The sequence below is a fragment of the Oryza brachyantha genome, chromosome 2 (genome assembly GCF_000231095.2).
Source record: "Oryza brachyantha chromosome 2, ObraRS2, whole genome shotgun sequence".
Lineage (NCBI taxonomy): Eukaryota > Viridiplantae > Streptophyta > Magnoliopsida > Poales > Poaceae > Oryza > Oryza brachyantha.
This window is the reverse complement of record NC_023164.2, coordinates 14,099,544-14,215,345: the sequence shown is the minus strand read 5'-3', so window position 1 is coordinate 14,215,345 and position 115,802 is coordinate 14,099,544. Positions and strand designations below refer to the sequence as shown.

The 115,802-nt window shown below is 39.9% G+C and overlaps 11 protein-coding genes, 2 long non-coding RNA genes and 1 pseudogene across 18 annotated transcripts; 8 read left to right on the top strand and 6 right to left on the bottom strand.

Moving 5' to 3' along the window:
• The first annotated feature begins 6,345 nt into the window (after positions 1–6,345).
• On the top strand, positions 6,346–7,077 carry LOC102701700 (ethylene-responsive transcription factor LEP-like). Its single transcript, XM_040520366.1, has one exon. It carries the CDS (start codon positions 6,346–6,348, stop codon positions 7,075–7,077), a length of 732 nt encoding a protein of 243 aa, XP_040376300.1.
• Positions 7,078–9,082: 2,005 nt separating this feature from the next.
• LOC102703552 (elongation factor 2-like) lies at positions 9,083–13,841 on the bottom strand. Its single transcript, XM_040520334.1, has 3 exons — positions 13,727–13,841; positions 12,393–12,522; positions 9,083–11,781 (listed from the first exon to the last, which is right to left on the bottom strand). Exons 2-3 carry the CDS (start codon positions 12,481–12,483, stop codon positions 9,341–9,343), a joined length of 2,532 nt encoding a protein of 843 aa, XP_040376268.1. The 5' UTR covers positions 12,484–12,522; positions 13,727–13,841; the 3' UTR covers positions 9,083–9,340.
• Positions 13,842–30,661: 16,820 nt separating this feature from the next.
• On the top strand, positions 30,662–38,166 carry LOC102704029 (annotated as a pseudogene).
• Positions 38,167–40,110: 1,944 nt separating this feature from the next.
• LOC102701146 lies at positions 40,111–40,883 on the bottom strand. Its single transcript, XR_005811209.1, has 3 exons — positions 40,672–40,883; positions 40,336–40,559; positions 40,111–40,199 (listed from the first exon to the last, which is right to left on the bottom strand). It is a non-coding gene; the product is annotated as an uncharacterized LOC102701146 (long non-coding RNA).
• Positions 40,884–51,659: 10,776 nt separating this feature from the next.
• On the top strand, positions 51,660–58,536 carry LOC102704486 (potassium transporter 19). Its single transcript, XM_006647190.3, has 9 exons — positions 51,660–51,750; positions 54,462–54,631; positions 54,760–54,982; positions 55,482–55,730; positions 55,830–55,880; positions 55,973–56,233; positions 56,359–56,411; positions 56,507–56,621; positions 57,120–58,536. Exons 2-9 carry the CDS (start codon positions 54,521–54,523, stop codon positions 58,247–58,249), a joined length of 2,193 nt encoding a protein of 730 aa, XP_006647253.1. The 5' UTR covers positions 51,660–51,750; positions 54,462–54,520; the 3' UTR covers positions 58,250–58,536.
• A 2,217-nt stretch (positions 58,537–60,753) lies between these two features.
• LOC102704772 (zinc finger protein GAI-ASSOCIATED FACTOR 1-like) lies at positions 60,754–64,659 on the top strand. The gene is made up of 3 exons (XM_006647191.3): positions 60,754–61,271; positions 62,045–62,441; positions 63,636–64,659. The coding sequence occupies exons 1-3, from the start codon at positions 61,133–61,135 to the stop codon at positions 64,570–64,572; spliced, it is 1,473 nt and encodes a 490-aa protein (XP_006647254.1). The 5' UTR covers positions 60,754–61,132; the 3' UTR covers positions 64,573–64,659.
• Positions 64,660–72,089: 7,430 nt separating this feature from the next.
• Positions 72,090–77,322, top strand: LOC102705043 (probable magnesium transporter NIPA8). 2 transcript variants are annotated; one of them, XM_015834142.2, is made up of 14 exons: positions 72,090–72,250; positions 73,046–73,325; positions 74,001–74,088; positions 74,178–74,239; positions 74,863–74,948; positions 75,042–75,115; positions 75,530–75,632; positions 75,713–75,841; positions 75,953–76,052; positions 76,165–76,284; positions 76,381–76,471; positions 76,541–76,595; positions 76,705–76,804; positions 76,885–77,322. In XM_015834142.2, exons 2-14 carry the CDS (start codon positions 73,233–73,235, stop codon positions 77,044–77,046), a joined length of 1,263 nt encoding a protein of 420 aa, XP_015689628.1. In that variant the 5' UTR covers positions 72,090–72,250; positions 73,046–73,232; the 3' UTR covers positions 77,047–77,322. The 2 variants fall into 2 exon arrangements, with proteins under 2 accessions (XP_015689628.1, XP_015689629.1); XM_015834143.2 differs by lacking the exon at positions 72,090–72,250 and adding an exon at positions 72,856–72,943.
• Positions 77,323–79,638: 2,316 nt separating this feature from the next.
• Positions 79,639–81,052, top strand: LOC102700869 (actin cytoskeleton-regulatory complex protein pan1-like). Its single transcript, XM_006648609.3, has one exon. The coding sequence runs from the start codon at positions 79,741–79,743 to the stop codon at positions 80,764–80,766; it is 1,026 nt and encodes a 341-aa protein (XP_006648672.2). The 5' UTR covers positions 79,639–79,740; the 3' UTR covers positions 80,767–81,052.
• Positions 81,053–82,448: 1,396 nt separating this feature from the next.
• On the bottom strand, positions 82,449–83,169 carry LOC107303623. The gene is made up of 3 exons (XR_001549581.2): positions 82,979–83,169; positions 82,862–82,897; positions 82,449–82,738 (listed from the first exon to the last, which is right to left on the bottom strand). It is a non-coding gene; the product is annotated as an uncharacterized LOC107303623 (long non-coding RNA).
• Positions 83,170–83,185: 16 nt separating this feature from the next.
• Positions 83,186–84,329, bottom strand: LOC102700595. The gene is made up of 2 exons (XM_040520611.1): positions 83,310–84,329; positions 83,186–83,227 (listed from the first exon to the last, which is right to left on the bottom strand). Exons 1-2 carry the CDS (start codon positions 84,327–84,329, stop codon positions 83,186–83,188), a joined length of 1,062 nt encoding a protein of 353 aa, XP_040376545.1.
• Positions 84,330–84,668: 339 nt separating this feature from the next.
• On the bottom strand, positions 84,669–86,444 carry LOC107304552 (glutathione S-transferase T3-like). The gene is made up of 3 exons (XM_040520610.1): positions 86,282–86,444; positions 85,519–85,535; positions 84,669–85,421 (listed from the first exon to the last, which is right to left on the bottom strand). Exons 1-3 carry the CDS (start codon positions 86,442–86,444, stop codon positions 84,669–84,671), a joined length of 933 nt encoding a protein of 310 aa, XP_040376544.1.
• Positions 86,445–93,009: 6,565 nt separating this feature from the next.
• LOC102700309 lies at positions 93,010–93,603 on the top strand. The gene has a single exon (XM_040520609.1). The coding sequence runs from the start codon at positions 93,010–93,012 to the stop codon at positions 93,601–93,603; it is 594 nt and encodes a 197-aa protein (XP_040376543.1).
• A 3,273-nt stretch (positions 93,604–96,876) lies between these two features.
• LOC107303486 (OVARIAN TUMOR DOMAIN-containing deubiquitinating enzyme 1-like) lies at positions 96,877–102,673 on the top strand. Of its 5 annotated transcripts, none has more exons than XM_015832901.2 (9): positions 96,877–97,238; positions 97,335–97,418; positions 99,646–99,735; positions 100,197–100,367; positions 100,453–100,572; positions 101,364–101,434; positions 101,517–101,575; positions 101,653–101,750; positions 101,861–102,673. In XM_015832901.2, the coding sequence occupies exons 1-9, from the start codon at positions 96,951–96,953 to the stop codon at positions 102,236–102,238; spliced, it is 1,359 nt and encodes a 452-aa protein (XP_015688387.2). In that variant the 5' UTR covers positions 96,877–96,950; the 3' UTR covers positions 102,239–102,673. The 5 variants fall into 5 exon arrangements, 2 of the variants coding, with proteins under 2 accessions (XP_015688387.2, XP_040377284.1); XM_040521350.1 differs by having other exon boundaries at positions 96,890–97,238; positions 100,235–100,367; XR_005811177.1 differs by lacking the exons at positions 101,653–101,750; positions 101,861–102,673 and adding an exon at positions 100,720–100,748 and having other exon boundaries at positions 101,517–101,529.
• Positions 102,674–104,956: 2,283 nt separating this feature from the next.
• On the bottom strand, positions 104,957–113,456 carry LOC102705596 (protein MEI2-like 4). Its single transcript, XM_006647193.3, has 15 exons — positions 112,904–113,456; positions 112,200–112,302; positions 111,944–111,989; positions 111,118–111,420; positions 110,238–110,644; positions 109,990–110,148; positions 109,741–109,857; positions 109,527–109,675; positions 108,688–108,785; positions 108,157–108,609; positions 106,962–107,616; positions 106,780–106,864; positions 106,611–106,679; positions 106,266–106,445; positions 104,957–105,753 (listed from the first exon to the last, which is right to left on the bottom strand). The coding sequence occupies exons 2-15, from the start codon at positions 112,299–112,301 to the stop codon at positions 105,595–105,597; spliced, it is 2,982 nt and encodes a 993-aa protein (XP_006647256.1). The 5' UTR covers position 112,302; positions 112,904–113,456; the 3' UTR covers positions 104,957–105,594.
• Between the last annotated feature and the right edge of the window lie 2,346 nt (positions 113,457–115,802).

The window sequence follows — 115,802 nt, the reverse complement described above, 5'->3', positions numbered from 1 at the left end:
GAGCTAGCATCTTGTATATGACAGTTGAAAATAATCAGCTTATTAGAGTATGTTTCCATGTGAGTTCTCTGGTATTTACAGTGATGAGAGGGGAGAGCATACTTCTGACTTGTATTATTTTAAAAAAATGAATGTTAAAAAAAAGTAACCTTTTGGGAACTTGTTACCCCATGTTTTAGAGATTTATTTCTCACAGAGAACGACATGCCTCCGGGCGCATACTAGTTAACAATGAAAAATAATTAACTTTTTACCACTCTTACGTTGGTGATAATGAAACATACTAGTTAATAATGAGGCATATTTTTATTTGAGAGCTAGTCATATCAACCCAGTTTTGCCGTGAGGGGCAGCATTCTAGGTTTCTTTATAAGAAGATTAAAGTCCGAGTAAGTTTTTCACATATGATTTGGCGCCAAATAATAATAATAATCGGTAACAACAATAATAACCATTAAGCCAGAGAAGTTCTTAGATTCAAATTATGCTTGGAGTTTGGGAGATAAATTCAAGCCAAACGATAACGAAAGCTACTGTTGTCTGACATTTGGTTTTGCATTTTGAATAAAATCACAAAACATATGGTTTTCAGTTATTTATGTCGAATATCTTATGTTTTTCTAAATTCAGTTTAAAGTAATTAACTAAGATTCATAGGATGATTCTTTTTTAAGAGAAGAGAGGATGAGAAAGCATTAACTTTTGCTCATTGCCATATCAATAAGATCATATATAAGTAGCCCAGATCTCCATTAGAAAGACTAACTACTTCTCAAAAATCTGGACCATGCCTCCATCCAAGTTTTGTGACGGTTTTTTGGGTCCTATTCCAAAGGAATCCATATTGTTTTATCCATTCTGTTGGTACTTCTATGATTCTTCTCCAGCTGAGAGACAGAGTTGTAAGCCTGTAAAACAGATTAACACAATCTCTCAGAATAAAAAAGGAACTAAAACAATTTATTCGCCACAACAAGTGCGATGAAAATAGTATCCCTTTCTCAAAAAAAAGAAGACAATATCTTCTAAGGTACTACTGAATAGCTTTTCCAGTAAGATCCTACATTTATGCATAGATCTTAGTTACTTTTTTTTCAGATAGAGTGGGTATCATATGGTACTTAGCAAAAAAAGATATAATGCTCTCAAAATATCCTAATGTGTACAATGAACCAAAATGATTAGCTTGCTTTGTGATGAAAAGCTTGAGCTTTCACTTGATCCATGCATATAAAACCTGGATCCAACAAGACTACAAAGAGGAAGGGGCATCTAAAAGCAAAGGAAGGCACATGCCAATCATTTTCCTGAGCCCAACTAATCATGTGAAGGTACATGTGCCTTTGGGCTCATATAGTAGCAAGTTAAGAACGGGTACAATAGCAAGCTATAAGCCAGCTACAAACATATTTAAAAGAGATAGGAGATGAGAGAGAAGGGCAGTAAGCTACTAATTTGTAGCCAACTGCAGCACGGGCTCCAAGACGCAGTGTGTGTATATTATGTGGGTCCACGTATTAATGTTTTGTAGCCAGCTGTAGTACGGGCTATTAGATTGACTATAGATGAATTGAAGCTAGTAGTTGGCTATACTATTGAACTTGCTCTAAATCCTATCATGTATGCATCTTATATTCTTATTATGATCAGTTCCCCATTAATCTATCATAAAGTACACCTCCTCTTCTCATCATTAGAAGGTTCGTTTGCATCAGGGGGCAATCATAAGAACTCTTTAAAAGTGATTGGGAGATGGCGATGTCGATCACTCTTAATGACCTTTCAACGAACACGCGCACTTTCAATCGATTTGATGCGCACAAACTTAGATTTTGTTTCAATTCAATACTTTGAGGCAGAGCTTAGGGATGCTCCTCCATCACCCATCATGTGTGTGTGACGTGTTAGATGTCAGTTAGATTATTGTCAAGACTTTCTTATGTATATTTTTAGGCTAAGATGGATCATGTATACATTCTTAGTTTTGGATCATGGTGACCTAAGCTTCTTTTTTTTTTCTTTGTTTTTTTACATGAATGAGAGCTATAGAATTTTTCACCCTTATTTTTTCTCTTCTGCTTATGCTTATAAGCCAAAATTCAAAATTTTAGCCTTAAATTTAGAGTTGATTTGGGGGTCATCATGGTTTACTTTTCAGCCATGGTCATTAAGAACACGTATATAAAATTTCTATTCACAAATTATTTTTTATTTGCAAATATATTGTTTCCCTTTTTCTTAAAAAAACAAACAATCACCCTTGTGAAGAAGGAGATAGGTGGTAGAATAACGTTGTTTAAGTGAGCCATCTTTCACATTTATATAACAAAAATATAGGCTTGGTTAAACTTTTTTATTGTAGACTACAAATTTCATAATCAGTAAGGATTCAATAGTTTGAACTCTACCAAACATGGCCAATCTAGTGTTGTAATTTAAGCAATTAAAAAAGTTGAGATTTTTTAGGTACAGGAGTAGGTGCCATATTTTTTTATGTAAATTTTTGTTATCACTATGCATACTCCTTTATAGGTGTGAGCTATAAGAGATATAACAAATTATCATTAGAAAAATAATATGGTACGTTCTCATGGATTGTTAAAAAATTCTAAAAATTATATTCATATCATGGCTTTGATAGGTGAACAACGGCTGATGAACTATAGAAAAATAAATGAAGCAACCAAAGATATTTTATTTGTATTGCTGGCAGTTTAAAGCCAAGGCTAAAAATAGATTACTACAAATGAACACACAAATATATCGGTAGCACCTAACAAGACAACGAGGAGACGATGGCTGCCATTTTGGCTTTTGGTGGGAAAGTTAAATGCCATATTTTAAAAAAATAATTTATAAATAAAAAAATTATATGTGTGTTCTTAGTGATTTAAAAGACAATGCTAAAAATAAGGTATTGTGAAAAACTTTAAAATCAACTTTAAATATAAGATCAAAAATTTAAATTTTAGCTTATAAGCATTAAATAAAGATGTGAGAGATATCCTTCCTCATGCAAAGTCTCCTGCAACCACAGTTATCTCGCTTCCATGTATTTGTGTGTGTGTGTGTGGAGGGGGGGGGCTAAAATTTTGTCAAATGAGTATTGATTCAATAGTTCTTGACCCTATATATTTATGAGATGGATAGTGTTGCGTAAACAAGGTCTTTCCTTGTTATATGTTGGGATTAGAGATGCATTAGGACTCAAGAAACCCTAGGCTGTAAACAATGAAACATAAGAAGAGCCAAATTGGATTTGGACAAGGAGCCTGCTGATCAAAATCGGTCGATGACCTACAATCAGTCCACCGTGGGATCCCTGGCTGCAGAGTGGATTTACCATCACCCGATCTATGCTATTGAAACCCCCTTAGTCTTCCCAACAAAATTTCTAGTATTACTGAAGAGAGAAAATGGCTGGAAACAATTCTTTTTCGTCTAGCTCTTCCTAATATTTTTCTGGATTCATCACTGTCTGGCTAGACTGTGGTTTGAACTCTGGTCTATGACTTTAATCGTTTTCCAAATATATTTCCAGTACTAAATTTGTAGCAGCAAAGTCAGTTGTTAAGTGGTGTGTCCGAACAAATTGCAATTTGGGACTGAAATACTACAAATCTAAGAGTTAGTTTGTGCGTTACAGGAACAGTACAGTCCAAAATGACCTTTATTAAAAAAAAACAGAGAGAATCCAATGGCCTGTTAAGGAGACATGTTAGCCTTCCATACATCCACCCAAGATTTGAAGTTGAAGAGAGAAGGCCCAGTTCATTTACTGACCATCCAGATAGCTAGCTTTAGTTAGTGCTAGGCATCATTATTGTATTATCTAATATCTACTGATCACTTCACTTGATCTCCTAAGCATGATCTAAATCATGTACCATATAAATGAATAGAAAAAAATGTGTAGCTAGACCACACTACACACTGTGATCTTCTCTAGCTAATCTGGTCAATCAAAGGCAGGAAAACAATAATCACGTCAGGTATTTAAGGAGGCATGTGAAGTAGTAAGATTTTTGCATTAGGACCAGACCAGTATATATATTTTCATGCCGTTGTTGCCCCCTACAAACTTTGACCATGACTTGGGGTCTTGGACAGTGAAATCAAGGCATCAGCAAGAGAGAACACATGACAGGGATGCTATACTCTTTGCAACTTGTCATTAGAATAAACAGAAACCACAGTTTGGTCGGTTTGGATCTTGCTGTGCCACATTTTGCAACCAACATATGTGAAAATTAATATGTCCCAGAAGTTGCATATTATAAGCCAGAATCTTGTAGTTTATTGTTCATCATTTATACTTCTGCTGTGTACATGATTCCTATTTTGACCAGCTGATATATGCTCCCCTTGTCTTCTTCATTTTGAATTATTTATAGATCCTAATAGCTAGGTATAACATGAATGTAATAGAAATTTATGGGGGAAGATGGCAGTATTTTTTTTTGTCGAATAATAAGCTTAATATTCTGTAGCTTGGACCAGAAAACCCTGAACCTTAGTGGATTCTCTGTGTTGATTTTATAGGCCGACCAGACTTGAAGACTCACCCTTTGTAAGTTTTGTTTTACTAATAATTAGTCCAAAAGTGATTGTATTTTGAAACTTTTTTAGAAAAAAAAAAGTGCACTAGTGGACTCATATTTAAAAACATTTCCTCTACTGTCATCACTCTGTTATTGCCAGCAATAACCTAGAAGGAACTGATCCAAGTTCGATTTTGAGGATCTCTCGTCAAGCCAGATCATGACAAATAAGGGAAATTTGTAACCGTGTCATTATAATTTTGGGCAGCATATATGTTTTATCTTCGTTTTGCAGGATTTGAATTTGGAGTGTTAGAAATAGATCAGCACATGGCCTTCCCATCAAAATTATTCATTCTCTGCAGTGTTTATTGTATAGATTGCAAGACTAGAAAGATTATTCCAAACTCATTAATTAATTACATAATGGTTGTAGGATTCTAACCTATCTTTGCTATACATAACACATCATTGTTTTAGAAGTTGTACTTCTGCGTGTGTGGACGGTGCAAACCTAACAAAACTCCAGGCTCCACTTGAACTGCTTTGATCGATCAGCAGTCTGCAACACTCCAAGAAAATGTAATCTAGCATGAGAGATATGCAGGTCAGACATACGAGGAGAGGAAGTTTTATTAGTTAATACTCCTTCCATCTCAAAATAAGCGTTATTTCTACGACTCAGACCATTGTCTTAAAGCAAAGTTATTTCTGCTTCTACCTTCTCACTTTAATCCATCACAATCATTATCAAGTTACTTTCTTCGACGAACTTCTTGATTTTCTCCGTCTATTATATTTTCTCAATATACATATTTTTTAATACTCATACAAACATCTTTAGAAATAGTTATGTTTTAGGACGGAGAGAGTACTTAACCGACTTATAACTCCATGGAAATCTGGTTTAAGAATAATAAGGTTAGTATGATTGGTTAATTAGATTCATGCCATTATAAATTTGCAAGTTTTGAAATATACCATTACAATTCGATTAATTGTAAGGATGCCATTATAATTTCAGAACTATTAGAAATATGCCACTCCATACCCTTTCGGTGTATTTTTTGGACCATATTGTCCATCTATTGTTTACTGTGACTTTGGCATGTGCAAAGGGTAATTTGGTCCAAAAATAACATATCTAAAATAGTTCTAAAATTATAATGACATATTCACAATTAGTCGAATTGTAATGATATATTTTAAAACTGGCAAAATTATAATGGCATGTATCTAATTAAGCCTAGTATGATGGATCCAGAGCTAACTAGCTAAGTCGGCCATGCATGTTAATCATCCCATCATGCATCATGCAGTCTCACACCACTAGAGCAAATGATTGGTTGACCACTTTTGCCGCCCCCACAAACGAATCAAATATTTAAAATTAACCCTCCATTACTCTTGCTGCTAATCATGATTAAGATCGCCCATTAGTACCACACCGCTTGTTTAATCCCATTTTCTCCCTCCCTTCGTAGGACACGTTTGGAGGGGCTTCTTTTAGCTACAGATAAAAAACTATTTTTACCGATCTAAACGGTTATATGAGAATCTATAATTATAAATTCTGGAAAATAAACTAAGAAGCTAGAAGCTAAAGAAGAGAGATTTTCTGGATTCTCATAAATTGGCTACCAAACAGCTGCTTCTTTTTAAAGCTTCCTAAACATGTGCTTATTAGCTTTTCCCGCCCTTATATATACTGCTCCATGCAACCGCCCCATGCAGCAGCTTCAGGTCTCATCGCCAACGACCACAACTACTGACCATAGCCACCTCTCTCTCTCGAGAAGCTAGCATGGAGTTCTACTTCTTCTCGTCGGCGTCGGCGCCGGAGAAGAAGACGAAGCGGCGGCAGCAGCAGCAGGAGAGTGGTGGTGGCGGGAACGAGACGAGGTACCTTGGAGTGCGGCGGCGGCCGTGGGGGAGGTACGCGGCGGAGATCAGGGACCCGGCGACGAAGGAGCGGCACTGGCTCGGCACGTTCGACACGGCGGAGGAGGCCGCCATCGCCTACGACCGTGCCGCCCGCGCCATCCGCGGCGCCAGCGCGCGCACCAACTTCGCCTACCCGGACCTGCCCCCCGGCTCCTCCGTCACGCCGTACCTCTCCCCGGACCTCTCCGCCGACGACCTCCAGCTCCAGCTCCAGCAGCAGCACTGCTGCTACGGCGGCGGCGAGAACAACGCCGCGCCGCTGCCGACGCCTCCGCCGGCGGCACAGGCGGCTGCCACTGCCGACGAGGCGTACTGCCACGACGTCGTGACGACGTCCATGCCATACGGCCACAACACCGCCCATGAAATAATGGGCTACGGCGGCGGCGGCAACGCCAGCGGCGGCGCGGCGTGGTGCGACGCGTCGGAGCTGGACTTTGGCGGGTACAGCGACGCGGGCGCGTCGGCGGCCCACGGGGTGTACTTCGAGGAGGGGTACGTGCACAGCCCGATGTTCTCGCCGATGCCCGCGGCCGACGAGGTCGTCGACGGGTTCCAGCTCGGCGGGTCGTCGTCCTCGTATTACTACTGACTACTGAAGACACCCTCCATGCCGCCGCCGCCGTCGATGGACGTCGCCGTCGCCGGCCGGCGGATCGGCTCGCGCCCGCCGGAGGATGACGTACGCTCCGGCGAGGCGTGTGACGTGTGACGTGTGTGTGTCTCCGCGCGCGCGTCGTAATAATCGTTGGTGTTTGCGTGTATTGTTTTTGATTCGTGGTTGAGTCCATGGGCCCAATGTTTTGTAAATGGGCCTGGTTGTGCGTCGCTCTGTGTTAAGTGTGCGTAAAAACTGAAACGTCCATCGGTCGGCATGTGTTGCTGCTGGCGCTTCAATGCAATCTTCATGTTTTTTTTTCTGTTTCTGTCTCTGTTTTAGTAGTGCACAATCCAGATTTTTCTCTCTTCTGCCTTTCCTTATTTTTGCTCTCCAAGGGCTCCTTGGGAACATATGAAAAAAATTCACCAACAGTTCAATTTCTCTAGAATTTTGTTAAATTCCTTCAGTATCATACAAATAGACCTTCAGTATCATATAAATTATTTTTTATAAATATATCATTTTGAAAAACCAACTATCAGTCTATCACCACTTACATACGGAATTGCTCAGGACAACCAGTTCAAAACCAGACAGTAGGCATTAAATACCTTTGTCATAGTTCCTCCCTCCAAATTGAGACTATTTCCGCCGTCAGTCCGTTATCCTATTTGTTTTATATATATCGTATCATTTTAATCAATCACAACTATTCTCCAATTAATCTTCTCCTAAACATTTTCTTAGACCGTGTTCAGCCATCCTATAAGTTCAAGTAAGCCTCGCTCGTTTTCCATGCATATGCTTTCTAAAATGCTAAATGTATATCTTTTACAAAAAATTTCTATAAAAAAGTTGTTTTAAAAAACCATATTAATTTATTTTATATTTTTAATAATTAATAATTAATTAATCATGTATTAATCTATTATTACGTTTTCTATCCCAGGTCATAAGTTAACTTATCCACCCCTCCCAAACAGGCCTTAGTCTTCATAGTTAGCTCTACAAATTGTTACATTTTAAGATGATAGAGTAACTAGTGTTTTCTTAATCTTCGTTGCTCAGTTCTAGAAATGGTTTTACATTTTAACACAATAGAGTGGCTCTTAAAAGACCACTCCGAGAATAGGAAGCAACAAATACTCCCGTCATATAGCTAGTAACCATAGAACTACGTTGTTTGTGCTAATCTTTGTACTAATCATAAAAATATGTTGTTTGTACTAATCATAAAACCACGTTGTTTGTACTGTATTTCTGACGCTTATCGGCCCCATCATTTCTGACTCAGCTTATGAAGCAAAATTTTATTTTTAAATCTTAAATTTAATATATATTTTAAGGATTTTTTCATCTTAATTTATTTTATAATCTTAACTTCTAGATCGCAAATAAAACTTATATAAAAGTTCTATTTTTCAATTGCATACATCCGTCCATTCCGTCACTGCTTGGTTGGTGCACCATAGAAGGTAACGAAACAAGCAGAAAAAGTAACGAAACAAGTCATCATCAGGAGATAACTGAAGAAATACACGAGCGATTGTAGTGTGAACATTGAATCGAAAGCAGTAGCAAATAAAGTTTCAAGTCACAGTAAAAGGTAAAGAACAAGAAGAAAACAATTGCAAATTTACTGGTTATACCTAGCAGCAAGTACTCCTACAAACTACGGAAAAACAGATACGCTAAATGCAGAAGAACAACGGCACATTAAAAGTTTGGTTGGTGCACCATACAAACAGTAACGAAACAAGAAAAAAAAGGTAACCAAACAAGGTACCAGGAGATAACCGAAGAAATACAGGAACGATTAAGTATAAATAAAGTTTCAATTCAGTGCAAACGGTAAAGAACAATGAGAAAACAATGCAAATTTACTGGTTATACCTAGCAGGAAGTACTCATACAAACTACAGAAAAAACAGAACAAAGATACGCCAAATGCAGTAGAACGGCACGCTAAACAAATACTACTCACAGAAACGCAACAAGAATGTGAACACTATAACTTTGACAGCAGAAACACCCATCCAGGTAAGGTTCCACATCCGTTACATCACGATAAAGAGTAAAAATAGTTTCTCAGTAGCAGCAGCTAACATAGGATTGTCGATGTTAAACACATGCATGCATACGACCAAAGGGAAATGAAACACGAAACGAAAGCAGTCCTCTTAGCAGCAGACCAAACTACTAGAACATGTAAAGAGGGTAATAAACGGGCACAACAGCGCATGCGGCCAAAAATTTAGAGCTTGTCCTCGAACTCGGAGAGAGGGGTCATCTGCTCCTTGAGCCCCTTCCTCTTGCGGATATCCAGCACCAGGGTTGCAGCCTGCGACGTGGGGTCCAAAGGATCTGAGGTCATCATGTCCCAATGGTCAAACACACACTGGGGGAAGGCCTGGCCAGATGTCGCCGCCCTGAGCTGGCTGGAGAAACCGAAGGACTCGATGACAGGGAGGTAAGCCTTGATGTTGTACAGAGGGGTACCAGGCCTCTGCATCTCCTCGAACACATGTCCTCTCTTCTGGTTCAGAACACCGTAGATGCCACCAAGGGCGTTCTCAGGGGCCTGGATCTCCACCAGGTACACGGGCTCCAGCAACCTAGGCTTGGCTGTTAGCTGAGAAGCATAGATGACCCTCCTGGCTGTGGGAATGACCTGGCCACCACCTCTGTGGATTGCATCAGCATGGAGAACAACATCGCACACCTCAAAGCAGATTCCACGCATGTTCTCCTCAGCCAGAGCACCTTCCTTTGATGCCCACTGGAAACCAGCCACAACAGAGTCCTTGATTTCATTCAGATACTGAACTCCCTTACACATATCAACCACCATGTTGGGGCCAGTGGTCTCAGGTCCAAAACACCAGATCTTCTTTGCAAGATCCTTGTCCCAGCCAAACTCCTCAGAGAGGATCTTGGAGCGCACCTTGGGATCATCACGTGGGCCAATACGACCGTCGTCAATGGCCTCAGCCAATCCCTCCTCCAAGGGGCGGGCTTCCATGTAGAGACGGTTGTGCTTGTTGGGGGACTTGCTCATGACAGTACGGCAGGACTTCTCAAGGACAGTCTCACGGAAAGAAACAACAGGAGGGGAAACAATGATTTCAGCACCTCCCATGAAATCTTCCTGCAGATCCTTTAAGCAAATCTCAAGGTGAAGCTCTCCAGCACCAGCAATGATATGCTCACCAGATTCCTCAATAGTACAGAGAACCATAGGGTCTGACTTAGCCAGACGCTTCAAACCCTCAACAAGCTTGGGAAGATCAGAGGCAACCTTGCACTGAACAGCAACTCGCACAACAGGGGACACTGAGAACTTCATTGCTCTGATTGGGCAGGCATCAGATTCCTTTTCGTTTGTCAGGGTGGCATTCTTAGTGATGAATTGATCCAAACCAACCATAGCAACAGTGTTACCACAGGGAACATCCTCAACAGACTCTTGTTTCTTTCCCATCCAGATGACAGTACGCTGGACACTCTTCACATACAGATCCTTCTTCTGGCCAGGGACATAGTTGGGACCCATGATACGCACCTTCATGCCAGTTGCGACCCTCCCAGAGAAGACACGACCAAAGGCAAAGAATCTACCTTTGTCTGATGCGGGAATCATCTTGGAAACATACAGCATAAGAGGACCTTCTGGATCACAGTTTCTGATAGCAGTTGCATAGACATCATCAAGAGGCCCCTCATACAAATTCTCCACACGGTACCTCTGGGCCTTCGACGGAGAAGGAAGGTGGTATATCATCATCTCAAGAAGAGCATTACTGGCTGGCAGCCAAGTTTGCATAACACGCTTCATGAGAGCCTTGCCCATAAGCTCCTTCTCATCAGCCTTCATGACCACACCAAGCTTCTGCAACATAGGCCACAACTTGTCCTTTTGATCATTCATACAAGTGTTGATGATTTGCTTGATTGGCTCATAACAGAACTGAACAAAACCTCTCTTGCAGGTAGCTGATCCGGTGTTCTTGTTGGTCCATTTCTTTGTGGCTGGGTCAAAGAAGTTCTCACCCCAAAGCCTCTCCATCATCTTAAATTCATCAACTCCAAACTTGGAGGCATACATCTTAGCAAAGCTTGAGAGTGTAAAAGCCCAACCATGCAGACCCGCAGAGAAAGCAACAGTTCCCTTTTCAGGGTAGACTTGGACATCACCAAGGAGTGTGTCTTCATAAGTTGCCATAATGACATTGGCATTCTCAATGACACGGGAGAAGGTCTGATAGGCCTCCTCACCTTCCACTTGAAGCTCAAGGAAGCACCTGTCCATCTTGTTCACAGTAAGGACAGGCCTAATCCTCTCACCAAGAGCTTGGCGAAGCACAGTTTCAGTTTGCACACAGACACCCTCAATACAATCAACCACCACCAAAGCACCATCAGTAATCCGAAGAGCAGCAGTGACCTCCGAAGAAAAATCAACGTGCCCAGGTGAATCAATAAGGTTGATCAGGTACTCATTTCCGTCTCTCTCACCCTTGTACAACTTGAGTGACTCATCACTCATCTCATAGAAAAGAGAGATACCAGTGGATTTGATCGTAATACCACGCTCAGCTTCATCTGCACGAGTATCAGTCATGCGAACATCACCAGCAACTTCCTGGGCAATAATCCCAGCAGCTGCCACGAGGGAATCCGTAAGTGTAGACTTCCCTGGAAAGAGGGCATAACATGTAAGGAAAGTGCACCTAGATTTGCACAAAACTGAGATACAGAGAACTGAATATAGCCATATAATATAGATAGAGCATAGCAAGTGTCCTTGAATGGATCTCAACAGAATAAATCATTGCAGCATGCAACTAACAATATAACTAACAGACAGGGAAAATATAGTAAAATATCTGAAAAAAACTAGATAATTAATAAGAGCATAATACAGAAATATATCATCCTGGACCAAAATAGCGGATACGACCTCCGTCCTATATTATAGGTTATAGCTATAACATGAGACAGAGGTTGTACAAGTCATAGACATCTATTTTTGGTGGCCAGAACATGGAGTAAACAGTAAAGGTTACAGTATCAACCCCAAGACAACAGAGTAAATTAAAATGGGGGAACTTACACTATAATTCAAACATGCATTAACCATGCAAAAATCAACTGCAGTGAACTCATATAGTCATATTACAGAATAACATGGATTTATTATGCAAATTTGAAGTACAAACAGATAAATGGAAAATAACAAACTAAAACACTACCAGTGAACAAGCGTCATGATAAAAGTAATGAAACATCACGCTTCTAGCACATACCATGGTCCACATGAGCAATGACGGACATATTACGGATGTTATTCTTCTTGTCCATGATCCGGCGGAGCTCTTCTACTGTGAACTTCACCATCTTGACTAGTTTTGCAAATCACACTACAAATACAAATTCCTGTATCAAAAGAAGCAACCCAGTTAGAACCCAGCAGAAAACAAAACCAAATACCTCACATGGCTCAGGTAAAAATATCGCCAACAATTGCCAAATGCAAATATAATTGAATTTGTCAAACGTGGTATAATAAACTATTAAATGTTACATTTATAGCATGTCTGATTGTACTAACACTAATATAATCATCCGAGCAAGACAAAATTACAAAGAACAATTATACACAGAAAAGCATGCATGGTTTACTGGCAGGAGCAATAAATGTAATCATTACATTGTTACGTGTATCAGATACAACAATGATACAGTTCTAATTCATTTAGAGATGCTTAAAAGAAAACAAGCAGCACAGCTTCGCATGTGACACATACATAACTTGAAAACACACAATAGTGCAATAAAATCAGCAAACTGATACATTAAAAATTCATTCCCATCAATAAAAGAGTGATGAAAAGAGCTTTGCATTACAAATCCACCAGGGCAACACTTATATTAGTAGGAAAAAAGACCATTTTGATGAAAACAAAAACCCAGTAGGAAAAAACATCATTTTTATAGTAACAAACGATAGACCTGAACTGAACTCATCCATCGGCATTATTATTACGTTACCAAACACACAGACATAACTATTTTTTCACATATTTCACATGAGGTCAACAAAGAGCAATTACTGGCCCGCGGCCACAAGTTGAGCAATCTAGTGAACAAGATGAACAAAACTTGTAGCGCTGACGCAAATCAACAAACACACGCAACAGATCTCCATAGTAAAAAAATGGTAGCGACCCTACTCATGGCTAAATGGCCCAAGCCGGCAGCACGAAAGGAATCGACAACAGATCTACCTAAACACGAACAAACCGAACCCCTACCAAAACGGATCAAACCAAGCCCAACCATGCACTGTACCTAACGACCAAATCACGTTAATCGGAACCGGCTTGACATCCAAAACTCACCCCTACTGCATCTACCACTAAAAACGATAACCCCAGCCAGCTACGAACAAAAGCAAAACGAAGCCCCGCGCACCGCGAGAACCCCCGGAGCACCTCGTGCCTTTGACCAGAAGAACCCCACGCAAAAACACTACCGAAGGCAAGCGACGGAGCTGCAGAGCAGCACAGACGAACAGATCCACGCGACCACAAGGAGGAGGAGGAAGGGAGAGGCAGAGTTTAGTCAGAAGAGTCGTCACCTTGGGGGATTGCTCGCTCCGCCTCCCGATCCGAGGAGGAGGAGGAGATGGGGAGCGTGTGGTGGTGGCGGCGGCGGCGGCGCTGCGGGAAGGGGGGAAAGGAGAGTAAAACCCTACCCGCTGCCTCCCGCTGGCTATATAGTGGTGGCGGCGTGAGACCGTGGGCGGCTCGGCCCACCCGCAACCCGGGTGGCGCGACGCAAATATCTCGCGAATATTCCAAAACCCACGTACGCGGTGATGCCCTTGTGGACTCGCGCATGGGCTTTCACGGGCTTGTGGGGGGAGAGAGGGTAGGGTGTGAGTGGACCTTGTTGGGCTGGGGGCCTGTGAGCATGGAGGCCCAGGAGTGTGCACCAACTAGTACTGTAGTAGTACCAGTGATTCTTTGTTGTCCAACCATTTTTATTTGGGAAATCTGCAACTGTGTTATTATGATTTTATAAAGCTGGAGATATGTATTTGGTATCTTACTAATATGTGGGGCACCCGTGAGTTAGTGACACATGGTTTATAGGATGGCATATCTCTAATTTAACAAAATTATAATGAGAACTTTGCAATTTTCTTTTTTTATTACTATATATTCAGAAAGTGAACCGAGTACCAGAGCATGTAAAGCTTGGTTCCATGTAAAGCGTGAAGGGCATGTAAAGTGTGGACCGTGTGGTACGTGTAAGCTGTATGTAATCATGTGGCATCTGCTACTAGTTAGATTAAATAGGTTTATTAGATAAAGGATCTCTGCATCTTAGGCTCCCAGCCCAAAGATTTCGACCAATTTCCTGGTCCTAAATTTTGGTCTCATATCACCGCATGCTATGGTAACCATATACTTGTGTTTACAACTACTAGCATAGCATATTATCCGTATGTTACAATATGATTTTAAAAATATTCATTAACACATTCTTACCATTTTTTATATATTATCTATTAATTAATATTATATATATATGGGCAATGTATGGTACTTCACACTATTAGTGGTAGTAGTGACTAAATTTAAATCTAACTATCTATTTTTAATAAGTATATTAAAAAAATTATTTGAAATTTTTTAATATATATTTACCAATTTATCTATTTTAACATGATATATGACACACAAATTTATTGTAATTTTATATATTTTAGTTTCAATTTTACCCCTATAAAATTTCTTCTACACCTGCTCTCGGTATAGGATAATACAATCAGAGTACTTGGGTCTAAATAAACGAATCGTTCATAATTATTTAAGGGTATGTTAAAAAAATCCATATATATATAGTTTCCAAAGTATTTTTTTCTTTGTTTATAAACTAGAGTTTGTAGAGGATGGCTGATATGTGGACTATCCGCCATAATTTTTATTAAAGAAAAAAGATGAGAGTTGATGGTGGGGTGTGATAGATTTATCGTCATAATTGTTTCTTTTTTTTATAGAGTATTGATAGCAACAAAGTGAACCAGAAATTCTGCCTCAAAAAAATGAACCAGGAATTTGAGTTTCAACCTATGAAATGATAGCTCCATTTCCACGTAAAATGAACATGGAATATGAGCAACGATATAAATGAGAAATTGCCATCAAATGATACAAATGCACCCTCCATGAGCTAAGTAGAGCGGACAGGTATTTCAGCGAGGCCTTCAGCTTTTAGCACACTAACAATGGAGGGCCATGGCGCACGTTTGGTTCACAATTAAACTAAAGTTATAAAAATATACATGTCTTTCTTTCTAGCTAGATTCCTGCAAGTAGTTAATCAGATTTTGTGTCATCCTAGCTTTTGGCTATGCAGAAAGGAAGAAGAATCACCAACTTTATTCACTCATCAACCGTCGTGTGGGACCTTAAATGACCAAGAAATCACTATCCTATGTGTTAGTCATAACCAAATGGGCATGAGGCTACATAAACAAGTGTCACTTCCAGCACAAGTACTCCATAAAGTTTCAATTGTATCATATACATTTTGAGTTGGGAATGTGAGCATCGCATGCATGATATGGAATCTTGACCTCGATCATATTCCAGGGGCCTGTTCCGCCTTTCCCTTCACATGTGTGTTGCTAGAACTTAACTCGAAGATGAATTATAAACCCTCGATAGGAATGTCCTCTTACAAGTTACAACTACATGAGTTATTATATATTTCTTGTTGGTGGGAATTGGGGTGAGTTCGTTCGGGCAAATCGCGGGTAAGCAAACTTTCCAGATTAATTTGCTAAACAATGTATTTTTTCAACAGTTTCCTATGTAAAAGTTGCTTTTAAAATAAAATAAATCTATTTTTTTCATGTTTAAAATTATCAATATTTAATTGATTATGTGCTAATAGCTTATCGTGTTTTGCATTTAGCGAAATTGCCACACATTTTTGCCCAAACGAACTCACCCTAAGGGTCTGAGAGGAACTAAGGGAAAGGAAAACAGGATACGCAAAATGAGATGAGTGATTAGACTTGAATTTGCGTGGAGCAGTAATGGTTGCAAATCATAATCTAAGTTGATTTTTTTTACGACGACTTATATTGTATGTGAGAGAAAAAACATCTCTTGAGGGATTAGAATCCATCTAACTACACCAATGCTAATGCAGGGTAGAAGGCCCCCAAATACGAGGACAAGAATTCTATCATGGGATGCTAACTGCTCACATTAAGGGTGAATTCGTTCAGGCAAAAAAATGTGGCAATTTCACAACACTTTAAACGAGGTAAGCCATTAGCACATGATTAATTAAGTATTAGTTATTGTAAACTTTAAAACATAGATTTATTTGATTTTAAAACAATTTTCATATATAAAATATTTTCAAAGAATACACCGTTTTGTAATTTAGAAAGCGTGCTAACGAAAAATTAGTAAATTGCTTAGCCGATTTGCCCTAATGAACTCACCCTTAGAGAATCCATGCTTTGTGTTTGAATCTCTGACAATGACACATGCACAATGCTTCTAAAAATGTGAACGCAGTAAAGTTCATTGTTTTATCTTAGTAAGGTCCTATTTGGAGGAACTTATGATTTTAAGAACCACCGGTGAGAAGTCAACTTCTTAGAATATGAAAAGGCTAGATTTTCTAGCTTCTAGCTCATTTTCTGAATTTTACAACTCAAGATATACAAAAGTCAAGTGTTGTTTAGGAGAACTTCTGACTTATGGAGATTCCGTTAAAAGCTGCAACTGGTAGAAACTCCTCCAAACAAGGCCTATGTCCGCATTATATATTTACCCCTTCTTCCTAACCTTATTCTCTCATTTTCTGCATGCACACTCCCGAATTGCAAAACAATGATGTTTTTGCAAAAAAAAACTACAAAAAAGTTGCTTTAAAAATCATATCAAATAATTTCAGTTTTTTATAGCTAATAATTAGCTTATGGTAACTCACTGCTATGTTTTCTGCATTGGTCCTAACCCAACTAAAGAAGACCGCTATCGTAGATCTTGCTCCTCTAGCAGGTGACCAAATGCCCTCTTTATGAGTTCAGCTAGGGGACTATAAAAGAAATATGTGGATCTACATAAGCAGGTAAGAGTGACACGAGTGTTTATACAGGTTCGGGATGCTATAAGCCTAACACTCATATCATATGTTTTGTATGACTTAATCTCCTGTGACCTCCTCCTCCTTTGGGGCTTCGCATGTCGTGCACATCATCCATGCTTGCTAGCACTCTACGACTGAAGTGGTGTCGTGAACCCTACATGTCGAGCTTATCGGTAGACAGGATAGAGCTTTCACTTGGCAGGGAGCCATTAGAACTCCTTACTCCCTCATCAATGAAGTCAAGGACTCGTCTTACGCACCTATATGTTGCACGACTCCGCCCATTCCGTTGAGAGGGGATCGGGACAGATCGACCTCCCCTAACGAGGGCGAGCCGCATCCTACAGAAGGAGGCGCATGCACATGCACTAGATAAATATGATGATTGAACACTTTTTCGTTATCAAATTATTTATATCGACGCTCATGAGTATGACATGTGGGACCATTTGAGTCAATAATAATGGACCATAATAATCAAACCTCAATTTATGGAGTGTCAAAAGTCAAATTTCTTTCTGCGATGAGTGACCCCCTCCTATTGGGGGCACACCACTTTATGGAGAAGGGCGTGATATACTTGTGATAAGGGGCTGGGGCAGCCCGACCCCTCCTATTGGTGGCGTGCCTCTTCCTCGGACCACTTAGTCGGCCTATTTCTCCCGTTGGTTAATACGTCGAGATGAGCGACCTGAGCTGAGAGATTGAAGGGTCATTACCAAAGCTAATGGGTGGTAAGAGATGGCCGATGACCAACCCTAGCTAAGTGCCACAACACCGACAATAGCCTAAATATGTTCATAGTAAACTTTCTCTCTTTCTTAATGCAAGGAGGCTTAAATATTTTGTACAATCCCATAAAATTAAATGTGTTTATCTATTTTTTCTTTTAAACAACTGAACTTATCTATAATAATATCATCCAAGAACTAGGTAACATTGCACCGAGATATAACTTATCAGATACTCCAGTAGCAGTAGCACAGTGCCTCATATCTGTACCATTTATCAGAGAACAAGAGCACATACACAGCTAGCACTAACGCAGTAAACATCATCTGCTCTGGATAATTTTATTTCACATTTTTAGACTCATTCACTCTCACACCACAACACAATCTTCTAGCTGAACCCAAACTAACACAGCCAGCACACATGCCCAACAGACACAAATCAAACTGCAACACCCTCACTCTCACTCGATCACTCACACTGACACACGTACATGCATGAAGCTGGACATCATCGATCTAATTAAGCTGAACCCATGACCAACACACTGTCAGGCACGACGCATACATCAGCAGACGATCGACCATGCACGCAGCACGCAGGTTGCCAAGAACGAACGAACGAACGAGGAAGAACACACCATGGAGGAAAAGAAAAAATTTAGCTAACACGATAGCCCCCTCCTCCTCCTCCTCCAAACACAGATTTAGATGGAGAGAGGGAGACCTGGAAGAAAGGCTTAGCCTTCCCTTGCCGATAAGACTTGCCTTCTTTCTTCTTCTTCTTCTGCCGCCGCCGCTGCACCGCCGGACCAGCACCCCGGCCACCGGAGCTACTACCGCTCCCGGCGGAAGCCATGGCAAGCATGCTAGCTAGCTTCACCCCGGCCTGCTGCGTGCAGCTGCAGCTTAGCTAGCTAGCTAGCTAGCTTCCTGGCACACTCAAACACACACACACTCGCACACAGCCGATCAAGCTGCTGTTCTTGGCACCTCTTCTTCTTCCTCCTCCTCCTCTTCCTCCTCATCGACATCGTGAGAGAGGTGTTAGAACATTTGATTCTGGCGGCCATGGCTGTGCATCTGGGGCTCTTTATATAGGGGCATCTCGACCGATCGACCGGCAGGCAAGCAACTGAATCACTCTGAGAGGCTGCGAGAGAGCCCCTGTGGGCGATTGGCCGCGGGGGGCAGCAAATTCTATATTAATTGGCAATGGGGTGCACAGCTAGTGCAGTGGATTCTTTGGCCGCGAGATGTGGATTCTCGCATATCTGCACCCACTTATCTTTAAGCCACTGGGATTCTCGTGCTTTGGCTGCTTTTTATGGGTGGCCATTAAGGTCTTAAACACTTTGTTAAGCCCTAATCGAGATAGGCTAGCTCCAACTAGGCACACAGCGAATGGTGGCACGTCATGGATCCTCTCTGAGGTTGTAATAATCAATGGACACTTGTCGATAAGCAGCACTGGTTTCAGATAATTCTCGTCAGAGATGTGCCAAAGATTCTTCTTTTTCATTGTATATAAGCTGCAGATGGGTTTTAGTTTCCAGTTTGCATTTAGCTGCGGTACGTCTCCAAGCTTTAGCTTAGTTGGGAATGTCAGTAGTACACATCGACGGTTGGAGTTGCATCTGAATTATTCAGGGTGCAATGATCTTAGTGGGACTTGAATATATGGCACTTACTGACCAAATAGTCTCGACCATTTTCTAGTGATCACATACCAGCATGGCAATAAAACTACACCACCCAGAAAGTTTCAGAACAGTTTACTCCACAGAATGCCCATCATTACCTGAAGAAAAATTTGCTTGGCCATGAAGACAACATTAATCACATGAACACGCCGATGGAAAATCCGACTGCGAACCCGAAGGAAGGCAATCGATCGAATTTCGTGCTGTCCGAATGGGAGAATGGGCCTCATGTTGAGTTACATCCAAAATTGTTTGTGTTCATATAAAGATCACTTAGACGGAACGAAACGAAGACCCGTCGCCACGAGGCTTAGGCCGGAGCGAAACAGCTTACATGAAGTATATATAAGGCAAAACCTTCAATATAGTTAGTAAAGATATTTGCTGGCTGTTACCCGTGGTTTTTCTCTCCTATTTTAAAAGGGTTTTCCACGTTAAACCTCATGTTTTTATAATTGATTTACTATATTCGTCGTTTATTGACCGATCGTTTCGTAACACCTCAGCCTTCCGTTGTTCTGCATGATTCATTTCATCGAAGCTAGCTAGGGCGCCAAGTGCAGGACAGCGAAGCAAAAGCAGAGAATAAAAAGTGTGGCGCGCTTTTTGGAAAGCGCGGCAGCCAGCCACGCGTGAGCACGTCGCCGGCCAGGGGAGAAGCCCCAGGCTCCAAAGGGAAAGAAGAAACCGGTCGCAGCCGGAATTCCTCCATTGTTTATGCGAAGCTCTCGAAACTGAAAGTCTGAAATGAATAATCGTTGCTGAGCTGAACATCATATATCCAATTGCTGAGCTGAACATGGTGGCGTGCTGAAATACCGGAGCTAGCTGGTCTTTTTCTTCAGACACCTGCATTCAGAGATCGATCGAGATGCATCATTCATCAGCAGGGCTAGCTGGTTTTGTCGTTCCGAACTTGCAGTTGCAGTTGCACCGAACTCTCTATCTGACTAGAAAGCGAGGCTTCTTACTGGGCGCAGCTGATTGGTGCGTCTCTCTTTCATCTGAAGGTTTTAATGATCCTTATCGCCTTGTAATTGCACTCAACTTGCACGGAAATGGAGACCATTATTACCACTTTTCCTCTTGAATGCTTCTGCCTGTACAGCCTCCTTTTGATCTCCTGGAGCAGGATATGTTAGTTTATGCCGCTAAAGAACAGAGATCATGGTCAGCACGCAGCAGCCGGGAGAGATTAAGAGTTGATTGGTGGCTTGTAAGTGGTTTTTGTTGGTTATCGTCTCTCTTTGCTTCCATTTCGTGGAAGATGGTACTAATAGACAGCTACTTCTTCCTCATTGGATTAAGTGCATGCTGTCACATTGGATTATTCATTCATAATCTTAACATGCCCATCGTCAAAAGCGATTCTTTTTTTTTTCTGATTCAAGAATCAAAAGAAGAGAAATACCATGCTCTGGTCCATCATCTGGTTTTAGGCCGTTGTGCCACATGACCACTTGAATTATAAGAAGATGTGGCCCCAGGATTCTTTGGCTCCTCTTCAGTTTCCAAGCTTTGCAGTTTGTAGTTGCATTTTTTTATTAAAAAATTCAAACATAGCAAATCACCCCCTAACATCTAGCTAGTGGGTGTGAAATATAAAACACCCACTAGTTGGGCGTGGTATCCTAAGTGACAAACGGTGAGAGGAGTGAGAGGGACAGTTGTTGGATGAATATAGTGAATTTTGCAGGCGGCTCCCTTTTGTCACCTATCTACTGGGTGTTTTATCCCTGGCAGGGGATGCCTGAAAATTGCTAAGATGGCTAGGTGGAGGGGGCCTAGCCATTTTGCAATGGCTTCCTTATCGCCCTATAGCTAGGTGTTTTAAGGCCAACCAAGGAACTGCCTGCAAAACAAATACGGAGTATTAGAGGCCTATCTCTGTAGTGGAGAGCAGAGAAAAAACACTTAATTATTTTATTGATATTTTCTGTTCACCTAGGAGTATATAAGAACCAACTACAGATAATCTGAACTCAAACGGACTAATCATGTGACCCGTATAATTCTTCAAAGTTGTATCCAAAGGGTTTTTGAAGCTTCTCGTCTGAAAACATAATTTTGTAAGTGGAATTTTGCCATTCTAACTGCACTGAACACAGCAAACTAGGGGAGAAACAAGTATAACTTTTTTAATGTTTGTGGACATAATTTTTGCCTGATTCCGAGACCGTATAAAAAAGTTATCACCATTTTAGTGAAGAGCATACAAATCATGATTTTTTTTTATTTTTTTGGGTGATTTTGCAGGCGACCCTCTGCTCAGGATCAAAACACCCTCCTACTGGGTGGTAAGGGGTCGCCTACACCATAATCAGCTTCCCAACCCCCGTTCACTTAGCTTGGTATATTTGCATGCGACCCCCTTCCAAGAAATAAAATGACCAGCTATAGGGCCCCAACGGGGCCCATGTGAATATGCCACCCTCATTCAACGATCGTCACCCTTACTTAGTAGACATTTGTCATGTCAAATTTCACACCCAGCTAGTGGGCGTTTATATTTTGTGCCCACTGGTTAGCCATTGGGGTTAGATTTGCTATTTTGAAAACAAAAATCTATTTAAAAAAATTTAATAAAAAAATAAAAAAAATCGGGTTCTAAAGTAGTCATTGCTCTCTGAGCTGTTTCTTGAGACAAGAACAGTGCCAAATCTACCGTATATTGTTAAGGAATATAAAGGCCCGGGTCATTAAGGCTTTGATGTGCAATTGGAGTATATGACAATTTTTATTGAGCATGGTTTCCAACTCCAAACTTCGACACGTTGACCATAATCAATGGATGGGGAAGTAACAAGTTGAATAATAAAGGTAACTACTAGGGCTCATTATTTTGTGGTTGAAAGATGAAACTATATAAATGGTTCAATGAAAAGTTAAAAATAACACTTTTATATATAATCTTTTTTGACAAAAATACATCGTTAGCAGTTTGAGAAGATTGTGTGTAAAAATCGAGGAAAAATCTAAGAAAATCTAGTAAAAGAATGCAGCCTAGCTATAATGCTTCTTTACGTTATTGATCTAGAGATAACATTAGAGCAAGTTCAATAGTATAGGCAACTACTAGCTCCAATTCATCTATAACCAATCTAATAGCCAATTCATACAATAGCTACCTACAAAACATATACTACCATGTCCCACATGTTATACACAAATTGTGTATTGGAGTACGTGTTGTAGCTGGCTATTTGTAGCTCACTCATCTTCTCTTTCCTCTCTTATCTCATTAAATATGTTTATACTCCATCCGTTTTATAACGTAAGATGTTTGACTTTTTTGCTTGCAATATTTTACCATTTGTGAAATTCAAAAAAATTGAAAGTATCATTTATTTTGCTTGTGAATTACTTTATTATCAAAAGAACTTTAAGCATGACTTGTCATTTTTTTATATTTGTACTAAATTTTTGAATAAGATGAATAGTCAAACGTTGCAACCAAAAAAGTCAAACATCTTACATTATGTAACGGAGGTAGTAGCTGGTTTATAGTCTGCTATTGTACCTGCTCTTAGAGCTAACTGTTACCGTAGTTTAGTTATAATGTTATCTCTATTTTTTGTCATCATGGAAATTTCTCTAACTTCTCTACCCATCTATCATTGAGCCCTTGCAAAGCTAGTTCTCGCTTCTTTTTTCTTTTGTTTCACTTTCCTCAACATGTACAAAAGTATATTATATGCACTGCCCCATTCTAAAATATAAACATTTCTAGCTAGATATGAATATCTAGCTACTAATATTTACATTTGAAACCAAGGTGAAAGGCAGTAAGCACTAAGTATCACACATGTTTCACATTACAAGATTTTTTTGGTCTCCTTCAGGGGCATTCCTACATTGTGCTACCGCGTACCCAGGGTCACAGGGCCCAGGGTGGAATTATAATATTTAGTTATTTATATTAATCATATTATTAGTTGAAATAAAAATATTATATATGTTATGATATGTATAGGACCCCACTAATTTTTATTCTGGGTTCGTCAATGCTCTCCTTAGTCCTTACATTCAAGCTAGTGATACTACACACTATATATATATATATATATATATGAAGCCTCTATCCTACTACTAGGTGAAGCTACTCCCTTCATGTCTAAGGTGCAGAAACACATTCATACATATTTATACTTTTTTCCAACAGAAAATACAAACTCTATACGTATAGTTGTATCATTCATATGTGATTTAACATTGTCTATACTTTCTGTTGGTGGGAGCAGAAACAGTTATAGAAGTATATTTCATCATGAACGTGAAGGTAGTAGGTACACCTGGTAGTAGGATCTAATTTTCATATATGTATATATATATATATGACAAGACTAATATGTGCACCCCCTTAGTATAAGTTATTCTACACTCCCTCTCTTTCAAAGCCTCCCAAGACCCATCTCACCTCCCACCCTACTCCCAAGGCCCAAAAACCATCCCCACCTTATTTAAAGGCGGGTCAAAGGGTTAATCGCGTGGGTCAACCCTTTCATGGGCTTTCCCTTATGTCTATCAAAGCTCACCTCTCGTCTTACAGGAATTGTGCAGTAACACGACGACAAAAATATAGTAACGTGACGACTAATTTGCAGCAACAACGTCGAAACATAACCATGAGGGATCTACTTTTTTAGAACATTTCTTTTCAAACAATATGGTACAAAAGTTCTTAAAAAATAATATATTAGGTGAGAGATAAAGTTGTTTAAAGTTTAAAATCTTAAGAAATATCTATATGTACAGTAATGATGCGTCTCCTATACAGTAATAGAGTTATATTGCTATAAAATATATGTATTGTTACTGCACAATTGCAGTAACGTCATGATAGATGTGCGGTAACATCGCGATATACGTGCAGTAACACGTGTGTTGCACAGTTACAGTAACGTCAGTCGTGATAGAAATACAGTAACATCACGATAGAAGTACAACAACATCATGACTTTATATTGTTGTTACGGTACAACTAATACATGTGAGGGAGCTAAAAATATTGTATTCCCAATCTTTAGAGAGCAATATCTCATGTGTTTTATATTATTTTTCAAAACCGTTTTCACCACATTGGTTAAAAAAATGTGATTTAAAAAACTAGATCTGTCATGACTATAGTTTGACGGTGTTACTGTATTTTATAGGGCATGTTAGTGTATTTTTGGCTTCATGTTACTGTACTTTTCAGATAGACGGGAGTTGACAAATGTGGGGTATGGAGGAAGGTCAAATGACGGGTTTGACCGGTGGGAGAGTGCTTTGACCAGGCTAAAAGAGGGCTTTTGGAAGGGGTGGGAGAGGGTTTGGGCCTTATGAGGGAGTGGGGCATTAGTTTGAGATATATATATATATATATATATATATATATATATATATATATATATATATATATATATAAAATAGAAAACGAAGGGCTGGACTATAAGCAGCAATTATGTACCTGCTATGTTGTTAGGCTAATTGTTATTCAAAAGTTTAATTTTTGAATTATTTTTCAAGCGTGCCTTATATATTAATCAAAGAGAAAATCTACTCCATACCATTGAGTTTGCATCGATTCAACTATCTGCCATTGACTTTGTCCGGTTCTAAGATATACCCTCGGTTAGCAGTTTTCTCTACAATATACTTTTAGATCCTATGCATTTGTAATGAATGTCCAAAATGCCCTTTAGACATACAAGATTGACTATTAATTTATCATGTTAGAAGATCAAGAAAATTATGAAAATTTTTGTCTAGCATCCTAACAAATCATTATAGTTTGTGGGTATCTTTTAAGATCGAGAATTTTTTTCCAAAAAATAAAATACAAAAAATAATCTTAAAAGATATTCACAAACTATAATGATTTGCTAGGATCCTAGGCAAAAATTTTCATAATTTTCTCGATCTTCTAACATGATAAGTCCATAGTCAATCTTGGATGTCTAAAGGGTATTTTGGACATTTATTACAAATGCATAGGATCCAAGGATATATGGTAGAGAAAACTGTTAACCAAGGATATATCTTAGAACTCGATAAAGTCAATGGCAAATCGTTGTATCGATGCAAACTCAATGGTATGGAGTAGATTTTCTCTTAATCAAAAAGAGAGAGGACATTGAATTAGTGAAAATACCGTATCTCGTCACATATACTGTAGTAAAAATCATTAGTTACTTTTCAAACAAAAGCCCAACAATTTATAAATGGCCATTAAAATAATAAACACAAACACCTTAAGAAAATGTAGAATTTGCACCTTATGTTATTTCTCATTTTACAATATATGAAGTTGCAACATTTTAAACCATACTTACTTTACTAATCATCTTTAGTCATCGGTTGACTATCCAAAAAATATCACAAGAGAAATAACTGAAATTGACAAAATCATAATGCCAAATAGATATGATAACATTCTATATGTTGGTATAAGATATACCCCCTCGGTTTTTTTGACGCAATTGAATTTGGGTCTACGCTTCACCATTCGTCTTTTTCAAAAAATATATAACTATTAATTATTTTGTTACGATTTCATTTCTCACTAAAGTAACTTTAAGAATGACTTATAATTTTCCATATTTGCATAATTTTTTTTAATAAGACGAATAATGAAATGTATATTCAAAAAGTCAACGACGTCGAATAAAAGAATCGGAGGGAGTAACTCTTTATTTGTCCCTAAAAGTTGACCATGTTGCTTAGTTGCACTAGTGAAATTACCTCTTAGTTTGTTGCCCATTATTCTGAACTTTTCTTCCTTATTTGACCTTTTCATTGTTTTTTCACTTGAATTTTTAACAAATGACCTCCCCCCTACATAATCCATTGGAAGTGGTCAACTGCAAATCCTAGCGGTGGTCATAGGCATATGCATCGATAACATGTCCATGTAGGTGCCCTTGTTTTGCTTGTTGTCTTCTTCCCCTTTTCCCATGGTAGGCAAGCAATTGAACTGGGAGAGAGAGAGAGAGTAGCAACACTACATGGGAGAGGGAAGAGTAATGTAAATTTTTAATTCTTGGTGGGTGGTTGTCGGTGTTGTGGAAACTAGGGTATGCATATCAATAACTCGTGTTTCCTCCAAGTCTAAGTAGCACTTGCTTAAGGCTGATCATCGACCATCTCTCACTAGCCATCGGCTTTGGGAATGGCCCTCCAGTCACCCAACCACGGTTGCCATCAGTCCATTAGTCGATGAGAGAAATGCGCCAACTGGAAGGTTTGAGGATGTGACACGCCCTCAATAAGGGGTTGGGCTGCCCCAACCCCTCTATGACAAGAGCAAGCACACCCTCCTCCAGTATGCGGCTCACCCACATTAGGGTAGGGTGGGCCCCTGACCCCTCTCAATGGAGTAGGCTAAGCCGTGTCACATGAAGGTGCATAAAATAAGTACCTAACCTCATCAATATGGGAGCAGGGAGTCCCATCATATTGCTGCCAAGTGGAAGCTTCTTCCCACTTGTCACCGTTCTCGACGTGTAAGACCTATGAAGCCACTTCAGTTCCCGACAACGAGGATGAATGTGTGACATGCTCGGCTATATGCACATGCTAGCTACATGGGATAAAATTGTTATTCTATCTCTTCTCTTTAGTTTCTACTCATTGTTGCCTAAGTTGAGGTTATGGGGTTGCTAGGTTCTATGCCTCAAGTTGCCAAGCCAAACTTTAGGCATGCCAAACATTCTTAGCCTTGTTGTTTGGTTGATACCATTGTTATGGTTAGCCACAATTTCCAACATATGTGACCCCACATGTTAATGATACAATTTCTTGGCTAAGCTTGGCTAAGGTGCGATCATCATTTTGTTAGCCACACTTTGGCTAAGATGGGGTTTGGCAAAATTAGCCATCAACCAAACAAGCCATCAAATCTTTAGGGTATGTGTGGTTAGTAACTGGCTTTGCCACACCTAACCTTAGGCAAACCATAATTTTGATGGATAGTACTTGAAACCTACCACAACTCTAAGTTGTCAAATTTTTAGCCACCTGATCAACATGCCACTCGTTATATTTTCTTGTCGAACATTGCCTAAGCTTAGTTTGTCATTTTATATCATGGTTGGTTGATAGCTTATATTGACATACATTCTTGACTAAGGTAGTTAATTTTAGTCTTGCCATAGTTTTATGGTAAACGAAATAATAAACTAAGTTTAGACAAAGTTAGGCGAAAATATAGTAAATCACACGCGAGCCAAATGACTAAGAGTTAGCTAAGTTAGAGTTGTGGTAGAAACCAAACACTATCCACCAAGATTATGGTTTGCCTAATGTTAGGTACGGTAAAGTTAGTTGCCAGCCAAATAGATCCTTTACCACAAGTGTCATGAGACTACATTTTGTCAGCTTAGTAAAAAATGTATAGCTCCTAACCGAACATACCCTTAGCGACACCATGGCAAGCCTAAGCGTATACTCTCACACTTTTCCGAGTCATTGATACGTGTGACCTATTTTACTATAAATGAATCTTGTCGTAACTATGGCTAAAACCAAATAGTTAAAGTTAGTCAAAATTGCCTATAGTTAGGCGTGGCAAATTGTGGCTAACAACCAAACACCCTCTTAATGCCTTTCTTGATGGTTATATTTAGGGGGTGGGGTGTTTGGTTGCTAGTTACACATTGCCACAATTTACAACGTCTAACTTTAGTTGACTTTAAATAAATTGGTAAATGTTTGATTGTAATCACAATTGTGATAAATTTCCTTTTCAGCAAACTAGATCTCAAATATTAATGACTCACAAAAGTGTGGCAATATTCCCTTAGACTTGCTATTTTGTGGCTAAGGATTTAGGGTCTATTTGGTTTGTAACTAACTTTGTCACATCTAATCTTAGGTAAGACATAGTTTTGGTGAATAGTGTTTAGAATCTGCCACAACTCTAACTTACTTGGCCCACACGTCACCCGCTCTAGTTTTTCAGTCTAACTTTACCTAAGTTTAGTTTATCATTCTGTTACCACTAAAGTGTTACAAGACTAAAGTTAGCTATCTTAGTAAAAAAATAGGGACTGCTACAATACGGGATCCCGTTTTGAAACGGGATGATTACGACGAGGTATTAAACACGATACCTCATCGATATCAGATCTGGTACTAAAAACGAGATAATTCTGATGAGGTATCAAGCATGATACCTCTCGGTATCAAATATGATATTGTACCAATACCATGTGATTAGGAGCCTATTGCAATAGCCGCTGTCGAACCACGAGCTATGCTCAAAGTGGCTCAGTGTGTAGGTCTAGGCGAATGCAACGAGGCTGCGCTTGTAGTCACCGCACCGGGCGGTGGCCTCGAGCGCCGCACTGACGATGCGGCAGATAGCGAGCGCGACACCGACGTCGGTGAGGCTGGCGTCGTTGCAGCCGCTGCAGCCTACACGGCTAGGGATGGCAACGGGGCGGGTCGGGGTGGGTTGGACAAGAATGGACCCGAACCCGTCACCCATCTTCTATACTCGAACCCGGATCCGAATGGAGAAGCGGGTCGGAATCCATCCCCGTACCCGACCCGACTGGGAACCCGCAACCCGACTGGGTGACCCGCTCACCCGCATCGAGTAATGTCTCACTTCAATCAACACAAGAAATAAAAGACAATGATGAATTTAACAAGAACAAAAATTGAATTGGATGGATGCGCGGTACTGCAGTTGAGTGGATTACAATAACAATGATGTATTCAACAAATAAATGGTTTGCCATGATAGAAATGTGGGCTTAGGATTAGGCTTTTGCATCTTATATAGGCTGTAATTTAATAGGTCATAGTCTAATATACCCCTCTCGGGTCCTCGCGGGTAGAACTCCATCCCCGTCCCCTCACCCACCCAAATGCGAGACCCTGGACCCGATTACCCGTGGATCAAAATTGGGACCTGTTTCCGTACCCGTAGAGGCGGGTACCCGTCGGGGACCCAGCCCCACGGGTGAAATTGCCACCCCTATACACGGTGGTCGTCCTCGGAGTAGTAGTTGACGCGGAAGAACCAGTTGCCACCAGAGAAGACGACGTAGTCGAGCCCCCGCAGGCGGCCTAGACGGGTCGGGCTCGTCGAGGTGGACGTCGTACGAGGCCGTCGGCTTCCCGTCGGCGCCGAGCATCGCCTCGCCGCGCGCCAAGAACCTCGTCGTGATCGCCATGAGTGTGAAGCTGTGCGTGGGGAAGCGCCACTCCCGGACACCGTCGCCATCCGCGTCGCCGGCGAGCACCTTCATCGGTGTCTCCGCCTACATGCTTATCACCTCCACAAATAGCTCCAGTTTTGCTTCACATCAGGTGATCAATCAGTACATAGTTACGTACTGGGAGAGGAGAGAGAGCAGGGACTCCATTTGGTTGTGCGCCAGCGAGTCGCCGATGAAGACGAGCTGCCTGCCGCGGATGGCGGCGAGGATCGGACAAGATTAGCTAGCTAGCTTCAGCCACAGTGCTCAGCATGTCTGGCAACTATACCGTCGAAACAGTATACCGTAGGATAACATTTTCGTAAAAAAAATACATGAGAATGTTAGCTCCTAACTAAACATCCCTTAATAACTTTAACGTAAGCAAAATAACAAATTTTAATTATTTTATAATGATGAAGTATGACATCAAACATACCGAGGTCAAGTTCGTCCATGTGATAAGTTAATTTAACCCCTCGTTTTTCGCTCGTACATTTTCCAAATTGCTAAACCATATATTTTTTGTAAAATGTTTCTATAGAAAAAGTCATTTTTAAAAATCATACTAATATATTATATATATATTTAATAATTAATAATTAATTAATCATGTAGCGTATGTGTCACAGGTGAGCTTTTTTTTGCCACGGTCACACGTGGTGGTCGACCATCCTCCGCACGGTAGACCACGAATCTGACGTCTCAGAAGACATGCCCATTCGGATCGGACGGTTCTCGAAGCCCACGAACACACCCACGCCCACGCGTTTGCTCCCCTCCCCTCCCCTCCGAGCACCTCCCTAGCCCTCGCAATCGACGGCGATGCCGCGCTCCAGAGGCAGGAAGCGTGCGGTGGAGGACTCCAGCAAGCCGGAGGATGCGGCCAAGCGGGGGCTCGGGAAGCGCGTCAGGGCGTCGCGCAAGCCCAACCCGAAGCCCAAGCCGGAGGCGGAGTACTTCCACGAGAAGCGGAATCTGGTGAGGAGGTTTTCCGCGAGAATTACCCGGCGGCTCGGATGCGTGCTTCGCCTCCGTTGCGATTTTTATTGGTCCGGGTTCGTCCTTGGGTTCGTCCTTGTGTTGTGCGGGATCGCGTGGTCTCCGGTTTGCTGCTCCTGCGGGTGATGATTCGTAGTGGTCGGATTAGTCCGAATGATATGGCTGTTTCGACTCGCGCTGCGTGGGATGCTGAAATATGAAATTCCATGGTTAGTGCGTGACTTGATTTAGCTGCGCCGTGAAGGCTCCTAGTTTCATCAGGGATGGCTTTCGTGTTGAATGCTGCGCCGTAGAGTTAGAGCATTTATTGGCGATGAAGAAAGAAATATGTGAGATGACCGGACCGTACAATTCCTGTTGTTCTAGGTCAGTGCTAGGAATGGTTTTATTCTGAAGTGCATTGCTATATTCTCATTGTTTGAACAATATGTTACTGACTTACTGCAAAGTTTGAGATATTATTATAGTGATGAGCTGTCAAAATTTGTTGCCGGACACTCTAATTTGTTGACGTTTGCCATAGGACACCATAAAACGTGGCTTCCCCATATGATACTTTGGTTTTACGCTAATATGGTAAGACACACGCAGACAATTATTTTTAACATGTGTCGTTCAACTGGATTACTGGCGAGAGAATTTAGAAACGACGCTTTTTGCCCTTTTTCAATCACCTTAACAATTGAAATCAGATCACAAAAGTTTATACTGACATTAAATTCATCTGATCAAGCACATCAGGTTTTTCTCCATAATGCCTCTTGTTTATACATTAACAGTTTTGACTACTTGATCGCTTTTAGACGTCTGACAATGGTTGAAATGAGGGTGAAAGCGTCATTTATAAAATTTTATCTCTCGAGCCAAATATGTTAAAATAATGGCCATATTGTGTTTTGGTAAATTACCATAAAACTGGAGTGCCCTGTGATGAAGCAATGTTTTTGGCAATGTCCTACAAACAAATACCACAAAACTAGCATGTGTTGTAGCATTTTTTTGCCGTTTATGGTATCAGTGCTAGGGCACTTAATTGTTAAAAAGTTTGTGAGACTGGTATAAAAGGTGATTTTGGGATAATCAAATTGTCTTTGCAAACAGGGAAAACGATTAATTATAGTTTTATGCTTATAGGTTATATTAGATAGGATGCTACAAAAAGAAGGTGGCAGAAAATACACACAATTGTTGAGCCTGCCTGGTTAGATGAGAGCAACAGGAATAAAAAAGGCTGAGTACAAGTTAGAGATTTGCAGCCAGAAATACAACCATTTGAACTTTTCGGTGACAATAATTGTTCAATCGTTTTATGTGGTGATCATTTTTCAGTGCTTTATGATTTTAATTGTTTGACTTGATCCCTTTAGACACTTCAAATGAAAATACTTTTCATTAGTATGCCTTACATTCTTTATTTTGGTCCGGTATATTTATTTGATGTTCATGCCTAACGATATATTACTTTGGTCAGGAAGATCTTTGGTTGTCAGCCTTTCCTGTTGGGACTGAGGTTTGTCTACATTCTATTGGCCTACCTATTTTGTTAATTTACTGTCAAGTCAGTCAGTAGTGCATACTCTAACATGCAAAAAAAAAAAAATCTATTATGGGCATTTGGCCTTACTGGTAAAGGAGTTCAACTGGAACTTTGAAAATTTAGAGGTTTGATGGGCAGATAGTCTTCCAATACTATTCTTTTTTTTTTGAGACATTACACTTGCTTTCAGAATGACATATGGTTTAATGTTGCTGAGCAGAAAGCCCTAGAAGAAGGGGGAAAGCTTTATGGAAAAACAGTTTACTTGTTTGGAAGCACTGAACGTAAGTATCCTACCTACTCTTGCACAGTCACACTTGTTTTAAGATCAACACTCCAATTTGTGATACACATACTTTCTTATTAGCCTTCTAGCATTTAGTAACTGCAGGTCTGCAGCAAATGGTGTTATATTAGCTAGTTTTTTTATGTGTACTAGCTTGGATGCCTGTTTGGACGTTCCTGAGAGACCTAAATACCAAATCTATCAGTTTGTATTTTTTAAAGAAGTTCACTAATTATGTCTGCAGTAGCACCAGAAGAAAACTGTGTGCTTCCCCTGATGTTAGCTATACTTTTTTGTAGATATACCCTTGCATGCTGATCATTTCTGAAAGGGCATCTCCAAAATGAAACTGGCGTTTTTCTGGATCATACTTCTGTTCAGTTCTTGTGTTGTTGTTTTTCTTTATAAATGTTCAATGTGAGTTGCAAGTGTCTTTTTAAAGTTGACTAGTAGAAACACTCATTTGTTTCACCATGTGCACCCTAGCTAAATTGGTTGTGCCGTTGTGTAGGTATGTGTACCTTGTTTTATAATTTTTGAAAAACTTTATATGACTGACTCGTTTCTGTTGGCATGCAGCTCAACTATTGATTGTGAATGGTGAATCGAAGATAATACTTATTCCCATTGTAGTTGCTGTAAGTTATGTTCAGTTCTCCCGGCATGCATTAAGGGAAAATTGCATCTAAGAAAACAGTTCACATTGGCATATATTCTTATATCGAATGTTTATCTTATGCTTATGCCAGCTCAACATATCATTATCATCCCATTTGTACATGCTGGTTTGAATATTTCTTTCTCTTCTTGTTCTTGGTTAATGCTACTAAGGTAATCATGTTTGTACTCTCTTCCTTTGTTATTTTTGAATAATGCCAGTACCCAAAGCTTTTCTTTTTCTTGGTTTCTTGTATACTGCTCAAAATTATTTGGCGTGGCTTTGTTTCATAATGCCAAGGGGAGCAACTTCCATCTTCTTTCCACTGTTTTAACTCCAATATTGTTTTGTTTGCTCCCTTAACAGGTTACAATTGCATCGGCCGTTGACATGTTTAAAGTTTGAACCCTGATACTCCATCTGTTCCAAAATATAAGCTGTAATTACTTTTTTGTTTGTCCCATAATATAAGGCATGCGTGCAAGTATACCTTAACTAACACACCTCTCTCATCTAAATTTGATTTATTTTAAATTCTTCACCTTCAAAACACCAAACCACATTATATGCATCAAGGCAATCTAAAGGAGTTGGTTATAAATATTTCTTGGTCTTTGTATTAGTGGTAGTTGTGCCTTATATTTTGGAATGGAGGGAGTAATTTAACTGTTTACTTGCTGTATGCTGAATCTCATTTAGAACCTGTTACTTTTATTTGTATTGCAGATTGACTGCCCTTTTCCTCCTTCAGATAAAATTGGTATAAATTTTGTTCAAAGGGAAAATGAAGAAATAGTGTCAATGAAGGCAATGAAGATGGCCTGGGTGCCTTATGTTCCACTAGAGGACCGGTACTCCCACAGTATTTATTTTGAGCTATACTTCTTAACATTTCTTTTGGAAATCTAACATAGTTACCTTGTTCCCCTCGTTAGTGGTTTTTTTTTACCAATCACCATATGTAGTTTTCCATTTTGCTCATTCTTTTTCCCCCCTGGTTCTACTGGCTCAGTAGGATTGACCGTTTGAAAACAAAATATTTACTCTTGGCTGCACTCAACGGAGGTTAGTATTACTCATGCTGTTCTCCGTTCTCACTAGCAAATCATTCTTGGGGCCATATACATTCCTGTTGCTATCCTTTTTTTATTTGTTTGAGCTAGTGTTGTAAAAGTGGATACAGTGGTCAAACGGACATGGTACCATCAAAAGATTAAATAAGAGCTGGTGATTAATCCGAATTATATGGGTAATTTAGTTTTCACTCTAATATATGTGTATATATTTATTCATTAAGTATATGGAGATAATTGCACCTATTCTTTTTTTTTTGGATTGAAAACAAAGTTTGATGTTATATTTGCACCTATTCTGTTTTCACTGTTGTGAAACATCTTTATGATGCTTTCCCAATCATCCGAGGCAAATATACATGGGCATCGCTAGAAAAAATTCATACCTTAAAAACTGAAAAAAACAATGCAAACCAAGCTGCTGGTTTTAGCGTTTAATTGGCCTGCTAGGTGAGTAGCTAGTAGGCCAGCTAAATCAGCAAGTAACTGGGCTTAATCAAGGGTTAATATGATGATTAAGCGGAGATGGGCAATTCAGTCAGGCAAGCAAACTATTTTGCTGTTTGTGTAAGCTGGTCCCATTCCAATTCTCTTGTTTGTGTCACTCTTCTTGCTGCGTATATATGTCTGAATATATGGCCGTTTCAACCGATTTTTACTCAATGGTTGGGACTCTTGGGATGTAATCCTTAAGCATTCGATATAAATCCACTGTTAACATCTTCCCTAGATTTTTTTATGGTGACTAGCTCTAGTATCCTCATTTGTATATCTTGCAGGTCTGCACTGAGGCATCTCAAAACTGAGCGAGTCAAGCTGTTTGACTATTGCATGCCATGTAAGTTGACTTGGGATTATGATTTAGGCCTGTTTTGTGTATATTCAGAAATATCTGTTTTTATAGAATTCTTTGAATGCCTATCAATGAATGCAACCCCTTGGGTTAGTCCAGTTCAAGAACGTGAACTTCACCGAATTGAATTTGTGCATTATATCCTGCAAGACCACCGTGGTCATTCTCATGCTGTTTCAGTATGGAAGATTGTTAATTTCATTGCAATGGGTGAACGGCAGATAATTTACATTCAGCCAGGGAGGTAGTGGCCTTTTGACTTTGATGGGCTCTTAGCCTGCTAATTTGCATATTTTTAAACTCTAGTATTTTATTTGCAAAACTATAAATGACATGTGTATGTGTATGTCTAGTTAATATTTGTTTGTTAAAATCACATGTTTGACCACTGGCTAATACTTTGATACCATTTACACATCTGGTCTTGATTGATGGTTAAGTCTCAGAGGCACTTTTCCCAGCTATGGAACACATTGCGAATGATCTGATCTTCAGTGGTGTTTGTGCCTTTAAATATTAGTACTTGTGGTGCAAACATAGACATACTGCATAAATCTTGTTATAAAGTGTTGCAGAATGGCAAGGTCAACAATCATGCGAAACAACAAATAGGGTTACTCAAGTCCCTCCATATCATAGCCTGACGTCTTAAATTACCTAAAATTCCTCATGATAAACTGGTTGATTAGATTGTTACATACATATGATATGAAGTGTTTTAAGGAGTGATGTGAACCTTGTTTAACTATATTGCAGATTATATGCCACTAAATCCTCCTGAAGATGAAGATGATAAAGTTGTTGATATCTTATATCCTCTCGAACAACCGGTAAGCTTCTTTTATCTTTTTTCCCAGTTTTGCCTAAATAATTTGTTATTAACATAGGCTGTTTGTTATCTTATGAAGTCCTATTATCAACACAAGTGTAACAAAATGACCTTTTTTGTAATCTTTGGAGTCGGTGTAATCTGCAAAACCTATATAAAGTTCTTTGACTTTGATAGTAATTAAGCTATATTTGGGATATTTGTTCCCTAAATCAACTTGACATTTAAGGGAACCTCTGACCAAGATGCAGCTGTAGCTTCTCCACTGATATAGGTGATAGGTGGCAGTGCTAAACTGGCCTAAGTGAGAAGTTAAATTTTGTCATGTTTCCTGCCATTCTAATTGACTTTTTATGTCTTATTTCTATACAACTCTATGCTGATTCCAGTATAATTTCTTCAATTAGTGCTGCATACTGATTATTGCATGCAAAATTTAATTGCTGCTTTTTGCTGGCTTTATGGCGTTGCTTAGTTTGTCCGTGTTTTGCCTGTGGTGTTTTCATGCTGCAATGCTGCCTATAGATCAAAGTTGACCACTAGGCTGTTGCGCAATAAATCATGTTAGTCTTGATCTATCAGGCTGGTGAGCTGGTCGCTTATTGATCCATTGGTTGAAAAGTTAGTTGCTATGTTTTTTTTCCTGCTATTGATGCAAATTTTTCATTGCTTTGAAGTGATAACTTACCATCCCACTTTCCATGCTTAGATTAATGTAAACACTGAAATTATTCCAAAACAAAACTTAAATTCTTCTACGGATGATCTTTTTTTAAAAAAGATTTGCTTCCGTATGTGTCAATTAATATCCTTTTTATTTTGTACTGCTTGTTGCAGATAGTATGTGAGTTTAACTGGGAGGTGGATGATTATGAGGTCTGTGCTAATTTGGTAGTTTTGCTCTGATTCTACCTATGAAAGGCAGCTATATGGAGTCATTCTGTTGCAATGCAGGACTTTGCTGATGAGAAAGTTAAAGAGGAGGATCTACCAGAGAACGAGAAAGAAAAATTTATGGTGCCTGTTTTTATTAAGCTGCTGCTATCTCTATCCCACAAAGACTCCTAACTTTAGGACAAGGCTAACAATTTATTGGTATGGGTAAAAGACTAAAGTATCCCTCATTAATAAGAATGTAGTATTGTAAAGTACTATATTAGCATATATTAGGTAAGGGGTATCAAAGGTATACAACTTCTTGATTTGTGGACTGATTGTAGTTAAGAAAGGAAAAATGAAGTCTTTGTGGGACAAATGAGATGTGCTAACATGGAGTCTTTTTGGGACGGAGTGAATAGCAGAATAATCCCGTTTAGGCTATTGTAATTACCTCATTGAGTTGTCCTTTCTTACTATTGGCCCATTTCTTTCACAGGAATTCCTAAAGGAGAAAGTTAGAAAGAGGAAAAGAGAATTGAAACAGGTGATTCAACTGAATTGTTAATTACCTTTGCCATATGTTTTAATGCATTCAAGTATATACACTTATTGTTTCCAAATCTTTTGTAGGCTAAGGATGCTAGAAAGAAAGCTATTGATGATATGGATGCTAAGGCCAAAGAGGCATTTGAAAATATCCAATTTTACAAATTTTATCCTGCAAAAACTCAAGATACTCCTGATGTAAGCAATGTAAAGGTATGTGAAAACGATTCAGTTACTTCTTGGAACATACCATGTATATTTGTCTTCGGTTTAACCTTGTACCCATTGTATTGCAGGCAAAGTACATCCATAGATATTACAGGAATGCACATCATCTGATGCAATTTGCATCCAATGTTGCATTTTCAATTAGCATTGCCAAAGAATTGAGCTATGCATCTTGGAAGAGTTGGCATCGAAATTTTGAACAGCTATGGGAAGTTTTGCAAGGGGTTGGCGTTAGGCTCTTCGGTGAGGAGGGCTGTGGAGGGTGAAGGTAGCAGCGCTGTAATGCTCGTGAAAAAACAAATCAAATAAAATTTTGTTTGTGAAATTAGCTCTCTTGAAGTGCGTGCTAAAGTGCGGATCTCAAATGTCCTCCCAAAAGGTCCCAATTAATCCCTTGAATCTCAACTTTAGATCCCAATTCAATTTTAAATTAAAAAATTCCAATTTAAATCCTCCACATCAACTTCAAGAAAATTTTTATTCCTTGAACTTGGGCTGAAACCCCTCCTAGGCCCAACATAGCCCACCCTACCCCTCCCCTTTTCCGTTCCCTGGCCTCCTCGCTCTACCCTGCACGTCTAGCTCATTTTGGCCCAGCCTGCCATAAAATTTAGACAAAATATATATTCTTTACACATAAAAAGTTTTAGACATAAAATTTAGGTGTATAAACTTTAGGTTTGTACATACAAACTTATACACACACATAAGCTTATACTTCCTCCATTTACTTTTGTTTGACGCTCTAGTTCAAACCGGAATAGTTTTTGTTTGACGTTTGCAGGTAAGCCCACCTCCTCTCATACGCGAATTTCCATCCTTACCCTTGATGCCTCCTTCGTCCTTCTCCCTCTCCGATGCACCGGACCCCGACGACCGCAGCCTCCTTCCTCCTCCTCCCTCTCCAACGCACCGGACGCCGACGACCGCAGCAAAGATCCATGCTTCCAGCGGGCGCCGTGCACGCAGACGAGATCGAGCACTCAACCCCTGTCCATCTGCTGCCATACCTCTACATCTCCTTGCTCATCCTGCCAAACTCCAACTCTCCAATATCCAAGAACCTTCTTTTTGAAGCAGATCCAAGATCCTTTCGGATCAAGCACATGCCTTTCAACTTACGGAGTATGTGAGGAAGAAGAGGAAGGGCAAGATGGCAACGAGGGTGTTCACGAGACATGGTTAGCAGACTAGTGAGGTCAAGAATATCAACGCACAAAAAAGGAAGAACTGCAGCACAACCATGGCTTCTCCCTCCTCATCTACGGCTGGATGTGCTAGCAATTAGCAGCACCTAGCAAGCATTCTTTCTGCTTATTATTGGAGTAATCCAGTGAGATTTTTTCCTGTTCCACTAGAGTACTGATATGCTTAGGAGTAGTACCGATGAAATTAGATGTGAATTGTGTAAGTGTGCGATCTGAATTGGAGGACATCAAATGTGGTGTGACTTGAAGTACTGTCAGTATGACAAATGTGAATTGTGCTTGTAATGTCAATTGGAGTACTTTGAATATCGGATGGTTCAGTATCTTTGGGGAGTACATTTTCTGAATGTCAGTTAGTGTATTGGTTAGAACATCGTTGAATTGGAGTACATGTTCTGAAGATGGCAAAGTACCGCACAGGTCTGCAAGAAAACACCATATAAAGAGGACTTGTTTTCTTTTTTCTAATGCATTTTTAGCGTAATTTGAGTATCCATTTTGTTAGCCATCTGCTATTCTGGAACTACACATAAGAACAAGAGTGTGCCATTTAAGCATAATCTTAGTGTTTTAAACACTCTGTTATTTGTTTCGCTTTGAAACAATTACTCTTGTATGGCTTGAGATAAAAAAAAAATTGAGAAATGTTTCAATTCTTCTCCTTTACCAGGACCTTCTAGGTCTAATGCAATAGGGGATAAATTGTTGAGAGTTTTTATCTAAAGAACACATGGACTATCTTTTAGTGTAGACAATAAGTAAAATAAAACAAACCTTTGCTTTCACTCTAATAAATCTCAGAAAGAGTAAATTGATCCCTACAACATTCTTTAATCGCTTTCACCCTTCCAGATCAACATTAATAGAAACATGTGTAATGCTATCAGGTTTCATATTAAAACTGAAGCGGAATTCATAAAGAAACCAAACACCAACCATAGGTAAAATTACTCCTAGAGCACTTGAATACGGAGCACTGTATAATCCAAGATTAAATTACTCCTAGAGCACTTGTTCAAATACGGAGTACATTATGTTGATTAAAGAATAAATTGTTCCCAGAGTACTAATTTTATATACAGTAATTCTCTGTAAATATTCTCCTGTTAAAACCTAAAGCATCTCTTGCCCTGCAGCCTTGGCTCCCCCTACTTCTTGCATCAGCTAACTAGGAGTAACTATCATTGTCCTAAAATGGATGCACACATAACCTGCAGAAAAACACATTTGTTTCTTCTCAAAGTTAGAAATTTCAGAGAATATAGTTTGATGTGACAATTGATTAAACATGGACTATTTCTAGAGCATAGAAAAAAAAATGAAGTGATTGTAGGTAACTTGTAGTACCTCCCAAAGCTACATCATTCATTGATTTGTATCATTGCATCCTGTACCAACGAGGGATCACAGTTCAGTTGCAAAGGAAGATGACCCTGTCTTTCAAGCATCCCTTTTCTAATATGTGGAACATTATATGCATTGCCACTATGGATCCTGATGACTTCCTTCATGCAAGCATGGAGAGTCAAGAAAATTCTATTTGCCTTGCATACTGGATAATTTTGAAATGCCTGATCCATAATATCAAGATGTTAGCTCTTAATGCTCTAAGTATCCATAATACCAAGATTAGCACCCATAATATCAAGATTCTAATCGATGGGAAAAGAAATCACACATTACCTGGTCAACAGCAGCTACAAGTTCTTCTGTTTTTGTTGATGTTTTTTTGTATTGAATGGACTGAATGGAATTAAAGAAGCCTAGATCTAAGATATTAAAATCAGGTGAGTTTGCTGGTCGGCATTTAATCCTGATATCAAACCCATCTTCCTTAGCAGCATCACAAAATAACCTATCATCAGGTGAAATGTGAGGTCGTGCATTATCTTGCTGGATATATATTGGTTTCGTGGCATCTTTATGGGGCCATTTAGCACGAATAGCTGGTAAAACCTTTTCAATCAGGAAATTTCGAATAATGTCTTTTGTGATTGAATTAATTGGTTTCAACTCCATTGTCCCTGCAGGTCGATTTACACTAGATCTCTTTGCCGGTGTGTATGTTACAAAGGGGAAGCAACCAATTTTACCATCAAATATGCAATTTCCATCTGATTGAAATCTTGGTCGTGCAAGAGCAGTCAAAAACATGATTTTGGGGATATAGTTCTTATTCTTTGATGTTCTTGTAGGTTGTTGTTCATCGTTTGGATCTGTATAATATCTCAGTTTTTCTGGTGATGTCAAACCATTTCTCATCAATAAATACATAATCAAACAGTCCTTTGAAGACGGGATCATTGGGCATACTTCTTGGATCAATCATTGATAAGCACCACTTTAACCGATCCATCTTATTTTTCTCTGTCAAGTAAGGCTTTAGGGGGTTTGAGACACATTTTATGTCACCTTCCCGTTTCATTTTGTGCACCTTGCTTTTGCTGATACCAAAGTGGGAAGCCACATCCTCTATTGTTGTCCGGCTCGACAATGGAAGATCTCGAAGTGTGGACACATCAATCTCAATCTTCTTACGGCCACACCTAGACCTTTCACAACTAACATCAATTGGAAGTCCTTGTTGAAGACACATTTTTCCTTTTTTCCAAATTCGTTGAACTGTCCTAACAGGTATTGAGAATTTCATTGAAACTTCCTTTGTCTCATGGCCCTTCAGATTTCCACTTCTTGCCATTGCTAGCAATGCATCAAATATTGCTCTTCGTTTTTTGTCATCGGGCACGATATGCCTCTGTGCATTGTGTTGAACACTATTCTCTAGAGTATTATTCTCTTGAGCATTCTCTTCAACACTATTGTCTAGAGCTTGATCCATTTGTTGAGCATTCTCTTCAACCATATTTTCTTGAGCATTCTCTTGAACCATCTCTTGAGTGTTTTCTTCAACTGTATTGTCTTAAGCATTCTCTTGAACCATCTCTTGAATGTTCTCTTCAACCCTATTTTCTTGAGCATTCTCTTGAACCATCTCTTGAGTGTTTTCCTCAACTGTATTGTCTTGAGCATTCTCTTGAACCATCTCTTGAATGTTCTCTTCAACTCTATTTTCTTGATCATTCTCTTCAACCATGTCTTGAGCATTCTCTTGATCAAAACTATCCTCAAGAATTTCTTTTGGTTCCACATTTAAATCGATACCACACATTGATCTTTGACCTTGACTTGTTGAGGGAGTATATGGTGATGTCACATATCTTGCTGAAGGAGACCTTAGATGTTTTCTAGGTGGTTGCATCCTTGGCGACAACAACATTCTACTTAGGGGAGATTTAAAAAGTGACATGGCTATGCATGGAGACTTCCTCTTTTTGCCCCTTCTCCCTTCTCCTCCCCCTTGAACATTCAACCCACATTGTGTAGCCTTGTAGTATTAGTCAAACTGTCAAGCAAAGCTCTCCAAAGGATTTTAAACGAGTAAAAATAACACATCTAGTTGTCAAATTTTAAATAAGGAGTATTTAAGAGTAGGAGTAAATAATGCTAATCAGGAATCATACTTCATTTTGATGTTAGCATATACTGGTATACATTGACAGGAGTAGCACTCCAATTACATAACTCCATTGGTCTCTTTGTTAGTTAATTTCTGAAATTTGAGAACTGGTTAACATCTAAAGAATGTAATCCTATTACCTAAGCAATGATCAACCAAATTTTGAGTATCTGCAAAGAGTACCATGGTATTAGTAGGAGTATCATTTATTCATTTTGTGTTGTACTCATTACACATGTTGTTCCACTGACAATGGTATCTACTGTATGTTTTTGAATAAAAACCTTGGTGAGGGATAACCTACAAGCAACTCTCTAAATTACTCCATACTATTGTCATATTGCAGGAAATAAAATATTTTAGGGAGTATGAGCAGGTGAATAAAAACATGAAGCAGAGGTCATCTATACTGTTGTCATATTGCAGGAAATAAAATAATCCCTTGCCAAATTGTTGAGAGATGATATGTGTAATCATCCACATGGTAATAGAGTGCTGAATTTGATCTAAATTTCTCTGTAAATTTAGTCCGAACTTTTCTCTAAATTTAGCCTGAACTTCTCTTGAATTTGGTCTGAACTTGACCAATTTTCTCTTTAATTATAGTTCTAGCTCGATCACATCAAGATTCACAAGCCATGTTCAAACCAAGACTGTGCTCTAATTTTCTAGTGGAAACTGCAATTTCTAACAAGGCTTACGCATGATAAAGAAGACAAACCTTGGTGATAGAGAAGATGAAGATGCACAAACCCTTGTGGCTGGGCATCCAAGGTGGTCCTCTGGGCAGCTACGACTGCCGTCACTGGTTTGATTCATGGCCATCGAGGATGTCGACAAACTTACTTGAATCAGCAAGGAGGATGGTGTTGTAGTCTCCGATGGCCGTCCGTATACGTCAGCACCTTGCTCCATTCCCGTCTGACCACTTCCTCTCTAGGGCCACCTTGCTACCATTGTTGGCCCACTGTGTAGCTGCTGGGGAGCATGGATCTCGTCACCGGACTCATTTGAGATAGCCGCACGAAGGGTTGATTCTGCCGCCGTTGGCCGCCGCCGTCGCCGAACGACAGAACAAACAAAACAATACGCAAGGGATAGGAAGAAAGGGCAAAAGCGTCAATTCACAACTTCCTTAATTTTGTAGATCTGGTCGGAAACGTCAAACAAACATAAATGGAGGGAGTATATATAAACACTCCATATAAAAAAAATACATAAATATAAATATTATATATACAAAAATATTATAGATATAAGCTTAATATAGAAAAATCTTTATACATATATGATATGCACGGGGTGGCCCGCTCTTTCGGTGAGTTGTGATAACTACGATTTGAGAGAAATGTTGACGATCCGATTACAACCGTACAAGACGTTGTGTTGCACCTTAGCGATCGATACACCTCTCCTTGGGTTGCTGATCTTGCCAGTGCAAGTCAACCTTATTCCTACAAGCAAATCAAAAAAACAAGCAAGAACAAGATAAAAGCAATCTGATATTGCAAATAGTAATTGAACACAAATGATAAGTTGGGGTTCCGAAGAACCATATCCGAGTGGTTGCGCCAAGACACACGTGTACAAGCAAGTAGCAATGGCTAAACTTTAATCTAACAAAACTCGAATAACCATGAAGGGGTAACTAAATAGAGGTGGGAGGATGACCAAGGGTGTCGTAGGGTCGTGCTCCACCATATTAGAGCGCACCCCACTTGGGCCCCTCTTGGGCAGGGGTCCCAAACGATGTTACAAGCCCAAAGACCCATGACAGGTGACGCAGTACCTTGTTTCTTTATCTGCGGATGACTGGGATAGAATTTGATGATAAGGCTGGATCTGTTGGAAAGATGACTTCAAGATCTTTCCATCAAGTAATCATGGAGCTGAAACGGAGCTCGTATGCAAATTTGGCGGTCGTTTGAAGTCAGCAATGTAGCGTGTGGCCGAATTGGATTCCAGCACTTGATCATCTTGATCTTGATGTAAGCAATGGTTGTATCGGTAATAGGCTTGATCACATCAATATAACTTTATACATGCAAACTTTATATCCCTAAAGTAAAAAAAAATTATCATATATTAGAAATAGGTTGCTTGTCTGCCTCCACTAAAGCGGCCCATGAAGTGTATATACAAGATATGGGCCATCTCCACTACGCCATCTCCACTATGGGCCAAAGTGTTCACACGCGGCGCTGGCCCGCGAGCGCTCGCCAATTAGACTTTTCGGTCATAGCTGCCAACACTAGGGGCCAATGTGCTAGGGTAGCCGCACATCATCGATGTCGTAGGCCTGCTTGGGTTCGGCCTCCGTTGCTAGCCCTCTCTGACTCCTCCCAGCCTCATCCAAGCCGGTCACCACACTCCCCGAGTCCCCATGATCCCCTTCACCTCATGCAACCCTTCTCTCTCCTGCTAACCGTCGCTCATCGGTGCACCGACTGCCGTTGATTCGGCTGGGGGTCAACCTTCCCCCGCTCAAAGTTGATGTGGTAGCTAGCCATGTGGCTGCCACACTAGCCCGACCGGGCCTACGCCACTCCGGGCTAGGCTATCGTCCCCCACTAGTGTCCAAAATACCTTCTTAGCCCAAATATCTCAAACCCAAAACATCAACCCAACAGTCCTAAAACCCCGGAAAATGAGGTCTATGTGATATTCCTTTGGTCCTCACATGCCAATTGCCATTCCCTGTTTAAATTATTTTCTTGTCTAGAAAATATTTAATCCCTTTTCTATATTCTAGAAAATGGTTTAAACTTTGAAATTTCATATCTTTTAAAATTGTAACTCCAATTTAGCTCATTGAACTTTTTTTTGTAAAAATGATATCTACATAGTGACACTATTAATATATATGCGTAGGCTAATTTTAGTGCCCTTTGCTTGTTTTTTGTTTTGTGTCGCAAGATGGTAGAACCAAGAAACCGCAGATTGAGGTTTTCACTGAAGAAGAACCAGAGCAGGACAAAGGCAACTCACCCTTAATCATGTTGACCCCATTTTTAATTTAAAATTATGAATCATGCATGATTTAGGAGCACAATGATTGACTTGACTGACCAAACCTATTTGTTATACACTACCGCTACTGATTGTTGAAGGACCCTTATACCCTTGTTACTCCACTGTTCTCTTGATACACGTGCTCTTATCATATCAATATCGCGATGAGATAAATTAGGGATTTGTAAAAATATTTCAAAATGAAGACTTGCGTGGTCGGTAGCTTGGAAAGAAACCTATATTATAACCCCTGGTTACTAGAAGACACGACCTACGTGGTATGACCATTGCATGACATGTAAGGGCCGATTACTTGGAGAATTTCATTGGGCATTTATAGTACGTCCATACGGGTGAAATGGGACGACCTTGGTCTAGTAAATCGTGGACACATGCGTAGAACCCCTTGAACGTGGGTTGCCGATGTGTGAGATGCATGTGCGAGGCTCCGAGCATTGGTAGTTTGGGACTGACCCGATACTTGGTCTGAGACACATTCAGGGGATATTTTGCTGTCTTGGAGAAGCTTTGGAAAGGCTTTGTCGCAAACCTCCATGCATCAGACGCAATTGATCAGTACGCACTAAGCTTGCGTCTTGTGGAAAGGTTAAGAACCGTTCGAACAATCGCGTGTAGGATCACGAGGTCGACTGCCAGCGCTGACGCATGGAGTGATGGAGCCGTCACCGGCGAGCTCATGGTCATGGATAGTCATGGACTCATGGATGGTGTGGCTGGTTCCTAGTGGCCACCACCGGCTAGCTCAGTTACAGACTCCGGCCGCCGGTTGGATTAAGGCCTGGTTAGTTCTAAAATGTTTTTCCGAAAACATCTCATCTAATCTTTAAACACCTAAATAAAACAAAAAACTAATTGCACTGTTACGAAAGAAATCTTTTGAGCCTAATTAGTCCAGTCCTGGATTAGCCATAAGTGCTACAGTAATTACCATGTGCTAATGATAGATTAATTAGGCTCAAAAGATTCGTCTTGCGGTTTCTAGGCTAGCCATAAAATTCATTTTTTCATTCGTGTCCGAAAACCCCTTCTAACATCCGATCAAACATCCGACGTAACACTTCTTTCAAAAATTTTTGTCAATCTGAGGGTCTGATTGGGTGCGTAAGTAGTGGGAAAGAGGGGAGGTAGGCAACGCCATCCAGCAGCAGTCCAGTCCGCGGGATCTCGTGTCGCGGATTCACGAGCATCACGGTCAAAAGGTAAGGGAGAAGCAGGATGCGTGCAAGGATGCTGAAGCTTCACAGGTTCAGACTAATTGGTTAACTGAAGATTATTTCTTTTTCAGCCGCTTTTCGTCGGTAACCGGGGTGATCGTTTGTTTTTTTTTTAAAAAAGACAGATGATATATTTATACAGAAAATAATTTATAAATAAAATTTTTACACGCTTCTTCCGTTTTAAAATAAATCAACTCGTAGAGTTTCAATCTTGCCCCAAAATTGATCAACTTCTCCACTCTTACGAACCGTTCTTACCTACCATTGGTTTGCAAATTGAGAAATTGGTCTATCCACCCATTAACATTATTTTGCTATTAATGATGGGTATTTTAATCATTTGGCTAACTCCTTAATACTTGCTTGGGAAGTTAGGGGTTGAATTTTTTATGGGATAAAGAGAGTACATATTATTAGCGGGGCAAAAAAATAAACTACGATAAAAAATTTTAAAATTAACTTTAAATTCAAAATTCAAAAGTTGACTTCATAAACATAAACGAAAATCGGAGACACTCGATTATCTCACGTTTGGGTCACGTATCTTGCCGTCGGCATTGCGTTCCAATCGACAAGACAGAAGTGATATGGGTCAATACTCCGTAGGTCAGGTCAGCCATGGCGTGCAGTTTGGTTGCCGTTAAAAGGAGCTAGATTTCTGTCGATCTAGCTGATCCCTCAGTGGAAAACATACTAATCATTAGAGTTTTTTTTAACTATGCTTGAAAAAATCTTAATATATCGTCTCTTTTATTATAAAAAATGTGTTACTTTGAGATACATTGTATCTTGAGATTATAAATTTTCTTAGTACCTTGGGATACTTTTTAAGAATGATAAAAAAACCCTAACCATTAACTTCTAACCACTAAATACATTCTCAAAATATAATTATTTCTAAGTTTTAGAGTTTAATTTAATGTATAAATATTTTTTCGTGAAACTGATCTATTTCAAAACGAAATTAATCCAAGAAGGTACTATTACAAAACGGAGGGAGCGTATTTCACTTAAGTTTTTATTACGCGAGTCTGCGAGGGTCTCCGGGAGACGACCTATCCATATTTTCTCAGTTGCTACCTATAGCACATTTCGTCGCGAGACTAATCTATACCCTGTTTTATAATATAAGATTTTCTAGTCTTGTATAAATTTTATATAGATGTTGACATCTATAAAAAATATATATATATATTAATTAATTAATTTAGATAAAACTAGAAAGTCTTAAATATAAAAATATAAAAAGGAGGTAGGCCATGCATGGCTGAACTAAACAAACAAACAAATAAATAAATAGGGCACACTGCTGTAGCTGCAGACGGATATGCCGCGTGACGACAAGATCGAAGCTACACAAGCTCCAGCACATCCATGGCTGAAATTCGCAGCAATTTAAGCTGCATGCCCTAGCTCTTTCTCTTAGACACGTACGTTGCATAATTCGTGATTACTACATGGAACGCACCACTTGACAGTTGACATGACGATTAATTAATTGTGCTAGCCCAACTCTCACTACTCCAGCTAGTTAGTGACAGCCATCGATCACTCGTAGCTGCTATACTTTCCCGTTTCGGCCGTCACATCCTCTTCCTCAATAGTATTCACGTGACCACTACCGCTCTTTCCCGTACGTTAAGGTCCTCGGACGTAGGCCGGGATCTTTAAGATAAAGCGATTCTAATACAGGACACTACGAATAATTTTTATATTCCTTATATCCCAACATCACTCTTATAATATAAACACTGCTAATTTATATTTAATTTTAATGTTACTCGTATCTTATTATGTATTGGTTATTGTGCAAAAATTTTCTTTTTCTTTCTTCATTACCGTATCATCTTTTATCGTACGTGATAACTCATCTAATTCTATAGATATTATTTTAGTCATTACATTGTGAATGCCCTAACTAATCCAGATTTTTTCATTTTTCGCACGCATGTTTCCCAAACTGCTAAACGATGTGTTTTTTTAAAAAAAATTATATAGGGAAGTTGATTTAAAAAACATAACAATCCATTTTTAAAATTATTATAACTAATAATTAATTAGTCATATATTAATCTGCTACTACGTTTTACACGCCGGTTACCTAACCCACTAAGGAACGTAGTCATACTTGTCACCATAACTTGATCAGTCATATACCACTGTTACCTAAACCTAATGAATGCCGGTTGGAAATCCCACGTAGATACTTGATATCCAGTTGATACCCAATATCAACACTGATGAGGATATCGACCCCTAGGTTAGATTAAGAACAGAGGCCATACTATTTCACAAGCAGAAAAAATGTCAGCTCAGGGTCACTGCTGCCGGAGCTTTTGAGGCCTCCGCTGCTATCGGGTTAGGTTACAGGTTAGCCACCATCGTAAGGGCATGCACACGGCAAATTGCCTCACCGAGGAGTTTCAACTTCCAGCTAGGACAAAGCAAGTTTAAAACCACTGATTCCACAATGCATGCATCCCTGTGCGGGCCCTTGCAACAGCCTTTTCTCTTCCTCTCTTCACAGCCTTTTCTCTCCATGTGTCATGCCGCATGTCTCCTCTCTCCTTCTCACTCCTCATCCTGACTTGCATGCGTGATGCTTTTCCTTCCTTTCCTGATGTTTTAGCAGTGGCTCTAGCAAATTTTTGACGAGGCTTCGCGCGGCTTGCAGAGGAGACGCTCAGCTTGCTTGAGCCACTGGGCCCCACGCCCTCTCTCCTCCAGCTAGATAGTTCGCCTACGTGGCGAACTAGAGCTACTCGCCACGTAGGTGCATTGTGCATGGCCTAAAGTCGAGTGACAGGGAGGGAGCTGCCACTGCATGGCCACGTCGCTTTGGCAACTTGTGCTGCGCATCTGCATCGGGGAGAGGAAAGCAGAAAAACCTTGATCTTGATCTCGCCAGGAAAGAGGGTGTTCGCTAAAATTATAAAAATGTTACAGCAGATTAGGCCAGTTTCAATGGAGGTTTTATGTAGGTGTCATGCATAGGGGTGGGAATGGGGCAAGGTCCGTGGGTTCTTTCACAACCCTGTTTAATTCTTAAAAAACATTTAGCTCGAAATTATATACAATTTTATTTTTAACCCGTTTTGAACATAACCCTTAAATTTTATAGGCAAAATGGTTATGTCCATTACCACCCCTAGTCATATACATTATTTAGGTGACATATCAGCACAAAATTTAATATTTGTATAAAACTACGAAGAGAGAGAGAAAATTAGTTTCATGGCCATGAAACCTTTAGGCACCGTTACCAAGTCCTCGGTAATACAGTAAAATTCACATTGAGGGGCTTGAGACGTTTCATGCACTCAAACACTCTCTATATGCAATCAAACTTTCAGCAGTAATTAAATACTTTATTTAACTTTGGAAATGGTACGATGGAATGTTGCACCGTGAGTAGCTGTTTCATACATCATTTCATCGAGTTAATTGTTTTGGAAACTGTGTAGTGAAACCGAGCATTATGATCGACCTTAATGCTTATCAAATAATTTGGAATCAAGTCAGATAGTCTAACTATAGCTAGCGTCAGACATTTGGACAATCTGACTAAGGGCGAACAGTCTGATCCTATACAAAAACGAGTAAACTCTATGGAGACAAGCACACGACACGAGTAAACCCTAAGGAGACAAGCACTTAGCTCAATCTTAAAACACACAAGCTGTGGTAATCAAGAGAGATAAACTAGAGAGAAAGATCACCAAATAGTTCAAGGGATAAAACAACAAATGCAAGGTAAACAGTGAAGTGGGACACCGATTTGTTTTACCTAAGTTCAAACTCAACTGTTCCTAGTCTCCGTTGAGAAAGATCCTTTCAAAGTCAGGTCTCTTTCGATCATTTTTCTCTCCAAGCCACCACCAAGGCCAATACTGTCCTCTAAATGACCCTCTCAACCTTAAGCTCGGATGCCACGCACGTCTTCTTGATTGGTCTCGCTTGCTCTACCAACCTTTTACCAAAGTGAAGTTCGGATTTCACTCTTTCACCTTTTTTCCTTTTGGAGGTGAGGTAGGACCTTGACATTCTTCTCCTAGACATATCACACACACCTAGTTTTTTGTGGGCTTCTTCTTCTCCAATTACAACTGCTCAAGTTCACAAACTTAAAACAAACACACTCCACACCACTCCCTCTAGCAGCGCACACTCTAGCACTCTTGAGATGATGCGAGGTCATCTAGCCTTCTAATATTTGCATTAGAGCATTTTTACCATCCTGATTTAGTTCTACTGTCCGGTTGAAGGTGATCGCACTAATCATTGTTTGAAATCACCCAGACAAAGACTTAGTCGGACTATCTGTGTTAGGCTTGAATTTTCCGTCTCAGAACATTTCAGTAGTACATCTATCTCATCCTTCATCTTGAAAATAGATGATGAAGGGCAAAAATTATGTTCTAGCAGAACATACATCTCATCCTTTATTTTTGGATGTATCCATATTAGCAGAGAAACTCCATATTTGTATGTTCTCTCCATTCTCTAAAAAGAAATAGAGGATATCATATATGGATGATCTAATGGAGTATACATAGATATGGAGTATGAAACTCTTTTAGATGATAATCCAGATGAAGATATGGATGACCAATTTAAATGAGTGGCTAGCCTGCATCCATTTAGTTTTGATTGTCGTATTCCCTCAAAAATATTGCCAAGTAATTTGATTCTGCTGTTAAGTTTTTTTTAAAAAAAACGTCTATTTACCTTTCTATAGACGACTCACGGTCTTTTCGACTTAAAGCGAGAGAATTCTGATCCTCGTAAACCTCCCTTACGTACTTAAAAGGCTATCTCCCCCCTCATTTCCAGAGGAGCACAAACACTAGAAGCTCGCTCTCTCTCTCTCTCTCTCTCTCTACACGTTTGGCCGGCGGCGAAGGGAGGCAGCCGGCCGGCCGGCCGGACGCATCGACGACGCTGGCGTGAGGACCTCTCTGACGTCGTCGCCTTCGCTTCCGTTTGATCGAACAGGTGCAGTCTCTGCCTATCTTTCCCTGTTACGTCACAGTCCCTCTTAGCTGCACAAGACCGTTTGTGCAACATATACTGGTTTGCTGCCATAAACACGTCTACTTATATAGCATCATATATATATTCGACTAGATTAACGCTTTAATCAATTGGTGATTTGGTTTGCAGCAAAGAACTGCAGACGTTGGTGTTCTGGGTTTGCTACATATCAGCCCCTCTCAATTCATTTTTACTTGCTGCAGTATTTGACAAATAAATATATTTTTTTATGTATATGTTATTTTGATAGCTGGAATTCATGTTGCCAGATTAATTTCCTGTCACACTTTTATAATAGTAGCGTAGAGTTTCAAGTATTTATGAATTATGTTTATGGTTGAAAATACTTTAGTAAAAGGTCATAATAGTAATATTATCATAAAAGGTTGGTGAATATATATATATATATATATATATTAATATAGTAATCTTTTAGTTAAGTTTTGTTCCTAACAAAATAAAATAAACAAAATACGTCAAAAGAGAGAAAACAGAGGGAGCACACCGTAGAGGTCCTGCCTACGGCAGCTGGATATGGACGCCTTTGTCTCCACTCACTCTCGATTGATACGGCCGAGGATTAGACTGCAGTCAGTCGGTCACCAGCTAGCTATAGTCGCCAGTAGTAGCTGACCAGGCTAGGGCTGGTAGTTCTTCGCCGTGTGATGATAAGGCTAGTCTCAAAATGCTAAGCTTCACTGCATACTTAACACAGCTAACTCGATAAAATGATGTACAAATAGCTACTCATAAACCTAAATTAATGCACATGTTTGGTTTTTATTTAGGGAAGGAGGAAACTAATAGCCTGGCACAGCATAACCGGATCCAACCATAAAAGCCTAGGCTTTTCGGACCGTTGGAGCCAAAGACCATATCTGAGCAAGTTGCTAACACATGATAGCTGCTAATCTTAAAATCTCATGTTTCTTAAATACCCCTTGAAACACAGGATCATGGAACCGTGTGAAAAGAGAAAACTTATAAAATAGAATGTCATGCCCACTAGATTTCTATAGGAACCAAAATCATAGGAAACTTCAAAACATCTTTTGATTCGTATACAGGAAAAACACATGAATTTAGAGTCATGTGAAAAAAAATATGAGGCATTTCAAAGGAAAGGCTAGGATCCAATCTTTTGTTTCAAAGCCTCTCATAGATATTTACGGATAGGATTGAAATCCTCCAAAATCCCTATGTTTTTCATGCAAATCAAAGGGAGCCTTAGATTCTTATCTAGGATTAAGATTCTAAAGCTAAATGATACGATTGGTTAAGCCATAACTTAAAATTAACTCTAAAGTTAAGTTTTCAAATTTTGTTTACAACTCATAGAGCAAGAAATTTATGGTTAAACCATGGTGAAAATCAACTCCAAAATCAAGATTTTATATTCTTATCAGATATTTATTTGAATCTTTAGCTCCCAAACAAGGCTAAGACAAACTGCGGTTAAGCAGGGTTGGTCTAGCACGAAATAAACCAGGATCAGATTACAAATGTCTTTTAAAACTATTTCATGGTTGCTCGGAATGAAATGCACTAGGCCTAATAATAATTCGTGCCGGGCCAACTCTAGGCAGTAATTTCCTCCCCGGAAGGAACAAATCTTTTACATTAGGACATCAACAATGTAAGAAAAAGTAGATAGTAAGGAGCCTTATTACCCACTTTAACATTGTGAAGGAAGAGAGTAGAGGAGGTAGTAGTATGATTCGGTAATAGCACTATTACCCGGTAACAAACATTAAAGAAATATTAAAATTCCCTCCTCTCAGCCTCTCTCTCTCTCTTCTTTATTAGTCATTACTTTATATGTGGGGTCCATCTAATACCTACACATTGTGAGAAATAAAATAACTACTATCTACCGTAGGCTTCACTCTTACTACCCACTCAGATAATATACATCGAGGATACCCTTAGCCAAGCCTGACAAACGGTCAGGTCTCGTACCTTCAACTATCCTGAGGATATCAGCCATTACTGCTTCTCAGCATTCAGTCATCCCTGGTGGCTCAACACACGGCATTCAGTTTTCCCTCATCCAAAACAGCACACACACATAAAAAGAGAGAAACAAACCAACGAAAATGGAAGCTGAAGAATGGCTGGTGCAGGAAGAATTCTCTGGCTAAACTGTTCCATGTGAAAACCATGTAAAATTAACTACAACAAAAAAAATTACCTGCGTGTTTACAAGGTGGAAAAGATGGTTTGCTATTCTGGAAGATAGGTGAATTTTTAGCGTTGTCTTTGTAGCCTCTCCTTGCGGATCGCGGCACCATCTCCTTGCTCTCTTTTAATCATCCTCTTGTCTATTTTTCACCATTTCTGTTTCTCCATCATCATCATCTTCTTCTTCTTGTTCTTCTCAAACATTTATATATTTATATATTTTCTATTTTAATTCTTTCTTTGAGACATAATTCCCCCACGTAGTTTCTTAGTCGGGGAAGATTTTACTTGCTGTTGGTTAGTTTACTCCGAGATATATTCAGTCAGGTCAGCTGCATTTGTTGCCATCCAAGTGCACATTCCTGTGACACTTTCGGCGTGCCAAATCCCCTAGCTAGATCCATGAATTACAGGTTTCTGCTCAAAGATATCGAGAAGGAAGATCCAGTTTGTACAAACCATTGATCTTGTTTTCCCATTGCTTACTGAAGAAGAACAGTCACACGAGTTGTTGGGTCCAAAATTCTTGGACGTGCTGAGGTAGAGGAGGATGTCTATCCACCAGGTGGAGAGCCCGGCCGGGCCGGACAGGCTGCAGCGCCATGACTCGCTCTACGGCGAAGCCGAGAAGGTGTCCCACGACAAGCACCATGGCACCGGGGTAAGCAGGCCGGGCGCCTCAGCTCAGCTTCTCGCCATGGCCATCGTTTTTTCCTCGTAGCTGCAGGTGAGACTGACGCCGGAGAGTTCATGATCATGGATGATCGTCCATGGTGTGTGTGTGTGCAGGGAAGCTGGGCGAGGACGCTGCAGCTGGCGTTCCAGAGCATCGGCGTGGTGTACGGCGACGTCGGGACGTCGCCGCTGTACGTGTACTCGAGCACGTTCCCGGACGGCATCAAGCACCAGGACGACCTCGTCGGCGTCCTCTCGCTCATCCTCTACACCCTCATCCTCATCCCCATGATCAAGTACGTCTTCATCGTCCTCTACGCCGACGACAACGGTGACGGTGAGCTCCCCCAGACCAGACCCAACGACCTGTCAAGATTCAGAGAAGCAGTGACCGTTCTGAATTTCTTGCGTTCTTTGTACATTAATTATGGAGAAACACTATAATGCTCTATACTGATAGTATTATACTATTATAATTGATTTGGACTGTCAGTTTATAAGCACATATTGGTACTTTACTGATTCAATGATAAGGGGTAATGTTGGTATTTGGTATTCTATCAATTCTTCGTAAGAGGTTTTTATCCATACATTAGATAGTATCGCTGTTAAGTGCCATACTCAATGGCATATCCTTTCCACATGACAAAACGATTTTACCTCTTTGTGCCCATATGTTTTGGATAATTATATCCCTTCGTATTTTTACCATCCTTAAGCGAGTGATTGTAGAAATAGCTCTGAGCTTTTCGACAAAATTAGATCAACATTTCAGATTCAATTTTACTACTAGGAGAGAACACCATAGCATGGCTATTAATCATATTGCGTTACAGGAGGAACATTTGCGCTGTACTCGCTGATATCGCGATACGCCAAGATCAGAATGATCCCCGACGAGCAGACGGAGGACGCGGACGTGTCGAATTACAGCATCGAGGCGCCCAACTCGCAGCTGAGGAGGGCTCAGTGGTTGAAGCAGAAGCTGGAGTCCAGCAAGGCGGCCAAGGTTGCCCTCTTCACCATCACAATCTTTGGCACCTCCATGGTCATGGGCGATGGAACCCTGACACCAGCAATTTCAGGCAATGATCATTTCTTTAATGTGTGTATTTGTGTATAATTTGGAGATTAATTAGTATTCCCTATATGATCTGTTGCCAATGGATGGTGTCTCTTTGCAGTGCTGTCTGCGGTGAGTGGCATCAGGGAGAAAGCCCCAGACCTGACACAATGTGAGCAGACGAAAACTGCTGATCAGTTTCAGACGAAAACTACTGATCAGTTCTGTCTGAAATGTGTTTTGCCTTTGTCGTTTTTGCTACAGTGCAGGTGGTGTGGATCTCGGTGGCCATCCTGATCCTGCTGTTCTCGGTGCAGCAGTTCGGGACCGACAAGGTGGGCTACTCCTTCGCTCCGGTGATCTCGGTGTGGTTCATCCTCATCGCCGGCATCGGGATGTACAACCTCGCCGTGCACGAGCTCACCATCCTCAGGGCCTTCAACCCCATGTACATCGTCGACTACTTCAGGAGGAACGGCAAGGACGCTTGGGTCTCCCTTGGGGGTGTTGTCCTCTGCATCACAGGTTTGAGCCGAGCCGGAGCCGACGCCTCTTTGTTGCGCAAAATTGCGAGAGGCGAAAAGAACTGAATAAGAAGGGATTATTTCTCGTGTTTTTTTGTGTGACTATTGTGTTTGCGATGTTCGCAGGCACGGAGGCCATGTTTGCTGACCTTGGCCATTTCAACATCAGGGCAATCCAGGTAGCGCTCAAAACTCCCGTTTCTGCACATTGGCATCATCTTGTCACAGCTGAAAAACACCTGGCAATGGTGTCATGGTTCGTTCTGCGTTGCAGCTCAGCTTCAACTGCGTCCTCTTCCCCTCGGTGGCTCTGTGCTACATGGGTCAGGCAGCCTACCTGCGCAGGTTCCCCAAGGATGTCGGCGACACCTTCTTCAAATCCATCCCAGGTAAGGTTAAGTTGATGAATCGTTAGAAAGAGAACTTTTTATGAAAAAAATAACTTAAGGTACCATATTTTTATTGTACAAATTTAGGGTTATTTTATTATCATTAAAAAGTATATTAAGGTATAAAAAATTTTAACGTAAGATTCTGGTTTAAGGTATATTGTAACTTAAGTTACTAGATTTTTACAAAAAAATATGGTATCTCGAGATATTTTTTTTCAAAGATGTTAATAAACTCATAAATTTATAGTGTCTTGTTAGACAAAAAAAAACTAGAAAGAAAGATGTGAGATGACGTCATGGCGATGGTAGTAAAATTTTGATACTTTAAAATATATTGTAACTCAAAGTAATAAATTTTTACACTGAAAAATATGGTATCTCGAGATATTTGTTTAAGGGTATAAAAAAGCTCAAAAATTTAGTATCCTGATATACATTAAAAAAAACTAGAAAAAAAGATGTGAGATGACGATGGTGTGATATGATCTGGTGCAGCGGCGCTGTTCTGGCCGGTGTTCGTGGTGGCGATCATGGCGGCGATCATCGCGAGCCAGGCGATGCTGTCGGGGGCGTTCGCCATCCTGTCGAAGGCGCTGTCGCTGGGGTGCTTCCCGCGGGTGCAGGTGGTGCACACGTCCAACAAGTACGAGGGCCAGGTGTACATCCCGGAGGTCAACTTCCTCATCGGCGCCGCCAGCGTCGCCGTCACGCTCGGCTTCCAGACCACCACCAACATCGGCAACGCCTACGGCATCTGCGTCGTCACCGTCTTCGCCATCACCACGCACCTCATGACCGTGGTCATGCTGCTCATCTGGAAGGTCAGGCTGCCGTTCATCGCCGCCTTCTACGCCGTCTTCAGCTTCGCCGAGCTGCTCTACCTCTCGTCGATCCTCTCCAAGTTCGCCGACGGCGGCTACCTGCCCTTCTGCTTCTCCATGGTGCTCATGGCGCTCATGGCCACGTGGCACTACGTCCACGTGATGCGATACTGGTACGAGCTGGACCGCGTCGTGCCGGCGGCCGAGACGACGGCGCTGCTGGCGCGCCGCGACGTGCGGCGCGTCCCGGGCGTCGGGCTGCTCTACTCGGAGCTCGTGCAGGGGATCCCGCCGGTGTTCCTGCGCCTCGTCGACAAGATCCCCTCCGTCCACGCCGTCTTCCTCTTCATGTCCATCAAGCACCTCCCCATCCCGCGGGTGGCGCCGCCGGAGCGCTTCGTCTTCCGCCGGGTCGGCCCCGCCGGCGACCGCCTCTTCCGCTGCGTCGCGCGCTACGGCTACACCGACCCGCTCGAGGGCCCCAAGGACTTCGCCGCCTTCCTCGTCGACCGCCTCAAGGCGTTCATCCACGAGGAGGCCGTCTTCGCCTGCCAGTCCGCCGCCGGCGAGGCGATGGAGATGGCGGAGGAGGAGAAGCGGTTCGTGCAGGCGGAGGCGGAGCGCGGGCTGGTGTACCTGATGGGCGAGGAGAGCGTGACGGCGGCGGCGGGGTCGTCGGTGATGAAGCGCGTCGTGGTGGACTACGTGTACACCTGCCTGAGGAAGAACCTGTGGGAAGGCCACAAGGCGCTGTGCGTCCCGGAGGACCAGCTGCTCAAGGTTGGGATCACCTACCAAATTTAGTCTTACCTCTTTCTCTTTTTTTTTTCCTTTCTGTTTTTTTAGAAAAAAAAAGAGAAAACTTTCCCATTGTTTCTTAGGGCTTGCAAGGTTTCTTGTATATTTGTTTTTGTTGCTGTAATGATGTATAATCTACTTACTACTTTAGCTTGTAATGATGTATAATCTACTTGACACTTTAGCTTGTAATGGTGTATAATCTACTTGACTACTTTAGCTTGTAAAGTTGTAATGATGTATAATCTTTGTATAGTAAAGATTAAGATGAAACTCGAAAGGAGCTCGGATCTGTCGCAAATTGCAAGAACGAAAACACCAGCTGGTTAACTCAAAGCATGAAGGGCTTGTTTGAGGAATGCATGCAGGGGAGTCCCCACAAGGTCTTTTGCTAACTGGGACTGCAACCGTGCATCAATATTCTACTATGCAACATGCGCATTGTCAGGACGTCCTCAAGTCTTCAGCATTCTCCTGAAACAGTACGTCCAAATACCGGCAGGGGTCACTGTCCAGGATAGGTTGCCTAGGGCAGCCCGGGTGACGGCTTTTGGCGCTTTGCTTGTATTGTACCCGTTTTGTATTTCAATGATCGCTTTGTATTTCAATGATCGCCGTATGTATAGGTGGTAATGGGCCCAACTACTTTGGTTGGGTTTAAAATAGATTGAAAATAAAATTGTATAGAATTTTAAGCTAATTTTTTTAAAAAATTAAATAGGATTGTGAAACAACCTAAGGGCCTTGACCCATTACCACTCTGATACGCGTTTAATCATTCATTTTAATTAACTTTTTTTTGCAAATATGTAAAAATATAAGTTATAATTAACTTTTTTTCAAATATGTGAAAAATATAAGTTATAATTAAAATAAATTTACTGATAAATACAATCATAACAAAATAAATGATAAATATGTATGTTTTTTAATAAGATGAATAATCAAACGCATGTAAAAAAAATTCAATGGCATCATCTATAAAAAAACGAAGGGAGTATTCGTTGTGCTTAATCAACCGAGCTAGGGCACATTCCTTACCACTGAACAGTATAGTTGGCCTGAAAAAGGGAGTAATAAAAGAGAAAGAAACAATGCCACAGCTTGCTCTAGATTTGTTTACAGGTTGCTGCAAAACTCCCTACTGATTTGTTTTCTGCAAATCCAAGTGGTTCCCTGAATTGGTTTACAGGCTCATATTCTACCATGAATATGAAACAAAGAACTACTGCACGAAGACTATATAATAAACTGTTAATGTAACAATATATGTACGCTCCTTTAAGTAGTTAGTGGTAGTGGCAGTGAATCTATCATGCCACCATTGTAAATTTTGTAAATGAGGACACGTACAAAAGTGTTTATTAGCTGATTCTCTCAATCGTCACATAAGTAAATTTGGTGACATAGAGGAAAGAGAAAATAATTGAGAAAAGTTATTGTCATACATAGCAACGGTTTAGAGTCGACTCTTAGCATTTATTAAAGAAATCTTTCTTGTATGACGGTGTATAAAAAAGAAAACTAGTGTATTAAAAATATTGCATTAATGAAGAAATCACACCTGACTCTACCTTTGTATGTACCTTTGTATGTATCATTATAAAATAGACTCTTATTACTGACATGGCTTGAGATAGAATACCATTGAACATGCCCTGAGTCCTTCAATATCTTAATATTAAAAACAATAAAATTTTAAATGGATAACTATATATAAAATCAAATTAAGATGAAGATTCCCCATAGTAAGGATGGGTACCATATTTCATGAAAATATATTTTATTTATTTTAGACAATATTATAATATACCATTCAGCTAGTAATGTCCTAGAGAGGCCAGATAATCAATTTTAAATTTTTAAGAACGTAGCCGGACTCCATCCCTATTATTTACGATTAATATCAGATTAAACAAAACCATAATATCGCAGTGACAGATAACTAGAAGTGGCCAAATCAGCGAACGGTTCATTTGACATACCTTCTAGCCTTTCTATGGTCTCAGCATCTGCATTGGACGACATGCCATGCCGTGGAACCCTTCAAAGCCCCACCAGGTACCCATGCACAGCAGGAAGCTCCAAGCCAAGCACTAGAACAAGAGCAAACCTGACAGTTGTGCCAGCAGAGGAGGGAGGGGTGAAACCATGGATGCCGGTTAGAATAAAACACGGCCCAAGTTTGTCTCTTCTCCCGGATCTCCCCTTTGTCATATCCATCCCCTCCCTTGTAACGACGAAACCGTCTCCTGCCTGCCTGCTCTTCACAGCCATTGTTCCGATTTTATTTCAACCTGAAAGTGACATTGTCCCAAGAAAACAACATTATCAATTATCCGCCCAAGAATTGATCTTGACGACGACAAGGTAGTTTATTCACCCGCCGTGAAATGTGACATGCATCCCATCCTCTCTTGTCGATAGATACAATGTGTTCAGAATTATACTCACAGCAGGGGAAAAATAAAGTTCCAGTAGCACGCTGCAGTGAAGTGTTATCTTTAAGATCTCCCCCAAATGGTCATCATATCAACCTATCAGTCACAGTGCACAGCAAATGGAACTGTTATGATTTGCAGCAACATGGGCGTACTAGTAGGCATGCAGCTCAAGGCTAGATTTCTCTTCATGTGGAGTTTTGCTCAGGCAACTTCAGCGATCCTGACAAAATAATTGGTAACAATGAACAGAACATTCCGTGCTGACGAAATAATCAGCGTCGTATTCCTTGGTTTTAAAATTAATGGTTGCAGTCCTTGATGCTGACTGAAAGGGAATTCACCATTTTCCTGTTGTCCAGTTGTAGTCCCTCCACTCTGCGGTGCATAAATCATCACCCCTCCTCACTTCACTAGCACCCTCTAAAACCAGTAGAGCTTCCAAACAATGTCACACACATCGGAGGAAGAATCTTTGAAAAACCTCGAGCAGCAGCCGAAGCTAGAGGATTGTGCTGCCGGATCGAGCAAAGGTGACACGGCCATGCCTGTAGTGAAGAAGAGAAGAGGTCATCCAGGAAACCCAGGTGTGTCCCTTCAATTTTTCTAACAAAGTGCTATTGTAGCATTTCATAATACCACTTTTCAACTATTGCTGGTCAACAGTCCAAACCTCATCATTTCAAGTGATAGTTGTCTGATTCATGAGCACACGTGCAAGTGAGATATAACAAGTCCATCAAAGCAATGTTTAAAACAACAATTATGCTTCTTGGTTATATCTGGCTAAGAATTAGACAAAGAGAAAGACAAGGTAAGGTTAAACTGAAAACTCAGTGGAAAGTCCAAAGATTATAAATCTGATGATACTTTTTTAGAACCTCCAATCCCCAAATCTGGAAAGTCAATATGTTGTTCAGTGCTGTTTTAGCCATGAACTAAGTAACTCCAGGTCTCCAGCTGTCATGTCATATTAGTTACCTGACAAATTTATGTTGTTAATAGGAGTAAAACACACATACCTAAACCATTTCATGTTATAATGATGCAAAGTATGTTCCAACTACTGCATTGAATTTCAATGTTGATCACACTAAATATTTGACATATATAGATGCAGGAAAGAAATATGATTTGATGGGTTCTAGATAATAATCAAATATTGCATTTTATGACACTGTAACTTATGAAACATCCAAGGCAGTTATGCACACTTGATCTCAACAAGTTGATCAAAAAATTAACAGTGTTATCTTGGAACAAGTTGATCAAAAATTAATAAGTTAGGTGATGATAATGTTATCTTGGAGCATAACAGTGTGACAGACTAACACTAATTCATGGTAATATTCATTTGCAGATCCAGATGTTGAAGTCGTAGCTTTGTCACCTAAGACACTTCTGGCAACAAATAGATATATATGTGAGGTCTGCCATAAGGGTTTCCAGAGAGACCAGAACCTCCAACTCCATAGGAGAGGCCACAACCTACCATGGAAGCTGAAGCAGAGAAGCAGCACTGAAGCTAAGAAGAAGGTGTATGTCTGCCCTGAGATCACCTGCCCTCATCATGATGCAACCCGAGCTTTGGGCGATCTCACAGGCATAAAGAAACACTACTCCAGGAAGCATGGGGAGAAGAAGTGGAAGTGCGACAGGTGCTCAAAGAAGTATGCTGTTCAATCAGATTGGAAGGCTCACACAAAGATATGTGGCACCAAGGAGTACCGATGTGACTGTGGAACGATCTTCTCAAGGTATCTGTCTCATAACCAACTACATTATTCACAATAGTTATACCAGTTATACTTGAGCAAGTTGATCATGCTAAGAACTCCATAGAGATAGCTGTGTCTTACTGTTATACTTCTGCATGAGCAGCTCTCGATGAAAATAGTTCATGATTATGATCTAGACTCAGTAATTTTTGTTTGTTGCATAGCATATTAATTTGAGGCTAAAGATAGAGGAGAAAGGAAATGTACCTTGAGTATTACTCCATGCGTTTCATATTATAAGAGTTTCTAGATTTGTCTAGATTCATCCATGTATCAATGTATATATTTTGCATATATGTCAAGATTTATTAGCACATATATGAATCTAGGTAAGTCTAGAAAACTTTATAATATGGAACGGAGGGAATACATACTTGCATGAGATTTACTCTGGTCCAACAAAAAATATCTCAAGGTACTAAATTATTTCTCACCATTGGATCTAGCTGAGTAGCATGTGCGCTGTTAGATTCAACTATCAGAAACGATTTGGCACCACGAGGTACCGGCACTTCGAGGTATTTTTTGTTACTTTTTGTTAGACTGTAAAATTGCTCTACTTGCATAGGACAGGGTTTTATGAAGCCCTATGTTTATTCCTACTACTAGTTTGAAGTTGAACACTTGAAATCTATGGATTAATTCATTAAAAAAACTATCTTCACGTGGATGTGTTATATGGGCCCCTTTCTTTGGACTGATTCAAACTCCAGTAGACCCTAGTCTTAGCTCAAGTCCAGTTATGCTTATGATCTGTCCTTTACTGTTGAGACTACAATAAGACTCTTTTTTGATTTTTCGTGATGGAAAATGCGTAAAACATTAAAACATTCTCTTTTCATGTTATTCCTCATCTTTCGCTTGCAACAGATAGTTCTGTGTAAGTCATTTAAGTAGAAGTGATTTCAATATTGGCTATGTTCAGTTTATGTTCTCTCAAAGAAACTATTGCAGAAGAAAGCAACTGTTTCCATGTGAGCTATATGAACTGAAAAGCCATCAGAACACCTGCAACATCCTGAAAGATCGAAATGCTCCTGCAACAAGTAAAACTTAAGGATACGCCATGCTTACCTCCTGTCATGTTACTTACTCTGGTTTTGATCACACAGTAAAAATAGTTCTTTTTTATTATCAATTTTGGAAAGTAATACTCAAATCTATTTTACACAGAAAAGATAGTTTCATCACACACCGAGCCTTCTGTGATGCATTAGCTGAAGACAATTCTAGGGTTAATAATCACAGTCTTGCAACAATGGTTGGAAGTCTGCATGGTCAACAGCAAGATATGTTTTCACATGGAGTGCCTAGCTTCAGCTCTTCACCTGATATGATTGCAAACTTATCTAGTAATGACCATAACACCGACAGCCATCTGAGATCATTATCCCCTTATGCTCTCATTACAAGGAACACCGCGTTGTTCTCAAACCAGATATCACCCAAGGAATCAGGATTTCCACTTGATGGAAGTGTGTCAAGCTATCCTTACATGCCCATGAACTCACCATACATGTCTGCAACAGCCTTGCTACAGAAAGCTGCAGAGATGGGAGCAAAGACCAGCCAGGATCCTATTTCACCGTTACTTCTTAAAAGTTTCCCAAACACTTTGACTAGTCCTAGAGATCATATGAACATATCTTCTGGAAGCCAGGGAGATTCCATGGGGAATTCAACAGTTAATAGTGTTTGCATGAAGACAACCGAAGATGAGAACTCTTACATGAGTGGTCGTGGTAATACTCTGATCAACTCACCATGGTCCAGTGGCATCATGAGGGCAGGTACTGTGCCTTTAATTGGACTAATGAGCAATCCATTTTCCATGAGAGCAGAAAAGGAAAGCCCTAGCATTTTCCCTGACAACCAGACACAGCACAACAGGCAAGAAAACATTTCAGTTGTAGGAGATGCAGGACTAACCCAAGACTTTCTGGGTTTAGGAGGAAGTGGGAATTTGGACATTAGTTCTGAGACATACAATGCAAATGTGACAGCATTAAGCTACTCTGATGAGCCAGAGAAATCTCAGGAACATATCTACTCTTACCATCAGTCATCTCTTGACCCCACTGCATTGGAGAAACCCATTTGGGATTCCTAAAGCAGACAGTTTACTTACACTGGTAGTTCCCCTTCAGCTTAACAGGAGCAGAATTAGACATTAAGCAGGTGTTGACACAACATCGGGCAGTAAACCCTTGTTCTTTTGGGTGAAATAGGTTTAAGAGGTCATTTCTATTCGAAATTCAGAAGGTATCTCAGTAGTATTATCTGCGTCAATGATCCATGCAGGACGACTTTAAGGAGTTATTGTATTTCCATTCAAGCAAAACATTAATAAAATATTTCTGCAAACTTTTGGCATATCAGAGAATCCAATTTTCTTTCATGTATGAGGCTTTAGGTGTAAGAATGTACTGTTTCTATTGCTTGCATGTTTTCATCTATAATCAGGCCATGTTAGATAATTTTTGGGCACCATAAGTCCATAACCACAGTGATCTTTTAGCCAATGTAACTTATCCTTCTCATTCTAAAGCTAGGTATGAATGGATGCTAATTTTTTTTCTACAGCCAAGACTTTTAGCTGTTGTTGCAACAGGCAAAATTCAAATGACAATGGCGATGATCTAGGCATGCTCCACGCGTAGGAAAGCCACGTAACAAACACATCGAACCTACCAGTGTATCCTGATTCCTAAAGCTGAAACTGACACAGGTGAAATGGCTAGCTAATACATGTATCATGCTCTTGGTAGCACCATATGCCTTCAACTCCTACCAGCATCATGCTAGATATCATTCATTTGAGGTCTCAAATCAAAATCATGTCAATATAAGAAGCATTCCCAGCGCATAAAGCAATCCCCACCAGAGATGCGGAGCTTACCTTCACAGAATTCCCCGGCATCAGAACAACTTCGATCACTCTGGCCTTCAAAAGACACCTGCAGTGCAGGAGGATCAGATTTTTTTTTTTCACTGAAGGAGCTTGTGAGAAACAAAAAAATATGAACGGAACACAACCTCAAAAATCATAGAATCTCCACCCGGCGCCAGTTGGAGGATCCAAACATCGCACGGGAAGAACCAAGGACCCACCAAATCGATCCGCGATCCGCGACCGCCGCCGCGGGTGCTCGAGCTCGTCATAGGAGTACGCACAGAAAAGCGGAAGCGGCATTTCGCCGCGGTAGCCTCGACGAGGAGAAAGAGCCAGGCAGCCAGCCCGTTCCCCCTGACACGTTTGCCCCCCGCCTCGGTACATACTGCTGTGCTGGGGAAACGGCGGGCGGGAAGGCGGGTCGGGGTCCTCGCCGGAGGTGGATGGCCTGGCCTCCGCCGATTCCACCGCCGGCGGTGGAGAGGGTTTCGTAGTGGGAAGGAGAAAGGCCGCGGCATCATGGGCCGGTTGTTGGGCTTTATATCTACTTTTCACATATTGGCCTTCTATACACCAATACATGGTTGTGCGACGATTTTTTATATTTGTAAATTAAAATTTGTTATACATCAATCCATGGGCCGATATTTTACTCCACCAAAACACAAGCAAGCATCCATAATTTGCAAGACGTTCGCTAGGAGATCCGATAGATACCAAAGTTGACAGGTGGCCGGTGGACTTGCTCGCCGAAGGATCCGTCAGCGGAAGCGGCGACGAGCTCGGCAGCAGTGGATCTATGTACATCAGAGGCAGAGAAATTTAACTTGTTGCCACTCTTACGAGCGGCCAAAACAGATTTACCACTCGCTGTCTATGACATGTAGACCCTCATGAGTCTATGACAGATGGGTCTAGTGACAAATCTGTTATGAAAATCCGTAGAGTGACAAAAAGTTAAAAACCCCTCAGAGACCGGGTGGACAGCAAAGGTGAGGGGAAGACGATTGTGGGAAGAGGAGGGAGGTTGACGACGTTTACATTGGGCCCAATTAGAGCCCACACGATGGATTGCGTCTTCGTGGGCTGCCCTCATGCTCTTGCCTAGCCAGCAGGCCGTCTCATCCCGGGCCGACGTAGGCCCAGGACGTACCAATATTTTTATTTTTTAAGTAGCGAAGATATATTTTATTTAAATAATACAGTTGATTATTGTGAGTCGGTTTCGTGAACCTTGATTATAAATAAATGGCCAACCGATTTGCCCCCAGACTTCTATGGTAAAAAAAGAGAGTAAAAGGACAATGTTACATGCCCGTTTGATTGCTGTGTCAAGTTTTTTTTCTCTCTTTCCGTGGGAGGATTGATGTGTTAAGCCTGACCTAACAAGTTACACGTTGCACTTCAATTCCTTTTGGTTAATTAAAAGAGCAGCAGCAGCCGCTGTTGCTCCACTAATGACGAAGTGTTTGGTAGAGCCAGGAATAGGTACGTGTAGGCGCTCCTCAGTTTGGAGGAATTTTACGGGAATTTTAGAGAAATTGAACTGTTTTCTCTAAAATTCCTGTAAAATTCCTGTGATCCGAAGAAGTCCGTACTCTGTGCAGCACGCCCCAATACTAGCAGATCTACATGTGCCTAACCTTTTCTTAATTCGGTATCTCTCACGCTGCCCAGCCGGTAGCGTTCTGTCTTACAGATTTAATTCAAAGTTTTGTTTGGTAGCAACACATTATTCAGAGTGATGTGAAAATTTGTATTTTAGATATATTGACACGAGGATTAATTAAGGTCTAAGGAGGTGGTTAGTTGCGAAATCAAGATTAGTATAGCATATGAAATCACGGGCCATGCTTTGTCAGCTTAATATTGTGGAGACATGGGTAATTGGGTATATACTCCATCGGTCTAAAAAGATTCGGGTTCTAAAGGATACCCTAAAAATCTGTCCCTTCATGTATCACTGAGCAATACTACTTTTTATAGGTGGTGGGGACGACATCTGTGCAATCCGTCCTCCATATTTGGCCTTTGACTATCACGATACGCGTCACGTCGGTTGAATTCAACTTTGAATATTCAATCATATTTGTCATTTTTTTTATGAATTATAGATATCATATTTGAACTTGCATGCTTCCATAGTGATATATCTTATATTAATCTATCTTCATAAATTCTTTTTAATTTTTTAATGACTATTTAAATAACATGCAATAAACGAGTGAGCATCCCTTTGACGGTTTAGAATACTTTCCTGTGGAGAGAGAGGTTTTACCGTACAACTACTTTCAGTCTAAAAAGAATTGTCAATGATGATGTGTACAATGGCGGCGAGGGGCGTCTCTCACTCACATTTAAGTGTTTTTAACTAAATTTAGACTGCTACGAGTGCCTAAGGTTGGATTGAGAGAGTGCATATATATAGCAAAAAACATATTAACTCTAACTAAAAGATTTTTTGGACCGGGTATCTAGGAACCCCCATGATCACTGTAGCTTCACCTCTGGATGTGTACTAGATCTGATTGGTTGAACGATCAAGATAGATGATAGATTTGAGTGAATCTATCCGCAATGTTGAGTTTGATTTCATAACTTAGGTGGTTATATATTTTATTTATTGGCTTTGACTTTAGGACTTAGGCCACTTTTAATGGGTATCTATAAGATATACTATACAATTTTTTAATAGAAGAGAGAGAAAAACTATCTCTTAATCAAGAGATAATCTCTTGCACGTATTTTAATGTCAAGTGAGAACGAATTGTAGAGTCATTTGTATTATGAGTTATTTGCTAAAAGTTAGACCATTGGAAAAATTGTCTTTTAGAATGCTTAAAGATAATATGCTATCTCTTCTATTGTTGAAGGTGACCTTAACGACAAAGGTTTAAGGAGAACGTGGGACTATACATATGGTTTGTGGTTTGTGCAGAACTTCACCAAGTACTAGGAGGGTTTAATACTAGGTTGCCTTTAGGCTAGCGATCACTTAGTTCTTTTATTCTTCTTAAAAATATGTTCGGTAGTCCTAGAGGGTGTAAATTTATAATAATTAGACGTAGCTTCCTAAAAACAAAGACCGGCTAAAATGAATTTACCGTCATCTAAAATTTAGTCTTTCTACTGTAATTGCTTTAGGACACTAAACAAGGGCCATGTCTTATCATCCCTTTCAGAAAAATGGGTACGATAATCCCTTTCAGAAAAAGAAGGTTTAAACGACGGACCATGTGATAAACACCCCCCAGTTACCCACTACACTTGTAGAAAAGCATATGATATAACGTTTTACTAGCTCGTCGCCAGTAATTCTCGTGTATTAATAGTCCGGCTTGGTCTGTGCATGCAAAACAAAAAAAGCAATTATCGCTTGATTAATTAAATATTAGCTATTATAAACTTAAAAATAAGTTAATCCCACTTTAAGCCAACTTTGACATATTTATAACGTAAAAATAGAAAAATAAGAGCTCAGATTGAAGGTTGCAAGGGCGCCTAAAGTGTTCATGGTTGACCAGACAGCCGTAATTAAATCGAATTGCATTTGCCCGCTACTAATCATCGTCCAAGTAGTACAGTAGTAGTATTTTTTTACAAACTAAATAACCCCTAAGGCATTGTTTAGTTTGTAAAAAAATTTTGCAAAACATCGTATCAAAACTTTAAATACATATTTGAAATATTAAATGTAGTCTAATTATAAAACAAATTTCAGATTCCGCCTGGAAATCGCGAGACGGATTTTTTGAGTCTAATTAATCCGTCATTAACACATGTTAGTTACTGTATCACTTATGGCTAATCACGTTCTAATTAGGCTCAAAAGATTCGTCTCACTATTTTTTCCATAACTGGGTAATTAATTTTAATATTTATATATATTTAATGCTTTATTTAGATATCTAAAAATTCGATTTTGATGTTTTTGGAAAAATTTTATGAACTGTTTAGCCTAAGCAAACGCGCGGTGGTCAATCACGTCGCCGCCAACCATCCAGCAGGCGGTGGCAGCAGATGATGGACGGATGCTGGGAACCGAAGCTTCCCTCCGATTCGGTCAGCCTCACTCACGTATCACATCGATCTATGCATGCCCTCCCGCCAAACCCAACGCATTCCGTCGATCGTACGTCGTGCTGCTACTGCTCCGGTTTAATTTAGGCCATGTGTAGTTCTTAAATTTTTTTTTTCCAAAAACATCTCATCGAATTTTTGGACACCTAAATAAAGTATTAAACATAGATTGAATCAGAAAACTAATTGCACAGTTATGGAAGAAATTTTGAGATGAATCTTTTGAGCCTAATTAGCCCATGATTAGCCATAAGTGCTACAGTAACCAACATGTTCTAATGACAGATTAATTAGACTCAAAAAATTCGTCTCGCGGTTTCTAGGCTAGCCATGAAATTCGTTTTTTCATTCGTGACCAAAAACCCCTTTCGATATCCGGTCAAACATTTGACGTAACACTTCTTCTAAAAATTTTCTCAATCTAAACACCGCCTTATATTTCCTCCACTAGTTACGGGCAGCCTAATCAAAGTTGAAAGATGCCGGCCAACGCGCGCGTGGACTCGCCGCCACCGACGAACGCATATGCAGCGCGCCTGGGGGAGCTGCACTATTCCAAGGGGCTGTTTGGATGTAACGATTTGTGTAGTTCTCGTCTTAGAAATGCCATCTTACAAATGTTACGTATATTTAGAAGTTAACTAGAAATATTAAATGTAAATTAATAATAAAACTAATTGTATAAATAGAGATTATTTCATTAGACAAATTTTTTAAGCCTAGTCAATTTATGATTAGCAATTGTTTACTGTAGCATCACATTCGCTATTAATAGACTAATTAGGCTCAATAGATTTGTCTCGCGAAATAGTCCAAAGTATGAGCCGGGTTTTATTAACGGTCTATATTTACTACTTCTAATTAGTGTCCAAACATTCGATGTGGTAGGGACTTTAAAAAAAAGTTGGAGGGAAACAAACACCCCCCTAAGGCTGTGTTATTTTAGACCGTTTTTTCTCGTTTTTTTCTGGGTGGTTATTGAAATTTGAACCGTTAGACGGTATATTTTTTTTAGAAAAATATATAAAAGTTTATCATCTCATATTTGCAAAATAGATTTTTAATTTTGTAGTAGTTAATTTTATCGTTTATACTATTTAAATAGTTATTATTACGAAAGTTATAAAATATTTCATCTCCATCTTTATCCATAAAAAATGAAACGTAGATGACGTGCTGAAAGCTTTTGACTGTTCCGCAAAAGAGAAAGAGTACATGACTAATTAAGTATTTAAGTATTATATTTTTTAAATCAACATTTATTTTATAGAGCAGTAATTAAGAAACATCATAGCATATCAATATTACTATAATCAATATGAAATGTCGGTTTATAAAAGCATATCAACACTTACGAACTCAATGATTAAGTGTAACGTTGATATTTATGATTTTATCAATTATTTTTAAGAGGGTTTTATCCATCTATTATATCATCGCCTAGCACGTACCCAACGACGCATTATTGCAGCAAATATATGATTTTACCTCTCTAAACTCGTATTCTGTTGAACCATTATGTCCTTTATGTTTCTACTGTTGGCCAGTAAGTGAAGCGTAATATAAGTAGATAAAAAATCTTTGATCAAATTTGGTAACAATTTAGATTCATTTCTTATACTAGCAAAGAGAGTACCATATCATGAGTACCGGTAGATTGCTAAGCGCATGTTCATGTAAGCCGGGAAACAGCTCAACCAAAGAGTTGGTTCAAACACCCAGTGAACTCGTTGTACCGCTGGGAATCAGATCGTCAACAGTAAAGTAAATGTTCCAGAGTAGCTGCAATTTTTTTTTGTCCGATCTGCACCAAACATGATCCGATATATGGAAGGGCGTTTTGGTTAATTATTTGAAGTAGAAACATTTGATTAGGTTGGTATGCAAGCCGGGTTCAATGACGACAAACGAATGTACAGGGACAACGTATTAGCTGCGCGTGCAAAATACATGAAAGTTTAAAATTATATGGGTTTTACAAAGTCCAGTACCATCGTAAATTCTTTTTTTTTACATAGAGATTTCGTTGTTTTGGATATGCTGTGATCGGTCATAACAATTGTAGTGAATCTCATGCACAAATGGCACGTTCCAAATTAATGAAGTGAAAAGGAATAATTCTAGAGGGAAAGAAAAAAAAAGGAAAAGAGAGAATACTTTTTAAAGTGGCACATAGCAACAAAAAAATTGGTGGTCTAGGCAGAAAGGAAAGGTGAACCTCCATTCTCCAAGGTTGGTAGCTTAGCTTAATTGACCCTCAAAGCTAGCCAAAAAAAAATTAGGTACGAAGCAAAACCAGACAAATCAAATTAAAGAAAAAGGACGACAGGACAATTGCAACCCCAACCAATTCTGAAACCTTTGTTTCAACAGGCAAAAAGGCACAAAAATAAATAAAATAAACAAAAAGAAAAAGACATAAACAAAATAAATAATAATAATAATAATAATAATAACGAAAATAGAAAAAGGAGGACCAGCCTGCACGGTAAAAGCTGTCGTCTGCGTGTCCGACCCCTCGCGACCGCCTTCCCCGCCGTCCGATCGAGATCGGACGGCCCCGGTGGGTCCCCAGCCACCCTCTGCCGTCTCCACCTGGCCTTCCTCCCCACGCCTCCCCTCCCCTCCCCTCCCCTCGTCTCGTCTTCCTCCTCCCTCCTCGTCCTCCCCACGTTTCCGCGCATTTCCGATCTCCGGCCGCGGCCCCCCTCCCGTCTCCTCCCTCCAGCTAGCTCGCGCGCGCGCGCGCGGTGGAGAACCCAGCCCTGCTTGAGCTCCCGGCTTCTTCTTCGGCGCCCCCACCTCCCCGTCGCAGGTGATTTGATCCGAGCGCCGTTGCGCTGTGTATGTTTTTTATTTCTGGGTGAATGGCGCTGTGCTGCGCGCGTTTACGCCCCCGCTCCCCTCCGCGAATCGTGTTTTTTTTTCTCGTGGGGATTATCTCGCTTGGCGCGTGATGTCTCGCGGGTTCGCTAGATCTGGGACAGGAATGCTCGAGGAGGGTCTCGCCTTTTTTTTTTCCCACCGTAAGGAAATCTGCGCCATTGCTCGTTTCCGGGTGAGATCCGGCGGGGTTGTAAATCCGCGTTTGGGGCTCGTCGTTAATAACAGATTTCTGTTCATTTGGGGTTTGCTCGAATTTTTTTGCGTTCTTGCTGTTTGGGGCTCGTCGTTTACTTTGGAGCAACTTGGGCAACGATTTGATGATTAATCGACCAGATGGTTGCGATTTAACGGGCGACGCGATCTGCATTTTGCTCCATAAATTGGGGAGTGACTCTTTTTACCTCCCTCGAGAGGTAGGATTGGTTGTTGCAATTTACCAGAAAAGGTAGTACAGTAATATAATAAAGATTAGGTAGTGAGAAGTGGACGGCCAGGGCAGCATTCCATTGTTAATCACAAAGCTAGTTGATGTCCCTGGGAATGTTCATTGGAAGATTCTATGCTGAAGTAGCATGGTGCTAGCCTCATGATTGTACTTTCTCGGCTTCTGCTGTTGTGCTAGGTCATCTATGAATGCCTCAACAAATAGTGCTCTTCTTGGATGCTAGTAATCCTGAGTATAAGTGGATGATTTGTTGATATGTCATTTGTTCCATTTTTGCAGGCTCCGTGTCTACCAAGATATAAGCTTCACAGTTTATTGAAAACCTGTGCCATACTAATTGGTGTGAACATTCACTCAAGTTTGCAAAGTATTTATTCCAAGACAAATGCAATGAGTTGTCATACAAGGGGCTTGTTGAAGGAATACAACATATATTTATAGGAGATTGCTTATATTGTTCTGATCCATGGGCGACTGGGTTATAGGAGCGTTGATCAACATTGTGGGGAGCGTTGCCATAAACTTTGGTACAAACCTTCTGAAACTGGGCCATGATCAGGTGCATATCCCATCTCTGAATTGGACTCTTACTTTATTAGTTTCTTTATATTTGCCAGTTTAGTTTATCCCTAGTGGCATTAGTCTGGGTTTCCATATGATCTGTAGTGTTTTCATCTTAATTGCTAATTTGGCTGGAGAAAATGTTCAGCTAATAACTTAGGATGACTCTAGCCCCCAATTCACTTAAGTAGGTTGTCTGCAATAACTTGTGCATTTGATATTAGTGGACAACACAGTAAATATAGCTTGATTCTTTGAGACAGTATTTGGTAACACAGCAGCTGATTCTTGTATACGATTTTGTCAAATTTTTTGTTCTTATCTGGGTATCTTATACTCCCACAAGTCATAAATATTTGACATTTAATCGTTTATGATAATATTTGTTCAAACTTTTAAAACCTTAATGATAAAGAACTTCTCAGATTCTTAGTTTGTAAAAAGAACTGTTAAGCATAGATTTGTATTGGAAATATTATCATAGTATTGTAAATATATTAGATCTTATAAACTTATTCTAATATAAAATTGATGGTCAAAGTTTCAAAAGTGTGACTGAATCTTGTCCGAAATGTCAAATATTTATGACCAGAGGGAGTAATACATTTGTATATTATTGGAAACAAATACTATTCAGGAATGTTTGTGATGGCTTTGTTTGTCTTATTTTTAGAGAGAGAAGCTTTCCACAACTACCAGCAATCAAGGAAATGACAAATTTGTTCCGAAATCAGTTATGCATTTCCAAACTTGGAGAATCGGTAATGTTTTCCCATAAAGCTTACTTATTCTAATATCGTTGATGAAATAAATAGAAACTGTAAGATTTTAATGCTAAAAACCTGTCCAGGTATACTTTTCTTTGCTGCGGGAAACTGCCTCAACTTCATGTCCTTCGCATATGCTGCTCAGGTTGGACTATTTTTAAGTTTTGAAAGCAAATTCACTAATTGCAATGAAGATATAGATGAAATAGACTTTGTTTTCCACACCCAATTCATGAATAAAGCTCTCTTACAAATTGTACATTTCACATCATTATATTGGATATTTTTGTGTAAACCATGACTCCTGGGTTTCTTGTTTGTTCTTTCATGTTGATGTTGACACTCTGCTCACATGAGACATCATACTTTATGAAAAAATCTAAGAAAAGTCATTAACAAATGACTAAGTCTAAGAAATACCATCGACAAAAGTGGGTTTTACAAAATGCCGTCGCCGTTAGGGTCCCATCCATCTCACGCCGTTAAATACACTGTTCACCTTATACAAAGTCGTTTGTATGATGGCATTTTATAGCACTTAACTGATATGGTATTTCTTAGACAAAGTTATTTGTATGATGGTATTTCGTAGCACTCGCATTCGTCGATGCCATTTCTTAGATATTATGTGTTTGTCAATAGCATTTGTTAGATTTTCTCTTACTTTATTAGTACTACTAATAATACGCAGTCATTAATTTTCATATCTACTCCAGTGTTGTGATTAATGTTGCTTGTAAACTGATTGTTTGTGTAATTTTACTGCAGTCGCTTCTTGCAGCTCTTGGATCGATTCAATTCGTATCCAATATTGCATTTGCGTACTTTGTGTTGAACAAGACCATTTCAGTGAAGTATGCTTGTTTTACTTGTTGGGATTCATATGAGGGAAACAAGTTCCAACAATTGGAATTATAGATTTATCAAAAGTTTGCTCTACTTTTCAGGGTGATGGTAGCGACGACTTTTATTGTATTTGGCAATATCTTCTTAGTATCCTTCGGCAATCATCAATCTCCTGGTATGAGTTACTCCACACATCATTGATCATTTTTATACTGAATATAGCTACAAAGTAATGCCTAATTTGAAATTTCATTTGGTTCTCCTGTTGTTATTTCAGTGGTGATTTAAGTTGCACATATTTTAAGATTCAAATATTTGACCAACAATTAGGCTAATTATATTATATATGTGTTTAATAATTAAAAAGTGGTGCCATTATATTTCTACTTCAATGTACTTTCAAATGGTCATGTTTTTTACCAACACATTGCAAGATAAATTTTACAGTTAAAGTTCAATTCAAAAGGACTGTTAAGTCATGTCATGCTTTAAAAGAAATTGATGGAGGGAGTATTTTACAATGTAGCTGTAATCTTATTTTATCTAAGTTCCCTGAGTGAATATTCTGATGCCATAATCATTTCAACAGTTTACACCCCGGAGCAGCTAGTTGCAAAATACAGCAATTTAGTTTTTGTTCTCTACTGCACGTCACTGGTCTTTGTGGTTGCATTCAATCAGTATCTTTACAGGTGAGATCTTGCTCATATACCCTAGTCTCTTCAAAATACAGAATCATATTCTTTCTGATCATTTAAAGAGCTTGTTGCAGGAGTGGAGAAACTATTCTTTCGGATAGTGCAAAGCATACTGGATCACATTGGCGGACATTGCTGCCATTTTCTTATGCTATTGTATCTGGTGCCATTGGATCTTGCTCTGTCTTATTTGCAAAATCATTGTAAGTTAAATCATATTTGATTGAGATCTACACTCTTTTGGTGCTGATTATTTATTTATTTTAATCTGATTGATATATGTTGTTTTCCTTCCTCTTTTTTCTTGCTATTAGGTCTAACATGCTGAGGCTAACAATGAGCAGCAGATACCAGTTCCATAGCTGGTTCACATACTCGATGCTTCTTTTGTTTCTCTTTACAGCTGGATTTTGGGTAATTAAGCTAATTGCAGGCACTAACCTAAAGCATTGTTCTTTAGACTTCTGTACATGACATTGTGATTTACCTTTTTTTTTCCTAATTTAACCTACTTTGTGTCGCGCAGATGGCAAGATTGAATGAAGGCCTATCTCTTTTTGATGCAATACTGATTGTTCCAATGTTTCAGATTGCATGGACCTTTTTCTCTATTTGTACAGGATTTGTGTACTTTCAAGAATATCAAGTGAGTTCCTGTTTGTGAAAATTGCCGTAAGCATGATTGCATGAGAATCTTGTATTGCTCAAACAGAAACTAAGGGCTTTGGGTTGCCTTCATTAGGTATTTGATACCCTGAGGATAGTGATGTTTGTATTGGGCATGACATCTGTCTTTATAGGCATCTCCCTACTGGCACCTGACGACAGTAAAGGTTTGTAAAGTTCACTGTCATGTCCTTTAACAGAAATATACATGATTTTAACTTGAAAATTCTTAGCAGTTGACACCAAAGATGGTTCTAGCGCCAACCAGGAACCCGCAATTGATGCAAGCAGGTTCTTGTTATTACTTGCACTAACATTATCAAGTTTCAACCTGTGTATTACTTAACTTTAGCTTGAAGGATTTTTCTGCCTTTCTCCTAAAACACTTGTATTGTTACAGACCTGGAAAGATGCAGATGGAGGAGACAGAAGTGGATGGTACTAGCTCCTTTACAAATTCAGTGAAAGTAAAAGCAAAACGCATACTGTCCAAGGCAAAGGTAATTTGCTTTTCTTGATAGAACTGATTCAGAAAAAAAGAAGAAAAAACTATATGCAAATCTGATGTTCTTCTTTGTAGTCGGCTTGCTCCATGTCACTTGGCCTTGGGGAGGAGACCATCAGCGCTTCTTCTGTGCTTGCGATGCCGATGGTCTCCTCAAGAACAACAGGTTTTAGAGGAAGTAATACCGACCGATCAAAGTACATTCCTTTGCGGTCGACCGACTGGGACAATCTATAGTTGATGATGATTTACAGGTATACAAGAGAAATGTTTACTTGGATGTTGCCAAGCGGATGCCAGTAAATTTTTGTTGCTTCCGGAAGGCAACTGTTTGTTCTACCCTATTAGTTTAGCTGTAACATGAGTGTATAGTTCAACAACATCCCTTCAAACACTGTCCATACCCATGTTGTATTTCTTGGAAACTTGTGCCTATACTACTTGTATAAACACGCCACAAATGTTAGAACAAACTTCAATGATTCAATTCACATCTTACTGTCATTGGTGTCCCAAGCAACTTTCGTTCTACTTTCGATCTTGCTTCTGCAGCATGCGTCCTTCCCAAATTATATGCAGGTTCATTTTGTAAAGAGCATCATCCTTCATGTCATCACGTGGAAAAGCTTCGGTAGTGACACGGAAAAACATACCAACTGTGTTTTCGTCTCTGGTTGTGTTTATAACCTGAATTTTCAATGTTAAATTTTGAGCTAATTTTAGGGTTTTCTTATAATTTATTTTTAGCCTTGACTTTTAGATATTAAAGAATACATATATGAATGTTTTATTAATAAATTAATTTTTGTTTATAAATATGTTTTTCATACAATCAATCACCCATAGCTTTCTGGCCAGCGGTTCGTTGGCAGGAAGGAAGCCAGGAATATCGAGAGCAGATACTTTTGTTACTACCTGTCAATGCAAATTAATTAATGACAAGTACAGCTACGGCTCTAATTGCATCAGTCCAGTGCAAAGTCTCTGAAGAAAGACGGCGATGTCTGTCGATTAGTTCGCCAATTAATCGTTGGCAATAGGCCACGTATAGTCCATGCCGTGTTAAAGAATCTTCTCTTTGTTTTTTTTCCTCTCGGGTGCTTTACGATGTGATATTAAATTATAGTATATTATTGATTTTATGGGTCTAATAGATAGGTTATATAGAAAACAAAAGTTTTTATTGGTTCTGTTTTTCTCGTAAACATGATGCACTGCATGGAAGAAAAAACAGTTGGCTTCTTTCATATCATCGTGGAGGGAGCGGTTGTTTTTTGAATTTACGAAAGTGCAAGCGTGTTATGCCCAAGAAAAGAGCGAGACAAACAATTGTGCTTTTTAAGTACTCTCTTTGTTAGATTAGAATCTTCTAGCATTTCAATAATATTGAAAGTACTATTTATCCTATCTATTACTTCTCACTCAACATTTTTCTCATTTTATCCGTAGCTACCTTCCCATTCGTATCTATTTCTTCATAATTAGTAGACGTTATAATCTTTTTTCTTAGCATTAGTCTCTGCTAAATAATCTAAAATGCTTACATTTAAAAAAAGGAATAAACATAATGTGTCATGTCAATAATATTGATAATGAAAACAAACCAATAAAGAGAGATGAAATAAGTTTTATCTAGATTAAACATGTGTACACTGTTTCCAATATAGTTCATCTTTTGATACTAGCTGTATATAAAAAATCAAAAACAAAACAATACTCTCTCCATTCAAAAAATGACTTTATTTTTAGCCTACCTCACACATATCAATATAAAAGCAAAAAAAAAACTTAAATGTTATTTCTTTTCCAAACTTCAATAGAACTGTCCAAAATTTAAAAACCCCAATGCATTTGTCATCCACTTTAACAAACTTCAATGCAATAATCGACAAATCAAGTTTTTTTTTTCTGGGAAGAGGGAGTATTCACATTCATATAAACATAAAATAGAAAAAGATACAACCTCCGGCTATAAATGGCCTTGACAAATCGATCGGGTGTACCGGCCGGTGTGTGGAGTAGAGTATTTTCCACGACACTGCGCGGAACGGCGGTGTCACCATCGTCGACGGGGCAAGTTTTTCCTGCAGCGCTCGTAACTCCGTGGTCCTGGAGGTAGGGGACACGCACAGCTTTCTCGCATGAATGAGTGAACACGCCCGAGGGAAGGGGAGACGAAGTCGCCCGGGTAACCAACCCTTCCGTGTTTGTTTGTCACACACACACACAAACATGCGTGACTTGTCTGTCACCCCACTGCCGGCTGTTAATTTCGTTCATGACCACGGTTTTAGCTCGGTTTTCCAGTGAGAACCTGCAAAAAAAAAATTCGACCTCAGTAGTTTAAAATTTTAGTTTAAATTCGTTTAAACTAAACCTGGTCGGTTTGTAAGCCGGTTTGTACCACACAACGAAGAGCCGCGTGACACGTAGGCGAACCGAAGCTTGCAGCCAATGCGCTGGCTGGCTGGTTGCGATGCTGACCGTGTCAAAGAGCCGAGCACCACCACGTCACCAGGGTCATCTTTTGACTTGTTTAAAGAAAAACAAAACAACATACTTACAAATAAATAATAATTTATAAATAAAATTTTTATATATGTTCTCTTAGCAATCTATAAGTAAAGGCTAATTTTTTTTAAAAAAATCTAAAATCAACCTTAAATTTTAAATTTAAATTTAAATTTTGGTAAATAACCATAAGCCGAGAAGGTAACAGACAGGCCGCACGCGCCCACCGGTCCTCCACCACGTCGTCGATGGCTGTCTCTCTCCGCCGCGACGCTTCTTAACCTCCTCGGCCGAAGCGCAGCGCGCGAACCACATCCTCCATCGCTCGCTCGAGATCTCTCTTTTTCGTTGGTCGATCTCCTCCTCCTCCTCCGGGCGTCTCGGGTTGGCTAGCTGCGCGCGGGGACGATCGGCGATCGAATGGACAGGTGGTGGCTGCAGCGGCGGCGGCCGGAGCCGGCGGCCATCGACATCACGTGGGTCTCGTGCAGGGGAGTGAAGTCGTCCGTCCCTTTCCACACGCCCTGCCTCTACGCCTCCATCTACGTGCAGCACGCGTCCTCGCCGTCCTCGTCGTCGTCGTCGTCGTGCGGACGGCGCGGGAACCGCGTCAAGACCGCCACCGACAGGACCGGCGGCGGGAACCCGGAGTGGGACGCGCCGCTGCGGCTCTACCTCCCCGTCGACTCCTCCTCCTCACCCGCGTCGTCATGCGGAGAGCGGGAATCGGCTGCCTCGATGGCGGCGAGCGAAAAGGAGGGCGGCCTTCTCGTGCGGTTCGAGCTCAAGTCGGAGGTGGCCGTGCTCGGGGACGTGCTCTCCGCGACCGCCGCCGTGCCTGTCGCCGAGCTCGTCGCGGACGGGACGACGCGCCGCGTGTCGTACCAGCTAACTTGGCCCGACGGCAAGCACCCCAACGGCGTCATCTCCTTCTCCTACGCCTTCCACGCCGTCGGGTCGTCGTCTTCGTCGCCCAATAGCGACGCCGACGACGACCGGAGCACCATCAGCAGCGAGTGTGACTCGTTCACTCCACCTTGCCCAGCCGCATCTAGAGCGATCACGACCCTCCCTCCGCCGCCGACGCAGTCCGCCTCCGCCACCGCGTCCCCGACGATGTACCCGGTGATAGACTGGCCGCTGACCGAGCAAGTCACACTCACGCCCTTGCTCCTTTACCCGCCGGCGAAGGTCTACCCTCCTCCGCCACCACCACCGCCGACCACTCTGCCGTTATTCCCGCCGCCGTCTCCGGCGTCCAGCATCTACCCGCCGACCGTGAGGGAGCCGGCGGTCAGTCGTAGCAGCATGTACCCGAGGGTAGACCTTGAGCCAGTGAGCTGCTACCCGCCGCCGCCACCGCCGCCGACGGCGGCAGCCATCTACGGCGGGGTATGCGGGTACGCGGCGGCGCCGGGGTGGGACGGACGGTGCTCGAACTGTTGAATGGCAAGTCGTCGCCGCCGTCGTTGCGCGGGCTCAATAGTTTCTTGATCCGTGCCACCCTCCCGCCTCGTTATTTTTTTCTCTTTTAAATTACTCATTGATTTGAGTTTAAATTTAAAATTGTTGTAATTATGAGTTCAAATATTAGGCAGAGGAGAATGCCGGCGGCCTGTAGTTCTTCAATGTGTCAATATACCCTTGCTACTGTATTTTGAGAAAATATACTATTGTTATTATATTGATCTTACTGAATATGACTTAGCTTAGGATTCTAATTTCTCGAGCAAGTGGCAACATCCCCTTGTCACCTCTGTGACTCTGTCTTCTCTCAAACACAGCGTATATGGTTCTGCAAAATACCTATTTTACAATATACAGTCTTATTTTCCGCTGATTATAAGCGTAAGCCAAATGACTTATGATTTACGGGTAAAATTTATTTATATATATATATATATATATAATCATCTAAAATCAAATGCTCGAAAATAAAGTACCATGAAGAAAAACCCTAAGGTCAATTTTAAAATTAAGTTTTAAATACTAAATTTTGGCTTATAAGTATAAGTAGAAAATGATGGGGGCATAAATTATATATACAGATTATAGTGATATCGTCCGCACCAAAATTGAAGTGTTAATTAGATTTATTTTTTGAAAAAAATTGACCGTAGGTACAAATTGTCAAACGTTGCCATGCCTACCTACCATATATATTGCCCAAGTGTGCCTAATAAATTGACAAATTGGTGGCCACGCTTCAGATAAAAGATTGGCAAAACAATGAGTCTAGCTATGACACGTGGGTCCAAGAGTAAGAAAATGGTGAGGATTTTTAACATTTTGCTACTATTTAACGATTGAGTTTAATCTCCCTCGCAACACTTTGTGAGAGAAGATTTGATAAATCTATTACCACTTACTCATAAGAGTAGCATAAAGTTAAATTTTTTGAAAATTGTGAAAAAATGTTGTGTTCTTTTCTAATCGAACATGACAGATTATCTGATTTTGTGATAACTATTTTATAATGTAAAGGATGGAATTAACTACTCAAAGTTGATTTTCAGAAAAATGTGAAATGAACAAACTTTTTGTTAAAAAAACTCATTTAATAGTTTGAGAAGTAAAAAATGAGAAAAAAATTAAGAATAATCTGGAGAAAGAAAACCAAAGTTTGGCAAAATGCGGTAGCCAACCAAACAACCACTTACACTATTAATATGCTGAAATTGTCCCTTTTTTCACTCGTGAGGCTGACAGTTGAGTTTAGGCTCAGGCCCGTAATTTCGCATCAAATACCCTCCAAATAAATGGGAAATGCATAATGTAGAGAGCTAGAGAGGAATGCACCAGTCGTTTGGCCTTCAGATTACGAGCATAAGGCCTCCTCCAACGGTAATCGCTAGTCGTAGCTATAAGATAGCTAAGAGACATCACTAAAGCCATTTTCTCTAATGGACCGTCGATTAGGTTGTCTCTTACTGGTATTATGGCAACATGCATAAAAGAGATAGGGGGGATAATCTGTACACTATCTCTGTGACTCTTTGTGTGTTACTACTCAACAGATCAAAGTATATAGACAGAAAATAAACATGTGAAATCAACTTGGTTAATACAGACCATTATCTCATCACAATATTACGATAAAGTGCAATTCTGTCAGATGCTAAAGAATATTATACTACTTGCACAGCAACTAGGTAACACAATAGGTATTATACGGTCACAAAAGAGAGTCGATGGGCATAAACTTGATAGCATCAGACAAATACAAACGATATTTCATTCCTTAAACAAAAGCAGCTACAAGCTAGACAGATGCTATCCAGATACAACTGCTAATTTCATTCATTAAGCAAAAGTAGCTACAAGCTACCGCTAATTTCATTCATTGAAGAATACCACCAAACGCTGGGCAACCTTAGACACAAGTGAAAATCACCAAAAGATAGACAATGTTGACCTCCTGTTAAATACAGAGGAAAAAAATACTTAATAAGTTTTGACAGCACCACACAAATAAATTAATATTGTTCGACCATAACAATGACCAAATCAAACACAGACCTTTAGGTTAAAAGGTTCATACCTAAGCAGAAGAACATGATCACTGGTATTCGCCTCCCTTAGAAAAGAAAAGGAACAAACTGTAAGTGAAGATGAGTTTAACATGAAAGAATTAAATGAAATGGATATTACTGCTTACATGAAAAATGAAATAATGACGGTTAATTATTTTGCCTGCTTTGGTATCGTTGCCAAATATGCTCAATTAAGTCATTTTTTAATTGAGAATGGATAGGTTTGGCTCGGATAGCAGCATTTCTTCTGCGCACACCGCTGAAACATGGGTGATTGCTACTTCCTCCTTGCACTTCTGGTGGAAGAGCAGTTGATGCACCTGGGATAGTATTTAAGTCAATAGGATGTTCTGCCATCTCTCCCTCATCTTCCACTATCATGTTATGGAGAATAACACAAGCTTGCATGATTTTTCGAATAACTTTTTGGCTCCATGATCGTGTTGGACGACGCACGATGTTGAAGCGAGCTTGCAGCACCCCAAAAGCACGCTCGATATCTTTCCGTTTCCCTTCTTGTTCCCTTGCAAATAGCTTGTGTTTCTCAAGTTGAGGGGACCTTATAGACTTTACAAAGGCTGCCCATTCGGGATAAATCCCATCAGCAAGATAATACCCTGTGTTGTACTCTGTCGCATTGATAGTAAATTGAACTCGGGGAGCTTCACCTTTTATTGCTTCAATAAAGAGAGGGGATTGGTTGAGCACGTATATATCATTGTTGGACCCAGGAATATCGAAGAATGCATGCCAGATATGAAGGTCATATGATGCTACAGCTTCAAGGATAATGGTTGGGTGTTTTTGGTCACCTCGGGTATATTGTCCCTTCCATGCCACTGGACAATTTTCCCATTGCCAATGCATACAGTCAATACTTCCTAACATCCCAGGAAACCCACGAGACTCTCCGATTTGGAGCAAACGCTCCGTATCCTCAATTGTGGGGCGACGCATGTACTTACTACTAAATACATCAATCACACCTTGCACAAAGTGTTCTAAGCACTCCAATGTAGTGCTTTCAGGAACCTTCAAGTACTCATCAAGTGCATCAGCAACAGTTCCATATGCAAGCATACGGATTGCTGCTGTGCACTTTTGCAATGGTGAGTGCCCAAGGCGTCTAGTGCAGTCTTCTCTTTGAGTAAAATAAGGAGACCACCTGCCTAGTTCTTCCACAATGTGTAAGAACAAATGCCTTCTCATTCGGAACCTTCTACGAAACATTGCATCCGAGTAGAGAGGATCTTCAGCAAAATAATCAGCCACAAGTTGCTCATGAGCTCCTTCACGGTTTCTATTGATGTACTTTCTTGGACCACTTATACGCCTAGATGGACCTTCATCAAATTTGGCAATAATCTTTGCATCGATTCGGCCGGCAAAAGAGTTTAGGACACTCTGCTCGGCCATGAACATATCTGGAGTGTAAATCTCAGCTGGGTCTATGGAATCATCGGACTCATCCGACATGTTTGCAGGTATGTTTTGCTAGACTAGATAGAAGGAATATGGGGGATATTATTTTGCTAGACTGGATAGAAGGAACATAGGGGAAAGAACTGAAGGGATACAGGAGAAAGAATGTTGGAATGGACAACATATATAGTGTCCATGGTCAACAATTTACAATGCATGACAGATTACAATGCATGGCAGATTGCAATGCATATTTAATTTCATGTTGATTAGCAGATTACAATGCATTATTAATTACATATTGACTGGCAGATTACAATGCATTTAATTTCATGTTGACCAGCAAATATTGCAAAAACAATAAATAGATGCCAGAAAAAAATTGCAGATACCTTAGTTAGTGTTGCCTAGTAGCTTGTCCTTCAAAATCTTCAAGCCTATCACGTGCTCAGCTTTCATATCATCAGCCATTTGACTGGTGTCCGTGGTCAACAATTTTTGATATGATTCCAACAAAACAGACTCCCTCCTAAGCCTTGCTGCCTCAACTTTTGCATCAGAAACACGTTGTTGGGTCTCTATAAATTCTTCATGTCTTTTGCTAGCTGCAACTTGAATATCCATGTACTTCTTCATATCTTCATGTAAACTAGGGTCATCATCTTTGAATTTTCCTTTGCTGTTTCGCTGTTTTTTAGCTTCATTCCTCCCCATTGGATGTTCCTTTTCTCCAATATCTTCTAGTCTTACTGTGTCTCCATCATCCAAACTCCTTTTGTTTGACTTATCAGGCTCCTCCAAGATTGAATGCCATTTGGGTTCATCACGAAGAATCTTCCAACAATGCAGAAGTGTGAATGGACCTTTTTTAGGATAGTCATCCGAATAAAATTTAAGTGCTATATCTTTCAGCTGGTCTTCTGAATATCCACTAGTATAAATTGAGGTGGCCTTTGCCCAAGAGGCACAGAAATATGCAACTGTTCTTTTAATTCTTTGCCATCGATCTTTGAGATGCTTTACTTCTCTTTTATGATTGACAGGTGTAGTGCTATTGTATAGTTCAATCATATCTGCCCAGTAACTCTCATTTCTCTTGCAATTTCCATTGATCGGGTCATTTGAGTGGTACAACCATGCACTCACCTTCAGATTAAATATAAGAATAGAATTAACATCATGTATTAGTAATGTTATAAAATAAAATTATTTAGTCCCTACCAATAGTTAGAATTTTACTTACCAGTCGTGAGTCCTCATCTATTTCATAGGGAGACGCTTTGCAGTTCTAACATCATCGCCATCGTCTACGTTAGTGACAGTTTTGAAATTTAACTTCGATATGCTTGAATTGGTCGTTGGTGCTCTAGGTGGCCATGGTGGTGGGAATGAAACATTTGGATGTGGTGGAATGAATGGTTGCTGACCAATTTGAAAATAACCTAGGAATTGGCGCAAGTCCATACCACTAAAAAATAGAGGACAAGATCATGACTGTAAGCAAAGATTAAAAAAAACATTGGGCTTCTTGACACAGAGAATAAAATTGAGCTTCTTATTACAATAGAGGTTTATTGATCTCATTGTAATTTTCAAAATAAATATAGACGGTTGTCATGGTGATCACTACCAAGTAAACTATATCCAACTGTAGTATGCAACAAAAAATTGTACAGAATAATTCACTAATTTTTTTCCATGAACAATTCAGAAACTATTTCCCAATTTTAATATATCTTTCTGGACTTATATCGGGATATGATTAACATGCTAGAAAGATTGAATACTTGTCAAATGAGTTAGTTTCCCACCAATCTGGTGATGATGCATAACCAAACAAATTGGTTTTTGGCATGGGTCCATTCGTCCATGCTGCAGAACAGAGAAGACATCATTAGTTTACTCTAAACACATGCAGATAGCCATGGCACCACAGGAAAACATCAGCACAACATATTGATTAGTGAAATTTCATTTGACTGCATTCCAATCCACACCATATTTACCTGCTTGGGCTTCCGGAGGCACATCCATGGCACCATCAATCTGAACGGAGGCAGCAATGCTACTGTCAAAACACCCAGCAACATCTGTAGCCGCTGCTGCCGCCACCGGCGGCGCTACTTCTCGCCTAGACCTGCGGCTCATCTTGCAGCGTGCATCGCCCATGCATAGAATGGCTAAGTTTCTGCCGCCTTCGTTAATAGCCCTAGCAATTAGTGAGGAACGGGATCCGTCGAGCAGGGGGAAAACAAAGGGGAAAAATAGAAGGGAGAGCGCAATCACCCGAGGGATGGCAGGAGAGAAATTGGCGCGTAGGCAAGGCGCGAGAGAGGATTTGGTGGGGGAATTGGCGCGCGCATCCGGGATGGGAGGGAGACGATGCGTCAAGGATCTAGGAAGGGAGGCGCATCGGATCTGTTATCGATAGAGCAAAAGATATTGTTGACGATAATGCCGACTCTTAGCGTCCTCGTTTTTTGTTCGCGATTAGCGAAGAAATAGTCGCTAGCTGGAGGATTTATTCCCTTCTCTCAGCTCCACATCATCAAAAATCCGATGTAATCGGTCGATATCGTCGACCGCTGGAGGAGGCCTAAGCGAAACATTTAAGTTTTATAGACTTAAGTTTAGAGATGATTTTGTCGTTAACTTTTTTACATATTTTATCTCTGTCTTTTTTTAAATTGTCGAGGACATATACTAACAGTTTCTTATAGATTATTTGTTCCCAAAAAAATCATTATAGCTTACAATAAGCATAAGCAAAACAATGAAAGATGAAATCGATGAATTCAAACATAGTTCAACGTCTATTTAAGTAAGAGCTACAGGATGTATCACTGTTCATTCACTCATTTCTATCTCCGGAAGTACTCTTTCCGATTTTTTTCTGACGTTGTTGACTTTTTGATCAACGACTCTTCGTCTTATTCAAAAAAATTATATAATTATTGACTATTTTATTATGATTTGGTTTATTACTAAAGTAAATTTAAGTATGATTTATAATTTTGTATATTTGGATAAAATTTTTAAATAAGACGAAAGATCAAATGTAAATAAAATAGTCAATAGTGTAAAAAAACGGGAGGGAGTATCGAGTTTAGATCTATGTATCTATATACTCTCAATATATAGTACACGGTGTAAATTCATTGGTATGTAGTATTTACTTTATTGTTTACCGAGATTATTATCATAGATTATTTACTTTATTATAGAAATAAATTAAATACATTAAAAGAAAACCCGAACCAATACCTTAAAATAACTGATTTAAGCGATGCAATAAAACAAAGTTTTCTCAGAAGTCGCGCGTACTTTTGGAAATATAGAGCAAATGCCCCGCTAGAATATATTCCGTTAAATGAGTTGGAAAAAATAGGGTACTATTTTATATGTCCACACTAGAACACGTTAACAATTTCACCGTCGTCTTTTCATTTTATGCTTATACTTATCAGTCAAAATTTAAGTTTTTAACCTTAAATTTAAAGTTGATTTTAAGTTTTTTTTATTATAGTTTATTTTTGTCTTTGTATTAAAATATCTAAAAACACCTATATAAATATTTTATTCATTAATTATTTTTATTTATAAATATGCTGTTTATTTTTTCATAAAAAGAAAAAAAAATGACCTCCTTGAGTTCACTTCTGAATCTTCCATTCGTGATATCGACTGCAAAACTAACAAGTGCAGGCTGCAAGTGGCGCCTGACTACAACTTACGCTAACCACGTTAACCCAATGATTAGAATAGTATCCATAATATTAAATAAGTTGTCATCTAGAATGAAAAATGACGTGGGAAGTGAATAAATGAGAAAAAAGAATAAAACCATGTCTTGCATGAGGGCATGTTCAACAGTAGAGCCCATTATAGGCTCTATCTCATGCCACGTCAGCAACAAGAGTCTATTTTATAATGACACGTACAAAGGTAGAATCAGGTGTTGTTTCTTTATTAATGCAATAAAATATTTTTTACTACGCTAGTCTCCTTTTTATACATTCTCATACAAAAAAGTTTCCTCTTATATATGCTAAGAGTCGACTCTAAGTCGTTGCCATGCATGGCAACAGCTTTTCTCTCTCCTTCCCTCTTTTTTCTCCACGTCACCAGATTTGCTTATGTGACGATTGAGAGAGTCAGCTAATAGACACCTTTGTACATGCCCTGAGACATATTTTCTACACAACATCCAAGATATCATGTGAGATAAGTAGCATTAAATTAAAGTATGAAATAGTGGTGTTTGCATTGATGAGTAGTATCTAGTACTAGTTTCTTGATAATATGGAGTTTATAAAAACTATATCTAGTGTTATGGGTTGGGAATGGCCTTAGCGTCAAATCAAAGGCTCCAACGACCGGCTTGGCAAAGTACTTGTTCTAGAACCAGGACCCAGGACTGGATCCGAGATTCTTGGTTGACCGAGTTCATGAAATAATCATCGTTTCAAATTAAAGCTCCAAATTATCGCAAATACAATTAGGTGTTTACATTCGTCAATTCGTACATATGTTAGGTAATCGGTGTAATTCTAACTTAAACTTTGATTTGACGAGCTGACAAGCGTACCAGTATACAGTTCGATGTCGTGTTCGTTCCAAAATACTTATATCGTTTTAGGTGGTATACTGCACAAGTACATACCATAGATAAAAAAAATTGTTTTCTAAAAAAACTACTTGACGTTTTTCTGTTTTTTTAGAAGCAGAGATTTTGCTAGGATGTGAAAGAAGACGAACGATCTACTTTTAAGTAGTAGAAAAATATATACTCTTTATTAGTATTGTCACGAATATACGAGTGCACTAGCACACATGTATGTGTGTATCTTCCATGTACGTATAAAAAGAAATTTGGAAGACGAAATGAACCAAATGAGTAACTGACAAGTTTTTTTTTTTTTTTTTGCAACTCCTACTAGTCCTGCCTTCTAATTAACATATTAGTTAGATGGGCTGTATATTGGAAAGCCCTGAAACAAAATGAGCCCATGGGAGGTTGAAAAAATGGCTTCGCTTATCACAACAAAAAGGTCAGATGGGCGTCAACAGCCAATTGATGGCAGGCCATAAATAGGCCTCGAACTATAAGCGTTTCAGGATTACCATACAATCCCTATAGGAGCCTTTGAAATAAATGATTGAATTCTATCACTTATTTTGGAGAAACATATGCATGAGGTGGAATCTCATGTTACGTTCTTCCTATTATTCTAAATTCCAACTTATATGTGAAAGGTCACATGGCCCAGTGATTATAATGACCTGAGTAGCATCTAAGTTCCTTTGAGGGGCTAAGTTATATGCAATCGGATATAAAGGCTGGGTAAAATACCCTTCTCTAAAAAAATATTCGTGTGTTTCTCTCCTTTGTCAATCAAACGACGGTGTTAGAACTTTCTTGTGTTACCATTCCTGTAGAAATTCAGCGAGCATGACATTTTATTTCTATATTTTTCTTATCCCTACGTGTTATTAAAACTGAGTTTCAAAGGGGCACATTTTTGCACACATGACAAAACAAATCAGTCCTCAAAACGAAAAACAACTGATGATCCATTGCAGTGATTTTAGGACGATCCTGCATCAATTACTCACATTTTGAAAGCTAAACTTCTCATCCTGCATGATCAATCGAAATGCACAATGACACTACGTAGAAAAAAGAATAACAAAATTGCAAGCCAGATTTCTAATACTGCCTCAGTGATTTAACAGATAGCGTCGCTGATTTTTCACCATATGTTTAACCATTTTTCTTATTTAAAAAACTTATGTAATTATCATTTATTTTATTGTGATTGGATTTATTACCACATGTATTTTAGTTATAACTTAAATTTTTACATATTTACACAAATTTTTAAATAAAATAAATGGTCAAATATATGATAAAAAGTCAACAGCGTGACAATCTATTTAAATACAGAGAGAATACTATATGCGATTAAATTATTAATCCAAAAGCTCAACTCAGCACCCGTGCCTCTTGATTTATTTATCTACACGCCTCTGACCAAAGCTTTCCGCAAGATGTCATAAGATGACGATAAGTATCATATCACACGGAGTAATTTAGGTAAGGGTCAGAAACCCAATACACGCACCGCAGGAGAGAAAAAGCACAAATTTAGCTTTGGGTTGCGATGAAATCAAGCAAACACCCCCTCCATTTTAATAATGCGTACATGTCATTTTAGATAATAAAAATAATACTGTCGCCAAAATTCATCTTTTAGCTATAACTTTCCATTATAATATATTATAATAGATAAATAAGAATTTTACTTTTATGAAAATATTTTTAAGGGTTATCTACACCTATTTTAGTGTAATAGTCAAAGTTTGACTCGTTAAAAAACGGCAAGAATAATTATCAGAAGTAATTAATCTGGACCCGGACATGCACACAGCTGCATGCAATTGCAATGATTTCAGCTTTTGATCATATAGAGCCCCTGGTCTTCAGGCCGTTCTCCAGCATCTTCTGCTCAAGCAACTTGTCTAGCTGTTTCATGCAAATTGGCATATATAGCTAGCTTACAATTAGTTAATTAGCTAGCTTATAATTAGTTACTAGCTAGCTAGCTCTTAATTGTTTGCTTAGCTGTGGGCGGGCCATCGAGAATGTTTATGTGTGATTTCTTCGATCTTTTCGGCGTGCTCGGCCGGTTTGTACTGACAAGTGTGTGATTAATTTGCTTTTCCGAAAACTGATGGAGTACGTGCAGGTACTCGTAATCGTCATGGCCAAGCGCCCAAGCCTCTCTCTTTTTTCTCCCCTCCCGATCATTCTTAAAAGAAAACCAACCGCGTGTGTCAGTGTGTGCTATGAGTGCCTTTTTTTTTTTCCGTCTAGAAACGTAGTTTGATTTTTTTTATCTGATTTATATATGTTATGTATAAGCCACGTATGTATACTCTATCGTACACTGAACATCTATGTCTCGAACATTTCAAACTTCTCATGTTCTCAATTAAATTGTACTTCTTCTGTTTTTTATATAACATCATTGACTTTTAAATCTAAATTTTAACTGTTCATTGTATTTAAAACTTTTATTCAAATATGCACAATTATAAGTCATATTTAAAATAACTATAATAATAAATTAAATTATAACAAATTAATTAATAACTTAATTTTTTTTAGTAAAACCAATGGTCAAACATAAACTTACAAATCAATAAAAAATCAACAGTATCATATAAAACGAAGGAAGTAAAACTTAAGCTTTATAATATCCATCGTTTTAGATAAAAGAAGGTAGTCTATAAAAAACAACTTTAAGTATTATATTCTATTGTAATATATATATATATAGAAATTAAAAATATATGATTTTATTAAATTACTTATCAATATTACTCTACTACACGTTTTAAAAGCACATATTCTAAAGTTATTCATAGTACAAATTCCAAAAGTTTGATATCAATCTTATCAAAATGTCAAATGTTATGGAACTATAGAGAGTATTACACATTCGTAGTTTTACCATTGATCAGTCATCTAATTTTTTTTATAAGCTCATATTTGTGAGACCCATGCTAAAAATACAATTTTGGAAAAAAAATAAGTTAGAGCATTATTTAATATTTCGACTAAACAAAAAGAATGGCATGAAAGTTGTTGAATGTTGATCTAGTTGTATCTAATGTAATGATAGGTAAGGATGCATATATGGCCTCTCATATACATTGCTGCCTACCAATTTGTAACAGAGTTTAACAAAAACAAAATTAAATCAAGCGATGAGGGTTGCAGCATTTCATTTACATACTTCCCATGCAACCACAGTCCACAGTTATGATTTTTATAGTATGCTAGTTGGATTGTTAGCCGCAATCAAAATTTAAATTTTAAAGATAACTAATTCTAAATTTAATTTTGAGTTTTTCTATCGTAGTTTATTTTGTAGCATTGATTTTTATCACCTCCATTTAAAAAATATAAGTATTTTTATATTGTTTAGTATAGACTAAGGAGATATTAAAATATTCCCTTTTAGGTATCTCAGTGATCAATTTTTGAATTTTGAATTGATTGGATTATCTTTCTAGACATCTGATTGGTTTTGTAATAATTAGAATGATTAAAATAATGAGAATTAGTGCACAAATGCTTATATTATGATATAAAATTTAAATCCTAAAAATACTTACATTTTAGAACAGCGTGAGTAAATTACTTATAAATACATGAAAGTTTTACCCATAATTAAATTACGTTATTTTTTGGTTGGTTCATTATTTTCTTTTGGACGGCCTATCATGATCGATCTCGATCAGCCTAGCTACTACTTATTCAGGCTTTAACTTAGTTTTGTCACATTTACCAATGTAAGAGTTGTTTGTATGAAAACAATTAACCGAAAGCAAATGCGATCGCGCCAAGTTGCATCACTAGCTAGCAATACCACCACGACGAGCAAGTTACGTACCTAGCTGCAAACTAATTTGTGGCCAGCTCGCCTCAGCTTGCTTCACCCATTCACCAAACCTTTCTTGCCCCGAAATCATGCAAGTGCAAGTGCCATCTATGGCTTTCTTCTCAATTCTCTCTCTCTCTCTCTCTCTCTCTAGACGATCGATGAGCTATATATGGACATTGTGCTTGACCAGGTACAGTCTCAGGACATAGATTCCTCATGTTCTCAGGTACATACATGTAGGCTAGCTCGGTAAAACCCTAGCTTGCTCGCTCGCGGCTTCTATGGAGGCTCGGCGTTGCCGGCGCTCCGGCGGCAGCGCGGCGGCAGGGACGACGAGGAGGCGGCTGTGCAGACTGCTCGCCCTCGCCGGCGACTACCTCAAGTATCTGTTCATGAAGCGGGGCCGGCTCCTGGGCAGGGTGGCGAGGAGGGCCCTCGCCCAGCTGGTCCTGCAGTCGTCGTCATCCGGCGGAGGAGGAGGCCATGTCGGCAAGCGACGCGGCCTCGCCCAGGCGGCGCAGCCGTGGCCGCCTTCTTGCGCGCCGGCGCTGGCGGAGCGCGAGTTCTCGTGCAGCAACAGCCCCAGCCCGGCGTTCCTCGCGGCGAGGAGGCTGCGGTCACGGCTGAGGCGCGGCGCCTGCTCCTCCTGCTTCGGCGCGCTCCGGCCATCGTGCGGGTCGGCAGCGACGTCGACAGAGGCGGCCGCGGCGGACGAGGAGGACGAGGAGGAGGAAGAGGAAGTTGACGACGGCGGATGGGCGCGCGGCATGGAGCTCGACGTGGACTACAGGGCGGAGGAGTTCATCAACATGTTCTACGAGCAGCTCAGGGCGCAGAGCTTCCAGGCCGCGCTTTGCCACTGCCGCTCGCCATGACGGCGACATGGACGTACGTACGAACGATCGAGAGCTTTTGTGTCCGGCCGGCGTTGTGACTTGTGAGGGTGGCATCTGTGTCTAAGTGTACGACTTCAGTACCGCGTCTCTCTCTAATGTATCTGCAGTGTTTGTAACTTGTAAGCGTATGCGTAGAGTGTACATACGTTATCTGTGTCATCGATCTGGTCGAGTACATATATGAATAAAAGAGTTGCAGAGTACTCCCTCGGTCCAAAAAAAACAAACTTAGGAGAGGACGTGACCTTCGTTCGTCCTGACTCATTGTTTTAGAAGAGAATATGTAGGTTTATTTTTTATGGAACGGAGAGAGTATAAAACTATCATGGGTATGCCTATTTAAACGCTCACGACTCACAAGTTACATAAACATTAAACCATCCTCCATGGTTGACCAAAAGGCTTGAGGCTCGACGGCCCAGCCCACAGCACAACGTTTTGGCCCAACCTAGGAACGACACGTCCCAACTCAGTACGGCCCAATTGTTGGGCCAAGGCTAGGCCTTTGACTTGGCACGATGGGATGGGCTGGCCAGGCATGGCATGGTCCAAAGGTCAGGCTTAGGCCAACCATATAAAATATGACCCAAAGATATAAGAGATATAATATAGATTTATTTTAGTCATGCATATAAGAGAAAATCCAAAGAGATAAGTGAGGCAAAAATAGAATTTTTCAAGTGAAAGCACGGTGGACTAGTCTATACATGATTATCAATTGATTTAGACGTGAAATATTGAATACAGATCTGGGGATGAAGCAATAGGTCCCTTCTCTCATCTCTTAGTTCAAACAGGGACCTTATCCCCCCCTCCCCAGTGAAAACCTCAATGTTGAAAGCCCAAATACTTAGTGAAAAAGACCATCAATGCCATTAGGAATAAGTTCATTTGAAGTCTCTTAACTCGGTAGTGAGTTTGACTTTCGTCCCTGAACTACAATACCAGATATAATAGGTTTCTCAAATATCAAAACTGGTGCAAAACATGTCCCAAGACGGCTTGGATGGTGGTTTCGATTGACGTGGTGCCTATGCGACTGGTTTGACTCAGTCCTCGTACTACATGTTAGTGACATGGCAATGAAAGAAAAATATAAAACTTTTAAAAAAATGTGTGTCCTCTGCGGCGATACCGTATCGATTCTCTCGATCTCCGACGAATTCGTGAGGACAGAGAAGAGAGTGGATGAAGTGGAGAAGGTGGGGCCTACCGACATGTAATTTAAATTTTATCATTGGACTGTCATGTGGGCCCATATATTTTGTTTTATTTTAATTGTTAATTTTTTCATATTCCACATAAGGACGAGTACTAAGTCAAACCAATCATGTAGACACCACGTCAGCCAAAGGCACCGTCCAAATCGCCTTAGGACTTATTTTGCACTGATTTTAACAGTTGAGGGACCCATTCTATCTGGTTTTCTGCTTAGGTGACGAAAATCGGATTCGTTAATAAAATAAAGAATCTCAGATGAACTTGTTGCGTACCATTACATATCACCAATTCCGCCGTCCATAGCCTATCCAGCCCGTTTGACGACCACGGTGGCCCAACCGCCCAACATGTTGCTATGCTGCTCGCATGCCTCCAATCTGTAGACATGAAACAGTATTTTTTTTTTAAGAGAGCACTGAAATTCGTTTATTTTTCTCTTATCACTGTAGGGCTTGTTTGGTTACTATCGTTCTGTTTTTTCTTGTTGCACGAGAGATGATCACGCAGAGCGAGTTATATATCATCCGTGAATGAAATGGTACACGGATCTCCAGTGTTATAAAAAATAATAAATCAAGTCTCCCTCCGTTCATAATGTAAAATGTTTGACTTTTCTTCTCATAACGTTTGACCATTCGTCTTATTCAAAAAATTATAAAAATATCATTTATTTTGCTTGTGACTTACTTTATTATCAAAAGAACTTCAAGTACAATTTATCATTTTTTATGTTTATACTAAATTTTTGAATAAGACGAATGATCAAACTTTAGAACTAAAAAAGTCAAACATTTTATATTATGAAACGGAGGTAGTATCAGTTATTACAAACTTGAAGAATAAATTAATATATTTTCAAAACAACTTCTAGATATATTTTAAAAAACAAATCATTTGGCAGTTTGGAAAAACGTGTTCATAGAAATGAGGTGAGTTCTCACCCTATCCCTTACCACCTTATTTGGTAAAACGATAAACCAACGAAAGAAGTTAACGTTTAGCGCGTTTACAATTTTTTTAGATAATTTGGCATTTGGTGTGAACCGAACATCTAGAAAATCGAATAAACCAAAATGAAACAACGCAAAAAAACGAACAACCATCCCAAGGCCCCAGTTACCAGCTACTTTAGAGTGGGTACATAATAGGATTTATGTTGAGCAGAAAAATAGAAAAGAGAAGCGGGCTCATATATATCTACCTAGCTGCAGGCCCGCAGCATCATGCATGAAAGAGTAAGTTGAGCTAGGATATTAACGATTTAATATGTTCGATAACTAACTAATATATAAATAATCTATATCCTCTATTCCTAAATATTTAACGCCGTTGATTTTTTTATACATGTTTCACTATTCATCTTATTCAAAAAAATTTACATAATTATTAATTATTTTTATATCATTTTATTTATTGTTAAATATATTTTTTGCATATATATATATATACATAGTTGACAAAAAATTGAATAAGATAAATAGTTAAACTTGTATAAAGAAGTCAATGACATCAAATATTTAGGGATGAAGATTGTATTAGATTTAACATAGATGATGTGATAAATGTTTAGAGCTTAGTATTAGTTACAATGCTCTTAGGCATATTCAATGGTAGTGCTCACTGTGAATTCTATCTCAAGCCACATCAGCAACAATAGTCTATTTTATAATGATACGTAGAGTCATGTATGATTTCTTTATTAATGCAATAAAATATTTTTTATTACTGTACTTTCCTTTTTATACATCCTCATACAAAAAAGTTTTCTTTAATAAATACTAATAGTCGACTCTAGACCATTATTATGCATGACAATAATTTTTTTCTTTATTTTCCTTTCTTTCCTTCACATCACCAAATTTACTTAAGGGTCAGATTGACAAAATCAGCTAATAAGCAATTTTGTTCGTGCGGAATTCAGGAGTAGCACCAAGTAAGCAAGTACCAACAGTCCAAGTGTCCAACGCTCTGCCGCCTTTATAAATAGCCCCCTGCCTTTCTAGAATTTGACAGCCACACCCTTCGCACATTTCTCCTTCGCCCCCTCAAATCATCGGGATTAGCGAACCAGCCCCCGCCGCTCTTTTCCCGCGAAGCCTTCCCCGATGGGCGCGGTCCAAGCAAAAGACCAGGGACCGGTCCATGGCAGCGGAGGAAGCCGACGCGAGGAGCCCCAGCCCCAGGGATCCGGCTCCCGCGCCGCCGCCTCCGCCTCCGCAGCACAGGGCGGCGCCGTTGTCGAGAGGCCCACCCAGCAGCAGCCCGGAGACCGTGGCCGTGGCCGCGGCACCCACGGATCGAGCTCCGCCGCCGCCGCCGCCGCCGCGGCGGCGGCCGCCGAGGCCGAGCGGAAGGGAAAGAAGAAGGTCTCGGCCTCTGACGATCGGGAGCAGGTGGTGGTGGTGGTTCCTATCTTAATCTATCCTGCGTCTGTGCCGTCGTCGCGTTTTCTTTGTTTGTTCTTGAGCGTTTCTTGGTTCTCCCTGAAGGCGCGAAGGAAGTCTGATCCTCCCCCCAGGGAGAAGTTACTCGGGAGTAGCATGCGTGCGCATCAAGCCCACGCCGAGAGAAAGGTAAGGAGAATTCTTTGTGCCATCTCTTGTTTCTGTGTTGGGAAATCTGGACTTGGGGGATCCTGTCGTTCGCGTGAAATCTTCGGATCATCTTGCATCGATGCATAGGTGCAAATGCAACCCTGCTGCTTATTTGCGGTTCTTGTGTCGGTTTATGTGTTAGAATGTGGAACTAGGATCTTGGCATTCTTGTTTTTCTATTTATCCATTTAGTTGATTTTATGTACTTGAGAGAAGAAATGATGTGGCTTGCTAGAACAGAATTGAAATGAACTGGGCCTTATAACAAAAAAAAAAAAGAAGATCAGCTTTCTTCTATGAACTTTGATATACAGGGAATGGCTTATTAGTTGCCCCTGCCTGCGTTGATGTGATGCACGTTTTATTGCACTGTAAAAATGTAGAGGGGCATGCCTACTGTGGTAGTTTGGTAAGAAATCCTAAAGCCGAATTTATAAGCCATTGAGTGGTTCATCCAGATGTGTATTTGGGAATTGGGATTGCATCACTGGCTTCTGTTTCTCTAAATCATAGACCACTTACACGGAAAATCACTTGGCGCACTCTACTGTTCGGTCTAAAAGATTCAACCTTTTGGCTGGTTGCTACCCTAAATTGGCGATGATGGCTCAAAGCATAATTGGCAATAGTAGACAAATTGTGGGAGCACCAGTTTTGTGATCCTGCTAATCAGTGATTGAAAAGTTTCATTCATCCCCTATTTCATTGTTTCCTCCTGTGAAATGTTTGATCTTGATTTCGCTTCGCTGCAATTGTGTTTATGTCTGGTAATATGTATGAGTTTTAAAGTGTTTTGTTGCGGAATTAATTTTTGATATAAAAGGAAGGTGAACACGAAAAGAAAGTACTCATAATTTGTCACTTCATATAAATCACCAGATTTGACTTGTTTTAATCTTTGATAATGTTCAATGGCGTATAAATCATGAAATACCTGAATCAAAATCCTATATCAGATGATATGATTCACAAACAAGTTCCTTTACTGTAGAACTATGAGGATACTTTCTGGCCATATTATGCCTACTGTGATATTTGATAAAGAAATTCTGAAGCAGATGTATGAGCTTTCAGTGTTATTAGGAACGTTTTATCTGGATGTGTATTTGGGATCGCATCATTGTGCATGATTTCTTAAAGCCATAGGCCTCATATATGCAAACTCACTGAGAATACTCTAGTTTTTGGTCTAAAGGATTCAGCCTTTTGCTGGGTTGCTGCCTAGAATTGTCTCAGAAGACCTATAGCATTATTGGCAAGAGTTGACATTTTTTGAAGCACCTGTTTTCTAATCCTGTTAGTCTGTTAGAATACCATGTATTCCACTATTCCCTATTCAACCTTGTTTCCTAGTCTGAGATGTCTGATCTTTTCATTAGTTCTTTGTAGTAATATGTATGAGTTTTAACTTGTTTGCTGTGGCATAACTTTTGGATATAAAAGGAAGGTGAGAACGCATTGTCCATTTGAGGTTCCAGAAAAGGAATGTAGTCACAGTTGTTACTTCATGCAGATCACCAAATTTTACTCATTTTGGCCTTTGATAATGTTGAAAGTGGGCATGCATTCCTTGCTTTTGTAAATGCTCATTTTTACTTAATTAATGCAAAACTACTAGGCAAGGCCTGGTAGTGTTTCCCCTACAAAAGGGCATATTAATTATGAAATGCTAGGATCAGAACCCTAGGTATCATCATGATATAGTGTATATTCACAAATTCCTTTGTGGCAAAAGTACGAGGAAATGTTGCCCATATTATTACTTATGTGATATTTTGGCAAGAAATCCTGAGGCGAGATATATGAGTTTTCAATGTTATTGGACAGTGTTATAAGGAAAATTCATTTTGGATGTGTATTTTGTATTGCATCACTGGACATGATTTCTCTAAATCATAAGGCTTGTATACGCAAACCTCGAGCATACTCTAGTGTTTGGTCTAAAAAGTTCAGTCTTTTGCTGGGCTGCTGCCTAGAATTGTCTCAGAAGACCTGTAGCATGATTGGCAAAGAGGTAACAAAATTTTGAAGCACTAGTTTTCTAATCTTGCTAGCGTGTTATTTATATTCCCTTGTTGTTATAATACCATGTATTCCCTATTCAACCTTGTTTCCTAGTCTGAGATGTTTATCTTTGTATTAATTCTCTGTGATTGCTGCCATGTCTGGGAAAATATATGATGCTAACATGTTCTCTTGTAAACAGCTTTCAGATAGAAAAGGAGAACAACAGAACTACCGCAGTCAAAATTCCAGACAAGACACTTCAAAATCTGTTCCTCATGTGTTTCACAAGGTTTGATTCCTTTTGTTTGAAAATGGAAGTGCATCAATTATCAAATGTGAAGGTGAAAGATCACATGATACTGTGTATATTCACAAGTTCATGTACATCTAGCTATTTAGCAGAATATCTTTTCTGTATGTATATGAAGTCATAAATTAAATCTGGTTTGTAGTTATGTTTTGCAAGCAATTCAGGGATTGGATTGTACTGCCTTCTGGAATAGGCCTACTATTGTTGCTGAATTTAGGAAATACTGTGCATCTATCCCATGTTTTATGACTGAAAAACAGCTCATCAACAAAAATGAAACGATAACTTTAATTATTTTAAAGCACTTTTAAGAAAATGTAAAAAAAAAGAAAACTGGAGCAGAAAACACAAATTACATTTTAGCCTAGTTATATTGTTTTCTTTATTCAGATCATTGGTATTGCAATTCCCTTATTTGTCTAATCGTGTGTGAGGTGCAGAAAGTTCCTATGAGAGACGCCCTGTTTTATTATTTCAGTACCATCGATCATGCTTTCGAGCGACCAGATATTGGTTTGTGTTTGAAGTTGCTTGATAGTCAATATTCAGAATTTAGGCCGGTTGTTCCAGACGGGGAGAGTTTCTATAGGAGTTTCATATTTTCCTACCTGGTAAGTGTCCACCTCCCTGTTCACTAGCATAGGATGTATGTTTAGTGCTATAATAACTCTCTTTGTTTATGGCAATGTATGACAGGAGCAAATTTCTGATAAGGTTGACACGCATAGGGAAGATCACCTTCTTGCTGCTGTTAGAGCATTGGCTAGCCAAGCTGAACCTCTTCCATGGGCCTCTTTATTTTCCCAGAGACGCAAAGTAATCTCTCAACTTACCTATCTGTTCTATCCCTATATTTGTTTTTTTATGATATCAGCATGCTTGCAATTGATGATTCTTCTAAATTTATAGTTTACAAACTAAGCTATATCCATCATCTTACTTCATTTGTTTTATCATTTGCAGGAGATGCGCACCCTTGTTTCACAATAATGGCATGACATCATAGTCTTATACCCTGTTTACATTAATTATAGTAATAAATTTGAGAAGTTAATTACCTGATTGAGAAATTTTGCAGTTGGACAGGACTAGTAATATAATAAAATAATAAGGCGGAAATCACTATATGTCTCTTATGTTGAAGACTGAAATGCTGCAGACATGCTTCTTCATAGTGTGGCCATCTGATCCTGAATACAAATATCTTCGTACTACTATCTCATCAAATATTCTTTCTAATGATTATCTACATATTTGATGTTTAGGTTTTTTTTTTGCTATCGTTGAGAAATACCTTGAGATACTAAAAATTTTAGTGTAAAATTCTGATATCTTAAGATACATTGTATCTCAAGTTACTAAGTTTTTACACTAAAAAATATGATACTTAAAGGTATTTTTTAAAGACGGTAAAAAAGCTATGATGTTTAACTATGTAAGCTTCTCAGACGGGTTATGCTTGTCATGCTTGTTCCTAACAGATTATTGATGATCAGCATTCTGTAAGCGCAATTGTAACATGCTGATTAAACTCTTCTTTTGGTACAAGATGCCTGCTGTATGTAATGATTACCTAATAGGACTTGTGAAATCATTGTTTCTTGCAGGCATTTGAGATGCTGATAGAGAAAACAAAGGGATGGAAGCGCATGTCAGAGTACCAAACATCAAGAGCCAGGTTTTTAAAATGTTTGGTTTTCTGCAATTCCCGCATAGTAGTTTCTAAATTCGCCCCATCTCATCCTCTGCACTTCTTTCAGCTACAGCAGGGGGCAATTTCTCCTCGAGTTCTTCAGCAATTATGATACAACAGATGACAGTGAGAAAACACCTTGAGCCTGCCTTCCTTCAATCGCATCCTAACTCATGATCCTGACATGAATTCGGCTGTGTCAGTTTTCTCTTTCCTCAGATTAGTAGCAGCTACCTGGATGTGCGCACTCAGAGTGCAATATGGACGGCGTCTAAATCTTGGAGGTCGTCCCGTGGAAGATGTTAGTGGCAGCATCACTTCCGCCATAGAGAGACGTTCTGAACTGGCAATGCAAGACGCGACTCGTTTCTTCACCTGACTGACTGACCTTGTTGCTCTGGATGCATGCAGTGGTGCTCGAGAGCGGTTCTTCCTCCTCGCGAGACTGCAAACTGGATTGTCGTAAGAGCGTTGGCGGAAGCATTTAGGGTGGCCGTCCGAGTGGAGGACGTCAACTCTCGATCCACCCAAAACACGCACTACAGTATCCCCCAGGGCACTCCCATTGTGACCTTGCTGTTCATAGATGGTAAATATGACATCATCTACCCCATCAACCCAGTTCCGCAAGCAGGGAGCCAGCAGCATCCTCATGCTCCTGCAGCTGAGACTTCAAGCGGTGGAGGGGCTGGCCAGAGAGCCCAGTCAGGCTTCTGGTGGTTCGACTGCTGCTTTGCTGTTCCTAGGGACATCCACCCACGAGCTGCGGATCAGGCCAAGCCGCACTGAGCCCAGGCAGAGGAAGCATCAGTCTTGACCTGATAGTAGCTAGGGTTCATGATCATGATCTGCTGCTGTCTTTGTCGGGAGGAAGTCTGACATTGATCCTTCCTGAGCTGTGTGCTCTTAAGTAGCTCGATTGATCTTTTGACATGCATGGGTTTGACAGGATTTTGATACTGACATTTTCCATCTGTGGTCGATTGTTATGTGCAGAGTCGATTTCTTTGAATCCTTTCATGAAGCTTGAAGTTTTACCTCCTTGCTTTGATTGTGCCTTGCGAGTTTTGGATTTGCACTGCATTTGGATGGATATTGCGCTGCAAATTAGGAGTTTAGCCTGTACTGTTTGATTTCCCACTAAGAATCTTGCTTATCCGTAATGCTGTTGTGTTGTCAGTTTGACCATCTGGCTTAATTGAGCATACCTGAGTTGTGAACTTGCGTTGCAAATTAAATGGGACATAAAGTTGGTACTGCTTTTCTATCAAGAATCTTGGTAAACCGTAATGTCCGCAAGTTAAACTACATATTTTTTTTTATAGGACGTCTTATAAAAGATATAAAATTATTAACGTTTTTTATAATTTAATATTAACTTTAAGTATAACTTATAATTTTGTATATTGGATAAAATTTTTAAATAAGATGAGCGAGATTTAAAAGTTAAAGCGGAGGGAGTACTTATTACGTAAATGAAGCTTAGCGAGTGGCGTTCGATCCGGAATCAGAGAGAAGATCGAGCGTGGCGCTGTCGGAGTCTTTGCTCGAATCCAACTCAGAATTCCTGGAGGTTTGTATAGTTTAATTGGCGCGCGCTGCGAACCACCTGCGATCCATCGACGGCGAGCATGGAGATGGAGATGGAGCAGCTCACCGCACGCTTCGTCGACGCCGTCACCATAGGAGATGGACCCGGCGGCGCCAGAAAAAAGGTTGGCTTTAAATGGTTCGAATTTCAGCCGAGTAGTTTGGAAAGTAATAAATGAGCCCTTCTCAAAAGCTTTATGAGCCTTTTCTTCTTCATCATCCATGAACAGGCAATGTACCTTTTTCTCTCTGAAAGGCAGTAGGGCTATGTGTCAGTATGTGAAACTACAACCAACATTGCTATTATTTTCTCCTCCAACAGAAATAACAACATTTTGATAGATCGCATAAGCTAGGAGGGAGCTGTGATATCTGTTTTGGCCTGCTAAACTTGGTTGCTCTAAGTGGATGGTTTGTTCCATGTGCTGGTTCTTTACCCTTGTATAAGACTCTAGCATCGTTATTATGTGAATTCATCTTGGTGGTTCTATAGTGGGGGGAAAAATTAGTAAGAAATTAGAAGGGCTAACAACATATATACGGGTATATATAACATTAGTAAGAAATTAGTAAGAAATTAGAGGGGCTAATATTTGATGGCAGTAGCTTTTTCCATGAGCTAACTTGAATACACAGGTATATATAACATTTGACGGCAGCAGATTTTTCCATCACCTAACTTCCCTAATGTATACGGTTCAAAATGGCAATTATGCGCGGTGTTGGACGAGATTCGGAGGGAAGACGACACAACGTTCAAGGAGATGGGCCTCCATTGCTGGACCTTACACCTTCTCTATGGGCCCGACCCACGGAACCAAAGCATTCCTCTATAAGAAAGGTGCTTCACGAATTATAGTATTAATCATGCGCTAATTTAGGATGTGTTTCGTTCTAGGGGCGGAATGTGTTGGGATAGAGCCAATCTATTTCTGACTCTATTTTGTTAGTGAATGAGTGTGATGAGTTGAACCTAGAAGAGGAATATTACTTTTAGATCCGGGTCCAACTTATCCCACCAAAACGGTGAGACGGATCCATCCTAAGACGGTTCGGCAATGCTAAAGTTTTTATATTGTTCGCTGATACTTCATTTGATGTTGTTTAGCCAGTGAATTTATTTATGGTGAAAAACAAATTGAGATCAAGCTTGTTGCACTACATGTGCATAAGTGATATTTATTATGAAATGTCCATTTTATTTTATTAAAATTATTTAGAATATTTTAAATATATATATATACATTTAATTAATTTAGGTTATTTATTTATTAATCCTAATATTCAATATATCATTTTAAATATAAGAAATAACCTCACTGACTTATTGTAGAGAGATAATCACATCCAACCATACCGTATTTATCCCTCGAACCAAAAAGCCCTCTAACCAAACAAAAAAACACATCCTATAAAATACACATCCTATAAAATAGGGATGAATCCTACATATCCCATCCTACAAAATATGGATGGATCCAACCCAGAATCAAACACATCATTAGTTCACCCAAACATAGCTAGTGCTACTCGTAGTCCATTATTAACACATCCTTGGTCTATTTTCTCATTCGGTAGCTTATATTGTGTTCGTGCAAGCTCTTCTGTTCTCTCGTTGTAAGAGCGAATTTCGGGTTGTAATTTAAACTATTTGATAGGAGCCACCACACAGAGATTGATTGTTTACAAGCCCAAACAAATTGTTGTGTCGTGCGAACAAAACGCAATTCAAAATTCTGTCTACGTTGTTACAAATTTTGTTATACTCATCGTGTTTCAATGCAGCCAATCAACCAATATTTGCATTAACATCAACAAGATGAACATCATATACGGTGCGTCCAGAACTCCAGATGATTGGACGCATGGGGGCAGCACAGGCACAGGCACATGAACAACATAGTATACCGTAGTGTAATCAGGAGGGCCATACAACAGAGGGCACACAAATACTATAGAGATGTAGATTTACATAGGATGGTCGATAGATACGGTCAAGGTTCCCTGAAGACAAAATTGGAACTCCTCTGCACACAACTTCAAAGAGGAGCCCTCTCCAACTCAGAATGGAACATAATAGACGAAGACGCCAGAAAAAAGGTTCCAAAAGAAAATGCAGGGAAAGACTTCCTCTCCACACCACCACTAAAAACTGATGTAAATTGTCTCTTCCTTGCTCTCTCTCTCTCCCCTCAGCACAGTTACTGCAAACTGCTATACAACACGGGGTTAATGCATTCTTAAAAAGTGACCAAAATCTGGAAGCTCCCGCTGCGCCTTTCACCTTTCTCGGCCTTCGGGTTAATACGATAATGGTAGGTTCAGGGGAAACTGCAAGCACCCTCTCTGTCTATCCATGTTTCCATCAGGGACAAAATGTTGCAGCAATCTACCCGAGTCTTCGGTAACCCACATCTTGGAAGTTAATAAATACAGATTGGGGGTCATACCAAAAAAAGGAAAAACAAAGTAGGGCGGAAACTGGGAAACGGAAATCACGTTGCAAAAGTTATGATTTGGGCTTTTGAGGGGGTTAGTGATCCAGGGTAGTTGTGTTACTCAGAGTCCTTGGTAGGCCCTGTAATATCAACTCCATTGGAAGAAGTGTCACAATTACCCGAGGTGATTGAGATGTCCTGGTGACTTTCTTCGCCAGAGGAAGCTCGAGACCTCCCTGATCTGGCTCGGATGTTTGCACCCATAGGAAATGGTTCCTAATGAACAACATGAGGACATGATGTTAATCATATAGTTAATAAGAATACAATCTGCATGGAACAAGAAACCTTTCAGAGATAAGGGAGTTCTGAAAGACCAAACAAGATTGACGAGTGATTTGGAGCAAACTCAGTGCCATCAGGACACAATGATAAGTAACAGATAATATAGTATCTTCTGGAGTTCTGCTTGCTAAATAAATGAGAATGAATGTTGCTTGCAACTGTAATATGTAGGAAAGGGGCCATGACATGGCATGCAAGAAAAATAGCCCAGCATGTTTGTGCATGGCATGAAATTCGAAATGCAGAATAAAATTAAACATAAAATATTTGTCTATTGTGATGAAATACAAATCCAAATACAGCAGAAAAGGCCTGCTAAAACAAACCTGACCATGAAATAGCAAAATGCATCCAAGTTTGATGTGCTGGTTTAAATCGTTTTAATTGACCCTAAAATTAGGCCCAAAAAAACTACAGTAAGGAGAGAGAGAGAGAGATCATACCTGATCTCCTGCATTAGGACCATCTGAGTGGAAGAGTATAGGACGGCATCGCTTGTCCTCATTCATCAAACTGGAGTTCTGGAAGTGAGCAATCAGAGCTGATTTTCCTTGGATTCTGGCATAAGCAAGTGATGCCACTTTCTCACTATTAAACTTTTCCCACTTTTTGCCATTGAATGTCTGCAGAAAAGGTATAAAGTTATTCATATATTTCACATGCTGAATCTAAGCTAGTGGCTTCATATGAGTATGCGAGTAGCACTTAATAATGGCTTCGCTCAGATGAGCTGGCTGCAGCTGATCTGAGCAGGCCCGATGGCCACTGTATGATAGTATATATCTCACCTGATAAAATGGAATGATATGCTGAGGATTGGTCATATTGATGAAAGCGTAGCCTACATTGCATTTATTCTGAAAAGTACAACAAATCCCATTGAGTCATACGATTAGGCAAGACCATGTGAACAAATATGATGTATTAGCTGTGTATGGAGAAATAAATTTAGATCACCTTGAAGTCAATTGGCAGGTAAATAAAATCATAAGTCCCTTTATGATTTTCATCGATTGCAGCTAGAAGCATCTTTGAGGTGTACCTGGAATCCCAAGTCAATTAGAACATACATGAAAGTGGGAACATGAAAGGCATTGGGCAAGAAAACTGGAACATAAATTAGCAGTTGCTGCACATACTTGTTGGGGATATTCTTTATCATCAGCGTAGTCCGGGAGTCGTCACAACGAACAATGCGGTCAATGTCAAGCTCATACTGCTTTTTATTATCAGACTGATTAGCATTTGAATCATTTCTTCGGCTCCTCATCCGTTCACCAGGTGAATCGAAGGATGGAAGGGGAACCATAGGATTCCTTCCATGGAACATTGGACCCCTCTGCTGAGGAGATGGGCCACCAATCTGTGCAGGAGACACAGTTGGGTCCATGCAATTCCCTCCAGTTTGAGAGTATATGTTATTAAGCTCCAAGGTGTGAAGCTGAGGACTACCAGGAAACCCCATGCTTCCCACACTACCAGGATGGAAATTTGGTGCTTCTGTCAATTCCCCTGCATAGCCATGACGCCTATCCCAAAGTGATGGGTTGATCGCTGGTGCCGATCCCACATGGTGATGGTGCATGGGAAGCACGTTCTCAATCATGTGCGATGATGGTGCTCTTGGTACTCCATGCATTTGTGCAGGGGAGCGAGATGGAACATTGTTTACAAATGATCCTGGGCTTGTCCATAGAACAGGAGAATTTGGATGATGATGGAAGTTATTTGAATTATTCCACATTAACTGGTGACCGCGGACAGAACAACTTCCACTTCTTGAAAACCCAAGAGCTGCAAGCGAAAAAAAAAACATGCAAGGAATGATTACATAACAGGTATGGCTTGATCTAGATTCACAATGCTCCGCATGTAGTTTCTTTCATCCAAACATAATATAACTAACCTATAGGAAAAACTACAACTAACCTATAGGAAAAACTATAAGTAACCTATAGGAATAACATGACAGAATCCATGTGATTTTTATCGTTATTTCAGCTGGTCAGAATTTAGAGCAAGTCAGGGGTTGTCCCAACACCTTATGCTTTTTCCCGTATTAGAACTCATCAGTTGTGTGCTTAATGGAAGAAGCCAGAGGTGTCAATCGTTTCCACTAACTAAAAAGCAATACACACTACGTTTGTTTGGGAAATGGAATGTGTTTGGTCGATCATGACCTCATCATTCAACAAAAGCACATGGTTGAATGTTGTCATCCTACCAAAATAATGGTATAACCCCAACATAGAACCAACTTATCCTAGCCTCCTAGGGTAGTTCGGTTCCTCTAATATAAGAGTTTACAAAGGAGATAAGGATATACAAACTTACCTCCTTCCGCACGATCAAATGAATGTCCATTGAGGTTACCAGAACCCACTTTATGGAGATGTCTACCATCCACAGCCTCGGATGTTCTTGAGTTGCTTCCATTGACAACTTGTGCCATGTTGTTTACATTGTAAGGGGTACCATTATTCGCTCCGTTGTGGACTTCAGGCAGAGAATGAGGGTGGAGAGCACTCATGCCCTGAAAACTATAATTCATATGCCCATTCATCCGACCAAGAGATTGGCTGATCTCACCAAGGGAAGCCTGGTTACTATGAGTTGCAGCAGATGAAATTCCAATTGGAGTGGATAAACTTTGTGGAATGGTAGAAGATAGGCCTGGATAAGATGTTTCTCTGAACTGGCTTATTGATGTCTGAAGTCCAGAATGCATACCCTGGATATTTCCATTTTCATGACCAGTTGAAGTGATTGTTGCCAAATTAGTAGAACCTTGCAGAATACTCATCCAAGTCAGAAAATGCAACTACCGACAAAATATACATGGAGATGAGAAGGAAAACAGCATACCAAACGATGGAATTGGAGGGCTACTTGTGCTTGGACTCCCTAGTTTGCATGAACCAAACTCCTCCTGACACAACTCTGAAGACATATGCTGCGACAAGCTGTAGTAGAGAGCATTAAAATCATTGTCAAAGTAGCTACAATTAAAATACTCACTCAGAGACATGCCACTCTATCAACATGTTTGACAACTAAATGTCCATTTATTCAATATGCTGCAATTAACTAAATTATTCCTGCAAAGTTCAGCATAAACATTATGTTGATAAGAAATTTCAAAAAAACCAGAAGACAAAAGAATGTGCTTCATTTTGTTCACATATAATTCATCTATATCTCTGTTCTCCACTGATATAAAGAAGGGCCATCCGACCATCATCACCACCATGGGGTCTTCTGTGATATGCATGTCACTTGAAAAATCTTCTTTACATTGAATATATTGTTTGCGTGTGTGGTTCGTAATAGAATTTATTGGTGGATTAATGCTCAACTAAAATAAATATATTTTTTCATGTTCATAATGTCTTATACTATAGGTTGTTACATATGGGTATTTGCGTATTCACAGGAAAAAGATTTTTCTTATAATTAGTTACTACTATGCCTGTGCACTTAAAAGCTGAAACACCAAATTACGTGCAGACAATAGGCCTCTAGGAAGTGAAGAAAAAAATTGAATGATTCCCTACCTTGTAACATGTATAACTTGTGCACTCAATATGTCAAAAATGGCAAGATGGTGAATATGTATTATGTATGTTAGAATGCAATGAAGTAGTAAGTACTAAAAAAACAAACAGCAAACAGCGTATCAATGTTCACAAGTCCAAGTGACTTACCGCCTAGTAGCACCCAGACGGCTGGTTTCCAATTTGATTTTCTTGCCTGCAATATCATTCCTATTTAATGCACGAAGTGCAGATTCAGCTGCTCTGACATCATAAAATTCTATTATTTTGTGATGACCCTTCTGTGGAGTATCGCGAATCTGCAAGTAGAACTTGTGTGTCACAGTTCTAGGTACAATAGCAGTCAGAAAATGAAATATCATACCTCCTTTATTTCACCGTAGTCACCAAAAATCTTATGTAGATCATCATTTGTTAAAGATAGATCAACGTTAAAAAGCACAATAGTACCCTGGTTAATATCTTTCTCCGAAGGATTGTCCTGCGGGGAAACAAGCAATTGTGCTCAATTTTTGCGCATATCAAGAATAATAAAATTCTAAGCCCAGAAACAAGCATCAGAAATGCAGATAAGCATTTTGGGTTAAGCGACAATTGCTCATGTGATGGTTACCTTCGGAATGGAATAATGTATGTCAAGTTTCCTACGTCTCAGTGGCTTGTTTTGAAGTTCCATCTTGGCATTTAGTGCTGACCTTATATCATAGTAAGATATCATCACAAAACCACGATGTTTACAGGCAGTGTAAAGGGCACGGATATCTCCAAAATGCTGCATACAAGAACAGATGGCTTCTCAGATGTCAAATCTGCTGTAACAGAAGAGTGATTCAAAGAAGGAAGATGGAATAAATAAATAACCTCAAATAGGAGCTTCAATTCAGAGTCCTCAACGTTGCTGTTAATGTTTCGAACAAAGAGAGTTCTCGAAGGCTGTTCTCGATATGGATGTTCACCATTTAACAAACCCAGTCCATCGTTAGCACTGCCATTAAATTCTTGCAGTTTTTTATTTTCATCAGTTTCTAGCTCCATCCCACCTCCACTGTAGAATATATCATCATCAGCATCATCCCGATTGTTAGCGTTGGTTGCATAACCAACTTCATCAAGAACACCTGATAACAGGTCATCATCATCAGGAAGCAGATTTCCAATTATTTGGGCCTCAATTTCCTCCGTCAACTCGAAGGGCTCATCATCAACATGATTTAGGTCAGCCTTTTCAATTGACTGACCAACAAGACCATTCTTGGATGTTAATCTCACTGCACAGGTCACAAATAAAATTACAGTGGTTAAGTGATTGGAAATTGGAGATAATATAATACAATAGAATAAAGGTTGAATAAGAGTGCAGAATTCTTTTTCGCAAAAAGAATGCACAAGAATAACAGACAGACTATGGTACCAAACTAAAGCGGGTTGATTCTTTTAGCCACTAGAAAGAAACAAGAGATAAAGGAGGCAAGATTCTTATGGAAAAAGGGGAAGGGAATGAAAGTCATTTTATTTTACTACCTTTTCATATTCAGCTGTGATTTTGTTTATACTTTTGAATTTCTCTAGTCATTCAAGGGAAGCATAAAGCATAGCATGTAGTCTGTAAAGAAGTATAGCCATGTGATGCTATATTGAAGCACATTTATCATTAATGGAGTGGGTACGACTCAAGTTCGTGTTTCACAGAATCAAGCATTTTGTTGAAGCAAATGCAAATGATGTAGAAAAAGTCACTCACATTTCTTGTCAAAGATATCAGATACGGAACTTGAGAAAAGCCCATTCTCGTTGTAGGCCCCGTTTGGATTAATCCTCCCATCAGAAAATAAAGCTGCCGACTTCAAAGATGAGTCAGTTTGGCGGCCAGGTTCTTGATCAGGTCTCCAAGGAGATGGTGGCAAGTTAACATGCCTATCTTGACCGAACAGCTTGTGCTCAAGGCTAAATGCAGCTCCCTGATCTCTTAGCTTATATGGACCAGCTGTCTTTGTCCCAATAGGTTGAGGTTTTTCAATTGGTGAAGATGCAACTGACTTGCTTCCTGTCAACAATGGAAACCCGCCTGGTTATGAAAAGATGTCATGGGTATCCCAAAAATGTATGAACCATCATACTAGTGAAGACTCGAAGAGTAGTACAATGGAACAAAAGAAAGTAATCAGAACAAGAAAAAATGCAACAATCAATTGCAAATGTGGGGAGCACGTGCTTTTTTTTTTCTTTTGCAAATTATTTGAACCTAAATATAAAAAACAAAACTTAAAACCTGTTCAGCGAGACAATAATCAGGTGGCAGGCCAGCAAGTGAGCACCTAGCGCATGCTATCCATGTTTGCTATGTGGCCATCCAGGCCAGGTAAACCTTTCAAAGGAAGCCTTCTAATCAGGTTTGCTATGCATGCATAAAAAAGAGTCAATCGATGCCCCTAACATTCAGCTATCCATGCATAAAGAAACGACTGGGGTACATGCCCCAACAGCAAGAATTTACAGCTGTGCGAGGCATTCTAATAGACAAATGTAGAAGAAAATTCAGTATAAGTTAGATCGAACTCAGCACTAACCCATGTGATGATGTAACGACTCTGGCTTCCAAAATCCAACTTGCCTCTGCAAAGATAGATGAAGACGAACGTGGTGAGAATACTTAGTATAGATAATATATATGAATCATAACCAGTTCACCAAGAAAGGCAAAACAAAACAATAATTCCAAAAATCGCAGGACTCAAGACAGATCACCATTAGCCACCTCATAGAAAAATAAATAGTTCCAGAAGGAAGACTTGGGACCAAAATTTCGCAATAATGGAGGGATACCTCTGTGGGGAGACGAAGCTCCTCCGAGAAGGATGATGCAGCCAAGGTGGGGTGGCTGTACTGGGACAGGTGATGCCTCTGATCCATGACCTGAGATGGCATCCTGCAGGCGCAAAACCATGGAGCAAGTTAGACACAACACCAGTCTACACATCTGGCAGCTGAATTCCGTCGGATCAAAGTAAGAAACGGCGAAATTTCGCGGAAATCATGTGGTTCTGTGGAACAAACATGGCTAACCATGCCAATTCCGCACATAAAAATTTGGAATCGACAGCTACCAAACCACGAAGCAAAAGAAATGCGGAATTTTCGGCGTTCGTAAGCTTGCAAGATGAAAACTTTCGAACCAGAGCCGCCAGATTTGACGAATCCGAGGGGAAACCCCCACAGACTCGTGCACGAAATGTTTAATCCCCCGATAAAACAGCGCACAAGATGTGGAATTTAATGCGCCTCGGGCTCCCAAAGCTCGAAACAAGCAAGTATCTTGTGATCAAAGAAACCACCAAAAATTAAACAGAAATCCCGAGCGGCCGCGAGCCAAGTTACCCCCAAATTTGAAGCTCAGATCACAACAAGCAACCGAGGTAGACCAAACAGCTCAAAAATTCCCACAATTCAAACACCGCCAAAGCGCACACACACAAAACAAAACAAAAACACTGGACAGCAAAAACAGCACAAAACGAGCAAGGCCTCACCAGATCGGCGCCAGCGGTCACCTCCTCCTTCAAAACCAAAAGCCCGACACCAATTCCAGAGCGGCCGCAGCACCAGTCGGAGCAGCAGATGCCCCCATCCCCCCACCCTCGCCGAGCTGGAAGACGGCCCGGATCACGCACCCCCACGCCGCAGCACCCCCAATGCGACGACGCCACCGGCGAGGAGGAGCCCCCCCAAGACGCGACGGGCCGGAGGTGGAGCGCGCGCGAGAGAGAGGGGAAGAACAGCAGCAACAAGAACAAGAACCAAGAGAAGAAAAAAAAAAATGGGGGAGAAAGCTACCACGCCCCTACCTAACCCTAGAGGGACGCAACAACAGCAGCAGCAGCAACAGCGGCAGCGACGACGACGACGACGACGTGCCCCTCCCCCCGTCCGCCGCTCCCCATTTCCACCCCGCCCCTCCCCCGCTCCGCCTCCTTCTACTTCCCCGCCGGAGTCCCGCCGGAACCCGTCGCTCCGGCGCGGCGCGGCGAGACGAAGCAACCCAAGGGCGAGGAGGCGCAGGCGGTGGTGGGACACCGAGACTAAACTACACCTAACCAAAAACCCGGCCGCGCCGCGCGGGCGCCGCCTATATACCCGCCCGCCGGTGACGGCCACCGCGGAGCACGGGACCGCGACACCGCGGGTGGGCCCCCGCGCCCGGGGCCTCTTTTTACCCGCTCCCACTGGCGCGCGGGCCCCGCCGTCCCTCTGTCCCCACCTGTCGGCGACGCGGGACACATGGCCCCACCCTGTCAGTGACGGACCGGGGCGACCCGGCGGGGGGAGGTGGAGTTAAATTTGGGTGGTGGGAGTTCGCAGGAGACCTGAAAATTGGTTAGGACAGCCGCCCGGGAGGGGTGGCTTGCTTGCGCCGGGTATTTAGATGCTTCTCTCTTTGGATTAGGATTAGATCAATCTTTCGCTTTTTTAAGATAATAATACTGTATCCTTTTTTTTACGTCTTTTAATTTTTTATTTATGTTTGATCATTCGTATTATTCAAAAATTTTATCAAAATATATAAAATTATAAATCATATTTAAAGTTATTTTAGTAATAATAAAATCATAATAAAATAGTTAATAATTATATAATTTTTTTAAACAGACGAAGGGTCAAACGTAGATAAAAAATTAACGGTGTTAAACAAAAGAAATCGGAGGAGTATAAGATTTATTAAACTCGGCAAATTGCATCATTAAGCTTTCTTTTGAAATAGCTGAAATTGATCCTTCGATAGATTTTTTTTTCTATTTCTTTAGATCTAAATTTGATGAATTAACTAAAAAATGTTTATTTAACATGGAGTTCAAGAAGAATCTCATGTAGAAATGATTTTTATTTGAAACGTGGCACTTCAAAAGCTTTGAATTACGTGAATAAAATTTTCACCAAGTATTTTCGCTTCTTCATATGCTTATAAACCAATATTTAAATTCTCAAACTTAAATTTATGGTTGATTTTTGGATTTTATTTTTCAGACTCGACTTTTATATATATTATTTATAAATAAATTTTATTTATAAATATATCGCTTTAAATCCAGAAGGAACCGGGTCTAAGGGGTTGTTTAGATGGGGCTAAACTTTTTAGCATATCGGATATTTGGACACTAATTTGAAGTATTAAATTATAGACTAATAAAAAATTAATTTCATAAATAAGAGCTAATCCGCGAGAAGAATTTTTTGAGCCTAATTAATCCATAATTAGCAAATGTTTACTGTAGCGTCACATAGGCTAATCATGGATTAATTAGGCTCATTAGATTCGTCTCGCAAATTAGTCCAAAATTATGTATGAGTTTTATTTATAGACTACGTTTACTATTAATAATAAGTGTCCAAACATCCGATATAACTAAGGGCTAAAGTTTAGCCCTTCCAAACAAACACCCCTAAGATGTTCTTAATTTTTGTTGCTGCATGTTTTGACAGGGCTTAATTTATTAATTGTTATTGCTATTTCGCCTCTCTTTTTCTTTCTCCTAAAGCAGTGTCCATCTGACAGTAAGCAAGCAAAGAAGGTCCTTTTCAGTTTCTTGTTTGCTCCGATTGGTTGAGAATTCTCTAGTCTTGATCCTTAAGTACTTTCTGGGTAGTAGTACTGGTTAAGCTAAGCCCGTCAATTTCGTTTCATTGGATGGCGTTTGCAAGTTGATTCCAAAATATTAAGTTAATTAAGGCGAGTACACCCGTTTTCTTATGATTGTGTTTAAGATTGATCGCTGGCCTTGGATTTTGTACCACTGACAGCTCAAACTAAGAAAAAAAAGATGCAAATATGTTCTTCTCTCTCTTTCTCCTTTTCTTTTTCTTTTTTTTTCTTCTTGTTGGACGTAATAAATTATGTTGCGAACTAGAAAATCGAAATTACTGAAAAGGACGTATTCGACCGTGATGAAATTACGTTGAAAACGACGTATTTTGACCATGGACGTATTGCCTTTTAGCTAGTGCCACACTTTTTTTTTTTTTGCTTTTAATTTTGCACGCTATGAGTAATGGAATTTTAACTGAGTTAGACGCATATTCGGTTTGCAGCCAAACCTACTTCTTTTGCTAACCAGCTCTTAACCACGCATATTCGGCAATGCAATAGGTGTGGCAATATTCCTATTTCTAGCAAAAGTGTGGCACCTTCCACGGCCTGACCTTAGGCGGTTGGACACAAGAAATTGTCATGATCTTTGCAAGCATTAGTGTATATAATAAAACCAAAAGAATGCGTTAGACTTGTCTACACGTAAGCAAGGTTTCAGATAAATAGCACTACTTTTTTGTGAGATAAATAGTTTTTGTTACTATAAGCACCAGAAAGTAACAAAACTTTTACAGAAAATAATTTCTTAGGTTGAACTATTTCCGTCTCGGGTTACTATATTATAA

Excerpts from the sequence above, each read along its gene's own strand:
- LOC102701700 (XM_040520366.1), top strand. The coding sequence starts at position 6,346 with ATGGAGTTCTACTTCTTCTCGTCGGCGTCGGCGCCGGAGAAGAAGACG.
- LOC102703552 (XM_040520334.1), bottom strand. The coding sequence starts at position 12,483 with ATGGTGAAGTTCACAGTAGAAGAGCTCCGCCGGATCATGGACAAGAAG. Across the intron at positions 11,782-12,392 it reads CATTGCTCATGTGGACCATG|GGAAGTCTACACTTACGGAT; the intron begins GTATGTGCTAGA and ends CCCTCTTTCCAG.
- LOC102704486 (XM_006647190.3), top strand. The coding sequence starts at position 54,521 with ATGTCTATCCACCAGGTGGAGAGCCCGGCCGGGCCGGACAGGCTGCAG. Across the intron at positions 55,731-55,829 it reads CCTGACACCAGCAATTTCAG|TGCTGTCTGCGGTGAGTGGC; the intron begins GCAATGATCATT and ends GTCTCTTTGCAG. Across the intron at positions 56,412-56,506 it reads TCAACATCAGGGCAATCCAG|CTCAGCTTCAACTGCGTCCT; the intron begins GTAGCGCTCAAA and ends TCTGCGTTGCAG.
- LOC102704772 (XM_006647191.3), top strand. The coding sequence starts at position 61,133 with ATGTCACACACATCGGAGGAAGAATCTTTGAAAAACCTCGAGCAGCAG. Across the intron at positions 61,272-62,044 it reads AGGTCATCCAGGAAACCCAG|ATCCAGATGTTGAAGTCGTA; the intron begins GTGTGTCCCTTC and ends ATTCATTTGCAG. Across the intron at positions 62,442-63,635 it reads TGTGGAACGATCTTCTCAAG|AAAAGATAGTTTCATCACAC; the intron begins GTATCTGTCTCA and ends TATTTTACACAG.
- LOC102705043 (XM_015834142.2), top strand. The coding sequence starts at position 73,233 with ATGGGCGACTGGGTTATAGGAGCGTTGATCAACATTGTGGGGAGCGTT. Across the intron at positions 76,285-76,380 it reads TGTACTTTCAAGAATATCAA|GTATTTGATACCCTGAGGAT; the intron begins GTGAGTTCCTGT and ends TGCCTTCATTAG. Across the intron at positions 76,596-76,704 it reads CCCGCAATTGATGCAAGCAG|ACCTGGAAAGATGCAGATGG; the intron begins GTTCTTGTTATT and ends GTATTGTTACAG.
- LOC102700869 (XM_006648609.3), top strand. The coding sequence starts at position 79,741 with ATGGACAGGTGGTGGCTGCAGCGGCGGCGGCCGGAGCCGGCGGCCATC.
- LOC102700595 (XM_040520611.1), bottom strand. The coding sequence starts at position 84,329 with ATGTCGGATGAGTCCGATGATTCCATAGACCCAGCTGAGATTTACACT. Across the intron at positions 83,228-83,309 it reads TGCAAGCTCGCTTCAACATC|TGGAAGATGAGGGAGAGATG; the intron begins GTGCGTCGTCCA and ends ATAACATGATAG.
- LOC107304552 (XM_040520610.1), bottom strand. The coding sequence starts at position 86,444 with ATGGGCGATGCACGCTGCAAGATGAGCCGCAGGTCTAGGCGAGAAGTA.
- LOC102700309 (XM_040520609.1), top strand. The coding sequence starts at position 93,010 with ATGGAGGCTCGGCGTTGCCGGCGCTCCGGCGGCAGCGCGGCGGCAGGG.
- LOC107303486 (XM_015832901.2), top strand. The coding sequence starts at position 96,951 with ATGGGCGCGGTCCAAGCAAAAGACCAGGGACCGGTCCATGGCAGCGGA. Across the intron at positions 97,239-97,334 it reads CCTCTGACGATCGGGAGCAG|GCGCGAAGGAAGTCTGATCC; the intron begins GTGGTGGTGGTG and ends TTCTCCCTGAAG. Across the intron at positions 100,573-101,363 it reads TATTTTCCCAGAGACGCAAA|GCATTTGAGATGCTGATAGA; the intron begins GTAATCTCTCAA and ends TGTTTCTTGCAG.
- LOC102705596 (XM_006647193.3), bottom strand. The coding sequence starts at position 112,301 with ATGCCATCTCAGGTCATGGATCAGAGGCATCACCTGTCCCAGTACAGC. Across the intron at positions 110,149-110,237 it reads AATTGAAGCTCCTATTTGAG|CATTTTGGAGATATCCGTGC; the intron begins GTTATTTATTTA and ends TCTTGTATGCAG. Across the intron at positions 106,446-106,610 it reads ATATCATTCCATTTTATCAG|ACATTCAATGGCAAAAAGTG; the intron begins GTGAGATATATA and ends CCTTTTCTGCAG.